The 121,896-nt window shown below is 40.5% G+C and overlaps 4 protein-coding genes across 15 annotated transcripts; 3 read left to right on the top strand and 1 right to left on the bottom strand.

Moving 5' to 3' along the window:
* Nucleotides 1-400: 400 nt before the first annotated feature.
* On the top strand, nucleotides 401-20,154 carry LOC121872143 (collagen alpha-1(XII) chain-like). The gene is made up of 15 exons (XM_042374817.1): nucleotides 401-501; nucleotides 2,036-2,078; nucleotides 4,648-4,899; nucleotides 5,950-6,237; nucleotides 7,832-8,083; nucleotides 11,386-11,673; nucleotides 12,668-12,946; nucleotides 13,055-13,195; nucleotides 13,381-13,533; nucleotides 14,217-14,498; nucleotides 14,645-14,782; nucleotides 15,224-15,367; nucleotides 15,557-15,777; nucleotides 16,374-16,606; nucleotides 17,535-20,154. The coding sequence occupies exons 1-15, from the start codon at nucleotides 421-423 to the stop codon at nucleotides 17,587-17,589; spliced, it is 2,850 nt and encodes a 949-aa protein (XP_042230751.1). The 5' UTR covers nucleotides 401-420; the 3' UTR covers nucleotides 17,590-20,154.
* A 2,561-nt stretch (nucleotides 20,155-22,715) lies between these two features.
* Nucleotides 22,716-79,616, top strand: LOC121872141 (receptor-type tyrosine-protein phosphatase delta-like). 8 transcript variants are annotated; one of them, XM_042374810.1, is made up of 15 exons: nucleotides 22,716-22,840; nucleotides 23,715-23,754; nucleotides 25,178-25,435; nucleotides 65,965-66,252; nucleotides 68,554-68,820; nucleotides 68,940-69,074; nucleotides 69,267-69,419; nucleotides 72,565-72,831; nucleotides 72,951-73,085; nucleotides 73,281-73,433; nucleotides 73,696-73,977; nucleotides 74,815-74,952; nucleotides 76,615-76,761; nucleotides 77,276-77,493; nucleotides 78,079-79,616. In XM_042374810.1, the coding sequence occupies exons 1-15, from the start codon at nucleotides 22,760-22,762 to the stop codon at nucleotides 78,529-78,531; spliced, it is 3,015 nt and encodes a 1,004-aa protein (XP_042230744.1). In that variant the 5' UTR covers nucleotides 22,716-22,759; the 3' UTR covers nucleotides 78,532-79,616. The 8 variants fall into 8 exon arrangements, with proteins under 8 accessions (XP_042230744.1, XP_042230745.1, XP_042230746.1 ...); XM_042374811.1 differs by lacking the exon at nucleotides 65,965-66,252 and adding an exon at nucleotides 25,687-25,974; XM_042374812.1 differs by lacking the exons at nucleotides 22,716-22,840; nucleotides 23,715-23,754; nucleotides 25,178-25,435 and adding exons at nucleotides 60,105-60,233; nucleotides 61,205-61,247; nucleotides 65,116-65,367.
* Nucleotides 31,631-33,673, top strand: LOC121872146 (circumsporozoite protein-like). 2 transcript variants are annotated; one of them, XM_042374823.1, is made up of 3 exons: nucleotides 31,631-32,209; nucleotides 32,589-32,906; nucleotides 32,961-33,673. In XM_042374823.1, exons 2-3 carry the CDS (start codon nucleotides 32,701-32,703, stop codon nucleotides 33,382-33,384), a joined length of 630 nt encoding a protein of 209 aa, XP_042230757.1. In that variant the 5' UTR covers nucleotides 31,631-32,209; nucleotides 32,589-32,700; the 3' UTR covers nucleotides 33,385-33,673. The 2 variants fall into 2 exon arrangements, with proteins under 2 accessions (XP_042230757.1, XP_042230756.1); XM_042374822.1 differs by having other exon boundaries at nucleotides 31,633-32,209; nucleotides 32,589-33,673.
* Nucleotides 38,322-55,974, bottom strand: LOC121872139 (receptor-type tyrosine-protein phosphatase F-like). 4 transcript variants are annotated; one of them, XM_042374805.1, is made up of 13 exons: nucleotides 55,870-55,974; nucleotides 54,280-54,319; nucleotides 49,363-49,617; nucleotides 48,545-48,832; nucleotides 46,315-46,581; nucleotides 46,061-46,195; nucleotides 45,711-45,863; nucleotides 45,157-45,438; nucleotides 44,502-44,639; nucleotides 43,890-44,036; nucleotides 43,158-43,375; nucleotides 42,323-42,573; nucleotides 38,322-41,274 (listed from the first exon to the last, which is right to left on the bottom strand). In XM_042374805.1, the coding sequence occupies exons 1-13, from the start codon at nucleotides 55,948-55,950 to the stop codon at nucleotides 40,029-40,031; spliced, it is 3,501 nt and encodes a 1,166-aa protein (XP_042230739.1). In that variant the 5' UTR covers nucleotides 55,951-55,974; the 3' UTR covers nucleotides 38,322-40,028. The 4 variants fall into 4 exon arrangements, with proteins under 4 accessions (XP_042230739.1, XP_042230740.1, XP_042230741.1 ...); XM_042374806.1 differs by having other exon boundaries at nucleotides 49,363-49,614; XM_042374807.1 differs by lacking the exon at nucleotides 54,280-54,319 and having other exon boundaries at nucleotides 55,854-55,974.
* Nucleotides 79,617-121,896: the final 42,280 nt, after the last annotated feature.

Below are 121,896 nucleotides of genomic sequence, written 5' to 3'. Positions count from 1 at the left end.
TATGAGGCTATTCATTTATATGTATTATGTTGATCTACATGATCGTCTATGGTCAGTGAAAAGTTTCCAGGAAGAGAGAAATGCATAGAAGTTATTGGTATATATTTAGGAATAATTATCATCTAATAAAACCAGCGTATGAGGGGTGACTTGTATGACTCAGGCGATGGATGTAATTGTTATATTTTTATATGTGTAAATCACTGGGCAGAGGAATTGGTTAATTAAATCACTATTACCTACGCTTCTAGTCATTAACCTGTGGGAAGGAGCCACTCTTTGGCATTTTTATGCAAAATGATCAGTTTATCGTAAACACTTCGACATCAGATATGATATAGTGTCGTTGATAAGATTGTTCATCAGTACGTCACCACCCTAGCTAGTCCATCACGGCTTGCAGCGACGCACACCGCCAACATGCTGTGCTGGTCAAGGGTTTTACTGCTGCTGTGCGTCCTGCTTCTGGCTGCTGCCACCGAGGACAGTGAGGAACAGCAGGTGAGTCACGCTGAAGGTCTGATGTGGAGAGCGTCAAGTTCTTCTTACTGCTTCTTGTTGTCTTGTTAAAAAATGTCTGGCTCCTGTGTGTGTGTGTGTGTGTGTGTGTGTGTGTGTGTGTGTGTGCGCGCGTAGCGTGCGTGCATGCGTGCGTGTAATAATAATAATAATTAACGGTTTATTGAAAGAGCATGGCAGCCGGAAGGCTGAAAATATACAATTACATAATTGGGGATTGGGTCTCTTGATTTACAAATGATGTACACGTAATATAAGTGATACAAATAAGATATATAATAATTAGGTGGTGATAATTTTTTCAATGGTTGGGACTGGTCTGTTCTTGTAGCAATCAGTTCGTGCTCTTATGGGCTGGATGCGGTTGGGCAGTTGTGTGGCCACGTGGCCAGGACAGTAGCTTGGGGCAATGCAGATGTGCTCCATCCTTCAGGATAGGTCAGGTGAAGTCGTGAGGTCAGGTCAAGCCACACTCAGTATTGCTGTGTTTTTGTGCTTTTCCTTCGAGTAAAAATTGCCACTTTTGTATATCACTTGTGGGTTGATCGTCAATCTTTGCACTGTACTGTTGGTGTGAAGACGGTTGATAAATCCAGATGGGCAGGAGGAGATGGGGGAGGGGAGAGCCCGACAGACCGGGCTGGCAGCTGTCTCCATGGTCAAGAGACCACGGCCGCATTAGCGGGCAGCGCCGACTACACAAGTCCTTACCCTATGAAGGCTGAGGGAGGTGTGTGTATGTGTGAGACAGCTTGTTTAAGGGTGTACTGTACAGTTGGATAACATTAACGGTGAAGTTTATATTTCCATATTAAATAATCATCGAAGATTGCAGCCAACCTTGATACATTATTTAAATACTTGTTGGACATCTGTTGGATACCTGTTGGGCACATATCGGGCAGCTGTTCACTTGTGATGTTGACTTCTCATGGTATCTTGTAAGCGAGATAATTCCTTGTTCTAAAATTAGTTTTGATAAAACGTATTAGGAAAGTTTAAGGCAAGAGTTCTTATGGGATAAATATACGAGATCAGTGACCACATTGTGACCATCCTCCAGCAACCAGACCATTGATATTTTTTAGTCTGATACGTAAAGTGTTATACATACATTTGATTAGAGAAACTGTACGTCTGTGTTATATATATATATATATATATATATATATATATATATATATATATATATATATATATATATATATATATATATATATATATTATAGTAGATTGAACAAATAAATATCTACGAAAAGAATACAGATAAACTTAGAGAATGCAAACAGAGGAATATAGGGAAGATGAAACAAAATAAGACAAGGAATGTAAAAGGTTAAATGAAAGGAAAAGTAACAACAATAACAGCTAGTAGATTAAACCCAGGAAAGTTTGTGTCGGTAGTCAGGTGAATGACGGTTTTTGATATAAGTATAATTATATATTAATTTGTTGTCATATAGAACTCCATAGTTAATAACCATGATGATAAAACATGTTTATTTATTTTTTTCAGAAAGAACATGATGAGCCTGAACACCTGAATGATGATGATGACAGTGAGTTGAACTTTTGTCACTGTGGTAATCTTTGTTGTTTTCGCTGCTCAGGTGTTGGCTCTTGTTCAGTCTTGCAGGATATAGACAGACACTTCATTTGTCTCTACTATCTCACCTTATATGTTGTCTGTTCTTATAATCTTGTGTCCTTAAGCAGTGTTCTGATGTCTAATATTTTAGTCATACTTCTCTGCCTCCAGCATATTGCATGTGTGTTTCCATCACCTGGTAATGCTACATGAAGTGTGTGTGTGTGTGTGTGTGTGTGTGTGTGTGTGTGTGTGTGTGTGTGTGTGTGTGTGTGTGTGTGTGTGTGTGTGTTTGTGTGTGTGTGTGTGTCTCATTCTTTTGGTCTATGTATCTTCAACAGGTTCAACCAGTTCAGTGTGTTTCTCTAATACATCTAAGATAACACCTGACTTAACTTGTTCCTCGTTCTCTTATGAGTTATTGAATTAATTATTAACAGCAGACATTGCTTTTGTTTCTCATGTGGACACTTGCTGGAATCATGTCCCAGAAAGACACTTGTTTCTCATTCTCTTCCACAACTTTCCTTCCCTTTCATTCACTGGCGTACCTCATCAGCTAACAGAGATGGTAAAAGTAACAAGGTTGTCAATTTATATACCTTTAAAATAATTATCAAATGTGTCCCGATGTCTCAGTGACCACGCAAAAGTTGGCCTTAGGTTGACGAGAAGACGTATGTAAGCTAAACTACCATAAGTGGCTTGATTGCTCTCAGCGTCACTCAGTAACTATGAAACTTTTATGATATTTTTTCACCTTTCTGTTGATGGTGTAAGTATTACCGACTGTGATGCGTCCGAGTTTGCCTGTGCGAGATCGTAGGTAAATAAACACAAAATTTTTCCCTCCTTCAAGATCCAAATGTACTTAAATTTTCACTAAAATTTGAGAAATAATGGATTGGTTCGTATAAAAAGTAGAGACAAAAAAAACAATACTTTGTCTTTTAACTCTAGTGGTTCTCGTGATCTTTTAATTCAGCCTGTGTTAACTTGGCCTTTTCATTAGATTTCCTCGTGTGTGGTTTACAATAATAAACTTTAACTTTATAATGTATTGCATCCTGGAGTTTACAGTACCGTATATGTATCTTATCAGTGGCGACACCCCTTCACTCTCAGATAATGCTGGAGTTAACCCCGACTGTAAACACAACATTGGCTCTCATACTTCAGGCATGTCTCCCAGCACCGTGTATGGTTGTCCCTCCACTCACCGATGGCTGATAGTTGAACGATTATATAAATGATTATACAAAGGGACTATAATCATACCGTTTGATGTAGCTTGACTGTCAGCTCCGAAAAACGACAAGAAATATTCATGTAGACTGTAGGGAAGGTGATGATAGTACGAATAGTAATTATCTCGCATGCATACCTGTGTGAGTGAGAACATTTGTTTCTAAAATTGACTAAAAATACAGGTATCTCATCACTTACTTATGAAAATAACTTATTTACACTTGCAAAAGAAAGTCGAAGTAAATATATAACTTCTTTAGTGATCTTAGTATGCATGACTGCCGTCTTAAGTCTACTGTAACATATGATACTGATCAGATGAGCTAATTGTCTGCAGGTGACGTGTGTATATGATAAGTGTTATCTGAGGACTGCCACATAATCAAAGGTGAATCTGTCTTTCGTTGAGTCTTGTAGAATTATATCCACAAACAAGACCAGGAAGACACACCGTGAGAAATGAGAATGTGTAGAGAAATGTTGATAGATATAAAGTGGATGTCTGAGTGTATAGTGCCCCATAAACTTTGAACAGTGATGAACAGAACATAACACCAATGCGGCCATACACAAAATCCGCCAAATATCCTAACACACACACACACACACACACACACACACACACACCGTGAAGATGTACTGGTGCTGTTTTGTCGGTAAATGGTTGAAAGTTGTCTATGTGTGAGTTAGTGACACTGTCATAAAGATATTAATAAGATGGACGCTATCTTCTCAATTGTCCAATTTCTCTGTTCATTTCTACAATTAAATAAGATAATTTTCTTTCCGAGACATTGTGCAGAGGAGACGGGGAGAAAAAATATTTGTGATGATATTATCACGCAGAAATGTTCCCATCAGTAACCTGTGTCGCCAAACGGCAGCGTATCAGTAGTAGTATGACTATTTATGAATGAATGGGTGTTGGTTGTGTAACGACGGACGTGACTGGTGGATAGGTTTGCTATAGGTCATATAGGTTGGCCGTTTGGAGACGCTATAGTTACAATCACCATATATACGAGCTAGAGACGACTATCAAGCTTAGTTAGTTGTAATAAATTACTTTTACCATTGTTTGATGCCATTGTTGTTGACGTTGATTAGTGATACGCGCGGGACATTTCTCTCTCTCTCTCTCTCTCTCTCTCTCTCTCCTTCTCTGTAACGTTTCTTCGGTCTCTCAAACGATGCAAAACTTCCATTTTTACTAAAAATTTGATGAAAGACAATTATTTTTCTCATTGTCTCTCACGCTCAACTTAATATTTTACAACAATTGTTTCTCTCAGGAGGTGCCCCCCAGGATGTGACGGTGACAGCAGTGTCAGAGAGCGCCCTAAGAGTATCATGGGAGCCGCCATCTGAAGATCCCGACTATTACAGTATCGCTGTTGATACTGAGCCGGGAGTACCAGTATACAACACCTCTTACATCTTGGAAGGACTGGAATCGTGTACAGAATATGAGGTTTCAGTAGCATCTGAGTACGGGCATGATGAGTATTTGGCTGAGCCTGTGTTGGGCAAAACATTGGATATAGGTAAGTCCTCAGGTGTTGTGGTCATCAAGTCTTGGTGGCTAAACGTTAAGCGGGATCACTATAATTAAAATGTGTCGAGATATCTTTAAGTTTTTCTGTGTCAGTCAACCTAAACCTTGTTGAGGTGAGACGTCCTCCACTTTAGATTCAGTTGTTCCGAAGCGTGTTAGAAGTTCTTTAAGTCAAGATCATTTATTAGGATGACAAGTGAACAAGGATGATACTATAACGCATTTCTGAAGTGGCCTGAATAATGAAAATTTCACGCGTTTTGCGTGATGGAGACACGGTAAATTGCAAAAATAAGATAATTTATTTTTAATAATTGCCTCATGTCTGTACGTTCTCCCTTTGCTAAATCTATAGTTGTGTTCCAAAACCGTGACTAAAGTTAACAAGCACCGATGCTCGTGATATTTCACAAGTACGTACAGTACATTGGTGCTAAGAAAGTAAGACCCATTTGTTTTTAAAGTTCGCAGTCAAAAGTCAAGGTCACTGGCGCTAAAATTTTAATATTTCAAATTTCGTTGTTTATATTTCTTCGCCAGATGACAGTCAAAGAACGTTACTGCTGTACCTTAAATATCACTTGTCATGTGATAACGCAGCTTTTTGTGCTCAGGTTCACGACTTGAGTAATACGTGTAGTTCTCGTCTCGTGTAGTGAAGGCTGTGACTGAAACCGGTTACACTGCATTTTTTTTTACATGTCAGGGACTTGTATCAGCTAAGTTAGACCGGCATCTTTTAGACAAGACCAGCAATATGACAGAATGCACCCTTCAGTGATATTTACTTAGGTCACTGGACATAATGCAGGCTGCAGTGGCTACGATCCTGCCGCTTGTGACACAACAGCTTAAAAGACGTGTTAGCGTGAAGTAAACGACGGGAAGAGTGTGAGGAAGGGGCTCTGTTGTCTCATAGGCCGCTTTCTTTAGCACCTGTCGGTATTCAGGGGTCTATAGTAATTTCCTGCATTGTCGGTAGGGATAAAGTAAGATACATTGTCATGTAAGTAACTCTGAATTCATTGTTTCTCCACAGTGCCGCCTTCACCACTGAGCTGCCTGTTTGACAACATTACCTCTAACGCGATGGTTATTTCCTGGGATAAGCCACACTTTAAGTGTTCCATTATGAACTACAGCGTCAGCTGGTCGTGGAACACCTTGTGGAAGGAGGCAAATGGTTCAGGAGAAGTCTTTACAACAGAACTTACCGCCAACTTAACAGACCTTCTGCCATACGCCAACGTGACAGCTGATGTTGCAGCCGCCACTAAGGCTGGGTTTGGTCTTCCCACAACATGCTGGAATGTTACGCTTCAGGAGAGTACGTAGTTTGTCTTCACTGTAATTAATGCCCCTGAATACATTGCTACATCGCAACCATCTGCACCTTCCTTAGGTTTATACTTATGCTATTCAATCCACAACACCTAAAGTGCGCGCACGCGCGCGTGCGTGTAATAATAATAATAATAATAATAATAATAATAATAATAATAATAATAATAATAATAATAATTATAATAAACGGTTTATTTAAAAAGCTCTGCAGCTCGAAGACCGAAAATATACATTGGACATAAATGGCTTACTACACACACACACCGTGAAGATGTACTGGTGTGGTTATGTCGGTAAATGTTTGAGAGTTGTCTGTGTGTGCGTTAGTGACACTGTCATAAAGATATTAATAAGATGGAACGTAATGGCCCCCGTCTCATCAACAGACAGTATTATATAAATGGGTTATTTACATCTGATTTATATTCAGATTCATCCCTGTAACTTTCCACTGGCTATGAGGTGACATGTTCAACGCACGTGATAAGGTGTGCCCACGGGAAGCTACGTCATACTATGCTGAGTAAAGGCATAAGTAGCCGGTTCGTGGCCACCTAAAGCGGGTAGTAGTTTGATATCCTTGACTAGAGGAAGACGTTATTTGAGAGCCGCAGTGGATGTCTCCGTCTTCCCTAGAGGGGGGACGAAGTCCCAATTTTGTTCTCCCTCGATGGGTAACTACTCAAAGTCACTCACACCAACTAATATTGAACGGACGTTGATTCACGTTTATATACATAAACGCCGTCCCTTTCTCATCACACTCATAAATAGTGGAACTTATGGTTGATCTACACTCAGGAATTATAAACATAATACTTTTCTAATAAAACAAGAAACTTCAATTGGGTTTCGTTACTAAAGCCCAATATAATATATGTGAACCAACCTGGTTAACTGGAAATTAACCAACCGGCTCAGGACTCTATCTTCTCAATTAGAATTAGAATACGAGGAATCATTTGGCTTACCCTTTGTTGGGGGGACCGACCTGTGTTGCTTTGGTCGAGGCCCTACAATTAAATAAGATAATTTTCTTTCCGAGACATTGTGCAGAGGAGAAGGGGATAAAAAATATTTGTGATGATATTATCACGCAGAAATGTTCCCATCAGTAACCTGTGTCGCCAAACGGCAGCGTCTCAGTAGTAGTATGACTATTTATGAATGAATGGGTATTGGTTGTGTAACGACGGACGTGACTGGTGGATAGGTTTGCTATAGGTCATATAGGTTGGCCGTTTGGAGACGCTATAGTTACAATCACCATATATACGAGCTAGAGACGACTATCAAGCTTAGTTAGTTGTAATAAATTACTTTTACCATAGTTTGATGCCATTGTTGTTGACGTTGATTAGTGATACGCGCGGGACATTTCTCTCTCTCTCTCTCTCTCTCTCTCTCTCTCGCCTACCTATTCCTTCTCGCTAATGTTTTGTCGTCATATTTATCTTCGATATAGTGACGATGAAAAATCTTGCATTTTAATACAAATTTGATGAAACACAAAATTATAGTTTTTCTCATTGTCTCTCACGCTCAACATAATCATTTACAACAATTGTTTCTCTCAGGAGGTGCCCCCCAGGATGTGACGGTGACAGCAGTGTCAGAGAGCGCCCTAAGAGTATCATGGGACCCGCCATCTGAAGATCCCGACTGTTACAATATCGCTGTTGATACTGAGCCGGCAGTATCAGTATACAACACCTCTTACATCTTGGAAGGACTGGAACCGTGTACAAGATTGTCGGTTTCAGTAGCGTCTGAGTACGGGAATGACGAGCATATGGCTCCCCCTGTGATGGGCAAAACATTGGATTCATGTAAGTCCTCGGGTGTTGTGGTCATCTACTCTTGGTGGCTAAACGATAAGCGGGATCACTATAATGAAAATGTGTCGAGATATCTTTTACGTTTTTCTGTTTCAGTCAACCTAAACCTTGTTGAGGTGAGAATTGAATTGAATTGAATTGAAACAGCTTATTTAACCAGAAAAACACAGATAAAGAGTGGATAATAATAATAAAAACATCTGGAATAGTACAATAGCATGGTGGTAATAAGAACATCTCATAATGTTACCACGGCTATCACTTCAACAGTTATTTATTTTATTTAAATATTTTTTTTTATTATTTTTTTTTTTTTATATTGGAAGCAAATACATAAACTACAGTGGAATTGAAAAACATAAGTGTAATGGGGGAGCAGCACAACATGGGTTGAGCAGTATTAAGGTTGAACAAGAGGACAAAGCTGTCAGGATTATGTCTAGTTGGCAAATAAGTTTATTGCAATGGTAATTTCTTATCTATTTACATGATAATTTCCGAGAAAGCAGTTTTGATGGTACAATAAAAGCAGGGACTGTAAATATAGTAGGTATTACAAGAAATATTAATACTTAGACAATAGATATTTTTTTTAGAGATGATTTAAAGGAAGGAAGCATAGTCTTTGCTCTCGGATGGGTTGGGGTAAGTTGTTCCACACCTTCACACCGTGATATTTTGTGGAGGTCTGGGACTGAGAGGAGCGCGTGGGGGGTGGTCTTAGTAGCTCTGGGTGCCTTAAGATGTATCTCTGATTATTCCGGAACTGGAAATAATTATTGTCAATTAAGTGATTGATAGATTTGCAAACAAAGAGGGCCCAGCAGTAGGCGTTAATATCTTTGAATTTTGACATTTTCAATTTAGCAAATTTTTCTTTTGTGTGATCTGTTTTTTTCAAGTAGGTCATTGTCCGTACAACTCTCTCTTGTGCAGTAACCAGGGATTGCGTTTTTGAAGAGCCAGAGGCCCCCCATAGTGTGTGACAGTGAATCAGGTGTTGGTAAACAAGTTCATAATAGATTTTTTTCATTGCTGTGAGAGTGACTATCGAGTGTGATACATGATACCGCACTGTTTATTGACTTTACTGTGAATGGTTTGTATGTGGTTTCTCCAGTTAAGTTTCTCGTCAACAATAACTCCGAGGAATTTAGTATTTCGTTCGCGTTTGAGGACTGTATTACCAAGGCACAAGGGGTCCAAGTCTGGGGTAAGTTTTTCCTTCTGTGAAAGATCGTGTAGTTGGTTTTCTCAAGGTTTAAGGTCAATTTATTACGTATTACCCAGGTCCTGACTTTAGTTAATTCAGTGTTCATAGTTCTCATCAAGGAATGGAGGTCTGAGTTGCTGGCATGGAGTTTACTATCGTCTGCAAATAAGTTGTATTTTATGAGTGTGCTGGCGTGGACTATGTCGTTTATGTACAACAAAAACAGTACTGTACCGAGAATGGAACCTTGGGGGACGCCTTACAAGATTGGCGAGGAGTCAGATTGGTGATTATTGTAGCAGACATACTGTATCCTGTTGTACAGATATGAGGTAAACCAATTGTGGGATAGGCCCCTAACGCCGTAATGTTCAAGCTTTGAAAGGAGGATGGTATGGTCGACAGTATCGAAGGGTTTAGAGAGGTCCAAGAATATACAGACTCTGAACTGACTGTCATCAAAGGAATTTAAGATGTCATTAGTAAACGATAGCAGAGCGCTCTCAGTCGACCTTCTAGCTCTAAATCCAAACTGGGAGTCTGTAAAGATGCTAGCTTTTCAAGTATCTTACTCAAGGCTGGGAGGGCTGATATGGGGCGGTAATTCTTGAAGAGACCTTTGTCCCCAGATTTTTTATATGCTGGGTGAAATTTAGCAATTTTCATTTTATCCGGAAAGACACCACTAGTGAAGGAGGAGTTACAAATGTGTAGGAGAACAGGTAGTAATAAGTGGGCTACTTTCTTAATGATGCTCATTGGTATATTGTCTTCGCCTGCTGCTGCATCTTTGGACATTTTTATGATGGACAGTAATTCATCTGTTGTGACAGGGTGATAAGAACAGCTCATTTTGCTGTCTGTTTTGCAGGTAGACTCTAAATTCCTCATGGTGATCAGGGATGCTCTCTGCAAAATTTTTGCCAACCTTAAGAAAATATTAATTGAAGTGGTTGGCAATGAGGGAGGGTTCTGTTACAACTGAATCATTTATCATAAAAGCTGAGTGAGGGGCCGAAGGCTGAGTGTTCCTGTTCTGAATAGAATTTATGACATTCCAGGTTTTCCTACTGTCGCCTGATGCTGATTAGAGCTTATTTGTATAATAGCTACGTCTGACATCTTTAACTGCTTGAGTTATTCTATTTCTGATACTTCGGTAAGCATCACCGAAAGTTATGGGTCTTTTTGCAAATTTCTTTTGGAGTTTGTGGTTTTCTTTTATCATTGTCTTAATTTCGCTTGTGATATAGGGTCCTCCACTTTAGATTTTGTTGTTCTGAGATGTGTTAGAAGTTCTTTAAGTAAAGATCATTTGCGTGATGGAGACATGGTAAATTGCAAAAATAATACAATTTATTTTTAGTAATTGCTTTATATCTGTACCTCCTCTCTTTACTACAGTAAACCTATGATTTAGTTCCAGATCCGTGATTAAAGTTTCTAAGAACAAGTACATACAGTACATTGGTGCTACGAAAGTAAGACCCATTTGCTTTTACAGTTCATAGTCAAAAGTCAAGGTCACTGGCGCTAAAATTATAATATTTCAAATTTCGTTGTTTATATTTCTTCGCCAGATGACAGTCAAAGATCGTTACTGCTGTACCTTAAATATCACTTGTCATGTGATAACGCAGCTTTCTGTGCTCAGGTTCACGACTTGAGTAATACGTATAGTTCTCGTCTCGTGTAGTGAAGGCTGTGACTGAAACCGGTTACACTGCATTTTTTTTTTACTTGTCAGGGACTTGTATCAGCTAAGTTAGACCGGCATCTTTTAGACAAGACCAGCAATATGACAGAATGCAGCCTTCAGTGATATTTACTTCGGTCACTGGACATAATGCAGGCTGCAGTGGCTACGATCCTGCCGCTTGTGACACAACAGCTTAAAAGACGTGTTAGCGTGAAGTAAACGATTGGAAGAGTGTGAGGAAGGGGCTCTGTTGTCTCATAGGCCGCTTTCTTTAGCACCTGTCGGTATTCAGGGGTCTATAGTAATTTCCTGCATTGTCGGTAGGGATAAAGTAAGATACATTGTCATGTAAGTAACTCTGAATTCATTGTTTCTCCACAGTGCCGCCTTCACCACTGAGCTGCCTGTTTGACAACATTACCTCTAACGCGATGGTTATTTCCTGGGATAAGCCACACTTTACGTGTTTCATTATGAACTACAGCGTCAGCTGGTCGTGGAACACCTTGTGGAAGGAGGCAAATGGTTCAGGAGAAGTCTTTACAACAGAACTTACCGCCAAATTACCAGACATTCCGCCATACGCCAACGTGACAGTTGATGTTGCAGCCGCCACTAAGGCTGGGTTTGGTCTTCCCACAACATGCTGGAATGTTACGCTTCAGGAGAGTACGTAGTTTGTCTTTACGGTTGGTAAATGTTTAATGCCTTGAACACATTTATACTTCGCAACCATTTACATCCTCCCTAGGTATATACATGTGCTAGTCAATCCACAACACCTCAAGTACAGCAGTTGCGTGTGTGTGTGTGTGTGTGTGTGTGTGTGTGTGTGTGTGTGTGTGTGTGTGTGTGTGTGTGTGTGTGTGTGTGTGTGTGTGTGTGTGTGTGTGTGTGTGTGTGTGTGTGTGTGTGTGTGTGTGTGTGTGTGTGTGTGTGTGTGTGTGTGTGTGTGTGTGTGTGTGTGTGTGTGTGTGTGTGTGTGTGTGTGTGTGTGTGTGTGTGTGTGTGTGTGACAGGGAACAAGGCGAATGAAAGGATATAAAGTGTGTCAAAGGATGAGATATGTGTGTGTGTGTGTGTGTGTGTGTTAACCCTCATTATGGCATAATATAAAGAATGACGTGATGATAATATTTGTAAATTCAAGTACAAATTTTATGTTTTAGGCAGGTGTGAAAAAAAGAAATAACTCGATAACTAGAAACATTATCATAGTCGCTGCAAACGCTGCCCAGGAGCCGTTGCCATGGCAGGGTGAATGTTGAGTTAATGACATTGTTACTGTAAACTGATGTAGTCATCGCTGAAAACTGCCTCTCGTGTCATCATTTTCGTTAAACCTGGAAAATATCCGATGTGCTATTTTTAGGTGACAGTTTACCATGACAGTTTACTCATTCTCGAGTAATTTTCAGGATACACATAAACAAACTGACAGACAAACAGACAGACACACAAACAGACAGACAGACAAACAGACGGACAGGAACCGAAAATATCATCCATCCCCTTGATATCAGTCAGGGTAATAATAATATGGAAATTTACTACCATATTTATATCACATTTTAAAGTATTTTTGTAATTTAATTCATGAAATGGAAAAGTGTTATTGTTAATGATCTCGGTCACTAAACACTAATACATGTACCCACGCCAGAGCCGGGGAAACCGATCATCGATGTCATAACACCTTATGAGGGTTCAGCTTCCATCACCTGGTCACCACCTGAGAAGATCAACGGAGTAATATTGAACTATGATATTTTTACCATCAAGGGAAACACAAAAAGTAATCAAACTGTGAAAGGAACAGTGTTGATGATGATGGTTGAGGGGTTAGAGCCATGTAAGACGTACAGCTTCACTGTCAGAGCTTCAACTGAGCCAGGACATGGGCCGATGAGTGATGCTCTGAGTACTATAATCTACGGTAACTGTGAGTATCTTACTGCATTATAATGACCTAATAAGTAATTGCTAATAAAGATCAATAATGAAAACCGTTCATTGTAATTTTGGTCATGAAACTTCTATTCCGCCATAGATCCACCGTCGAATGTAACTTGTAGTGTCGATGAGGCCAATGATAACGTGGAAATGTTCTGGGAGTCCTCTCGCCCTTACTGTCCTGTCTCCAACTACAGTATCAACTGGAACGGTACAGTATTATGGAGTAACCAGACACGTAAGTTAAAACGCAACTTTTTATTTTGTTTTCCGTTTCCTTAGTGCAGTGTTGTATATTGATGGACGTTACCACATTAATCTTGCTCTAAATGTTTAAAACAAAAGACGTAGAGTTTTATATCTGTTAAACATAAGAGACTACTTGGCATTATGGACATTATTTACCACAATATTCTGTTACAGTGTCGGACAGTGAACTCTTACCATGGTTAAATAAGACTGAAAGGTCTTTCCAACCGAGAGATTCAGTACCGTATACATATTACACCATGTGTGTCAGCGTGTGGGGCCACACCAATGAGAGCACGTGTTGTTCAGAAGTGAGCCCAGAGTCTGGTAGGTCTCATCTACACTACAGTCAACATATCATATATCTAGAATAGTAAAAGTTACTGACTACTTCTGTAACTGTATCCATAGGGGGCGGGACGGACTACACTTAGTATGTATGTAACTGTGTAAAGGCTTTATTGATTACTCTTTTCCTTTTTCCTGATATAACTTGATAAAACGGTCTACTTTATGCTCTCACCATTATGTAAAGGTATAATAATAATAATAATAATAATAATAATATTATTATTATTATTAACTTCTTCAGAAAAACTGTCATACAGGTTTACAATTGGTAGGGTTAACTTGTTGAGGAGTAACAGTATGGCTTACTGTATGTGGTGGTTGTGTCCAGTTGTTCTCCCTCTTTAACAGCCTCGCTAAAATACTATTATTTTGTAGTGTTCTTCCTTCAACAACCAAATCCTAACATATTCATCTCTTACTATGTCGTTTCACAAAACATCACGTCACATACAACATTCACCACACTCATCTACTTGTTTAACTACGATAAAATTTTTTTTTTTTTCAGCATGATATAATATATGTAACGTTTGTTCTTCTCCATAACACTCTGGCAGTTGTCAAAGTTTCTGTGGTGTCTCCTGAAAAATAATGGTTCAGTAAAATTTCTGTTTCTATCAATTGTATTTTAAGTCAGATGTAATAACTATGGCGATCAGTTCCAGACGCGCCTGTCCTCCAGGACCTGCAGGTTCACCGAAACTCTCTCACCGTCAGTTGGATTAAGCCAGTAAAAGAGAATGGGAAGCTTGATGAATACAGAGTCAATTGGCATAATACAAATGGCAGTACTGGTCAAGATCCAGTGGGTGCACCCATCTGTGAAGATGTGATCAAGGGTGTGCAGGTATGTGAGAACTACACCGTCACTGTCCAAGCACACACTGGGGCTGAGTGGAGCAGTGAATCTAAACTGAGGACTGCAGTGATCACAAATTACAGTAAGTGATTGTTGGTAACTGTAGAAATACCTATTAAAGTCTTCATTGTGAGTCTTTGGTAGAAATATTCTGTTGTTTAGATGTATACCAGAGATAGTTAATATTTCTATAATGCAGGACAAGATTAATGAAGCCTCTTAATATAGTTTCAGAATCCGGTCTGAATTGCTGCAATGAGGAGACCAGACAAGTGGAGCTCAGCTGGAGTCTGGCAACCTCTGAGTGCCTCGTGTCTCGCTACAACTTGTACTGGAACACAACTGTTATTTGGTCACAACACACTAGTAAGTCATCTCTTTATACCTGCCATAATAGTGAAGCTTTATCAATAATATCACAATATTATTACTAAAACCCAATATACTTTTTTCTTCATATGTATTAATAGTATCATTAGTAATGTTAACAACAAACCTTTAGTTTAAGTAATAGTAGTTGATATTTGTGTTCGCAGTGAGAATACTTTAGGTATATGAGAGAAGGCCATCATCCCTAAGTACCGTACCATGATAAAGTTTGGGAAGTGACGAAATTAGTATAAACGCTAATCATGAAATAAATCTTGAATATTAATTGAACACAAAAAAAATACACTGAATTTTACTGTGTGTGATTTAGGTGAGAGGAAAAACCCCACAAGGATGTCATCTCCTTGACCGGAAACCGTTTTAGTGTAATATTGTTGAGTGTAGAAGAAAATATTAAGAGTTTGTTGATTGACACAGGTTCCCAGAATATAACTATTGCTGGGAGTGAGACGAGTCACGTGTTACATGACCTGGAACCATACACTAAGGTTTTCTCATGCTTGAACGTCGTGGACAAGGAAGACGAGTCTACTTGCTGTTCAATCACTACACAGGAGGAGGGTTAGTGTCTGTTCCTGCTGCTTAAACTCTCCCTTATTTACAAATGAATAACATAATTGCACGAAAAAAAAAGTTAAAAAAAATATATTGTATAATTATTATTTACACCGATAATTATAGTGAAGATAATTAAAAAAATCAATTTGACAATCATTACCTCACCGTCTTTCTTCCCACCAACATCAACAGAGGCCAGTGCACCTAAAGACTTGAAGGTGTTGAGCAAGACCCAGCACACGGCCTCCGTTAATTGGTCATTACCTGAGAGCCTAAACGGAGAGCTAAAAGGCTGGCATCTAAACCTGACACTCGACAATGAAGTGATATATGAGGCTAACTTAAGTGGATCTTCCACCCAGTACACGTTTAACAACCTGCAACCCTCCACTGAATATAACGTTTCTATAAGGGTAAGAAGACATGTGCCTATACTCATAAACAGTCAGTATTAGTAGGACTTAAAAACGAATGAGTGTATCTATATCTACTGTAGCTTTATGTATAACCGAGAAGCCATAATGTATATCAAAATTCAACAATACTTATAACAAATCTCTATACATGTCTACTTATTATACTATAGTAAATACAACTAAAGTGGTTAAAGCTAAGTAGAAAGGTTTCACATAAGTTGTGTTTATCACTCAAGAAAATTAGCACCTCTGCCACAGGTGAATACAACAATGTAGGAAAAAACATGTTTTTGGTGTGTTGTTTTACTTCTTGGTGGTATTTAAATGAATGTGACTTTTTTCCCTGTCACTTTCTTTCCCCAGCCAACATTGTTATTCTTTGATGTGTGTGACTTTTTCCCAAACCAGAATTGTGACTTACTTTTATAGTACAGTCGGTATTGTTGAGACTCCTTTCATACTCAGTGATTCTTATAGGTGCTGATCCTTCCCAATGATTCTCTAAGGTGCTGATCATCCACCCACAGTCTCTCTTGATGCTTTTATCTATGTATTCCTGGTCACCACTGTAACTGACTCTCACCCACCTATAGGCTTACAACGGAGCGGGTCTTGGGGCTCCAGCAGAGATAATAATTAACACAGTGCCGACGCCGCCCTCTCACGTCGGAATGATCGCGGGAGCTTCTGTAGGTGGTGTGTTGATCCTGGTGGTGCTTGTGGCCGGTGGTATATTTGTTTTTAAAAAGATACCGAGAAAAAGTCCGTCGTCCCCTGGAATTAACCTTGAGTTAGATCCAAGCGACAAGGATGCTGTGCTTGATATGTAAGTACTGAATCTTTGTATATGAGAAACTGTTTATTTTTGAACGATTGTCTCAAAGTCAGAAAGGGTTTTATAAGGAGATTTATATAAAACATGATTACAACCTTTTCTTGGTTGTTTACTAAAATGTGAACTGCTAACTGTGAGATTATTGTCAGCTCTCCAGTGTAGTCATTGTTAGAGGAATATTAGTTTTATTTGACACTTTTTATAGGTTGAACGAACCCCTAGTCGAGTCGGTGATCTTATAGAGTCATTAGGAAAGCAACTTTGTGAGTCTTGTATCGACCTTCAAACTTCTAGTGACTATTGTTAACTAGATATATTAACTTGTACCCAACTCTTATCACTCAAGTAAACGTGTATTTTAATCTTTCTCCTCTAAGGTGTACGAGGTAAGTCTAGCTCGAATGTCAGTAATTCTCAGTATCATAGTCATGTAGATATTGTCCTGTGTACCTTCTTCAGCCATCACAGTTCTCAAAATTAAATAGGTTCGTTTAGTCTACAGGCGAGTCAGGTCGAAAAAAAAATGTTCATTCATCCCTTATTGGTGTGGTTGTACAGGTGCCCTTTACTATATTGGGTGAAGGGTAATCCTCTACATCAACCACGCGTCTCATAACCAACCATTAAAACCGTACTTGGTAAATAAAAAAAAAAATACATTGGAACACGAACGATATAATTTACAAAGAATATGATAAATATCAAGAGTAGGTTAATAACTGTATATTTAATTATATGTCAGTGATATAATGATATATTTTAAAGATCTAATTGTTCAAGTTCTTTCAAGGTTTCTTCTATTCTCTAGTCCCATGTTCCCTCACGTAATGATCTTGTTGGTCAAGGAGGTGCCAACATTAATAAATCTGGTAAGTCACTATGATCAGGTGTGATAAATAATCTCATATTCTTACAACAGGTATCAGCGCCAAAATCGAAGCTACAAGGAACAGCGATATATGTTGAAGAAATAGATGGCAGGGATGAAAAAAACAAAACATTAACCTGCAACTTTAACCTCTTGTGTACAATAGACAATAAAGGGATCGATACGTGTATTGTACAGTATTTAAGTAAAGTGTATGAAAATGGTGCGAAAAGTTACTATCTATGTAAACTCACACCAAAAAAAGTATCTTAATAATTTTGTGTGAGACATTATGACACAATAAACTAAGGATTTTGATAACCTTACCGAGACAGCAAGAGTCGTAGTGTTCATTTTGTAATACATCGAACACCCTCCGTGTAGATACTCTTTTGGAGCGTACAGCAAGAAGAGGCCTGAAGCAGATAATTTCTTTGATGGTGACAGTGCTTGAGAAGAAAATCGACGTGGATAGATTCACATTGTATACGTACTGATAATGTATTAGCTTTATATATTCACACTTATATGAGTCGTTTGTGTACTATAAAAACCAAACAAAACAAAACGATAATTAGTAGAAACACTGAGGGTCCATTTCGACTTTTGATGATCGTTTAGCTGTTTTTTATTCTTCACGGTGATGTAACTTAGTGTCAAATGTTAATAGTAGTTTGGGACATTGTCTTAGTACCCACAGATAAGACGTCTCGGTAACGAGGTCATCTTACTGGTATTGATACTTCACTGATAGCAGAATTTAATATGTTGTATTATGTGTACATACATTTCTATTTTCAAGGTATGAGAGGTAGTTAGTTAATTTGGGATTCTAGTCTAGGCTTAGTCTCATAAGGTAACCATTATCAGGCAAGAAACAGTGACAGATTAACACCAACATGACCACTGACTAGAGAGATTGATCAAGGTCAGGGAGGAAGGTGGGGTGGGTGGGTCAACAACAGTTTTAGTGCACCTTGTTTCCGCTGTTTATTTTGGTGATGTTTGTAACTTATTAATTAAAATAGATTCCAGGGTGATTGATGAATGTAGGGAGCGTCTCTGTTAGTTCGTTAGTCACATTATTTCCCGTTAGTCATTATACAACTGGAAAAGGTCATATTGAGTATATTTTTTTTAAGCCAAATTTGAGATAAAAATTGAATGACGGGAGAGCAGGTGAGAACACAGAGCAAACAACTTAAACTCACCTAAACCCATAAATTACTCTTAATCGAGCATCATGGAGGTAATTTTCATAAAAGAAGGAGGTGGTAAAGAGGGGGTAGATGGACAGTATAAGAGTAGTTTCTAGCACAGGTCATCTGATCCCCACTGTGTGTCGCCCAGCAGACGTTATTCGCTTAACACTGCACATTCCTTCTCTACCACAAGTAAATCCTAACACTTTCTTACTGGTACATTATCAGTAATTTAATCCTAACATACCAACACAGACAGTGGCGCACCAAAGTCTGGGAGAGGGAGGTAACAGAGAGGGCTGATTGCATCCCTTACTGACGGTATGAACAGCAACAAAATAAGCTTAAAGTAATTACCATTAACTCTTCATCATTCCTGGTTGGGGCTCACAGCGGAGACAGGCAGATTAGTGCTGCTTAATTTATAATCTTATGACATAATCCAGAATTAGGATGATTGATGGGTGAATTAAACTCCATCTCTAAGTATTATCATTTATATATAACTGAGTAAAATGAAGTAAATATTTGTAATACCTTGACATTGTATTCTGTTTCGATTAAACTTATCATATCGGGGGAACAGAACCGGAGAGTTAACGGACTATAATATGCTCTCCTCTAGAGTGGGTTATATCACGGAAAATTAAGTGAAGGTAATTTATTGTTGTTGCCACATAAACTGTCAGGAGGAGAGTTGTTCTGTTTGTCGCATCGTCACGAAATAGGATCTAATGTTATCGCAATTTTTTATTTCGGTAGATGATAACGGGACCTGGTGTTATCATGTATTAGTATGCTTTAACAGTTAAGGTTTGTTGAGGTCACTTATCACACTAGTTCATCAATAATGAAGATTTATGGGAAGTAAATCTTTGTATTAGAGACGTGATTTTTTTTATATAATGTCCATTTTACTGCTGAGTTTAATGGCTTGTAAATATAAAATGTGTACAGTAATTTTTTATGCTTTATGTTATGTTATCATGTATCATTCTATAATAAATTTATGCAGGAAAACATTGCTTATAAAACTTGTATTCCTCAATATTTTGTAAAATTGCTATGTTTTGTCCTGAAAATTGTTCTGTGTTAAGTAGAGAGGCTGTAGGTGGTATTTCTATTACACTACAAGTGTAATTCATGGTCGGGTAGACCTAACTATCATCATTAAATCAGTTATTCCTACAAGCTTGCATGAGTTCGTATAATTTCACATTTTCATTGTATTTTATAACACTGTAGCCTTTCATAACTGTAGAATATATTATGTACCAAAGTACTAAACTCAAGACTTGTGTTTAATGTGACAAAGATCAAATCAGCTGAAGTTGACATTTATATCAAAGAACTTTACCTAGAAAGACTATAGTATTTCCTGTAAGAGATTGATGGCTTCCTTTAATACATTCTTACCACATAAGATCACGTCTGTATCTTTTGTTACCAGTATTATTATTTTGATGAATGATGTTTGTTTTTTTCGTGGTGGGAATTTTACCTCTCACAATGGTAAGTGATAATGTATTCTTCTGCCTATCTATCTCGCTGTCTCGATAGGGGATATGAGCGAACCACGACTAACTCCCCTAGAAATTATAATGCTGCTAATGTATACTGTAGCTTTTAATCACAAATTGAGTCTAGTTATGCCCAATTATGAGTAGTGTTCAATTAGTTATGTAGATGTAGTTCAGAGAGAGGAAGAACTATTGAACTACCTTGTATATCATGTTGTATTTTTCCGAGCTCAAAAATTTGAATTTGTTTCGTGTATGTACAGTCGCCTGCACTTATACTTGGTATAGTGGCTGTGCGTTTTGTGAGATATGGCGAGGTTCCATTCTGGGAGTTTAAATATGATGTAAACAAACACAGAGTTGCCACATCTCACAAATCACGCCAGTCACTGAGCCAGGTATAAGTGAAGGCGACTGTTCATTTGAGTTAAACTTTATTGTTTTTCCCAAAAGTTCAAATCACTTCAGATTTCCGAACATTCTCAGCTTGATTAAGATAAGCAGATTTATTTCCTATCAAGAGAGGATTCTATAATGAGCATGATGACAACACTTCTGATATTTTCTTTCCATTATAACTGCAGATGTTAGAGAGCCATGAGAAACCACACATGGTCTTCGGTAGACACAATTTACCATAAACTTGGATGATCGGTGAGTTATCAAATGAAATAACGACATAGATAGAATTTTTTTGCAATTAAAAAAGAATAATATTGAGATACCTGATTATCGAAGCTGAAGCAGGTGTTTGTTGAGCTGAATTAAGAATTACTCACCACTTATCTTGACCACAAGGGTTTCTTCCACTCGGGAGGGAACTAACATGACTGACATGAATGGATACGCGAAAATAGTAAGGCGTAAATGCCACAACTGGGGCAAAACAGTCTAGTATAAGTCCATAATGCTATGTGCCTCACTCAACTAATTTGATAACATATAATTATCAAACAATTACTGGGATATCATTTATTTTCAACCGTTCGCTGGAGAGTGTGTCTGTGTTCTGTATTGTGGAGTATTTATTATTAATGCTTCAAGAAAGGACAGACCTGTATTGTTGTTGGTTATAATAGTGAAGAGTTCCACAATCATACAGTGGCGTACAGTAATCAACATTACAAGCAAACAACAGGTAGTAGGCAGCTACCAAACAGGGAGGTACTACCGCCTGGGAAGATATTGGAAGCATAATGTGTTGTCTAATGGTAGACCCTGCTGTCATATGGCATCACGAAAATTGTGACCAAGTCCCAGGTTGCTGATCTGACTTTCTGCCTCATTTACACACAATTGCAGGGTCTCAATTGTGTCTCTTACTATTGACAACACAACATACATATATCGTTTCTCACTATTGATCTTTTTATATTTTTGTATTTTTATGGTTCTCTAATAATAATAATAATAATAATAATAATAATAATAATAATAATAATAATAATAATAATAATATTATTATTATTATTATTATTATTATTATTATTATTATTATTATTTTATTATTATTATTATTATTATTATTATTATTATTATTATTATTTTATTATTATTATTATTATTATTATTATTATTTTATTATTATTATTATTATTATTATTATTATTTCGCCCCCCCCCCACCCCCAGGCCCTGATGTGGGCATCAACATTAGAAGCAAACTATTTTTTGTATGGTTTCTTAGTCGTTCTTGAAAATGTAAAAGATTGTGTTATCGCTGCGTATCTATCAGCTGCTGAGGGGGGAGTCGTATTTATTGGCCCCTGAACACAGTGTTAGTAGCCGAGGTTGATAGATCAAGAGAGATAAAACAAGAAACAAAGTATACAGAACATATATATTGTTAATGTTCTGTTTTCACGATTTTGGAAAAAAAATAAGTATGTTATTCATTACAACTAACTCGTTAGTATCTCAATAGTGTATTCTGCCGCTAAAAGAGAAAAACGAAAATGGATTCCTTAGGTCCGCAAACTGAAGACTAAACATTTTTGGGAACGCAAGGAGAGAACGTGACCGGTCCTACACTCGACTGCATTCTATTTCCTCTATAAGAATACCTACTCATTCACAGTTGGGTAGACAAGAGGTGCCTCAACTGCGTACCAACAACCGTTAGATTGTATGCATAAAAATATGTGTTGGTGAAGGTAGCTCTAGGATACAGAATCTTGACAATGTTTACTGTTAAGGTACTCAAGTATTGCTTGTCCAGCTTAAGGCGAGCCCTGCACCATCAGGCAATGATGTCACAGATAAAGCTGATAAGCTAGACTTATTCACACGTAAATATAAAGACCTAAGTGCTGGATAACTGGTGAGTATGATTTTTCTTTTATAAATCGGTGTAGAAATGAACTAAATAGTTAAAGCAAGTTTCCATCTGGACAAAAATAAATCTGCATTTAGCGTTATGTTGGTGTCAACTCTGTGACATTCTTGTTCCTATTATCAGAAATACTTCAAAGTTAGATATGATATAAAGGCAAAGATAAGGTAACCTAACGACCCCAGCTAGTCCATCACAGCTTGCAGCGCCACACACCACCAACATGCTGTGCTGGTCGAGGGTTTTACTGCTGCTGTACGTCCTGCTTCTGGCTGCTGCCACCGAGGACAGTGAGGAACAGCAGGTGAGTCACGCTGAAGGTCTGATGTGGAGAGCGTCAAGCTCTTCTTACTGCTTCTTGTTGTCTTGTCCACAATGTCTGGCTCTTCTGTTGTTCTGTCCACAATGCTTTTATTTAACACAAGGTAAAAGTGAATGAATAAAATGGTTCTTGATTTTAAGGCTGAAAAGTCAAGACGGGGATATTAAAGGTCTCTGTCTTACACATCTGGAATACTTGTGGGGCAGAGAGACAGTGTTTGTGTTTAACTAAGTATGTAAAGGTTGTTTTGCTGGAATAGTTTCTCGTACTCGGCGTGGGGCGGCTGGTTGAGGCCGATCCACCCTGATCACTTATACTACCTGCTGGCTGTGAGACACCTACATCACCAAGCATTCTCTGGCCAGTGTATAAAACCATAATATGGATCTTGGTATTAGCTGCTGTTGTTATTCATTTTCAATTTCAATTTCAATTGTTTATTCCTTGATCGAGGAACCGGGATCCTAGTGCTGTCACTAGGTACCCATGTACAATAACACCAGAAGCATCTGCCAAGTGTGACAAGTATATACAGTATAAATATTATAAAGGGGCTTACTAAAGCCTAAGGAAGGAAGGATATTCCTTTAACACATAATCAATGTTATTTACATAATATCTGGCCAGTATGGGGAGGATCATCGTGTCTCCGTCAGGGGGTCGTGGAGCTGTTGTTATTATATATTTTTTATCTTTATAATGGTTTTAAGTATCTTAATTTTTACTTCGTTGGATAAAACAAATCAAGATATGTCCTCATGTCTAGAATAACCGAAGATATCCTTTAAATTACTGAAGTTGTGAACGGAATTGTAAAACTTGTCATTTACGATTTTTTTCCTGATTTCATTTTCAGAAGGAGAATGAAGGATTTGCCTCAATGAAGTATGGGAAAGGTAAGTCGTGACGTGTTGCTCAGACTAAAATATGGCTTCCTATTGGTGAAGAGTTTAACACACACACACACACACACACACACACACACAAGCGTCGTGAGATACCTCTCTTGTTATGGAAGTATGAGGTTCTCCTTAAAGGTGATTTATTTACCTTGTTAGATTACATCAGTGTTGAAGCTGCCGTACTGATAAGGTGAGCCAGGTGACCGGTCCTAGGGTAGTTGTGATCCACTAATGACCAGACGTGACTATACCTTCTGACCACTTCACTGAAGGATCACTTTTCACTGTGATTCTTCTCAGTGTTTGGAACTATTTCTCGGCATATAAGTTTGATAAAATTTCAAGACAATTTATCTGTTATTTATCAGTTTTTTATTGCAGTTTTTCCAGCTGCAAATCTCTCATTATTATCAGAAGTGATTGATAACATTATATAAAGATTAGGTTAAAATGAAGTGTGTTTGATCAGTTTTGTTGTTGGCGATGTTATTGTTGTCTCAGTGGAAGTGTAACAAGAGGGAAGGTCACAGTTAGTATACAAATGTACGATTTATTGACCATTTGATTGACACTTAAATATTTGGCAATAGTAAACCACAAGTTAAATCTAACATATGAAGTAACTATTAAATGAAATAAAGAACATATGTATGTACTATGAGAATTTATATGGCAGTAAAATATATTATTCAATTATAAAAGAAAACACCGATAAGACAACTAGTGATATCCCGTCATTAAATTATATTAATTTAAGATTTACAAAATATTACACAGGAAAAATTTAAAATAGCACAAATAAAATCAACTGAATTTTCATTTTTGTCCCACTTTACCGAAGAAAATAATACTCAACTTAAAAATAAATACTTTAACCCTTTTACTCCAGTACTTCTTATCTTCCTCTTTCCTTCCCTCCCTTCGTTTATCTCCCTACCTCCTTCCCTCCCCTTTCTTATCTGTCTCCCTTCCCTTATCTTCTTCTTATCGTCTTCCATTCCTCCCTCCATCATTCCCCTTACCTTCTTTAGTCCCCACCTTTCCATTTACCCCTCCTTCCCACTCCTTTTTTTACTCCCTCCCTCGCTCCTTCCCCTTCTAATTCCTTCCTCATCTTCTCATGTCTTCCTCCTCCTAATCTTACTCCCGTTTCCTTACCACTTCCCTCTTTCCCTCTCTCTCTTTCCCATATCTCCTAGTCTACACCCTTTCTCTCTATCCCCTCACTACCTCCCTCCTTCACTTCCTTTTTCCTGCCTAATAAATTATCACCTTTGGTTTTCTTCCAGGTGTCATCCGTGTTTAATATAAATGCAATGTTCTGGAGACGCCTTCTCAAACACCTCACATCTTAGAGAAAATTTCCAAAGTGTTTCTCACATCCAGCATCACCTCTCACACCTATTGTCTCCCTCAGGACGTGGGCAGCCCGGAAACGTGACAGTGGAGGCAGTGTCAAGCACCGCTCTCAACGTGTCATGGGACCCACCTCATGAAGAACCTCTGTACTATGAAGTCACAGATGTAACTGATGGTTCCTACAATGATACAAATAACACCTTCCTTATCATAGGTGGACTACAACCCTGTACAAAATATAATTATATAGTAACTTCTGTGTACTATAACGCATCGTATGAAGGTCCCATTGCGTCTGGCAAAACATTAGCTTCAGGTAAGACTTGTGTTGCGCTCATCAAGTCTTATTTTTCCATCATGTTTAAGATGAAACTTTAACATTAAGAGACACTTGCTTGTTGTGGTAGGTCATAATAAGTAAATAATGTTAACTTCAATATTATCAACCTAAAGATACAGTAATATTTGTAAGTCAACTGCCCTAACAGCGTTTCTACGGGTGTTATAGGTAGTGTGTGTGTGTGTGTGTGTGTGTACCTTAACAAAATCTTTCACATCTTTCCTCAGTACCGCCACCACCACTGAACTGTGACTTTGACTACATTAAAACAAACTCGATGTTTCTTAACTGGAGTGCGCCAGACACAGCGTGTTATATTAGTAACTACAATATTAGCTGGTCATGGTCCAGTCTGTGGGAGGACGAGCACGGCTCAGATGAAACACTCAGTACCGTAACTAACACTTCTCTGAGAGGCCTTCCTCCGTACGCCAACGTCACAGTTAATATTGCAGCAGCCACTGATGCAGGTTTTGGACCACCTCTAACATGCTGGAATGTTACACAACAAGATAGTAAGTTGACTCTCTTATTATTGTTGATTTATGTGTAGATGATACACTGTACTCCACCGTCGGCTCATTCGCTCTTACATCCAATTTTGTTATGCGCAGAACATTTAGTCCGTAACAGAATATATTTTGTTAATTCTGGTTTAATTTTCTCCTTAAAATGCAGCTTTTTGTTATGAAAGTTTGCTCTTCACGTATTTGAGAGAATTTTGTCCGATTTGCCTCGTTTAATTTTCTTGGATGAGGAATATTATCTTGTTAACGTCATTTATTTGGGAGATTTGTTTTTGTTGTTTTATTGTTTAAGTGAAGCTTGAAATTCCTTGAAACCGGAAAATCTCTCGAGGATAGACAAAAATCAACAGCTTGATGCGTGATCTCAGTTCTATAATTACTCAGTTGAGGGTTCCTTCATCTCACTGGCGTTTGTAGAGACTGTCACCTGTACTACGGCTCATATACCCATACATCCGTGTATAATAAGACTGTCACCTGTACTACGGCTCATATACCCATACATCCGTGTATAATAAGACTGTCACCTGTACTACGGCTCATATACCCATACATCCGTGTATAATAAGACTGTCACCTGTACTACGGCTCATATACCCATACATCCGTGTATAATAAGACTGTCACCTGTACTACGGCTCATATACCCATACATCCGTGTATAATAAGATTTTCAATAAAGTTTAGTAATAAAAATAAAACCTAATGTGTTTGGCAATATTTTCACTTGTGTTTTAATCCTTAATAGGAAGATAACCTTAGATTATTTTGCTAAAATGAAACCGTTTGAGTTTGTTTTATGTGTCTGTGAATGATCTTCCTTATATATAGGAACAGTATTAACTGCGATAACAAGAAGCACATGACTTAGGTTTTTGAAGTTATCGGTACTTTATGTGACACACACACACACACACACACACACACACACACACACACACACACACACACATACACGATAATAGTTGTCAGGTGGTCCGGTGTGTCCTAATAGTTTTTTCTTGTTTTTTTCAGAGAGTTACTCAGAATCCCTTCATAATATCCTTAATGATATAAGAGCTTCATACACATAACCTTCTCCCATATATACTGACTGCAGTATCGTCTCATATTATATTTGTTTAATGACTTTCAGCTCCAGGACCTCCTGAACTCTTAAACCTGCACAACGATAAAACTTCTCTCATTGTTAAATGGACTGAACCTGAAGAAAAGAATGGCGTAATTGACGAGTACAGAATCACTTGGACTGACTCAAAAGGTACTCCTACTAACACCAAAATACCCGAAGAAAGTTGCTGCTCACACACAATCAATAATCTAACTCCGTGTGAGAACTACACCGTCAGCGTCTCAGCTCACACAGTAGTAGATTGGGGGGAGGAATCCCCTACAGATGAAGCTTTTATCTCAAATTTTGGTAAGTGTATTTGTTCGCATCAAAATGTATATTGTAAACTATCAACTTGAGAGAAATATTGGCTCTACTTTATATTTTGTCTAATGATGTTAATTATTATGTAATAAAATAACTTTTGGGTCAAGATAATATATTTTTTTTATTTAGGCAAAAACTAAGAGATTGCAAAAGTTAGTCATGAACTGAGGAAGAGAAGAGTCAGTATGTATAATCTCGAAGAGGCGAAGATTATTGCAGTCATGTGTGTGTGTGTGTGTGTGTGTATGTGTGTGTGTGTGTGTGTGTGTGTGTGTGTGTGTGTGTGCGGAAAACTTTCTCCCAGAATCTCAATGTGGCTTTAGACCATCATGTGGCACCACTGACATGATCTTTGCTGCCCGCCAGATACAGGGAAAGTGCGGAGAACTGCGTCGTGACCATGTACATGGCCCTCATCGACCTAACCAAGGCCTTCGACTCGGTGAATAGGGAAGCCCTCTGGCAGACCATCAGCCGTTTTGGTTGCCCACGAAAATCCATCGTCATTGTGAGGCAAATCCACGATGGCATAAACGGCAGTGTCCTGCACAATGGTACCCAGTCTGAGGTCTTCCACATCCAAACGGGGGTAAAACAAGGATGTGATTGACCTCCAACTCTCTTTTCCATTTTCTTGGCTGCCTTCCTTACTAGTGCTAGTGCCAATTTAGCCGACACGGTGGACATCGAGTACTGGATGAAGGGTCTTTTCAACATAGACGACACCAGGGAAGAACAAAGGTGTCGGCAGCTTCCATTACTGAACTGCAGTATACAGATGACCTCACCCATGTTGCTCACACTGAACTCTACCTACAGGGGATCCTGAACACCTACGCACATGAGTTTGCACACTTCGTCCTTGAGGTGAATGTACGTAAGACTCAGATTTTCTTTCAGCCTGCCCCTGGTTCAGCCACACCTCCACCATCCATCCAGCCTAACGGTACTACTCACTTTCGGTATCTCGGCTCCTACCTCTCCACCACTGCGGACATCGATGGAGAGATTCATCATCGGATCAAATGTGCATCTCAAGCCTTTGGCAGACTCCGTACCCGTGTCTGCAGCTGTAGGGAGCTGAAATCATATACAAAGTTGCACGTATATTGAGCAGAGTTCCTCCCCACCCTGCTATATGGCAGTGAGATATGGGTCACATAAAGGAGGCACCTCAAGGCACTTGAAAACTTTCACCGACGTAGTCTACGTTCCATCCTCCAAGTTCGCTGGGAAGACAAGAGAACAAATGCCAGTATTCTCGCTGACACCAACAATAGGAACACCGAGGCTACCATTATCCATGAACAACTACGTTGGACTGGCCATGTTACCCACATGGACGACCGTAGACTGCCAAAGCAGCTACTTTACAGTCACCCAACGAATAGTAAAAGTAAAGCTGGCGGGCAACTGAAAAGGTATAAGGATAGTCTTAAGACAAACCTGAAAAAGTGCCAAATGGACCCCCTCACCTGGGAGACGACTACACACTGTAACGCTTGGAGGAGCACCACACGAGAAGGTGTCAATACTTTCGAGTTATCCCGACTGCATACTAAGGCAGACAAGCACCAACGCCGGAAAGACTCTGCCGCCGCCTTTCCCGCACTAGATGTAGCCCTCCACATGTGCAATATCTGTGAACGATCCTGCCGGTCCCGTATCGGCCTCTTTTGTCACCTTAGAACTCACTAATGAAGGTGACATCCTCAATAACTCATTGTATCATAGCTGGATGATCGTCATACTCGTTCCCGAGTGGCAGCAAAGTAGTAGTAGTTTTGTGTGTGTGTGTGTTTGTGTAATTAATAATACGAGATCTGTGAAATTTGTTCTGCATTATCTTCAGAGTGAATAATATTATCTCTCCCAATTTAGACTAGACTGAATACATCACTCAAAGCGTTTATAAACTGGTAGAAACAGAGTTAACGAGATAAAGATTCTAAAAAAAGTTGATGTGACGCAGTGAAGTGAGACACGGGATTGAGTCTCCGAACTATACCCTGATGTCATCTGGTGCAGGCGTGTTGTTTCATCTCATAATATATAGTAGAGTCGACACTGCTTCACACGAACTCTTGACCTGACCATATATTCTATGTGTCAGAGTACACACACACACACACACACACATATATTTATATATACATATATACAATCCGTACGCCACAGAATATATTCATTCTTTAAACCAGAACTTATATGCATCCTGGAAGTGTGAGCATATACTCATTCTTTAACCTGTATCATGCACAGTTAATCGTAATTCTGTCAGTCATTATTTTTGTAATATAGCCCAACAAGTTTCCCTCGGAGGGTCTCTAGTGATGATGTGTTTATTTGTTTTGATTAATAATACAAAATTCAGTGTAAATTTGTGCTGTTATTCATGTTCTTTGTTATATGTCGCCTGTGATTGTCATTGATCCACCTTAGTGTTAAGTGTTGGCATTTATTACAAAACAAAGCAACACAAAAGCTCTAATGATCTTAAGGTTAAACCGGTTTATATTTCATGGTATTTTCGTTATCGTTATTCGTCTATGATCGTGTACATTGTTCATATACGATATATTCAGGCAATATTTTCGCTGTTTAATGTGTTCGTGTCCAGACTGACATTTTCTTATAATACAGTTACAGATTCCAGCCTAAACTGTGACGGCAGTAATTCTCGGGAAGCTCACATCTCCTGGTCCCTCGCCGTACATGACTGCCCGGTGGACGAATACTTTATGAACTGGATAACAACTGTTCAGTGGAATGGCCATCAAAGTTAGTCTTTGTTATTATTCTATTATTATTATTATTATTATTATTATTATTATTATTATTATTATTATTATTATTGTTATTATTATTGTTATTATTATTCTTTAAAATCTTTAGAGGCAGAAACAGGAATATCAAGGGGAGAGGTCCGAGAAGATAGAGGTGGGGGAACATTACTGTCATACTAAGACCCATGAGCGTTCAGTCTTTTTTATTCTATAACTTTTGAAGACCGTAATATATTAATACTTCACTATAACAAGATAATATATTTTGAATGATGTTGTAAATATTTTCTGCACAGTGCGAGTAATATGTGTGAAGGTTCAGGTCACTGAGAATTGGGTATTTCACAGATTCCAACAGCACGACTATGAAAGGTGAGGGAAACCTCACCATGGTGTTACGTGGCCTTGAACCACAGACGGAGTTTGATTTTTGCTTAAGCGTTGATGAAGCAGGGAGAAATAAGGCCTGCTGCACCAGTACCACCAGACCAGAGAGTAAGTGTCTGTTTCTTCAACGTGATTTAGCAGGAAGTTAGATGTCTGCTGCTTTAGTGTTTGATATATGAAGGTAGATGTTGGGTGCTTCAGTGTCTCGCTTCAGTAGATGAAAGTTACGTATCTCAAATGTACATTACCTCACCATTTTAAGTAGTGAAGCACGTGTCTGCTACCTCAACATTCACCTAATGGTAGGAAAGTATTGGCTTCCTCACTGTGTCCGTCTGTACACACTGCCATCCGTCACCCCTTTATCTGTCAGTCAGTTTATAAAGAGGTCGTCATATTTCAGTGTTAAGAGGAGACTCCTCCAGTTATCTCTACACATAAAAGGTTTAATATACCGTCTTTATCAGGTTTACCTTCTTAATACAGGATCAACAAATTTACGTATAATTCATTCAGAATATGTCGTAATACAACTTGAACATTACTATATTGGTAATGAAAGAAATCCTTTTTACTAATGTTCTTTCTTCCTTCATCTTCTATCTTCCTGTAACATGAACAGAACCCTCTCAACCTAAAAACCTGAAGATCGAAAACAAGACTCAGACCACTGTCACCTTAAACTGGTCTTTACCTGACCAACTCAATGGAATACTGGAAGGCTGGCAATTAACCTGGTCACCCAACACGGAGGATGAAGGCATTGTCCTGGCCATTTCTAAAAGGGCATACACAGTTACCAACCTGAAACACTCTAGTCACTTCTGCAAACAAATTCATCTTGAAAATCAACAAAGGAAAGTTTCCCCCGTGGGTTACGGGATTCAGTCCGGTCCACCAAGGTTGGCAGTCAGGCAGCTATCCACTGGACCACAGGTAAAATTGGTTTGTGTTTACTAACTTTAATTCATCTACAGAATACGACTATACCATTAATTGTATGAGTATGTTAAGCGGAGGGAGATGTAAGGTGTAAGGTTTTGTATTAACGAGTTGAAGAGATCATACATCTATCTGTACAGCCAAACCATGAATATTTATTGACTAATTATTTACTAAAATTTATTTTGGGGTTGATGATAATATCGATGATTTTTCATTTGTTTTATTATTACAGAAGCAGCGTGACCGGAGAGAACTATAGTTTCTCACGGTATTAAATGGTTCTTCTTACAGTCACTTCCTACTAGTGTTGACCCTCCATCCAGTCTGTTATGTAACCTTTTCGATCTTGTTCCTGTTGTTAGTGGCCGAGTGTTCCATCACATCCACCTTTTAACTGTAACCCTTTACCCCTCCAGGCTGGTAATGGCGCTGGTTATGGTGATGCAGCTGAAATTATCGTCACCACCAAACCACCAGACAACAATAACAATACCAATAACACTGCAATAATAATCGGGGCGTCTGTTGGCGGTGTGTTGCTTGTTGTGATACTCGTGGCTTCCAGCGTTTATGTTTACAGAAACAAGTCAAGGAAAACTCCCCCAATCTCCAGGAAGGATACCCTATTGGAACGAAGTCAAAATATTTACTCTCAATATCCAGATCCGTAAGTAGTTTGTCTTATTTTGTAAATATTAATATTCATCTTGGGACATTTTATTAACTGTCAATGATGCCCCAAAAATGTGAATGTTATTTAATGACTGACTTCTTGTCCCTTGCTTCACCTCTTACCTTCATCGCTAACTCTTCTGTTATCTTCTTTTTTCTCTATATATTTGTGCTTTATCCTTGTGTCCATCACTCTTAACCTTATTTCCCTATACCTTACCTCCCCATTTCTTCTTCACGCTCGTTTTCATTTCGTCACCATCAGAACTGTTTCTGGTTCTTCCCTTTACCTCCTATACGCACAACATAAAGTATCTACTAGTAAATCACTTACAATTAAATCAGGAGTAAATTAAAAGACAAAATAATTTCAGGTATGTGAACGAGCAACAAACTCCCGGGAATAAGGAATCTTTATCCCACGAACAAGGACCTAGGGAAGACATTGCCTTGGACGAAATAAATATTAAGAGACCTAATTCAAGCATGTTCACCGAAGAAATCACACCAGCAAGAAATAATGCTGTAGAAAGACGCCCATCACAGACGCCACGTGGAGTAATTAATGACAGTGGACTGAGACGCATATCAGAATCATATGATATACGCCCAGGAGGTCAGAATGAAATGGCACAAAGACGCGCATCAGAAACACCTGAGGGTCTTAAGGGGCAGTATAACAATGCACAAAGGCGATCAACAATGTTTGAAGGCCGGCCTGTAGGTCAGGGCTACAATGCGCAAAGGCGAGCATCAATGTTTGAAGGCCGGCCTGTAGGTCAGGGCTACAATGCACAAAGGCGAGCGTCAATGTTTGAAGGCCGGCCTGTAGGTCAAGGCTACAATGCACAAAGGCGAGCATCAATGTTTGAAGGCCGGCCTGTAGGTCAGGGCTACAATGCGCAAAGGCGAGCATCAATGTTTGAAGGCCGGCCTGTAGGTCAGGGCTACAATGCGCAAAGGCGAGCATCAATGTTTGAAGGCCGGCCTGTAGGTCAGGGCTACAATGCGCAAAGGCGAGCATCAATGTTTGAAGGCCGGCCTGTAGGTCAGGGCTACAATGCACAAAGGAGAGCATCAATGTTTGAAGGCCGGCCTGTTGGTAAGAAGTATAAAGTACAAAGACGAGCATCAGATAAAGTTGAGACACGCTCTGGTGGCCAGAAATAACAATGCACAAAGAAGCATATCTGCTAAATGGAGTGTGTAGAGGTGACCAAAGTCATACCTACCCTGACATATATCGGTGATGCAGGAAAATTACTCTCGTGTTTTCAAATATTAAAAACTGAATGTAAAGGGTCCAGTAATGATAAACTCTACTTTGTCAAACTCTTCAACAGACATTACTTTGACGTTTGATGTATTTCTTCAATAATTCCCAGACGAGTCAATACATCATTACAGTGTTAAGTTTTATTGCTGTCTTCAGTGAAAAAGTTAAAGGTAAAAGCTGAGATTTTTGGGTTGTATTTTCTCTTTATAATGTTATTGTATTGAATTTAATTATAATACAAAAGACTAACTTTAACAATAAGAGTTTCCATACTTTTGCGTAAGATCGAAGATTATAACCTGACATTCAGTTAGCATAACCTTCATCATCCATTTACTGCTTTAAGTAAGTAGATAAATTTGTAGTTAGATTCATTAACATCACATATTATCAAGTAACTCTTATTTCAGTAAAAAAGCTCATATTTTCATCGTTAAATTGCCCCAGCCTAAAGAGTCGCCTGCGGCGTTTACAGGTCGCCCAGCTGTGAACGGGTACTTAACTGTGTAGTGTATTGCCGGACACATTGCCTCCTTGTGTGGTGAGGAATAGCAGTCTTAGTGCTGTATCCGCACTGTTTAGCCGATGGCAACTACTTTCAATTTTAATACTTCAATCCAAAACGACTTATGGAAGCTTCTTTAACGATATATTTATAATATTCCTAAGGTGTCATCTACAGTGTTACTCCAAGTAAGGTGATAAGTATATTACTATTAGCGGGAATAGTGTATTACTACACCGTATGTATAAACAAATATTGTTGTTTGCGAACGAATGTTTATAGGGAAATAAGAAAAAGGACTCATGCATCTTTCAACTCTTGTACGCCCACTAAAAAACTATTCGGCGCCCGTGTCATATTGTATCACTCCTTAAGGGTGCTGAATAATTTTTTAGTGGGTTTACAGTAATGTTTGGTGTACAAAATTACTGTACATAAAACTTAAACTTTAATTTACAACCAATAAAACATTTTTCGGCACCCTTAAGGAGTGATACAATATGACACGGGCGCCGAATAATTTTTTAGTGGGTGTAGACATTGTAAATTATTATAAGTTGGTAAGATAGAATTTTATCACAGTGAAAGATAATGTAACGCATAAACAGTCATTGTGTTATGTTGTTTAGCTATAAGAGAGAATGTAATTAAGATTTATGGTCATTGAAGTGACAAAAAGTGAATGAATAAAAGGATATGAAGTACAGGAGATTAATATTAGGACATTTATTGAAATATGTGTAGCTGTTGTGTGTGAGGTGCAGGTGTGTTATCTCTGTGTGAGGTACAGGTGTGTTACCTGTGTGTGAGGTGCAGGTGTAATACCTGTGTGAGGTGCAGGTGTGATACCTGTGTGTGAGGTGCAGGTGTGTTACCTGTGTGTGAGGTGCAGGTGTGTTACTTGCGTGTGAGATACAGGTGTGTTACCTGTGTGTGAGGTAACGTATTTTACCTGTGTGTGTGAGGTACAGGTGTATTACCTGTGTGTGAGGTAAGGTGTGTTACCTGTGTGTGAGGTACAGGTGTGTTACCTGTGAGTGAAGTACAGGTGTGTTACCTGTGTGTGAGAGGTACAGGTGTGTTACCTATATGTAAGGTACAGGTGTGTTACTGTGAGTGTGAGCACAGGTGTGTTACTCAGAGTGAAGTACAGGTGTGTTACCTGTGTGTGAGAGATACAGATGTGTTACCTGTGTGTGAGGTACAGGTGTGCTACCCATGTGTGTGAGTACAGGTGTGCTACCCATGTGTGAGGTACAGGGTGTACCCATGTGTGCAGGTAAGCATGTGTGAGGTACAGTGCTACCCATGTTTGAGGTACAGGTGTGCACCTGTGTGTGAGGTACAGGTCTGTTATGTGTGTGTGTGGAGGCAGTGTGCACCTGTGTGTGAGGTACAGGTGTGTTACGTGTGTGAGGTACAGGTGTGTTACCTGTGTGTGAGGTAAGGTGTGTTACCTGTGTGTGTGAGGTACAGGTGTGTTACCTGTTTGTGAGGTACAGGTGTGTTACCTGTGTGTGTGAGGTACAGGTGTGTTACCTGTGTGTGAGGTAAGGTGTGTTACCTGTGTGTGTGAGGTACAGGTGTGTTACCTGTTTGTGAGGTACAGGTGTGTTACCTGTGTGTGTGAGGTACAGGTGTGTTACCTGTGTGTGAGGTACAGGTGTGTTACCTGTGTGTGTGAGGTACAGGGAAGGAGTTATTTAATATTGAGGCTATGTTACGTACAGTTTTCTCCCGTGGTGAAACTGAGCCACGGTAATGAGTCTCCGAACTCACTCACCCTGACAGTCGTCTGGCGTTGTTGGTCTGTTTTATATCATTCCAGGTTGTTGCTGCTTCATTTTGGGAGGGATGGAACTCTTGAGCCCGACTGTACATCATTATGGCAGATGTTCATATAATGTACATTCCAATAATTCATTAAAAGTCTACCCTGGTTATTTTGGATTGATATAATTAGTAACTTTCTTTATCAAGATAATTAGATATATTATACAGTATACCCAAAGTGCAACTCTGAGACTTATAGGAGTTACCCAATAAAGAAATAAAAGAAACAAATTATTTTAAATTTACAGAGAGAGAGAGAGAGAGAGAGAGAGAGAGAGAGAGAGAGAGAGAGAGAGAGAGAGAGAGAGAGAGAGGTATATCCGTTTTGAACGTAAAATAAAGTTCACCATTGACTAGTATTACTAACTGCCTACCTAGCCATCTACCTACCTACCTACCTACCTAATATAAACTAACCTACCTACCTACCTACCTACCTACCTACCTACCTACCTAATATAACCTAACCTACCTAACGTACCTACCTACCTACCGACCTACCTACCTACCTACCTAATATAACCCTACCTACCTACCGACCTACCTACCTACCTACCTACCTACCTAACCCAACCTACCTAACGTACCTACCTACCTACCTACCTATCTGTTATCGGGATGCTTCATGTGGGGTCCAGCGGCATCAGCAAATGAAACGCTTGTCCCAATTAAAACGTTTTCAGGTGTGTTTAGGTTTTTCTGAGTCTAAGAAGAAAAAGTCAACAGCTTAATCGGAGCACCTTATAGTTCATATATGTTTATAAAATAGTAATTCACTCTTCGGTAATCACAGTTGAAGTTCTAGATTCATATGTGCTACAAAAAAGTGTTTCCTGTCTCCCAAAACTTTTCACTCGTGTTGCTAAATATGAACAGGAGATACAAAGGACACTTCCCTCTCCTGAACCTTCTTTATTTTTCAATTTAAATGGCTTTCTATATTACCATTATATATATAGTCAATATAATTTGCTGTCTATCCGTACTGTCTATCATTGTTTGCATATCAGCGTTACCTACTGTATGAATTTTTTTTCGTATACGTGCTCTGTGTATATGTACATTATATTCCTGGATCGTCTATACTGTACGCATGCTCAATCGATGTAAACGTGTATGGAGAATTTATTGAATAAACTCTTCCACTTACGGGGCTTCCTTGTTACCTTGCTCTTGCTGGTAAGTGTTTGTTCTCAATATATAATATAGAAACACTAAAATATTATGGAATACCGAATGACTTTGTTTTTCATGATAAAGAACACAATAAAAAACAAGTGTTTACTCGACTTGCTGCAGACGAGTATTGGCCTGAGCCAGCTTTCGTATAGCTACTGAGGGTGAAGCATTGCCCTGAAGGAGGAAATAAACAAAAAGTTGAGCGTAAGAGAATAAATCAAATTATCAAATAACTTCAAGTATTTTGTTAGTACATTGATTAAAAAGTTATACATACTGACTCTCTACATCAAATGTTCGCTAATAATATTTCCAGTGTCTTGTTTTGGACACCCGTGTGACGCACATCCAAACAAGAAAAGCTCTATTGTAGTTTTTTCATGAGTCAATTCTTATCTGACAGAACTTGTGTTCGTCTTCAGCTTGGAAGTTTCTCCCGACACCACAACGTGAGGTCAGACATTCTCCACTTAGCATTGGATCTCTTATTTATGGCAGAAACGAGTGACAGACTTTATCCTCGAGATTCTTGGGCTAACGATAAAAACAAATTTGGGTTACTCTCAAAGTTTGTTATCATGTAAAAGATGTCCTTCTGGAAGGATGTGTTCCATTTTATCGGTAACAGAATGTCCTCAACGGGGGAGATATTTATTGAGAACAAGAAATATTTCTTCACAAGTTCCAGTGTTTGATAAGACTATTGTATGAAGCAGCGTCTTATTGATGTTTATGAAAGAAACAATACAGATGACTCACGCTTCACCTATAGAGACTTATTAATGTTGTATAAAAAGAACCAACAATTCTCTACACGTCTCTTACCCGAGTCTCTCAGTCCACCATTTTCTGTGACCCAAACACTTGTGAACAAATGAACCCTCAATAGTTTCTGTGTATTAGGCAGTAACCGAAAATTGACGACAGACAGACAGCCACACAAAGTTCATCTTCATTTCACTGATAAGAGTTGGTCCCATAATCACGAGGGTTCTTGGCGACCGTGCGGGTACAGCTCACAATACTTACCGTCTCCACTTCTCCAACTAAAGTCAGGTACTCATTTACAGCGTGATGGACTGGGGGTGTTCCGGGTGCGAACAAGCGTCACTTAGGACAGGATCCGAGTGTTCCATCCACTGAGTTAACATGGTGCAGACTGTATAATTCTCTCGCGGTTCAGGTAGTCTCAGGAGTGAGAGACTCCCTGTCTTATGTCCTTCATAAACTAGCCTTTACCATCACTTATATTTATTATTTGAAGTTATTATAAGTTCTAAATATTATATAATGTGTATAACAAGAAACACATTGGATGATGACAGGGCTATATTTTATGTACATACATCTCATAACAGTTATCAGGACGAAAGAAAATATTTATCCTTCGTGTCCTAAAATTAGACAAACGTATAGACAATGACACAAACTATTGAGTAAAACGAACAAATATTTTCCTTTTTTCATTTGGACAAAACATGAGCCACTTGTTCTCAGGGGGCGATATAGTTATTTACAAAGTTACCTCATCAACTAACACAGTGAACTCTAAGACCGATGCATGACGCAATGAGGAGGTAACTTGTACCTCACACACAGGTAACACACCTGTACCTCACACACAGGTAACACATCTGTACCTCACACACAGGTAACACACCTGTACCTCACACACAGGTAACACATCTGTACCTCACACACTCTTAACCTTAATCGCATTCTCTCTTATACTACATAACACAATGACTGTTTATGCGTTACATAATCTTTCACTGTGATAAAATTCCATCTTACCAACTTATAATAATTTACCCTGTTGAGCGATGCATGAAACCTTTTTATTATTACCGTATGACTGTATTATAAACTTTCATTCAATAACAAAAATAAACTATTACTTATTTTTAAATACGGGGTAGTTATATAGTATTCCCTCCCATGATAATTTAATATACACATCACACTGCTTAGCGTATATACATATATATATATATATATATATATATATATCGCCTGATCAATTGTCACGAGATGACACACAAATGACCGGCCATGATACCTCCCTGGGTACTGAGGGCTCATTATAGTGTTTATCCACACAGTCCCTAACGGGCATTCACGCCTTTAGAACCTATTTTTACTTTCATCGTGAAAGAAGCTTCCATAAGTCGTTTTGGATTGAAGTATTAACACTGAAAGTAGTTGCCATCGGCTAAACAATGCGGATACAGCACCATGACTGCTATTCCTCACCACAAGGATGTAATGTGTCCGGCAATAGACAGCACAGTTAAGTACCCGTTCACAGCTGGGTGGACTGTAAGTGCCCCAGGCGACTCCTTGGGTAGGAGGTAAGTCCACTTAGACGCTGCTCCCCGTGGGTTATATACAGATGAAAATACAGTTTTTGTTCTTAGATTAAGGTAACTACATATCGACTTATTATTTACTTAATGCATTATTATATCTGCTCTCTGACTCTCAAGTTACAAGTAAAACTGATTACTGGCAAAAGGTTGTCATAAAACAACCCTGCAGTAAATGGATGGAGGTGATATTCGCCATATGTCAGATTGTAAACAATAGTCTTACTAAACTATGAAAACCCTTATTGTTAAAGTATATCTTTTACATTATAATTAATGCAATACAAAAACATTATACTGTAACAATTGGTATTGGAATTTGTATCCATTATAAAGATAAAATCCAACCCAAAAATATCAGCTTTTACCTTTAACTTTTTCACTGAAGACAGCAATAAAACTTAACACTGTAATGATGTTGTGACTCGTCTGGGAATTATTGAAGAAATACATCAAACGTCAAAGTAATGTCTGTTGAAGAGTTTGACAAAGTAGAGTTTATCATTACTGGACCCTTTACATTCAGTTTTTAATATTTGAAAACACGAGAGTAATTTTCCTGCATCACTGATATATGTCAGGGTAGGTATGACTTTGGTCACCTCTACACACTCCATTTAGCAGATATGCTTCTTTGTCAACGACCATTCTTCAATTAGTTGTCTCTCGTGTCTTTGGTGTACCTCTTTGTCCAGGAATAATGTTCATACTTTTCTGATAAGCGTCTTTGTGCGTTGTAGTTCTGACCTCCAGAGCGGCTGTTAATTACTTCTGATGGGCGTCTCGGGCCGTTGTAATTAATTCCTTCATCTGGCGCCTGTGATGGGCGTCTCGATCCGTTGTAATTAATTCCTTCATTTGGCGCCTGTGACGGACGTCTCGGTCCGTTGTAATTAATTCCTTCATATGGCGCCTGTGATGGGCGTCTCGGTCCGTTGTAATTAATTCCTTCATCTGGCGCCTGTGACGGACGTCTCGGTCCGTTGTAATTAATTCCTTCATATGGCGCCTGTGATGGGCGTCTCGGTCCTTTGTAATTAATTCCTTCATCTGGCGCCTGTGATGGGCGTCTCGGTCCTTTGTAATTAATTCCTTCATCTGGCGCCTGTGACGGACGTCTCGGTCCGTTGTAATTAATTCCTTCATCTGGGGCCTGTGATGTGCGTCTCGGTCCTTTGTAATTAATTCCTTCATCTGGCGCCTGTGATGGGCGTCTCGGTCCTTTGTAATTAATTCCTTCATCTGGCGCCTGTGATGGGCGTCTCGGTCCTTTGTAATTAATTCCTTCATCTGGTGCCTGTGATGGGCGTCTCGGTCCTTTGTAATTAATTCCTTCATCTGGCGCCTGTGATGGGCGTCTCGGTCCTTTGTAATTAATTCCTTCATCTGGCGCCTGTGATGGACGTCTCGGTCCTTTGTAATTAATTCCTTCATCTGGTGCCTGTGATGGGCGTCTCGGTCCTTTGTAATTAATTCCTTCATCTGGCGCCTGTGATGGACGTCTCGGTCCTTTGTAATTAATTCCTTCATCTGGCGCCTGTGATGGACGTCTCGGTCCTTTGTAATTAATTCCTTCATCTGGCGCCTGTGATGGGCGTCTCGGTCCTTTGTAATTAATTCCTTCATATGGCGCCTGTGATGGGCGTCTCGGTCCTTTGTAATTAATTCCTTCATCTGGCGCCTGTGATGGGCGTCTCGGTCCACTGTAATTAATTACTCCACTTGGCGTCTGTGATGGGCGTCTTTCTCCAGCATTATTTCTTGCTGGTGTCATTTCTTCGGTGAACATGCTTGAGTTAGGTCTCTTAATATTTATTTCGTCCAAGGCAATGTCTTCCCTAGGTCCTTGTTCGTGGGATAAAGATTCCTTATTCCCGGGAGTTTGTTGCTGGTTCACATACCTGAAAATATTTTTGTCTTATAATTTATTCCTGATTTAATTGTAAGTGATTTATTAGTAGATACTTTATGTTGTGCGTATACAAAAAGTTGTCAAAGACATAATGAAAAGTTGACCCACATGTGAATACAGAATTATGTCGGGCCCATACAGGACGTCTTAGTATGATCTGGCAGAAGCAAGAAAGAAGTAAAATTGACATGTAATGTACAAGCTTGGTGTATGGTAAAAATAAATGTAAAGAGATTTAATGGTTCAAAATGTGTCTGTTGTTTATTGAGAACAGTGATAAACGTGTTTTCTGTGGTCTCGAGGGACACAGAACAAACAGGTTGAATCGTGGTGCAGAAGGACCAGTTCAGGGCGGCGTTGCAGGGGATGGCTTACATGATAGACAATGGAGCATTACCCTGCATACCTGAGGATTCCAGTGAACATGCTAGACCACCCAGAACGGAGTAGTTGACAGTGTGAAAATGTGTTGCACATAACTTGCAGGTAATTAATGGAAACCATATCATTTCCAAGCGAGAACCATTAATGTTTGAAATAAGATTGAACATTTGGGAGAGCGAGAGGGTTGAGAAAGATGATTAGGTCAGGGAATAATGGGAGGATGAGGTGAATGAGTACTGAAGATCGGTAAGGACACTTGAGAGCGGAGGCGATACTGTAGGAAAAGAATGACTGAGGTTCAAGAGGAGTTTAGTTGGCTTAGCTGAGGAAGTGTTTGGGAGAATATCAAGTTAAGGGTGTAAAGGGAAGAACCAGAAACAGTTCTGATGGTGACGAAATGAAAACGAGCGTGAAGTAGAAATGGGGAGGTAAGGTATAGGGAAATAAGGTTAAGAGTGATGGACACAAGGATAAAGCACAAATATATAGAGAAAAAAGAAGATAACAGAAGAGTTAGCGATGAAGGTAAGAGGTGAAGCAAGGGACAAGAAGTCAGTCATTAAATAACATTCACATTTTTGGGGCATCATTGACAGTTAATAAAATGTCCCAAGATGAATATTAATATTTACAAAATAAGACAAACTACTTACGGATCTGGATATTGAGAGTAAATATTTTGACTTCGTTCCAAAGGGGTATCCTTCCTGGAGATTGGGGGAGTTTTCCTTGACTTGTTTCTGTAAACATAAACGCTGGAAGCCACGAGTATCACAACAAGCAACACACCGCCAACAGACGCCCCGATTATTATTGCAGTGTTATTGGTATTGTTATTGTTGTCTGGTGGTTTGGTGGTGACGATAATTTCAGCTGCATCACCATAACCAGCGCCATTACCAGCCTGGAGGGGTAAAGGGTTACAGTTAAAAGGTGGATGTGATGGAACACTCGGCCACTAACAACAGGAACAAGATCGAAAAGGTTACATAACAGACTGGATGGAGGGTCAACAGTAGTAGGAAGTGACTGTAAGAAGAACCATTTAATACCGTGAGAAACTATAGTTCTCTCCGGTCACGCTGCTTCTGTAATAATAAAACAAATGAAAAATCATCGATATTATCATCAACCCCAAAAGAACTTTAGTAAATAATTAGTCAATAAATATTCATGGTTTGGCTGTACAGATAGATGTATGATCTCTTCAACTCGTTAATACAAAACCTTATACCTTACATCTCCCTCCGCTTAACATACTCATACAGTCACACGTGGGAAGAATTAATGAAGAATGTAGTAATTATTCTGAGGTTTATATCAGAACCTGTATTGTACACAGGTAAAACAATGTAAACAATTTTACCTGTGGTCCAGTGGATAGCTGCCTGACTGCCAACCTTGGTGGACCGGACTGAATCCCGTAACCCACGGGGGAAACTTTCTGACGATTTTATAATAATGGACAGAAAGAGACATTAATCTTACCATCAAGTCAAAGGTATAATTTGTGGAGGGCTTCAGGTTGGTAACTGTGTATGCCCTTTTAGATTTGGGCAGGACAATGCCTTCATCCTCCGTGTTGGGTGGCCAGGTTAATTGCCAGTCTTCCAGTATTCCATTGAGTTGGTCAGGTAAAGACCAGCTTAAGGTGACAGTGGTCTGAGTCTTGTTTTCGATCTTCAGATTTTTAGGTTGAGAGGGTTCTGTTCATGTTACAGGAAGATAGAAGATGAAGGAAGAAAGAACATTAGTAAAAAGGATTTCTTTCATTACCAATATAGTAATGTTCAAGTTGTATTGCCACATATTCTGAATGAATTATACGTAAATTTGTTGATCCTGTATTAAGAAGGTAAACCTGATAAAGACGGTATATTAAACCTTTTATGTGTAGAGATAACTGGAGGAGTCTCCTCTTAACACTGAAATATGACGACCTCTTTATAAACTGACTGACAGATAAAGGGGTGACGGATGGCAGTGTGTACAGACGGACACAGTGAGGAAACCAATACTTTCCTACCATTAGGTGAATGTTGAGATAGCAGACACGTGCTTCACTACTTAAAATGGTGAGGTAATGTACATTTGAGATACGTAACTTTCATCTACTGAAGCGAGACACTGAAGCACCCAACATCTACCTTCATATATCAAACACTAAAGCAGCAGACATCTAACTTCCTGCTAAATCACGTTGAAGAAACAGACACTTACTCTCTGGTCTGGTGGTACTGGTGCAGCAGGCCGTATTGCTCCCTGCTTCATCAACGCGTAAGCAAAAATCAAACTCCGTCTCTGGTTCAAGGCCACGTAACACCGTGGTGAGGTTTCCCCCACCTTTCATAGTAGTGCTGTTGGAATCTGTGAAATACCCAATTCTCAGTGACCTGAACCTTCACACATATTACTCGCACTGTGCAGAAAATATTTACAACATCATTTAAAATATATTATCTTGTTTTAGTGAAGTATTAATATATTACGGTCTTCAAAAGTTATAGAATAAAAAAGACTGAACGCTCATGGGTCTTAGTATGACAGTAATGTTCTCCCAGCTCTATCTTCTCGGACCTCTCCCCTTGATATTCCTGTTTCTGCCTCTAAAGATTTTAAAGAATAATAATAACAATAATAATAACAACAATAATAATAATAATAATAATAATAATAATAATAATAATAATAATAATAATAATAATAATAATAATAATAATAATAATAATAAAAATAATATTAATAATAATAATAATAATAATAATAATAATAATAATAATAATAATAATAATAATAATAATAATAATAATAATAATAATAATAAAGACTAACTGTGATGGCCATTCCACTGAACAGTTGTTGTCCAGTTCATAAAGTATTCGTCCACCGGGCAGTCACGTACGGCGAGGGACCAGGAGATGTGAGCTTCCCGAGAATTACTGCCGTCACAGTTCAGGCTGGAATCTGTAACTGTATTATAAGAAAATGTCAGTCTGGACACGAACACATTAAACAGCGAAAATATTGCCTGAATATATCGTATATGAACAATGTACACGATCATAGACGAATAACGATAACGAAAATACCATGAAATATAAACCGGTTTAACCTTAAGATCATTAGAGCTTTTGTGTTGCTTTGTTTTGTAATAAATGACAACACTTAACACTAAGGTGGATCAATGACAATCACAGGCGACATATAACAAAGAACATGAATAACAGCACAAATTTACACTGAATTTTGTATTATTAATCAAAACAAATAAACACATCATCACTAGAGACCCTCCGAGGGAAACTTGTTGGGCTATATTACAAAAATAATGACTGACAGAATTTAGTGTCATACTTTCGACACCTAAAGAAAATACTTTATAAGATCATACAAACTTCCCTTCCTATAGCATAAAGAAAGTATAGCCAATATTTCCCTCAAGGTGGTAGTTTACAATATACATTTTGATGCGAACAAATACACTTACCGAAATTTGGGATAAATGTTTTTTTTGTAGGGGATTCCTCCCCCCAATCTACTGTGTGAGCTGAGACGCTGACGGTGTAGTTCTCACACGGAGTTAGATTATTGATTGTGTGTGAGCAGCAACTTTCTTTGGGTATTTTGGTGTTAGTAGGAGTACCTTTTGAGTCAGTCCAAGTGATTCTGTACTCGTCAATTACGCCATTCTTTTCTTCAGGTTCAGTCCAGTTAACAATGAGAGAAGTTTTATCGTTGTGCAGGTTTAAGAGTTCAGGAGGTCCTGGAGCTGAAAGTCATTAAACAAATATAATATGAGACGATACTGCAGTCAGTATATATGGGAGAAGGTTATGTGTATGAAGCTCTTATATCATTAAGAATTTTATGAAGGGAGTTTTAGTCTTAACTACTTACTATCTACTGGTGCAACAGATCCTCTCATAGTATTAGTTATCAATGTTAACCCCTAGTGAGTTACTTACTTATGAAAACTTAAATAATTACGAACTTTAACACAGAAATACGCAAACCTACCAGAAAACATCTTAAGTGACTTACTAGCCTGTGGAGTGACTCGTTGGCAGCACCCAGTGTCGCTGGTGTAACCATCCACACTTACACACACGCTGTACTTTGTATAAGGCAGAGAGTGCGGCAGCTCATAGCTTAATGGGTCTTCATTCATCCAGTCCATGGAACAACTATTAGTATCTGGAAGAAACAATGTATTAAAAGATAACCATTAAGAAATAGAATCTTAATTTACGAAATTTTTATTCTCTTGATAATAACAACATTAGTGCAACATTTCTTCTACCAGCAAGTAGTCTAATAATTTTTAATTAAATTTCTCTTTAAAGTAACAGACTTGGAACTGTCTATCATTATAAGACATTTCATCAGAATACCTGTATCATCGGACCACAATGATGTGCCGCTCCAGCTGATGTTGTAGGTGGGCGGCGGGCATTGCTCAGGAGGTGGTACCCAGGTCACCATTACATTAGAACCATTAAGGTCACACTTCACGGAGCTGGGTATAACTATGGTGATACACAAGATGGCTTAGGTCACATGGGTTACCGTTGAAGTGGTGTGTATGTATATAAATATATTTAGGGATTACTGTAGTGAATCAAATCAACCAACTTAGGACACTTACCACTATCATTGAGAAAAACAGGGAGTGGGTCAGTCGCTGTCCCCCACCCTGCCACAGTCGCCGCCGTGACGGTAATATTGTATAGTTTACATTGCTGTAGTCCTTGAATGTTGACAGTTGTGGTTTTTCCATCTACAGTTGTGTCGTTTTCACTGCCAGAGATGATATAGTTTACGATTTTTCCATTGGCTTTCTGAGGCTTCTCCCAGGTGACAGATACTGCGTGGTCAGCTGTTGTAGCTCTCACGTTGACAGGCGGCCCCGGCTCTAGTATGTCCAGGTACAGTTCATGTTAACAATAATAGTTAAACTGTAGTTCTCAAAGGCGCTCAATACAAACTTTCCCATTTACTTCTCCAAGACATGAAAACTTTATCGGAATCTTAGTAAGAGTAATAAAATATATCAAGAATAGAGAATAAATTCTTCATTAGTATGTTATCCTACACACGCTTGTATACACTGTCCAGTGTGAGGAAGCCCAGGCAGTAACTTTAGGCAGGAGAATGTTGGCGCCTGGTGAGTGGAGTTTAGTGAAGCTCCTGGCAAGTTTTTCTTATATCTTTAACTTACAGTTTCTCTCAATCTGTTTTCCTTAACTTTGACATAAATATTAATAATTTTATGGGCATATTTATTTTCAACTTGTATAGTAGGTAGTTGAAGGATGACAATAGTTTGCTATTCTTGGAAAACGGATTTAATGTCATTGTACCAGATAAAATACAAAGTGCAATAACAGCATTCTGATGAACCTCTTCAAGAAATTTAGAACTCACATTTTAGCAGAAAACTTATGATATAATTAGCCTTAAAGAACGACTCCTCGGTTGTTAACGAGAACTGTTCCTTCCTCTGTTATTGATTCAAATGGTATAGATATAAGAGTCATCATCTGAAGTTTGTTTTATATCAAAGATGATTATGGACAACTAGTAACTTCATTAACAGTTGCGTAAAAATTAATTACTCTAATTGCATGAGTTTTAAGATTATGTCACTAATTATATTACTAAACTTTAGCTTCTTCAAGGAGGTGGACTGAAAATATCCCGTCACTTATCGAACATAAATGTTATTACGATTATTTACCAATTATACCATGATCAATGATACACGGAACTAGAGATTTATACATAAGGTTAAGTTATTGGTCAGCATTACCACCAACAACAGTGTATGGACCACAACTAATACCTGTGTGTGGACCACCAACACCAGGGTGTGGACCACCAACACCAGGGTGTGGACCACCAACACCAGGGTGTGGACCAGCAACACCAGGGTGTGGACCACCAACACCAGGGTGTGGACCACCAACACCAGGGTGTGGACCATCTACACCAGGGTGTGGACCATCAACACCAGGGTGTGGACCACCAACAACAGTGTGTGGACCACCAACACCAGGGTGTGGACCACCAACACCAGGGTGTGGACCACCAACACCAGGGTGTGGACCATCAACACCAGGGTGTGGACCATCAACACCAGGGTGTGGACCACCAACACCAGGGTGTGGACCATCAACACCAGGGTGTGGACCATCAACACAAGGGTGTGGACCATCAACACCAGGGTGTGGACCACCAACAACAGTGTGTGGACCACCAACACCAGGGTGTGGACCACCAACACCAGGGTGTGGACCACCAACACCAGGGTGTGGACCGATAGTGCCTGAGATGAATTCATTGGTCAAGGTTTCAGGGATAATGATCTTCATAAAATGAATCACTGAAAACTAAAGTCAACTTGACGAAGAGTGAGAAGCTGTACACAAATACCCGGGATATTAACAAAAGATTTCTCATGTACATATTCATCTCTGACCTTGACCTTTGACCTTGTATTATGGGGAACCTTCCTCTCCCTTAGGGCAGTAGAGGTAATGTGAGAGCCACCGGTGTGTTGAATCTGGAGTTACAGTTCACAAACCCAAATTCTCTGTACAGCAACAATGACCTTGACCTTACGCCCAATAACTCTAAGAGTTGTTGCAAAGTTTATATCCATATCGGCCAGGTAGTTGTGACGTAATGCTTATCTAAATACGGAGACGCAAGTTATGGCTCGGATAATGAAATTAAATATTGAATCGTCTTCTGGTCAAAGACACCATCCAAACTGTGAGTTGTTGCCACTGATGTAAGTATTGTGTTGTGGTTGACGGTGGAGTACAGTGTATCATCTACACATAAATCAACACTAATAAAGAGAGTCAACTTACTGTCCTGTTGTGTAACATTCCAGCATGTTAGAGGTGGACCAAAACCTGCATCAGTGGCTGCTGCAATATCAACTGTGACGTTGGCGTACGGAGGAAGGCCTCTCAGAGGAGTTTTTGTTACGGTACTGAATGTTTCACCTGAGTCGTGCTCGTCATCCCACAGACTGGACCATGACCAGCTGATATTGTAGTTTCTAATATGACACGCTGTGTCTGGCGCACTCCAGGTAAGATACATCGAGTTTGTGGTAATGCGGTCAAAGTCACAGTTCAGTGGTGGTGGCGGTACTGAGGAAAGATGTGAAAGACTTAGTTGAGGTACACACACACACATACACACACACACACACACACACACACACACACACACACACACACACACACACACACACACACACACACACACACACACGCACACACACACACAATCTCGCACACTCACATACAACACAGAAACACACATAAACGCACACAAACACACGCACAGACACACATACACACATAAACACACACATACACATATGCACCCAAACGGACACACACACACACACACACACACACACTACCTGACTACCTATAAAAAAGTAGAGACGCTGTTAGGTTAGGTTAGGTTAGGTTAGGTTAAACTAAAGATATATTTGTGGACCGCACGCTATCGTTGCCAAATATTTCTGTACAGTATTTATAGTTGATAATATTCAAGTTAACATTATTTACTTATTATGACCTACCACAACAAACAAGTGTCTCTTAATGTTAAAGTTTCATCTTAAACATAATAGAAAAATAAGACTTGATGAGAGCAACACAACTCTTACCTGAAGCTAATGTTATGCCAGACGTAGGGGGAGAAGGATACTGTTTACTTTCGTAATGAGACGCTACAGTATAAAAATATGTTTTACAAGGTTGTAGTTCATCTATTAAACAGTAGGTGGTATATGCCAATTCGTTAAAAGAATCTCTAACATCAGTGACTTCATAGTACTGAGGTTCTTCATCAGGTGGGTCCCATGACACGTTGAGGGCGGTGCTTGACACTGCCTCCACTATCACGTTGAGGGGCGGCCCTTCTGAGGGAGACAATAGGTGTGAGAGGTGGTGCTGGATGTGAGAAACACTTTGGTAATTTTTTTAAAGAGGAAGGGAGTATGTGTATGCTTGTGTGTGTCTCGGAAAATGTACAGTAGTCAATAATGATGATGATGCCATAATGTGTTTACTGCCATCGGGAATCTGTTGTGTTAGAAAGTAATGATCTTACTAGTTAGGTGAGAGTTAAACAAGGGAGTTAGACAAGGCAGCGTGAGAGGTGATGAAGGAATAACAGTTAAGAGAAAAAAAAGTAGTAGTAGTAGTAGTAATAGTAGCATTATTATTGTTGTTATCATTACTATTATGAAAGGTTTCAGTGCAAAAACGAGAAGAAACATAAATTGAACTTACAAGTTAGGTGAGAACAAGGGGTTTATATACATAACACCTGGTAGTTACACTCTCGGCCGTCTTGTAACTGACTGACGCTGTTCATCTTACAATTGATAACACAATTGTAAACACCTCATTCAAGATTATTTTGCGATGTTTCAAGTGTATTGTAACCCGAATGTAAGCATTGTGTTATAAGTCTTCCTGCGGGTCAGTTGGCCAATCACAGTCAGGTTGGGTTCACAATAAACAGACAAAACAAGACAAAAATATGTTGGCAACACTGCCGGTCATATGGTAATTGATCCTCTAATATGTTCAATAGCAGAACGATAGAAATACTGTAAGAAATTAAGTTAGGGAGTTATAATATACATGTTCCATTTAATTTAGGATATATTTAGATAAAGTAATATTTAATAGTTAACTGAATTGTAAATAATTACTCCTAATTATAGTCTTGCCCAAGTCTACATTCCTTTGTCTGTGCGCGCATCCTACCAGCTACCGTTGGATGTCAAATTACCTGCCATCGTCAAGTCCTTAACGATCGTGACCAGAGAAACACAACACTCACCACCGCCAACTGAGCTCAACCATTAATTCCTGACCTCAGCAAACCTTGAGTATCAATTTCTAGTGTAGGATATTTAACTTTTTACTTTGTACGTAGTTTGATGTAATCTAAATTCCGACATTGCCACTTAAGGTAATCACCCATTTAGAGTGTTTATTTAATTTATTTAACGTAATGTAAATATCTCTTGTCCTGATATCAACCAATTTAGGGCTGGTCACGTCTGATGCACAAAAGTACAATGGATTGAATTAGAGCATCCACACTGGTACTGTCTGCTGGACCTTTGTCTGGTCCAGTCACCTCTCATAACCCGGACGGTCAACAAGGGTGACTGTGATATTGAACGACTGGTATATCTCGTGGAAGAGACGCGGACGATTTATAATATAATTGTTCAATGAAGGAGCTTAGGAACAGAAGAACTCTGAATGAGCTGTGGAAGGATTATAACAAATAAATTAAAGTTTTGGGTAATTTTTTATATATATATATTTTCTTTATTAACATGTACTGTATACACGGTAACCTTGTCGGGGTGGATCCACCGGCCATTTTACTGGCTGGTAGAGATAGTAAAATAGATATCATTGTTAAACAAATTCCTTACTGAACATCTCGTTGGTAACTGAGTGCCTAAGTTCCGTCTTGTCTCGTCTTGTCTGTTCAGTGTGAATTCAGCCTTACGCTCTCAAAACAAGCCGACCAATCAGAAGCTAAGGATGTCAACTGGCCTGACGGCGCAAGATTTATAGATAAAAGGAGTTTACGAAGCTTAAAAATATGTAAAATTTATAATAAAATACTTTAATTATACCCTACATACCGACTGAAGAAACTACATACACAGTTTATAATAACAAGTACAAATGATAGTAAGTCGTTCTTCGCTTTATAAAGGTGTCTAATTCCTCGCACAGATAAAAAAAAATTCACCTAGAGGAAATACGTAGAGCCTCAACAGTTGTTCATCACTTATATTACGAAGGTCCAGAGAGTTTCGCCACCTCCTTTCACGTTGCAAAGCTTGATCGGTTAAACATACACATCAATCAACTCCATCTTGGCTTTTAGAACAAACAGCTGCTTTTTATAAGATAATTTTTAACATTAGACTTTATCTCTTAATATTATGTCCCATTGAAATAATATATGAAACTTATTTTATGCAGTATATTAACTGATAAAAGATCTTTAACGAGGTTTATCATAGCTTGGAAGGCATATATAGTACTGTTTAAGCAATCTGGAAATATACCACGCTATGTCGGGGGTTTATTCCGTTACAGGAGCTCCGAAGGTTCTGTAAGTTACAGTCTCCAGACATAACAGGACGTCACAATATGGCGAAAGTATTGTTTTGTGCATCGCTACGGAGAGGACATACTGTACATCCTCCAGGCTCCACTTAAGAGTCAATTGGGTGATACAATCTTGCAAATACTTTTTTTTCAGTCCATATTATTATTTATTTTTATTTTTTAGATTTTGTTTCAATAGTTCTGAGTCCTCGTAAGATTTAGTTTCCGCCCCCTTTTGTGTCATCATTAAATTTATTTATGTTGCTGTCAACGCCTAAATCTGTTTCGTTCACGTGGTTGGAAAGTGCGGGTCTTGTAGTCCTGATGCAGCTGTGGAGACGAATAGCAACAAGTGGACGAGTGTGTGTGTGTGTGTGTGTGTGTGTGTGTGTGTGTGTGTGTGTGTGTGTGTGTGTGTGTGTGTGTGTGTGTGTGTGTGTGTGTGTGTGTGTGTGTGTGTGTGTCCAAGATCAGGTAAAATAAATGGACCTATTTGTGTCTCAGAACGACAACCGTAACAACAAGAACACACTTGACCTCACAGCTACACGTTAATGTGTCTTGGACGTTGTTTATAATGTGTGATGTGGGACCAGTCTGTCTCTGCCTCCCGGGAGAAAAACCTCCTGATTGACGCCATCAGGTTCTAGGAATAACATTGTTGTCGAGAATCAAGATTAGATATTATGTAGGCAATACACCGCTTGACAACTGCGCCACAACATGCACTCCTTCAGCCGAAAAGTGAAAGACTCTGATATTATCCCAAGTTGATGACAAGTATTCACACTGACTGGGACAAGATACAGTACAAACTGGGGCTGAGAAAACATCAGCAAGACGGTCTGTCAGTTATGGCTAAACCAGCCGCGTTTTGGAGCGCCCCCGGAATCAGCTTGTTCAAGATAGATTATATTTAACAGAGGCAACGAAGATGGTGTTAAGACAGGTTCATAAAAAAAATCTACCCTCAGCTTGTAATTTGTATGTATTTTCTATATTATTTGATATTAATTTGCTACTAATAATTCTATTACTATTATTATTATTATTATTACTACTGCGACTACTAGTGCTGTTAATTGCACGATGAGTGTTTTAATGATACCCAAGACTCTCTCTCCATCCTGGCCACATCAACCATCATTCCTTATCACATCCGGTTGATAGTATTCTCTACTCTCTCACGTCTCTCATCTACAATCTACAACTCCCTAAATGTAGGAGAGTCATATGGAAGAGTACAGAGAGAGAGAGAGAGAGAGAGAGAGCACAACATCCGGACTAAGGTAATTTTTTTAGCTCTCAAACCATAGGCAACCCTCTCACCACCACTACCTCCCCCTCACCACCCGTACCTATCCCGTCACCACCACTACTACCTCCCCCCTTCACCACCATCACCACTACCTAGCCCTTCACCTCTACTACCACCTCCCCCTCACCACTACCACCACCCCCTCACCGCCACCACTACCACTCCCCTTACCACCACTGCCTCTCCCTTCACCACCACCACCACCCCCTCACCACCACTGCCTGCCCACTCCACCTACCAGTTGTTATCACCAGTAATCTTAGTTATCAATAATAGCTGCGGCCTCCTGCAGCTTCAACACAATCATAACAGAAGTCTTCGTAGCGCTCTATCTCCCTAGGTCACTCTGGTTCATTTTGACTTATAAAAACAAACAACAACATAATTATGAGACACATGCGAGTAACTTTTATTGTAGTTACACATTCACCCAAGGACGCATGTGATCACTGAATGCGCGCAAGTAGTCATACAAGCAAACAAGGAAACACACACACACACACACACACACAGCAACACTTTATACATGTAAACATGCCAAAAAGTTCTTTCCCTCTTCTCTCTCACACATACATACCATCCCTCACCCCCACACAAGAGCGAGTTTAATATAATAATAATAATAATATTAATGACAGATAATTCTTTTAGATAACAACGAGAACTGGACCACAAAGGCCTCCGACTGACTACTGTATCACCACATCACAACGTCACCAGCACACGGGTACTCCAGCTAGTGCGTATATATATATATATATATATATATATATATATATATATATATATATATATATATATATATATATATATATATATATATATATATATATATATATATACAGTATAAATAAATAATATATAAATAATAATACTGATCAAAAACAATATTTTCTTGGAACACTTTTTATATTATTGAATGATCTTTGACAAAAAATTAAATTCACATTACCGATATTTAACGGACACACCAAAGCCAATTAACACGGTCCTTGATGTCTTAACTTATGACCCATCTTCTTGTGTCACGCGCGCGTGTGTGTATTGTGTGTGTGTGACTCTTCTCCAATAGGAAGCCATATTTTAGTGTGAGCAACACGACACGACTCACCTTCCCCATACGTCAAAGAGGCAAATCCTTCATTCTCCTTCTGAAAATGAAATCGGGAAAAATTTGTTAATAATAAAATCTCAAAATCTGTAAATGTTTACATAAAGTTGTGATTTAACACAATACATTTTGGTAATCTACACTCTGAACCCCGGGTTGAGTAATATTTTTTTTTTCAGTTTCGAGCGAGGATTCGAACACTGAAATTCCAGCCAATCACATTTCAGTTACACTAATACGACAGCCAACCACCATCGAAAGCAATGTTTACAGCATTGTGACAACAGATATGGCACGACGCGTATTCTCAGAGGAGGAGAAATTTCTGCTTGTTAATTTGGCTGCGGAAAACAGTGTCATAGAATAAAAACAAAACAGACACAGCTTCGATTCTACGAAAGACAAACAAGTGGAAAGAAGTTACCGAATATTACGACGCAAATGACAACACCCAACGAAGAACGACACACCAGGTGGACCAAAGTGAAAGTCAAAACAAAGGTTGACAGGTGAGTTTTGCAATTATTATTATCATTTTACTCTTAATACTCTAGTCATATGGATAATGATGAGGGTAATAGTTAATGGTAATTGATAATAACTTAAGCTATCAGTGAAAGTATTATCGTTCATTAAACATAAGTTTAATACTTAAGAACATGCTACCGTGAGTGTCACACCTTCAGTTATTTCTCCTCCATCATTATTAAGTACAGGGTACATGAATGTATTTTGAATGTATTTCACAAGTTGTAGGGATCTGTTGACATTAATATTACATCGTCATTGTCAGTTAGATAATTATAGTACAGTCCTAACAAATTCAGATTGTGGGCCAGAGTTATACATCAATATTTTTTATAAATAACTACAATTGTACCAAGGTATTAATAAATAACATGCACGAGCATGAATGAGTAAAGTTACAGAAACAGTTATAGAAGAGGCTTAGAATTATGAGTGATATACTGTAAATATGCATTGAGAACAGCAAAATATTGAATTTTTTTTCTATTAAGAAGTAGACATGTGCTATGTTGGATGGCGGATCAACCGTTAAGCCTACCGCCAAGCTAAATTAAAACTAGGATCGACAGATCCGATTTCAATCCCTCTTAAAGCCTTTATGCGCCAGTTCACCTAGCGTTCTGAATACCGACAAGATTAGATACTAACTCGACCCTTGGTTTAAACCTGAGTGCGGGTTCAAATCACTATTCTCTATTCGGTCGTGTTCGTGGTACTTTTCTTACACAGTTCATTATGCAGGAGAATCAGCGTGAATGTTTCATATGTATTGATAGCTGTTAGGTCTTGCCTGTGTTATGTATCATAACTTCACGTTTCCTTCACTACGGGGACGGTATTTTCAATATTTCATTTGGCTAACACCAGACGATTTTATTCAACTCAGAGATGATTCTGTACACAAGGGGTTAGTAGACTGTTTCAACTAGCTGCAATATGTCACTTTTATGTACTTCGTTCTCTACATCAATTCAAGACAAGAGTCAGACACTGTGGACAAGACAACAAGAAGCAGTAAGAAGAGCTTGACGCTCTCCACATCAGACCTTCAGCGTGACTCACCTGCTGTTCCTCACTGTCCTCGGTGGCAGCAGCCAGAAGCAGGACGTACAGCAGCAGTAAAACCCTCGACCAGCACAGCATGTTGGTGGTGTGTGGCGCTGCAAGCTGTGATGGTATAGCTAGGGTGGTGACGGTAACCTTATCTGTGCCTGTACAGTTTATCATATCTAATTTTGAAGTGTTTCCGATAAACATAAACACATCGAAGAGTTGATGCTAATTTTTCAAATGCAAACTTTTTTTTCTCCAGATGGAAACTTGCTTTAACTATCTAGTTCATTTCTACGCTGATTTATGAAAGAAAAATCATACTCACCAGTTATCCAGCACTTAGGTCTTTATATTTACGTGTGAATAAGTCTAACTTTTCAGCTTTATCTGTGTTATCATGCTCGCCTTAAGCTGGACAAGCAGTGCTTGAGGTGCTCTTATGTTACATTACATGATGTGTGACCCTGACAGCCCAAACACTCACGCCCCATCCTTGAGTGAGCCTTGTACTGTACAGTACCTTAACAGGCTACGTCTCCAACACCAGAGAGTCTTGTTGAAAAACCTTAAAAAAACACTTAATAAAATGTTGTTTTATCTCCTGATAATAATGATATCATCGTACCGGACAGGTGACGAGGCGCTTCCACCATCACCACCATTGTTTTTGCAACCACCATTACCATCATCATCACCGCCACCATAATTATTAACATCACCACCACTATCACTGCCAGTACCACCAGCACCACCATAACCACCACCGTTAGCGCTACTACCATTGATGTTGCACCTGCCATCACTACCACCATTATTAACATTAATACCACCACCACCATTACCGCTACCACTATTGTCACCATTACCAGCGCTACAAGTGTGCGGTGATGCTGACTGCGGTGGTATGGTTCTGAAGTTCCTATACATTCAACACAATCCTAGAACTGTTGTCGGGTCAAAAGGCTGAAGTAAGAAGGTGGGGGAAGGGGATAGAAAAGGAACTGTGAGTGGAATATCTGGCACGCTCTCCTATATCTGGTAATCAAGCCATACGGATTACGGATTACGATTAAACCTTCAAAGAGAGGCGGCTCAAACATGGCCGCTAATTCACGTGCTGTATATCTTTACCCATCAAAATTTTACTAACCTATGAGACGATTATCACTAATTAACCAGTAGACAATTTTATCAACACATAGATATAGTATTCCAGAGTTTCACTAGCAGCTAAGAAGGAACCCAATACAATCTGAGAACAACATTGGTATATATATTTTTTATGCAGTGAAGAGGCGTAGCATGAGTAAGTCTTCCTTGGGTAACAATGATAAGTAGATGAAATAGTTACAATGACCCATAAGAGATATAATGACCAGAATTTTAACCTTTAAGGTATATAATGAAGTTATTATGATCTATGGTTGATATAACGAAGTGTATTTGTTGTTTTTTCTTTCTAACAACGAGATAGATAGGACAAAATATAATTAACTGATGATGATGCCAAAGTTACCGTAGTTATTTAGCCATAACGTGACATGTAGTACCTAGCAACAACAACAACAACAACAACAACAATGGTAATAAATACAACACATTAGTGGTTACCGTTTGTTAATTCTGATGTTAAATCCTAACTTCATTATGTGTTAAACAAAAAGTATGCAACAGTTAAATCAAGACATGGTCAGCATTTTCAGGAATTGATCCACTTGTTACTGGTCCATCACAGCTTGAATATCTCGGTCCATCATGGCTTGAACTTCCGGGTCCATCACAGCTTGAATATCCGGGTCCATCACAGCTTGAATATCCGGGTCCACCACAGCTTGAATATCCTGTTCAAAGTAATTTCTCAGACTCTCTTCCTGTTAGTCGTGGTACTTAAACTTTTGAAAGCATAGTAATCCCGTTCCATCTCCACCATGCCTCCACTTACACCCACCCCCCATCCTTAACATGCCTCCACTTACACCCAACCCCATCCCACATGCCTATTACACCCACCCCCATCCTCCAACACATGCCCCCACCCACCCACCCCCATCCCTAACATGCCTCCACCTACACCCAACCCCACCCACACATGCTCACCTCCACCCCCACCCCATCCTCCCACAACCTATGCTCCACCCACCACCCACCCCCATCCCCACATGCTAATCATGCTCCCCAACACCCACCCCCATCCCACAAACATCCCCTCCACACACCCACACCCCCCCATCCCCATGGTCCACCTGCACCCCCATCCATGCCCACTTGCCCCACCCCCCACGCCTCCCTACGCACCCCCATGCCAACGTACACCCCCCATCCCAACATGCCTCCACCACCCACCCCCATCCCAACGTATCCACCTCACCCACCCCCCATCCCACACCCAAGCCTCCACGCTACACCCACCCCACGTAACACTCCGTAACATCACCTGCACCCACCCATCACATCGCCCCTACACCCAATCATGCCCCTATCACCCACCCCCCCCATCCCAACATGCCTCCACCCACACCCACCCCCATCCCGCCCCCTCCACCACCACCTCACCAGCAACATATCCACCCACCCACCCCATCCCAACGCCTCCACTTACCACCCACATGCCTCACCCCCCACCCCATCCTTAACATGCCTCCACCCACCCACCCCCATCCCAACATGCCTCCACCACACCCACCCCCATCCTTAACGCTCCCACCACCCACCCCCATCCCAACATCCACCCACACCCACCCCCATCCCATGCACCTCACACCCACCCCCATCCCACCTGCACCCACGTCCACCACCACCCCAACATGCCTCCACCTACACCCACCCCCATCCAACATGCCACCCCCACACCCACCCCCATCCTAATGCGTGCCCACCCCCCCACCCCAACAGCCCCCACCGCACCAACATGCTCCACCCACACCCCCGTCCTAACATCCACGTGCCCCACCCCCCCCAACATGCCTCACACCCCCCCGTAACACACCCACACCCCCCCCATCCAAATGCCTACACCCCCCCATCGTAACGGCCCACCTGCACCCACCCCCATCATCCACACACCCCCCATCGCCTCCACCTGCACCCACCCCCATCCACCAACATGCACTCCACCACACCCACCCCCCATCCCAACATGCCTCCACCTACCACCCCACCCACATCCCCAGCATGCATCCCTGCCGCTTCCCCCCCCATCCAACATCACCTCACCCCCCCCATCCCCACACACCCACCCCCATCCTTAACATGCCTCCACCCATCACCACCCACCCACCATCCCTCAACATGCCTCCACCATCACACCTCACCACACCATCCACATCATGCACACCCATCCCAACATGCCTCCACCTACACCCACCCATCCCAACATGCCCCCACCACACCCACCCCCATCAGCAACATCCACCACCCACCCCCACCCATTCTAACGCTCCACCCACACCCCCCATCCCAACATGCTCCACCACCCACCCCATCCCACATGCCCCAACACCCTCCACCATCCCATGCTCCACCTCACCCACCCCCCATCCTTAACATGCCTCCACCTACACCCACCCTCATCATCACACATGCTCACCTACCACCCACCCCCCATCCTTAACATGCCTCCACTTACACCCACCTGACTACAGTGATGATATGGACCAAGGGACTGTTGTTAGCGATGTTTCTTGTCACAGTGTTCGAGTATTAACAACGGTTGTAATTTTGGTGGTGATGGTTGTGGTGGTGATAGTTTTGATATTGGTGATGATGGTGGTGTTGGTTGTGATGGCGGTGATGCTGATAGTGCTGGTGATGGTGATGGATGTGATGGTAGAGATGATGGTGGTAGCTTCTCGTCAGCTACAGGGTACAAGGCTCAATCAAGGATGGTGCGTGAGTGTTTGGGCTGTTACACATCATTTAATGTAACATAAGAGCACCTAAAGTACTGCTTGTTCAGCTTAAGGCGAGCCCTGCACCATCAGGCAATGATGTCACAGATAAAGCTGATAAGCTAGACTTATTCACACGTAAATATAAAGACCTAAGTGCTGTATAACTGGTGAGTATGATATTTCTTTCATAAATCAGCGTAGAAATTAACTAGATAGTTAAAACAAGTTTCCATCTGGAGAAAAATATATTTGCATTTGAAAAATTAGCATCAACTCTTCGATGTGTTTATGTTTATCGGAAACACTTCAAAATTAGATATGATAAACTGTACAGGCACAGATAAGGTTACCGTCACTATTCCAGCTAGTCCATCACAGCTTGCAGCGCCACACACCACCAACATGCTGTGCTGGTCAAGGGTTTTACTGCTGCTGTACGTCCTGCTTCTGGCTGCTGCCACCGAGGACAGTGAGGAACAGCAGGTGAGTCACGCTGAAGGTCTGATGTGGAGAGCGTCAAGCTCTTCTTACTGCTTCTTGTTGTCTTGTCCACAATGTCTGGCTCTTGTGTTGTTTTGTGATGAGCCAGGTGCTGCTACAGGCAGAGTGTCAGCACCACGCTGGTACAATTTTTGACACATCGTTGCTCAAATATTGAATGGTTGAAGGCATAATGTAGAGAATGGAGTATATAAAAGCGCTCTATTGCAATTAAGATATAATATACAGCAACAAGTGAAGGAGGGGATAATGCATAATAACACGTACAAGACATGATGCATACCAACACCTAGAAGACATGACACATAATAAAACTAAAGGAACATATCAGATGGTTCTCATACACAATGATCTATGGTTGAATAGTCCCACGTACACAGCAGTAAAGGTCTTAGGTTTCTGATGACGGAGCCAAATAATCTAGTAAGCATCCTACCCTACCATGTGCAACTTGAGCTATACCATTTGGGTGCTTTTATTCGCTCCACAAAGTATCTTACACAGGGAACCGATGAATTTCAAAATGTACGCTTCGGGTCCTGTTGTCTTGGTAGATTTGTCAAATTCCTTCGTCCGATGTATCATATTGTCTCACACAAAATCGTAAAGATGTACTTTGGAGTGAGTGAAAATCTATTATTGTACCCCTTCGCTGTTTTTCCTTCCAGCATGCATAACCATATCACCCTCGTCTGCCTTTCTATCACATTCAACTACATTCTTTCATCTGGTTAGCAAACAAAACTTATGAGAATGATGGAAGTATATTTTTGTGTACTTTAGTTATATATTATGTCATTATAATTTTCAGTTTTGTTTCATGTATAATTCTTGTCTCTTTTACGTATAATAGTTCCCTTTGTCTAGGAATATAATATTTATGTATAAGTATGTCAGGATTTATAATGAGTCACCAACATAAAATGAAAATATTTTTTGGGTTTAATTTTCAGAAGGAAGAGGAGGATGAAATTGACTATATGACGTTCGGGGAAGGTAAGTAATAAGTGTTTGCTTCTCACACACACACACACACACACACACACACACACACACACACACACACAAGCGTCGTGAGATACCTCTCTTGTTATGGAAGTATGAGGTTCTCCTTAAAGGTGATTTATTTACCTTGTTAGATTACATTAGTGTTGAAGCTGCCGTACTGATAAGGTGAGCCAGGTGACCGGTCCTAGGATAGTTGTGATCCACTAATGACCAGACGTGACTATACCTTCTGACCACTTCACTGAAGGATCACTTTTCATTGTGATTCTTCTCAATGTTTGGAACTATTTCTCGTCATATAAGTTTGAAAAATCTCAAGACAATTTATCTATTAATTATCAGTAATTTGATTATAATTTTTCCGACTGGAATATCTCAAAATTATCAGCAGTTATTGATAAAATTACAAAAAAAAGGTTAAAATTATGTTTTTGATCAGCATGTAACTTCAATGTGAATACTTGTCATCAACTTGGAATAATATCAGAGTCTTTCACTTTTCGGCTGAAGGACTGCATGTTGTGGCGCAGTTGTCAAGCGGTGTATTGCCTACATAATATCTAATCTTGATTCTCGACAACAATGTTATTCCTAGAACCTGATGGCGTCAATCAGGAGGTTTTTCTCCCGGGAGGCAGAGACAGACTGGTCCCACATCACACATTATAAACAACGTCCAAGACACATTAACGTGTAGCTGTGAGGTCAAGTGTGTTCTTGTTGTTACGGTTGTAGTTCTGAGATAAAAATAGGCCCATTTATTTGTACCTGACCTTGGTAAGTAACTGCGTTTACGTGTACGTGTGTGTGTGTGCGTATGTGTGTGTGTGGGAGGGACAGATAGTGAGGGTTGCGCTGATGAACACGTCATTTGGATACACTAAAAATTTCTTTCCATTTTACAAGTTAATAATCTTATCGTGATACTTTATGTGACACATCACGGCATGTTGGTCCATTCCTCAGTCTGGTCTCTGATTTCTTCCTCAGTCTATACGTATCATAATGTTAGCGTCATGTGGCAACAACTTTAATCATTCCATAACAACATAACTCACTGGAGAGAATATTCAGGACATAATCTTTGACTCACACCACCTGATGATTGAATACTCTAGTGCTACCTTAGGGGCTTCGGTTAGGTTAGATTAGGTTAGGTTTGCTTAAAATGAAAGGAAGAACTAGAGTGAAAAAATAAATCTTGACAAGTCTGTCCTTAGAATTCAATGGTCACAACTCGTATGGACGTCACCCCTCCCCCCTCCGCCTACCTCCTTCACTCAACCGCTTACAGCTGATGAACCTGGTATGTTATCCTCCATGATAAGTCGTTATCTCGATTGCTGGCTCTCTGCTGGGAAGGTTAACCGTTCATGCTGGCTACATATTGGAGCAAAGCGAGGTGGTGAGGGCTGGGGTTGAGGAGGTTCCTAATCACCTTCTCTCTATCCGTATAAAAAATTTACACAACATTATTGATTACATAGGAAATAACTGCCGGAGGAGTGGTCGTATATACATCATCATTTGTACACCCATTAGGAACTAAATGTAGGACTGTTTAAATCTAAAAACGTAAATTATGGTAACCTAACCTAACCTGACCTGAGCTGACTTGACCTGACCTGACCTTATCTAGCCTGACCTAACCTAACCTAACCAGACCTAACCTTATCTAGCCTGACCTAACCTGACCTAAGCTGACTTGACCTGACCTGACCTGACCTGACTTGACCTGACCTGACCTGATCTGACCTAACCTAGCCTAACCTAACCTGAATCCTGTTAATTAAAACTTCTACAGACTAACGTAATATGACCTAACATAACGAAACCTGTAAAAAACTAACTTAAATTACCTTAAACTGACCTAATTCAGCGTCAACATTCATACCCACAACGAATAGTATAACACAGTGTTTGGTCCCTGTGTTACAAGTGCACTAATGAGGGTCTAGTTCATCATCGTACCGTAACCTTAGTTAACTCTACATAACAGCTGCCTATCTTGATAAAATCACCACGAAGTCAAATGATCTGCAATAGCGATAGAATGATAGAAAATGTGATATAAATTACTGTACCTGTAGGAATCGACGCCATACTGTCCAGGTAGTGTAAACGAAGGTGCGGGCATTTATTATCAACAAGTTTTCTCATTCTGGCTTCTGTTGACCGACCTCACCCTTCCTCACTCTAGCTTAGGTCGTCGCTTCATTAGCCTTTATCTTCTATCTTGACAAAAGTCCTGATGTCGACAACCCTAACTTATTTTTTTTACATTCTTGTTCTTTCCATCACATTTTCTTCTTTCATTAATGCCTCAAATTCTGTTCCTTACAGAGGTAGTGTTTTATATATTATTACTCTTATGTTTCACCCGTTTCTTCCATATTGTTTAAGGTTGTCAATTCCTCTCATATTCTTTTTTCATCTTTTACTCAACATCACTACTAATACCTTTACATTAACTTCAAGTCCTCCTCTCTCTATATCTATCTTCCATACTTAAATATTTATCCTATAACTTTTCTTCAGTATCGTTTATAATTATCAAAATCATCTACCCACAATGCTCCCCTTCATGCTCCTCAACTATGCTCTATATGGAGTTTCATCAGCGGAGCACATGACTATTTCACTCCCACAGAAAAGATGATAATGATTTAGACTATCATGTGCACAATGTGTGGCAAGTTATCATACGTGGTGAAAGTTGAAAAGTAGATGATGCAAAATATTCTGTATAATATTTTTGTTTTCTAATAATTACTATGTTTAAAATAGATTATTCTGTAAAATTTAAGTGAGAACAGCATTGGGTTATAAAAGTATTTTTTTATAGTCCGTTGATGTAATTTGGGGTCATCTACAGGTCATTATAAAGGTATAAAAAGGTCAAATATAAAGTGAAGGTCATTCATGCTCGCTCCATAACACCTAACCCTCTTCCTGTTGTTATTTGAAGCAGTGTGTGTGTGTGTGTGTGTGTGTGTGTGTGTGTGTGTGTGTGTGTGTGTGTTTCTATTGTTTATAACAGTTCCGACAGAAATCTCTATGTATCGGGCGACGACGTAAAGGTTATCGGAGATGTTGTGGTGTTGGTGATTATTTGACAAATATTCATATGGGTTTGTGCCACTTTAAAAGGTTTATAGAACCACAAATTCACCATAATGTTACTTCAGTAGTATTGATGTGTCCTTATTATCGAATGAGAAACATTACCTTGGTGATCGGCCTACTGTCGGCTTACGGTTAATAGGTTTGTTTAATATTTGACGAACTCCTTAAGTATTTGGCCAAAGTATCGTCTTTCAGGTATCTGCTGAAAATGTCCAACTGTTTTGTCATACTGGAATTAAGGCTTTTTTTTAACATTTTACAGTTACCATCAGGTCATATTTTACTGTATTTTTTCGCTCGTTTGAATTACCAACACCTACCATTATTCTTATTTCGGATTTATTTTTAATTATGAAACAATTATTACTCACTTTTTTACAGTTATATGGACCACTTTTTGTACCGCTGGTTGAGTTTCTAAGAGGAGTAACATCATTTCCATACCCAAGTTTTATGTCACCTTACTCTTAACTGTTATTCCTTCATCACCTCTCACGCTGCCTTGTCTAACTCCTTGTTTAACTCTCACCTAACTAGTAAGATCATTACTTTCTAACACAACAGATTCCCGATGGCAGTAAACACATTATGACATCATCATCATTATTGACTACTGTATATTTTCCGAGACACACACAAGCATACACATACTCCCTTCCTCTTTAAAAAAATTACCAAAGTGTTTCTCACATCCAGCACCACCTCTCACACCTATTGTCTCCCTCAGAAGGGCAGCCCCTCAACGTGACAGTGGAGGCAGTGTCAAGCACCGCCCTCAACGTGTCATGGGACCCACCTGATGAAGAACCTCAGTACTATGAAGTCACTGATGTTAGAGATTCTTTTAACGAATTGGCATATACCACCTACTGTTTAATAGATGAACTACAACCTTGTAAAACATATTTTTATACTGTAGCGTCTCATTACGGAAACAAACAGTATGCTTCTCCCCCTACGTCTGGCACAACATTAGCTTCAGGTAAGAGTTGTGTTGCTCTCATCAAGTCTTATTTTTCTATTATGTTTAAGATGAAAATTTAACATTAAGAGACACTTGTTTGTTGTGGTAGGTCATAATAGATTTGATAATTTCAAATAATATATTATCAACTATAAATACTGTACAGAATTATTTGGAGGCTACGATAGCGTGCGGTCCACAAATATATCTTTAGTCTAACCTAGCCTAACCTAACCAAGCCTAACGTAACCCAACCCAACCTAACCTAACCTAACCTACCCTAACCTAACAGCGTCTCTACAATTTTATAGGTAGTCAGGTAGTGTGTGTGTGTGTGTGTGTGTGTGTGTGTGTGTTGTGTGTGTGTGCGTGCGCGTTTCGGTGCTGCCATGTGTGTGCGTGTGTGTGTGTGTGTGTGTGTGTGTGTGTGTGTGTGTGTGTGTGTGTGTGTGCGCGTTTCGGTGCGTATGTGTGTGTGTGCGTTTGTGTGTGTGTGTGTGTGTGTGTGTGTGTGTCTGGCTGTGTCTGTATGTGTGTGTGTGTGTGTGTGTGTGTGTGTGTGTGTGTGTGTGTGTGTGTGTGTACCTTAACTAAATCTTTCACATCTTTCCTCAGTACCGCCACCACCACTGAACTGTGACTTTGACCGCATTACCACAAACTCGATGTATCTTACCTGGAGTGCGCCAGACACAGCGTGTCATATTAGAAACTACAATATCAGCTGGTCATGGTCCAGTCTGTGGGAGGACGACCACGACTCAGATGAAACACTCGGTATCGGAACTCAGACTTATCTGAGAGGCCTTCCTCCGTACGCCAACGTCACAGTTAATATTGCAGCAGCCACTGATGCAGGTTTTGGTCCACCTATAACATGCTGGAGTGTTACACAACAAGACAGTAAGTTGACTCTCTTTATTATTATTCATTTATGTGTAGATGATACACTGTACTCCACCGTCAACCAGAACACAATACTTACATCAGTGGCAACAACTTACAGTTTGGATGGTGTGTTTGACCAGAAGACGATTCAATGTTTAATTTCATTATCCGAGCCATAACTTGCGTCTCCGTATTTAGATAAGCATTACGTCACAACTACCTGGCCGATATGGATATAAACTTTGCTACAACTTTTAGAGTCATTGGGCGTAAGGTCAAGGTCATTGTTGCTGTACAGAGAATTTGGGTTTGTGAACCGTAACTCCAGATTCAACACACCGGTGGCTCTCACATTACCTCTACTGCCCTGAGGGAGAGGAAAGTTCCCCATAATACAAGGTCAAAGGTCAAGGTCAGAGATGAATATGTACATGAGAAATCTTTTGTTAATATCCCGGGTATTTGTGTACAGCTTCTCACTCTTCGTCAAGTTGACTTTAGTTTTCAGTGATTCATTTTATGAATATCATTATCCCTGAAACCTTGGTGTTGGTGGTCCACACCCTGGTGTTGGTGGTCCACACCCTGGTGTTGGTGGTCCACACCCTGGTGTTGGTGGTCCACACCCTGGTGTTGGTGGTCCACACCCTGGTGTTGGTGGTCCACACCCTGGTGTTGGTGATCCACACCCTGGTGTTGGTGGTCCACACCCTGGTGTTGGTGGTCCACACCCTGGTGTTGGTGGTCCACACCCTGGTGTTGGTGGTCCACACCCTGGTGTTGGTGGTCCACACCCTGGTGTTGGTGGTCCACACCCCTGGTGTTGGGTGTTCCACACCCTGCAAAGTTGGTGGTCCACACCCTGGTGTTGGTGGCCCACACCCCTGGTGTTGGTGGTCCACACCCTGGTGTTGGGTGGTCCACACCCTGGTGTTATGGTCCACACCCCTGGTGTTGGGGATCCACACCCTGGTGTTGGTGGTCCACACCCTGGTGTGTTGGTGGTCCACACCCTGGTGTTGGTGGTCCACACCCTGGTGTTGGGTGGTCCACACCCTGGTGTTGGTGGTCCACACCCTGGTGTTGGTGGTCCACACCCTGGTGTTGGTGGTCCACACCCTGGTGTTGGTGGTCCACACCCTGGTGTTGGTGGTCCACACCCTGGTGTTGGTGGTCCACACCCTGGTGTTGGTGGTCCGCACCCTGGTGTTGGTGATCCACACCCTGGTGTTGGTGGTCCATACACTGTTGTTGGTGGTCCACACCCTGATGTTGGTGGTCCACACCCCTGGTGCAGGTCCACACCGTGCTGGTGGTCCACACCCTGGTGTTGGTGGTCCACACCCTGGTGTTGGTGGCCACCCTGGTGTTGGTGATCCACACCCTGGTGTTAGTTGTGGTCCATACACTGTTGTTGGTGGTAATGCTGACCAATAACATAACCTTATGTATAAATCTCTAGTTCCGTGTATCATTGTTCATGGTATAATTGGTAAATAATCGTAATAACATTTATGTTCAATAAGTGACGGGATATTTTCAGTCCACCTCTTTGAAGACGCTAAAGTTTAGTAATATAATTAGTGACATAATCTTAAAACTCATGTAGTTAGAGTAATTAATTTTTACGCAACTGTTAATGAAGTAACTAGTTGTCCATAATCATCTTTGATATAAAACAAACTTCAGATGATGACTCTTATATCTTTACCATTTGAATCAATAACAGAGGAAGGAACAGTTCTCGTTAACAACCGAGGAGTCGTTCTTTAAGGCTAATTATATCATAAGTTTTCTGCTAAAATGTGAGTTCTAAATTTCTTGAAGAGGTTCATCAGAATGCTGTTATTGCACTTTGTATTTTATCTGGTACAATGACATTAAATCCGTTTTCCAAGAATAGCAAACTATTGTCATCTTTCAACTACCTACTATACAGGTTGAAAATACATATGCCCACAAAATATTAATATTTATGTCAAAGTTAAGGAAAACAGATTGAGAGAAACTGTAAGTTAAAGATATAAGAAAAACTAGCCTGGAGCTTCACTAAACTCCACTCACCAGGCGCCAACATTCTCCTGCCTAAAGTTACTGCCTGGGCTTCCTCACACTGGACAGTGTATACAAGCGTGTGTAGGATAACATACTAATGAAGAATTTATTCTCTATTCTTGATATATTTAATTACTCTTACTAAGATTTCGACAAAGTTTTCATGTCTTGGAGAAGTAAATGGGAAAGTTTGTATTGAGCGCCTTTGAGAACTACAGTTTAACTATTATTGTTAACATAAACTGTACCTGGACATACTAGAGCCGGGGCCGCCTGTCAACGTGACTGCTACAACAGCTGACCTCGCAGTATCTGTCACCTGGGAGAAGCCTGAGAAAACCAATGGAATAATCACAAACTATGTCATCTCTGTCAGTGAACAGGACACAACTGTAGATGGAGAAACCACAAATGTCACCATTCCGGATCTACAGAAATGTAAACTATACAATATTACAGTCATGGCGGCGACTGTGGCAGGGTGCGGGGAAGCGACTGACCCACTCCCTGTTTTTTTCAATGATAGCGGTAAGTGTCCTAAGTTGGTTGATTTCATTCACTACAGTAATCTTTAAATATATTTATATACATACACACCACTTCAACGGTAACCTATGTGACCTAAACCATCTTGTGTACCATCACAGTTTTACCCAGCGACGTGAAGTGTAACCTTAGTGGTTCCAATGTAATGGTGACCTGGCAACAGCTTCTCCCACAATGCCCACCGTCCTCCTACAACATCAGCTGGAGCGGCACATCATTGTGGTCTGATGATACAGGTAATCTGATGAAATATTTTATAATGATAGACAGTTCCAAGACTGTTACTTTAAAGAGAAATTTAGTTAAAAATTATTAGACTACTTGCTGGTAGAAAAATGTTGCACTAATGTTTTTATTATCAAGAGAATATTTCGTAAATTAAGATTCTATTTCTTAATGGTTATCTTTTAATACATTGTTTCTTGCAGATACTAATAGTAGTTCCATGGACTGGACGAATGAAGACCCATTAAGCTATGAGCTGCCGCACTCTCTGCCTTATACAAATTACAGCGTGTGTGTAAGTGTGGATGGTTACACCAGCGACACTGGGTGCTGCCAACGAGTCACTCCACAGGCTAGTAAGTCACTTAAGATGTTTTCTGGTTGGTTTGCGTATTTTTGTGTTAAAGTTCGTAATTATTTAAGTTTTCATAAGTTCATAATTCACTAGTTGTTTATATTGATAACTAATACTATGAGAGGATCTGTTACGCCAGTAGATATACTGATAGTAAGTAGCTTAGACAAAGTAACATCTTTTGTAGGATTTATAACTTAGGCTAGACAATTTCTCCTGGTAAAAAGAGTAAAGTTATTTTTGGTAAAATGATTAGAAGTTTATTCACATTTGTGTACACCTTAGCTAGGAACACTTGTGTACACCTTAGCTAGTAACAACTGTGTACACCTTAGCTACTAACATCTGTGTACACCTTAGCTACTAACATCTGTGTACACCTTAGCTACTAACATCTGTGTACACCTTAGCTAGTAACAACTGTGTTCACCTTAGCTACTAACAACTGTGTACACCTTAGCTAGTAACAACTGTGTACACCTTAGCTAGTAACTTCTGTGTACACTTTAGCGAGTAACAACTGTGTACACCTTAGCTAGTAACATCTGTATACACTTTAGCTAGTAACAACTGTGTACACCTTAGATAGTAACAACTGTGTACACCTTAGCTAGTAACAGTTGTGTACACCTTAGCTAGTAACAACTGTGTACACCTTAGCTAGTAACAGTTGTGTACACCTTAGCTAGTAACAACTGTGTACACCTTAGCTAGTAATAACTGTGTACACCTTAGCTACCTACAAATGTGTACACCTTAGCTAGTAACAGCTGTGTACACCTTAGCTACTAACAAATGTGTACACCTTAGGTAGTAACAACTGTGTACTCCTTAGCTAGTAACAGCTGTGTACTCCTTAGCTAGTAATATCTGTGTGCACCTTAGCTAGTAACAACTGTGTACACCTTAGCTAGTAATAACTGTGTACACTTTAGCTAGTAACAACTGTGTACACCTTAGCTAGTAACAATTGTGTGCACCTTAGGTAGTAACAATTGTGTGCACCTAAGCTAGTAGCAAATGTGTACACTTTAGCTAGTAACAACTCTACACAGTCTTGTAAATGGACCTAAGTTTCACGGCGTCACAATTCAGAGCGGTCTACCATGTTCCATAAAAGCCGTTGTTATCTCTCGCCCTTCACCACAACCGAAGGATATCAAATTGGGCTTCTCCTTCCGTCTTCTCATCCGTCATGGTTAGTGTTAGTACAAAAACTTTCGACGGATCTAAAAATATCCTGTCACGTTGGTACACAAGGAGGTTTGGTATTTCTGTAGCCTGGGACTGTCTGGAGAGAGTTAGTAGACTATGTTCATAAATAGACTATCTGTGTTATTAAACGATTTTCACTAAATATGTGACCTTGGAGATATTTTACGATACCTTAGGGGCTTCTCTACAATCTATTTTGTTAGATTTCCGGAAAATATTTTGTATCATGATTTGCTTCAGAATTTAGAAATCATACTATTCACCTTCCCTTCCATCTGTCCTCTCCTATTTTTGTCCCTCTCTCCAGGGTTGAACTCTAGTCTGGATTTGTATTTTACTTTCACGAACTTTGACTTGAACAATGGCTAATATTTTCATATATGGATAATTGCCTAATAACGATGACTTTTATGTATTTATTGTTTTTGAAAACTTTTCACAGGTCATAAACGATAGTGCATACTATCATAAAGCATTAATACAAATACTTTAATAGAAAACCTAAGCTAACGTAACGTAATGTAACCTAACCTAATCTATCCCCATTTAGTGACACACACACACACACACACACACACACACGCACACACAAAGACTATCATAGCCAGGCCGAAATAAATTCTACTCACGAAAAATATCCTGTCAGTCCTTTGACCATATCATGAACCTGTGAATCCGAGACATAACACATTGTTGGTCGTAAATTGTCTCGGATTCACAGGTTCATGAGTCTCAGGGCTCGTGGATGAAACGGTGATCTGACAGAACTTTTATCTAACGTGACCTTACGTTAAATACAAAAATGTGATATATATCTCATTATGACTATAAATTAATGTTTGCCCAGATGGTCGTGTTCTCAGACAACCGCTACTAAAGTCAAGAAATAGCAAGAGAAAAAAAAAGTTATTATTAAAATTTTTAGCAAATTTTCACCAATTTGTAGTTAACTCAAACGAAGACCAAACTATTAAGCAGCTTCAATATTGTTCAGTTGTTACCTTTCGTCTTTGCCAGAAAAAACAGTTTTAAAGACTTCTGATGACCAATAACTTAACCTTATGTATAAATCTCTAGTTCCGTGTATCATTGATCATGGTATAATTGGTAAATAATCGTAATAACATTTATGTTCAATAAGTGACGGGATATTTTCAGCCCACCTCTTTGAAGACGCTAAAGTTTAGTATTATAACTAGTGACATAATCTCAAAACTCATGTAATTAGAGTAATAAATTTTTACGTAACTGTTAATGAAGTTACTAGTTGTCCATAATCATCTTTGATATAAAACAAACTTCAGATGATGACTCTTATATCTATACCATTTGAATCAATAACAGAGGAAGGAACAGTTCTCGTTAACAACCGAGGAGTCGTTCTTTAAGGCTAATTATATCATAAGTTTTCTGCTAAAATGTGAGTTCTAAATTTCTTGAAGAGGTTCATCAGAATGCTGTTATTGCAGTCTGTATTTATCTGGTACAATGACATTAAATCCGTTTTCCAAGAATAACAAACTATTGTCATCCTTCAACTACCTACTATACAAGTTGAAAATAAATATGCCCATAAAATAGTTAATATTTATGTCAAAGTTAAGGAAAACAGATTGAGAGAAACTGTAAGTTAAAGATATAAGAAAAACTTGCCAGGAGCTTCACTGAACTCCACTCACCAGGCGCCAACATTCTCCTGCTTAAAGTTACTGCCTGGGCTTCCTCACACTGGACAGTGTATACAAGCGTGTGTAGGATAACATACTAATGAAGAATTTATTCTCTATTCTTGATATATTTTATTACTCTTACTAAGATTTCGACAAAGTTTTCATGTCTTGGAGAAGTAAAAGGAAAGGTTTGTATTGAGCGCCTTTGAGAACTACAGTTTAACTATTATTGTTAACATAAACTGTACCTGGACATACTAGAGCCGGGGCCGCCTGTCAACGTGACTGCTACAACAGCTGACCACGCAGTATCTGTCACCTGGGAGAAGCCTGAGAAAACCAATGGAATAATCACAAACTATATCATCTCTGTCAGTGAAGAGGACACAACTGTAGATGGAGAAACCACAACTGTCAACATTCCGGATCTAGAGAAATGTAAACTATACAATATTACCGTCATGGCGGCGACTGTGGCAGGGTGGGGGGAAGCAACTGATCCACTCCCTGTTTTTTTCAATGATACCGGTAAGTGTCCTAAGTTGGTTGATTTCATTCACTACAGTAATCCCTAAATATATTTATATACATACACACCACTTCAGCGGTAACCCATGTGACCTAAGCCATCTTGTGTACCATCACAGATTTACCCAGCTCCGTGAAGTGTGACCTTAGTGGTTCTAATGTAATGGTGACCTGGCAACAGCTTCACCCACAATGCCCACCGTCCTCCTACAACATCAGCTGGAGCGGCACATCATTGTGGTCTGATGATACAGGTAATCTGATGAAATGTCTTATAATGATAGACAGTTCCAAGACTGTTACTTTAAAGAGACATTTAGGTAAAAATTATTAGACTACTTGCTGGTAGAAAAATTTTGCACTAATTTTTTTATTATCAAGAGAATAAAAATTTCGTAAATTAAGATTCTATTTCTAATGGTTATCTTTTAATACATTGTTTCTTCCAGATACTAATAGTAGTTCCATGGACTGGATGAATGAAGACCCATTACGCTATGAGCTGCCGCACTCTCTGCCTTATACAAAGTACAGCGTGTGTGTAAGTGTGGATGGTTACACAAGTGACACTGGGTGCTGCCAACGAGTCACTCCACAGGCTAGTAAGTCACTTAAGATGTTTTCTGGTTGGTTTGCGTATTTTTGTGTTAAAGTTCGTAATTATTGAACTTTTCATAAGTAAGTAATTCACTAGGGGTTAATATTGATAACTAATACTATGAGATGATCTGTTACACCAGTAGATAGTTAGTAGTTAAGACTAAAACGCCCTTCATAATATTCTTAATGATATAAGAGCTTCATACACATAACCTTCTCCCATATATACTGACTGCAGTATCGTCTCATATTAATGACTTTCAGCTCCAGGACCTCCTGAACTCTTAAACCTGCACAACGATAAAACTTCTCTCATTGTTAAATGGACTGAACCTGAAGAAAAGAATGGCATAATTGACGAGTACAGAATCACTTGGACTGACTCAAAAGGTACTTCTAATAGCACCACAATACCCAAAGAAAGTTGCTGCTCACACACAATCAATAATCTAACTCCGTGTGAGAACTACACCGTCAGCGTCTCAGCTCACACAGTAGATTGGGGGGAGGAATCCCCTACAAAAAAAACATTTATCCCAAATTTCGGTAAGTGTATTTGTTCGCATCAAAATGTATATTGTAAACTAACCACTTGAGCAGTGCCGGATTTAGACCTGTGGAGGCCCATGGGCAGCCTCTTTGTGGAGGCTCCCCTCATTATAACTACCCAAGAGGGTGGGGTGGCGAGTTATATTGAGGAAATTAGAACATTGAGAATTTTTTAATTAACTGTATATTTATTGATAGTGTACAAATTCCCAACACACACACACACACACACACACACACACACACACACACAAGTGAGACATGACTGGAGTCATTCATGTGGTTTCAAGTCGACCAGCCCTGATATGTGGAGGCCCCTGGGCAGCTGCCCACTTTGCCCACTCCTGAATCCGGCCCTGAACTTGAGGGAAATATTGGCTATACTTTCTTTATGCTATAGGAAGGGAAGTTATGTATGATCTTATAAAGTATTTTCTTTAAGTGTCGAAAGTATGACAATAAATTCTGTCAGTCATTATTTTTGTAATATAGCCCAACAAGTTTCCCTCGGAGGGTCTCTAGTGATGATGTGTTTATTTGTTTTGATTAATAATACAAAATTCCGTGTAAATTTGTGCTGTTATTCATGTTCTTTGTTATATGTCGCCTTTGATTGTCATTGATCCACCTTAGTGTTAAGTGTTGTCATTTATTACAAAACAAAGCAACACAAAAGCTCTAATGATCTTAAGGTTAAACCGGTTTATATTTCATGGTATTTTCTTTATCGTTATTCGTCTATGATCGTGTACATTGTTCATATACGATATATTCAGGCACTATTTTCGCTGATTAATGTGTTCGTGTCCAGACTGACATTTTCTTATAATACAGTTACAGATTCCGGCCTGAAGTGTGACGGCAGTAATTCTCGGGAAGCTCACATCTCCTGGTCCCTCGCCGTACATGACTGCTTGGTGGACGAATACTTTTTGAACTGGACAACAACTGTTCAGTGGAATGGCCATCACAGTTAGTCTTTGTTATTATTATTATTATTATTATTATTATTATTATTTTTTTTTTACAGGGAATTGCCAATTCGGGTACAAGTCATCGACCACAACGGGGCCTGAGAGGCAAAAAGTAAGAGAAAAATTAGTTAAAAATAGAAAAGAAAAAGATTACATTAAATACCCCACGAAGATGCCGGAAAACCAGCTTTCTGAAGTGAGACAGATTGTATGAGTATGGAAACGCCGAAGAAGGCAGAGCATTTCACAGTTCGGAGATGTGAGGAAAGAAGGATGTATTATAACGGGTTATTCTACTGTGACCGACTTCTACAGAGAAGCGATGGGCTCCGCGGGCAAAACGAGTGTTACAAGCCTACGGCCTTGCTGGTGGTACACAGGATGCCAAATCCACTGATCATTGCCCATTTAAGTACCTGTAAAGAGAGAGAGAGTGAAGCAACATTGCGGTGAAGAGAGAGGGAAGATTGTTGACTAAAGGAGGAGAGTTAATAAGACGAAATACCTTTGATTCTACCCTATCTAACAGTTGGACAGAAGAAGAGCCACCCCAGATATTAGAGCAGTACTCCAAGTTAGGACGAAAGAATCCCTTATTTACTTGAAGCAACTGCTCAGTAGTGGATAGTTTCGGCATCTGTACAGCATTTCCTGCTTTCGGGAGGCAGCTTTAGCTATGTTGTGGACGTGTGGCAGAATGATTGTGCACCTGAAATGTAATTGGTGGGAGATCATTTAGTTTGGAAAGCGTAATTGGTAAATACTGAGTTTTTTGCTGTTGAATTTAACTAAGTTTCTACCTCCCCGTTCGGAGATGCTGCACAGATCCGCATTGATAGATGTAATGATATCAGCTCCAGAAACAGATGTAGTTTGAGAAATAGGAGACAGGTAAAATGTGAAGAAGAGTGAAGAGTGGAATCATCAACCTAAGAATTAATAGAATTAGTCGTAGTGTGAAGTAAATCATTGATAAAAAGAAGGAAGAGAGTAGGTGAAAGAACAGAACCCTGTGGGAGACCACTATTGGCAGAGAAAGAGCGAGCGATCGATCCCTCGACAACAACTACCATAAGGATTTGTTGGATTTGATGGGTGGGAAGGAAACACGGGGTTGAGCTAACTTTATTTCTTTATTGTTTCGGGCTGCACAGAACCCATCTTCAGATAGAATACTGTAAGTGAAGGAATTCAGAGACTTATGTACCCCGGGTGCACTCGGGGTACGTAAGGCACTGACAGACTTTTTGACCAGCCATATTTGTTTACATAAATTTACTCTCAGAGCTCTCTTAAGCCCTTAAAAGCCCTCGGTAGGACTCCTAAAATGTATCCAATCTGAGGATACTTTTAGGAATTAAAAGTCATTGTGATTTACTCTGAGCCAATCCTAACATTTGGAGTAAAATTTCAACTCCGAGAGTAATTTTTAGCTCATAGAGGTTTTTTAAATACCGGCCCTGCAAACCAAGAGTTAAGCCAAAAAGTCAGGTAAGTCCAGGTCGGGTCAGATCAGGGACGGTCAGGAGTTACAACATACAGAATGTTGAACATCTTTCATTCACTTCATATAATGGTATTCTGTAACTGTTATAATAAAAGTTTATAAAGTGAGATCATCAATGACGTTCAAGGAAACTGAGAATTGGGTATTTCACAGATTCCAACAGCGCTACTATCAAAGGTGGTGGTGCCCCCAGATTGGTGTTACGTGGCCTTGAACCAGATACGGAGTTTGATGTTTGCTTAACCGTTGATGAAGCAGGGAGCAATATGGCCTGCTGCACCAGTACCACCAGACCAGACAGTAAGTGTCTGTTTCTTCAACGTGATTTTCCAGGAAGTTAGATGTCTGCTGCTTTAGTGTTTGATATATGAAGGTAGATGTTGGGTGCTTCAGTGTCTCGCTTCAGTAGATGAAAGTTACGTATCTCAAATGTACATTATCTCACCATTTTAAGTAGTGAAGCACGTGTCTGCTACCTCAACATTCACCTAATGGTAGGAAAGTATTGGTTTCCTCACTGTGTCCGTCTGTACACACTGCCATCCGTCACCCCTTTATCTGTCAGTCAGTTTATACAGAGGTCGTCATATTTCAGTGTTAAGAGGAGACTCCTCCAGTTATCTCTACACATAAAAGGTTTAATATACCGTCCTTATCAGGTTTACCTTCTTAATACAGGATCAACAAATTTACGTATAATTCATTCAGAATATGTCGCAATACAACTTGAACATTACTATATTGGTAATGAAAGAAATCCTTTTTACTAATGTTCTTTCTTCCTTCATCTTCTATCTTCCTGTAACATGAACAGAACCCTCTCAACCTAAAAACTTGAAGATGGAAAACAAGACTCAGACCACAGTCACCTTAAGCTGGTCTTTACCTGACCAACTCAATGGAATACTGGAAGGCTGGCAATTAACCTGGTCACCCAACACGGAGGATGAAGGCATTGTCCTGGCCATTTCTAAAAGGGCATACACAGTTACCAACCTGAAGCCCTCCACAAATTATACCTTTGACTTGATGGTAAGATTAATGTCTCTTTCTGTACATTATTATAAAATCGTCAGAAAGTTTCCCCCGTGGGTTACGGGATTCAGTCCGGTCCACCAAGGTTGGCAGTCAGGCAGCTATCCACTGGACCACAGGTAAAATTGTTTACATTGTTTTACCTGTGTACAATACAGGTTCTGATATAAACCTCAGAATAATTACTACATTCTTCATTAATTCTTCCCACGTGTGACTGTGTGAGTATGTTAAGCGGAGGGAGATGTAAGGTATAAGGTTTTGTATTAACGAGTTGAAGAGATCATACATGTACCTGTGCAACCAAACCATGAATATTTATTGACTAATTATTTACTAAAAGTTCTTTTGGGGTTGATGATAATATCGATGATTTTTCATTTGTTTTATTATTACAGAAGCAGCGTGACCGGAGAGAAGTATAGTTTCTCACGGTATTAAATGGTTCTTCTTACAGTCACTTCCTACTACTGTTGACCCTCCATCCAGTCTGTTATGTAACCTTTTCGATCTTGTTCCTGTTGTTAGTGGCCGAGTGTTCCATCACATCCACCTTTTAACTGTAACCCTTGACCCCTCCAGGCTGGTAATGGCGCTGGTTATGGTGATGCAGCTGAAATTATCGTCACCACCAAACCACCAGACAACAATAACACTGCAATAATAATCGGGGCGTCTGTTGGCGGTGTGTTGCTTGTTGTGATACTCGTGGCTTCCAGCGTCTATGTTTACAGAAACAAGTCAAGAAAAACTTCTTCAAGTTCCAAGACGGATACCTCTGTAGGCCATAATTTCAATGGACAAGAAAGACGATCATTTGAAATGTTTGAAGGACACCCAAGAGATTACAATTACAATGGACGAAAACAAGCACCAGAAATGTATGAAGGACATCCAAGAGTTCAGATTCACAATGGAAGAAAACAAGCACCAGAGATGTATGAAGGTCATCCAAGAGTTCAGATTCACAATGGAAGAAAACAAGCACCAGAGATGTATGGAAGATATATCGAACAAAGACGTGGACAAATGTAAAATGGGAGAGACAAAGAAGTCAAGATATTGTAAGTACTTCAATCATTCCCAAACGATCCACGACATCATTACAGTGTTGAGGTGTGTTGCTGTCTTCAGTTACGCAGTTAAAGGTAAAAAGATTAGAATTTTTGCTGTATTTTTCTTTATAGTAAAAAAATATTCCAATATAAATTATGTCATTGTGATGTTGTTAATAAAATAATAACATTTATCATTGTGTAATAAGATTAGAGTTTTTCACTTGAACATCACCTTCATCAACAATTGTTGTCAAGGCCATGAACCATTTGTTTAACTACGTTCAATGTTAATACTTAAATCCAAAACGACTTCAGGAAGCTTTTTTAACGATATGTTTATAATATTATATTTTTTTTTACTATGAATTATAATTATTACATTTTCGCCCCCCCACCCCAGGCCCCGATGTGGGTCAGTGACCTGTGCTCAGGTGGGCTAATCCTGTAAAAAAAAAATATATCGTTGTTTGCGAACGAATATTTATAGGGTAATTTGAAAAAGGATTCATGCATCGTTTAACTCTTGTAGACATTGTAAATTATTATAAGTTGGTAAGATAGAATTTTATCACAGTGAAAGATAATGTAACGCATAAACAGTCATTGTGTTATGTAGTTTAGATATAAGAGAGAATGTGATTAAAGCTAAGAGTGTGTGAGGTACAGGTGTGTTACCTGTGTGTGAGGTACAGATGTGTTACCTGTGTGTGAGGTACATGTGTGTTACCTGTGTGTGCGGTATAGGTGTGTTACCTGTGTGTGAGGTACAGGTGTGTTACCTGTGTGTGAGGTACAAGTTACCTCCTCATTGCGTCATGCATCGGTCTTAGAGTTCACTGTGTTAGTTGATGAGGTAACTTTGTAAATAACTATATCGCCCCCTGAGAACAAGTGGCTCATGTTTTGTCCAAATGAAAAAAGGAAAACATTTGTTCGTTTTACTCAATAGTTTGTGTCATTGTCCATACGTTTGTCTGATTTTAGGACACGAAGGATAAATATTTTCTTTCGTCCTGATAACTGTTATGAGATGTATGTACATAAAATATAGCCCTGTCATCATCCAATGTGTTTCTTGTTATACACATTATATAATATTTAGAACTTATAATAACTTCAAATAATAAATATAAGTGATGGTAAAGGCTAGTTTATGAAGGACATAAGACAGGGAGTCTCTCACTCCTGAGACTACCTGAACCGCGAGAGAATTATACAGTCTGCACCATGTTAACTTAGTGGATGGAACACTCGGCTCCTGTCCTAAGTGACGCTGGTTCGCACCCGGAACACCCCCAGTCCATCACGCTGTAAATGAGTACCTGACTTTAGTTGGAGAAGTGGAGACGGTAAGTATTGTGAGCTGTACCCGCACGGTCGCCAAGAACCCTCGTGATTATGGGACCAACTCTTATCAGTGAAATGAAGATGAACTTTGTGTGGCTGTCTGTCTGTCGTCAATTTTCGGTTACTGCCTAATACACAGAAACTATTGAGGGTTCATTTGTTCACAAGTGTTTGGGTCACAGAAAATGGTGGACTGAGAGACTCGGGTAAGAGACGTGTAGAGAATTGTTGGTTCTTTTTATACAACATTAATAAGTCTCTATAGGTGAAGCGTGAGTCATCTGTATTGTTTCTTTCATAAACATCAATAAGACGCTGCTTCATACAATAGTCTTATCAAACACTGGAAACTTGTAAAGAAATATTTCTTGTTCTCAATAAATATCTCCCCCGTTGAGGACATTCTGTTACCGATAAAATGGAACACTACCATCTCCACTACATCAACAACACTATCATCAACACTACATCAACAACACTATCATCTACACTACATCAACAACACTATCATCTCCACTACATCAACACTATCGTCTACACTACATCAACAACACTATCGAATACACTACATCAACAACACTATCGTCTACACTACATCAACAACACTATTGAATACACTACATCAACAACACTATCGTCTACACTACATCAACACTATCGTCTACACTACATCAACAACACTATCGTCTACACTACATCAACACTATCGTCTACACTACATCAACACTATCGTCTACACTACATCTACAACACTATCGTCTACACTACATCAACACTATCGTCTACACTACATCAACACTATCGTCTACACTACATCAACAACACTATCGTCTACACTACATCAACACTATCGTCTACACTACATCAACACTATCGTCTACACTACATCAACAACACTATCGTCTACACTTCATCAACACCATCGTCTACACTACATCTACAACACTATCACTTCTTATGGGAAATACAGTAATCAAACAAGAATCCGATGTATTTTGGTGGCTATGCTGAGTTGAATTAGCTTACTGTTTACCATTGTATACCTGTACTTTCAAGGTATACATCAGTAATTGTATACCTGCACGATCTATGTAAGTATACTATATACCTGTATACTGAATACTAAATAAACTAAAGCGCATGAGTTTGGTTGTTGGGTTCAGGATATTCTCAGTGATAATTATTTATAATCCATATAACTGACTTAACACAATGGATGATGATACCAAAGGTGGAGTTCTAAGATTTATAAGAGTTACTCAGTAAAGAATTGGAAGAAAACGAATACTTGTTTATATATAGAGAGAGAGAATGGTATATAGGCGTTGAACGTTAACTATATATCCGTGATTATCTCTACCTATCTACAGTATCTATCTATATGTTGTGTGGAAACCGTTACTTTCTTCAGAACAAAGAATTTGATACACTACACACTATCAGTAATTTATCAGTTTACATGTGCTTGCTTTAGGGCAACATGTATTGATAAACCTAAAAAGACATTTAAAGTCACACATCCATGAGCACTCAAGTCAATTAATCACCTATTCACCTCACTTAACTAGCCATAACCACACCCACCAACATGACCACCACCTATTCACATGCTTGGAGTTTTCAGTTCTCGGTAAAGCCAACAACAAGACTGACTTACCCGTCATGGAAGAAGTTCTCTCTCTTTATTTATACTCGTGTGAGCTGTTGTGTTTCTCGTATTAAGGTTTGTGTTTGTGTGTTTATCTTAGTACTTGAATTTCTTAGCTTTTATGATTTTTTTTATTTGAGTATTGTGAGAAGAGCACCACAAAACATACTGGAAATTGATTCTACTAAACGTCACGGCTGGGATCGGGACAAAAAACTCTTAGTACACTAATATTAATAAGACTGAAGTATTGGCCACTAATGTTGGTATAGGACAACCAGAGATGATTGGGATTAGTGAGTCATAGCGTTGTGGAGATGTTTGTTGGTAAGTGGCTCTTCTTATTTACCGGTACGAGGGAGACAAGAAGCGGGTGCTGCTATATGTCAAGGAACACCAGACAGTAAACAGTAATGATAACTTAATTGGCATAATCCTTATCAATTTGGTGTGATTTAATAACAGAAAATGAAAATAAGCTGACAGTAGGTGTGTGATACAAGGCGGACTATATACTGTATATCACAGAGGGATGTAACGTACCTTCATAGTCACCCAGACAACACCCAGATCACAAGTTCTCATCGGAATCTTTTAAATCTTTAAACAATTGACTAGGTGACTCTTCTTACCCCACAAGACAATCTCAACGCAAGACTCATTCCTCCCTCAAACACGTAACAGAACCCACGATAAGACATAACATTCTGCATTTAGTGGACGAGGTTCACATCAGGTGAACCCCGACCAGCGACCACTACAGTCCATACATTCTCTAAAAGTCGTGAGAAATTCTTTGAGGGTTGAATTTTATGACTCTGCCGTAGGGATTACTATCTCTTCTTCCATTTCTCAGTTTCTACTGCAAACGGGCCAGAGACGCTTTAATAGAAGTTTAAAAGCTCCTGAAAGGGTATTGCTTAATGAAATAAAATGTATGTATCTGATGCTAGTGGGTGTCTGCCCCACTAGAAGCCAGTAGTAGTAGTAGTAGTAGTAGTAGTAGTAGTAGTAGTAGTAGTAGTAGTAGTAGTAGTAGTAGTAGCTACTTTTGTAATAGGATATAAAATTTTAAGGTAATAAAATGGCAGCAAAGGTGTGGCTATTGGGGGAGGCTGGAGGCCAATTATTAAAAAAAGTGGTAGTAGTAGTAGTAATAGTAGTAGTAGTAGTAGGAGAAAAAAAGTAGTAGTAGTAGTAGTAGTAGTACTAGTAGTGGTGGTGGAGGCAACTATCGGACCAGGCTTGCAGCTGCACCGTGATAGGATTGCTCAGTGTTTTGCGTTCTGCTAAGAGGATTGCTGTTCGCTGAAGGGAGGCCGGATTACTGTCTTGCTGCTGCTCTTAGCTCTGCTGTTATTGTTGCTGTTGTTAGTGTTAGTGCTGTTATTACTGCTCTTGTTAGTGATACTGCTACTAGTGCTGCTGCCATTAGTATAAGTTAGTGCTGACGTTGTCCTTGTTGATGCTGAAGCTGTCATTGTTGATGCTGATTATGTCATTATTAGTGCTGACTCTGCTCTTATTAACAGTAAAAATGCTGTTGTTACTCATGCTAGTGTTGTTCCTTGCTCAGTTGTTATAGAAGATGGTTCTTATGCTATCGGTGTTATTACTAGTGACTGTTCATCGTTATTCTACTGTTGTTGTTTTTGCTTATGCTGTTGTTGTTTCTGCTTTCGCGGTGTTCTTGTTGTATTGGTCGGTATTATTGTATCGTTCTGCTCAGTTGTGAAAATTCTGCTGCCCTACACACACACACGTTTACTGTTTAATATTATTCAGGTACAGTCACTCCAAAAAATTATCTGCACTTGGGGTGATCGATGAATTCCAGAATGAACACTGCGACTCCTGTTGTCTCGGTTGGGTTGTCAAAATCCCTCGTCCTTTGTGTCGTATTGCCTCAACACAATTTTGTATAGATAGTTTTTTGAGTGACTGTACATTAATATCGACTGCCCCATGGCTTGTCTGCCCCATAGGGTTTGCACCATCTAGAACCCATCACACAACCAACTCGGGGCGGCAGGTCTGGTTGTCTGCGTGTTTGCCGGAGATGTTGACAACGTAGTATGTAAACAAAAAGAGATGAACCCATGTGCTTACCTTCCGCTTGTCAGACCCAGTTAAGAGAAGCGTTCGCTGGTCGCTAGAGTTTGCTTCTTGTATCGATTCCCGCTTATTGTGTACCTGGCAAGCTGCTCGTCTTTTGCCTGTGTAATGCATGAAGCAATTATCATCTAGGACTGTGGAAATCCAGGATGAAAGTGAGGGGTGGAGGAGGGTCTCATAAAGAAGAACAATCAGTGGCAGAACAAAGACGACTTGAGGGTTGGAAAACAACAACAATAACTGAAAAAAGTTAATCCTCAATATGATCACCTTAAATTACAGGTGTTAATTTGTATCTTTATTTTGTTTTTGTTTTTAATGAGGTCGAGGTTGTGAGTTATCATTATGTATATTTATGTTAATCAGTTTTTTTTATATAGCAGCACACTAGCTTATGGCGCGGTCCACCTCCACGCATATGGTTGGGTTAGTTACTGAGACACACTGTTCCAGGCCGGTGATAGTTGTACCCTGATGGGGTGTGGTCGGGTCGTGACATGTTCTCTCTGTCTCCCTTTGTCTCTATCACTCTTACTTTCTTTATTTTTATACCTTCACGTAAGCTTTTTCTCACTTGTCCAATAGGTTTATCTAATTTCTTCACAACATACTAAACTACCTGTACTTCTCTCTGCCTCTTGTAGGATATATTTACAATCACGGCCAACACCTGTACTAATTAAATTCTTTTATGTAGGACAAGGAAGGAGGGAGAGGAGGGATAAGAGAGGATATAAGGAAGGTGGGAGAGGGGGAGTAAAGGACTATACGAGGAGAGAAGGGAGGAGTAAGGGTGGAGACAAAGAAGGGTATAGAAGAAGACAAGGAGGGAGGAGAAGGGAAGGAAGGGAGGAGGGAGGAAGAACAAATGTCTCCCCCTGGAGGCAGGGTGAGGGCCAGGAGGTGCCAGATGAGGCACTGTGTCACTGGCAGTAGCGAGAGTCTGACCAATACCTCGCTGCCTAGAAAACCAACAACTGTCGATGGGAAATCCTTGCAGCTTGTGGCCAGTTTGTGTCGTGCCATTATTCAGGTGACACTAACTCTCCTGGTGGTGTGTGGTGTGGCACTAACTCTCCTGGTGGTGTGTGGTGTGGCACTAACTCTCCTGGTGGTGTGTGGTGTGGCACTAACTCTCCTGGTGTTGTGTGGTGTGGTACTAACTCTCCTGGTGTTGTGTGGTGTGGTACTAACTCTCCTGGTGGTGTGGTGTGTTGTGTGGCACTGACTCTCCTGGTGTGGTTTGTGGTGTTAAGGGTACTGACTCGTGGTAATTTAAGGTCGACAGGTGTAGGTAAGGTTAAATCTATCTGTTAAAGGAGGATCACTGTTTATCGTTATCGTATAGATAAAAACCAACCAGTACACGTCATACCCACACGAGGCAGAGGTGCAGATATCACCTCTTTCAATAGTGTTCAACTTTATTCTATAAATAACCAAAAACAATTATCCATATCCGAGGCATAAATTTTATATCAATTGAATTACAAAAAAATAAAAAATAAAGAACCTCATCAGTACAGGATTCTAAATAGTTAATTTTATTGGGTTTTTTTTTCGGGGTGTCACAGTAAAAGTGGGGATATGTCAGTGGGGTTCAACAACAAGCAAACATTTCAGGAAAGTATTAAAACGTGTTGAGTAGTGGACAATATTGACTTCACTCAAATAATTCGTGATGCTGAAAAACAAAAGGACTGAATATTGTGTAATTTCATAAACATTATTAGGGCGACAAGGAAATAGAGAGGTAGAAAGGGAGAAATAAAGGGGGAAAGAGAGAGAACGAGAGAGAGAGAGAGAAGGAGGAACAAAGGGAAGGGAGAGAGAGAGTAAGAGAGAGAGAAAACAGAAAAAGAAAAGGAGAGAGAGAGAGAGAGAGAGAGAGAGAACTGGGCAGAGAACGAATAAGTATGTGATAAAGTGAATAAGCGGGAAAGAGTAAAAAAAAAGAGGGAAATAAAACCAAAATACGAATACTTTTACAAATTTTTTTGTCCATCGTAAAACAGACAGAGAAAGAAACAGTCGTAAAAGCGATGAGTCATTAAGGATTAAGTAATCTTGACCTCTCTAGCTGACACCAAGCACTGTGCCACACCCACCTGCAGCCACCAACTGACCTAAACTCCAATAGCTTGATTTCGTTCACCTTTTCATCATTAACCCGAAAAACATACTGATTATCTCTCACAAAACTGGGTCTTCGTACCGCATAATCAAACAACATTGCTTCGTCTTATGCTTAACTATTGTATGTATTTTAAGTGTGCCAAAAGTACTGAGTAAAAATCGGTTTTTATCGAGGTGTGAGATTCATTGGTAGGGAGGTGCGTGAACTAGGTAGAGAAGTGAGGTATATAGATAATGGATGAATGAGGTAGACACATAGGTGAGATAGGTAGATAGGCAGGTGAGTGAGGTAGATAGAGAGGTGTGTAATACACTGACACTGACTTACCGACACTGAACTACACTGTCAACATTGGTTAACTAACATGACTCCCTCTTCAGGTTAATTGGTGCACATAATTGGTTAATCGGTGCATCTGGATCCACCTGTAGATTGACTGCTATTTATTATAACGATTCAATGGCATTTCGAAATAGCCCTTCAAATCTTTATTATGATTGATTGCTTAACAAAAATAAACATTAAAATACACGCTCTGGTAAGTTTTTCTCACCGGTAAGGAGTTCCAGTTATTCATTCGTGGATATTTTAAACGCCCCAAAGAACCTAAGGCATTGTGAGGCTAACTGAGGATCGGTGAGGAAAGTTGGACCTCCCAGCATCAAGTGTCAGATCCAAGACCCGCGTCCTTCCAAGTTTACCTTTGATCTACGAAGCTGCAAAACTTGTACCAGTGGAAACAAGGCGCTCTGCCCCTTCTGGTAAGTTGTGGTGGTGGGAGTTTGGTTTCCTTCCCTCATGGGTAAGTTGTGGGGGCGGGAGGTAGGTGTCCTTCCTTCATGGGTAAGTTGTGGGGGCGGGAGGTAGGTGTCCTTCCTTCATGGGTAAGTTGTGGGGGCGGGAGGTAGGTGTGTCCACATGGGTAAGTTGTGGGGGCGGGAGGTAGGTGTCCTTCCCTCATGGGTAAGTTGTGGGGGCGGGAGGTAGGTGTCCTTCCCTCATGGGTAAGTTGTGGGGGCGGGAGGTAGGTGTCCTTTTGAAAGTAATAGTGTGAGTCACATTTATTCTCTACTTCGTAGTTATTGCGTGCATAAATATGTAAATTCCATCATCGTTAACTCATGAGACTACTAGTTTCATTGATAAAAGTACCCTGCATCTGAATACCATAGTCACCCTTTCACCTTGTTCATTTTCTTTGGTGGTTATATCTCATAGTGCTCCTTACACTTACCAGAGGACTCTTAGCTTCTTCACGAAATTGTGGCAGATTTCAATCCATCATTATTTTCTTTAGATGTTTAGATGGACTAGTACTTCCGTAGTATACCACTGACGGCCAAATTCGCCAGATTTACGACAAGCTTCACGGCCAACACTCGCGCCATCTCACGGCCAAATCAGCCAAAACGTTTTTACTTTTCGACCAGATTAGGCCAGGCGAATTTTTTTACGGCCATGTTAAAGAAATTTGGCCGTGTTTATAAGTGACTCAGTATTTTCCAGTGTGAAACTAAAACCAGTTGAGGTGTCTGTCTGGTGTTGAGAGTTGAGCACTAGTGAGAAAGGTAAGTTGATTTACCCGAATACTTTCTTATGGTTATATTTATAAAGGGTTTCCCGTACAGGATTCCTCTGGCTGCTCTATACTATGTACTCCAGACCATCCAAAGCTGTGTTATTATTTGTGGTTTTCTGACAAACAATTATTTCCTCCGTCATTTTTGGGGATGCTCTTGATAAACTGATGAACTTTTCTTCTATAGCAAATAATCGTAAAAGTTATAGTACGTATATCGTATTCCTCTGGCACTTGTTGATGTTTCCTCGAGGTAAGAAAACTTTTATCTTGTATGGAGAAATTTCCTCAAGTTGGTGCTAAGGGTGAGCCATGGTCGTCGAGTATTACCCTTAACATTATCTAACTTATCAACCTAACTTAATATTATCTAACCTAACCTAACTCAACTTATCTAACCTAACCTAACTGAACTTATCTAACCTAACCTAACTGAACTTATCTAACCTAACCTAACTGAACTTATCTAACCTAACCTAACTGAACTTATCTAACCTAACTCCCAGGATAATGTTAGGTTGTTTATTCATCATTTGAGATAAGATAGGGGAAGTGTTATATACGGCTAAAGATTTTGATGTGATTGTTAACATATTTTAATACATCAATTTCCATGATTGGTTTTCGTTCTACTTCACTCAGGGTATTAGGTGTGTATGGAATAATCTCCATCCATTATCATTTTCTATATTACGTGAAAACATTTGATAATTAAGTTTGTATCAATTGCTTTACTGGGTTAAAATTAGCCCAGGACGTCATTGTGCCGGAGAACAACCCAACACAGTGTTCTTATCAGTGAGAAAACAGGTGTTGTGAGAAGCAAGGGTTAGAGATATATAGTGATAATAGAACAGCGTTATCAGGGAGATCATAGGAGGATCCTCGAGATAACAAGGCAAATAGTGAACGATATACACTTGGTGGCAATGATTCCCTCGAGGAGAAATAGCAGCGACAACAACTACTCGCATCCTGTTGACAATATTAACGTGACTGTCCACACTCGCCACCTTCTCTTGCCTTACTTCAGAGTTCATTATATAATGTCCATCATAAATATTGATTCAGTTTCTAATAATGAACGTATCTTTGTATTTAATAAATGTTTCCATTCGTAGTAAAAAAAGTTACGTTACCATAACATACATATGATGGTATTATGAAACCTGAGGTTATATAGAGAGCTTTATTTCGAATTCTTCAGAAGGTTGCTTGACTAATGAGGGAAGACTGGATAAGAACTCACAGTGTGGATGGGGCGATATGGTAAACAAGATCACTGAAGGGATAATAGGTGGGACAGAAGGTAAGATGGTAGGTAGAAGGGGTGATGGGGTGAGATAGGGAATAGGACAGGAAGTTCGATACCAGATGGAAGGCGAGATGACACAGAGCAAGGGGAGGGGCGGGGGGTGACTGCCATGCCCAAATGTTAGAGTACTCGACACCAGGTGAAACAGTTCAACTCTAGCTGTCGTTAATGTGCTCAGTCTTTAACTCAACCACCCTAACTCACTGAATGCTACACAGACCTTCGTAATCGTAAACTGAATGCTAAATCTAATCAAAGTAACTTGCGCTGTTTATTGAATCTATTGCATTCATCAACTCATATTTTTTTGTATTTTAAATTATCTCCGGCTAATTATTTTGACGCACCTTATTTTTTTTTTGTGTGTGTTTTAGCAAAAAGCGAAAAGTATTTACAGAAAAACTGCAAGGTCACAGGAATACAATATGAAACTCAAAAATTTTAATCAGACAGACACGATGATGTTGAGGGGGGTAATATTACACTTGATTCAGATATAAGATATTTTACAGTAGTTAACCTCGAGGATATAACGTAACATTTGATACAGTAGTTTATGGATGTAAATTTCGCGTTTTCTTCCGTCAACAAAACCTTGGCGGCACCTAACATAAATATTTACTATGATAAATCAGTGACTTGATGAAAATAAACTAGGATATATTTTCATAACCATTCTGTAAGTAAATAAAGTAATGGACTTTTGAAGAAGAATAGTAATTATCTGTCAACCTTTAAAATGTAATCTGATTTTATGATTTGTTTTCTCCTTTACCCAAGATATTAGTTAATGTACTCAGCGTTATTTCCTTAAGTATCCCTCAAACTATTAAGTATCTGTGGAATTAGAATTTGTCCTACCCTTAAGGTCTATATGTCAACAAACAAACCTCTATCTCGCTACATTGTTGTTTTATCTGGGATCATGTCAGGGTCCGGAAGCATGTAAAGTTGGAATGCTGCTTGACGCTGACGAGCCGCTCTTTTGATCGTCAAATAAAGCCAGTTTTCACTTTTTATGAAGTTGCTGGGTAAATAGTCGCTTTGTCCTCGAATCGTCAAACGCACGAAACCTTTTAGAAATTCTTTATTCAGTGATGCTGTATATATATATTTAAATATATATATATATATATATATATATATATATATATATATATATATATATATATATATATATATATATATATATATATATATATATATATATATATATATGCAAATAAATCACTGTAGGTGCGCGTGATCCAGGTATATGCTGATAACCACAAGGAAAAAGAAAACAGGAAGTTCCCAAGCGCTTTCGTGTAATTCACATCTTCAGGGGTGAGTACAAACAGTTTGTACTCACCCAATTGTGAGTATATATATATATATATATATATATATATATATATATATATATATATATATATATATATATATATATATATATATATATATATATATATATATATATATATATATATATATATTTTTTTTTTTTTTTTTTTTTAAACCCACTAAACTTCGCTGTGTTGTACCAATCGGTGTTATCAGATCCAAAATATATCCCGGTAGTTGAGAATAGGATGATCTCACCTCGCAATAAATATTACGAGATATATAAAGTACTTTGTTTTAAAGTTCGTCGACAACCGCTTTCAGGGGCTTATTAATCATGCATAAAAAGGTTAATTACAGTTCTTTGATGGTTACCAGCTAGAGTGAAAATGAGAAATGAAATCCTCAAAACTATAATGAACATTCCTACAAATATTAACCCACTAACTATTCATATAATAGTAATACCGGGAATTGTGTTGTTATGACGTCACGAGGCTATCGGTATCTCATGGATAGTGGAAGAAAAAGCTATAGAAGTTGTGGGATGAGAAGAGGTTTACTAGGGCTTGGTGTTGACTCCTTATTGGTGATACATATAGTGTGAAGAGTTAAGTTAATGTTGTGATGACGCTGAGATCACAAACAATTGGTCAACTTCTTTCGTACTTAAAGAAGTAACAAAAGTGGTTCATCTGCAGGACCAAATCTTATCAACGGTCATCAAGAAGTGTTGTATATAAACTGTTACTCACTCCTATAGTACATTTCTACATTATATCTAACTTAACAATGATACAACCCACCCGGCCCTCCACTCACCTGGCCTCCCATCAACCCAGCTTTCCACCCACCCACCCAGCTCTCTAACCACCCAGCTCTCCACCCACTCAGCCCTCCACCCACTCAGCTCTCCACCCACCCAGCTCTCTAACCACCCAGCTCTCTAACCACCCAGCTCTCCACCCACCCAGCTCTCCACCCATCACTCTCTCTACATCCTATAGAAAAAAATCATTACAATATCCTTTTCATTTTTTCATCCTATTCTCTGTTGAATTTTATCCCGCCTCCTCATACCCATTGATAAGCGAAATAAATAAACGAAAAAAAAAGAGAATATATATTGTTGTCCTCGTAAGTCACCTGGAGACGACGCACCACCACCCAGCACACTTTTGGAAAATGAGGAAATGGGGCGAGAAAATGTGAAAGTAAATTGTAATTGGATAAGCCTTGTTAGGGGTACTGGTTGATAATGGTCACCGGAGACGTAGTTATTTTGGGCGCTCGGTTCACTCTCTGGTGGAGGGAGGAGGAAGTGTGAGACTGAGGGTGAAGTGTGAGGCTAACCTAACCTAACCTATACACCTTTATATATGACAGTTCCTCAAGTTTATTTACGTTTGAGGACAATAAACCAATAGAATAAATTATACCTGTGTGTGTGTGTGATCTACGTACGCTCATGAGATCAAGGTTACCGTACGAGGCAGAATGTTTTAAACGAGAAAGAGAAGTTTTGGTAGTATGAGTTAGCCAAGACCTAGAGATATTTGTTGCTGTTGCCTTGCGTGTGTAGGAGCTGTGTGTGTGTGTGTGCGTGTGTGTCTTGGTTGAGTGTGTGCGTCGTGATTGAGTGTGTGCGTCTTTATTGAGTGTGAGTTTCTTGGATCAGTGTGAGTTCCTTGGTTGAGTGTGAGTGTCTTGGTTGAGTGTGAGTGTCTTGGTTGAGTGTGAGTGTCTTGGTTGAGTGTACTGTGAGTTAATGTTTGACTGCTACTCCCAACAGCAACGTTTATTTTATTTACATTTGACTACGTTCGTTTCCCTCCTCGTGTTACTGTTATGAAAGATGTCCTAAACCGAGGTGCCCATTAAGTGATGCCCAACCTGCCAGGACACTCGTTCAACTGTCATTAGTAAGCAGGTATTAACTTTCGATAGCCATAATGTCAAGTGATTAACATATCGGGAAGAAAACATAACCAACTCTACAGATTTGAGGATTATCGTAACTACCACCACCACCACCGCCGTCTTATGCTTGTTTGGGTCAGCTCTGATGATCATAGTTCAATCAACCACTTCTATTTACTTTCTTCACACTAAACTCACTTAACCTTAAAAGTTTGTATGCACTTAAGCTTTCTTCATTATTTAACCTTAATACTCGTTTGTATATAAAAGAACTAAATTGCTCTTATTAACTAAATCTTAAGCTATTAACGTAAATAAGGTGTACGATATGTTTTCCACTGGGTGTAAACATCGCGTTGCCGCGTTATCTATACCATTTAAATTTTAAATGGCCTATGTCAAGTGGCCCGTAAGTGAGTGTGGTGATTTAAAAAAAAACCACGTTGCTTCTAGGATTAGTTTATACCCTGAAGCTCGTTTTTTCCCATTTAAAACAGATCATTCAGAAATATATTGTGTTTGGCATAAAGGTTGGTACCTAGCTGGCACAGCAGCATGATTTGGCGCCAGAAACAGAGACAAGTAGGAGTAGTGGCGTTTAATTTCTTGAACTGCGAGGAGCTGAGTTTAGTGAGGCGTTTAAGCCGCTCTTGGTACCTGGCGTGATGATTACACTTTTGGATTTTCTTTGTTTATTACGTTATTTACCAAGATGTTTCTACTGCATAACTGGCGAGGATGAAAAAGAGAAGACACGCTACTGCTCAGAGGTTAGAAACAAGTCTCTGTCATCAGCTGAATGGACTGTGTCCGTAATCAACGTCTAAACTTTCTTTCTTCATTTATCTAGGTTAGGCGTGTTAAGTTTTATTGTCATGCTCCGTGTAGCAGTGATGGTCGGTCTATTTTTTCAGCAGGAACTTAAAATAAAATAGATCAGACCTATTTCTCCCAGCCGTAAACATCAGCACATTAGGTACAGTACAAGGCTATTTCTCAATCAGCTCTCCGCGGGCATTTTATTTGGTAACACGAGATAATATAGTGTATGACATCATCCCTCACTTGACCGCACTGTGATGACTCGAATGCTGTGTTGTGTTCAGAACATTGGGAGTGATGACTCGTCGGTGTTAAAACTAATAGTGAGGTGGAAAATATTTTGTGAAATACCCGCGATAGTAAGGTCGAACGTCATAAATAAGGTTGAGAAAAAAATTAAATATTCAATTTTTATCTTATATATGAGCGATAAATTAAATACTGAATGAGATATAAGTGACTTTGAACGCGGGGTAGAATAAAAAATATTACACATTATTACGTTTTTGTGTAAATAATAGAACTCTTCGCCATAAATGTGATATACTGTAAGAGTTGGCCAACACCTCCTTATATATGGAGTCTTATATAGGGATATAGAATAATGCGAAAAGGCAAATCCTCAGTGAAATTAAGTAATTTAAATAACCAAGACTAAAATATAGTAAATATTGATAAAAATTACAACGTGACCTAACCTGGCCTGCTTTTGTTCCCTAAAATGTTCATTCGCTATCTTAGGACCACGAAAACAAAGATAAATTGATGGGGGAGATGGTGTGATGGTGAGGAACATGGTGTGATTCTGTGGGACATGGTGTGATGGTGAGGAACATGGTGTGATTCTGTGGGACATGGTGTGATGGTGAGGAACATGGTGATATAGTGAGGAACATGGTGTGATGGTGAGGAACATGGTGATATAGTGAGGAACATGCTGTGATTCTGTGGGACATGGTGTGATGGTGAGGAACAAGGTGATATAGTGAGGAACATGGTGTGATGGTGAGGAACATGGTGATATAGTGAGGAACATGCTGTGATGGTGAGGAACATGGTGATATAGTGAGGAACATGGTGTGATGGTGAGGAACATGGTGTGATGCTGTGGAACATGATGTGATGGTGAAGGACATGGTGTGATGGTGGGGTAGTTAGGAAGATGGTAGGAGCCAGTGTAGGGGTGTAAGAGAGGGTGGAGTGTGTCTCTGGGGATCTCATTATCCAGAACCTTACCAGCGGGCGCAGGACACCATCACCATCGTTTAACACCAGGGAGAAGAGGGAGGGCCCCTACACACCATCGGTTGCGGGGAGGGGTGGAGGTTCATGCGCTGTTTGGCTCACTTTGTCGGGAACGAATAATTGAGAGGCAAATATTTTTTTTTTAAGACGAGGGAGAATATTAACTGAAGGATGCCAATAAGTCAACAAGTTTTGCATTATCAGCACAGAATTTTCCCGTTAAGGAATAATCCCCAAAATAGGTAGCAAATATTTTTGTTTCCGGGAGAGTTCCAACAAATGTTTCCAACGAAGTTCAGAATTGCAATCTGTTTCCAGTACCTCCAATCTAGGTTCCGCGCTGGTAGCTGCGTGATCAGGCTTTTGCGATTCCAGAGTCCCGCGGCGCTGAGGTTTCTGGGAGGTCGGCTGGAATGGGAGCGGTGAGGCTGGGAGTGAATGCCAGGCGGCAGACACTCGTGGACCGTCGACGGGTCCACATGGTCTAGGCGGGTCTCCGTTCTCTCTGAGTGGTCGCGCACGCTGACTCTTCAGTGTTCTGGAGCGTTAGCAAACTTTGTCAAGTTTCGAACTGATAGGTGTAATGGTACTTTTGTAATGTTAACCACATGAAGCTCTCGTGAACGCTTATATTTACGTGAAGGATAATTTTTGTAAAGTTTGTTTACATTACGGCATGTGAGTTGCACGTGGACACTGAGAAACTTGTTGGCGAGCGTAATTGGCAGGTGTGTGGCGGCCGTGTTGAGGGCCAGGTGAGCCGCCCTTCACCCCCCTTAGTGAATGCAAGGAAGGACTCCTCCCATAACATGAATGACAGATATGACAGATAATTGTTATCACTGGGAGTGTTTGACTCGGGTGAACCTTAGCACGTGAAGAGTGTGTGTTTGTGTGCGTGTGTGGCAAGCACCGTCGAGGCATCGCCTCTTGTGTGCCAACTGCCCACCACCTGTTGAGCTTAACACCCACCTACTTGACTCACCAAAATTACCGCCTTTGCCAGCTGACAACTCACCTGTTGAACTGAACACCAAACACCGTGACTCACGATCTGGAACTCGAACTTTGTGTCGGTTTTCATCTTGTGTCCAAACTGACGTTAAGAAAGAGACTTAAGAATAATTAATCAAATATGAGACAACAGAAATACAAACTTCTTCTGGTGGTGATGATGACTTTGCTCCACACAAACGGTGAGTAAACTTGTGTAGGATCATCGTTGCATCGCTCTTACCTGTATTGTGGAGTCTTCGTTGGTTATACCTTCTTAAAGGGTAATAACAACGACCATTGACGTTTAAAAAGAATAAAAAAAAATTGGCAAAGTTTATTGATAATTTTTTAACCAAGTAGTTGTATGGTGAAACTTGGTTCTCCAGCACAGCATCACCTCAGTAACCTCCAACACAGCCTCACCTCAGTAACCTCCAGCACAGCATCACATCTGTAACCTCCAGCACAGCATCACATCTGTAACCTCCAACACAGCCTCACCTAAGTAACCTCCAGCACAGCATCACATCTGTAACCTCCAACACAGCCTCACCTCAGTAACCTCCAGCACAGCCTCACCTCAGTAACCTCCAACACAGCCTCACCTCAGTAACCTCCAGCACAGCCTCACCTCAGTAACCTCCAACACAGCCTCACCTCAGTAACCTCCAACACAGCCTCACCTCAGTAACCTCCAACACAGCCTCACCTCAGTAACCTCCAACACAGCCTCACATCAGTAACCTCCAGCACGGCATCACATCTGTAACCTCCAACACAGCCTCACCTCAGTAACCTCCAACACAGCCTTACCTCAGTAACCTCCAACACAGCCTTACCTCAGTAACCTCCAGCACAGCATCACATCTGTAACCTCCAACACAGCCTCACCTCTGTAACCTCCAGCACAGCCTCACATCTGTAACCTCCAGCACAGCCTCACCACAGTAGCCTCCAGCACAGCTTCAACCCAGTAACCTCCAGCACAGCCTCATCTCAGTAGTCTCCAGCACAGCCTCATCTCAGTAGCCTCACCCCTCACCTCTACCCCAATCTTAAACCAAAGAATGTTTTATTGCGTTATTCGTCTCTTGCCCGCCACTAACTTTATAAACACTTAGAGGATTAAAGTGATATTTTATACGTAAGAGTTTTTTATCAATAGTCTCTGAGCTGAGTTGGAAAGACAATGTTTTCTGGGTTTAATTATTTTTTGGACCTTACGTGAAGCTTCTGTTCGATGTAGAGATTTTAATGGGGGAAATACACCCACCTGTGATAGTGTAGTTTCCAATTGCCTTGGGAGGGTACAAGGATTTTTATCTAGTGTTGGAAATCCAGCTTTGTGTCCCGTCTGTTGTTGTGTTTCATGTCCCGGCACTAATGTGAAAAGGGGGGTAAACTCTTGATTTTAATAAGAGTGAGGGGGACTTTTTTTCTTCACACACACTGTTGGCCAGACATTAATGAGACTCCACTTAATATACTGTACATTCATCTGGAGTATTATATCAAAATTGGTTAGGTTAGCTTAGGTCAGGTTAGGTTAGGTCAAACGGCTATTCCAGATTTTGGGTCGTCCAGTAGGCAACCATTGTTTACAGGTCAGTTGATGTCCTCTTGAGCAGGTAGAACCAATATTCCTCCGCGGTGGTTCTCGTCCTCGGGGATATATTTGTGGTCCTCTGGTGGGGGTGGGGGAGGGGGCTGATTTGGCTCCTTAGCATGCAACTGTCCCATTACTTCTCTAAAACTTGAGTCATTAACTCCTGTAGGTGTTCTCAGGTATTATGGAATAGTGCTCCCTCCATGATATGCAGGGGGGTGCACATACAGGTAGCTTTGGTTGCGAGGCTTTGTGGATACTAATTCCTCACAGGTGGACCAGAGGAGTGGCCTGTTTACAATGAGTTTGTTGTTTGTAGGGGAGGTTATGTTTAAATGATTGTGTACAGGAATTTCAGTTTTTAGCTGGAAGACATTTGTGTAGGGAGCAAAAGGTAATGAGGGAGAGGTGCAGGTGAAGGAGGTGTGGTGCAGGTGAGGTGTGGTACAGGTGAAGGAGGGTGTGGTGCAGGTGGAAGAGGTGTGGTGCAGGTGAAGGAGGTGTGGTACAGGTGAAGGAGGTGTGGTGCAGGTGAAGGAGGTGTGGTGCAGGTGAAGAGGAGGGTGTGGTACAGGTGAAGAGGGTGTGGTGCAGGTGGGGGAGGTGTGGTACAGGTGGAAGGAGGTGTGGTACAGGTGGGGAGGGTGTGGTACAGGTGAGGGGAGGGTGTGGTACAGGTGAGGGGGTGTGGTACAGGTGAGGGAAGTGTGGTACAGGTGAGGAAGTGGGCTGGGTGGGGGATGTGGTACAGGTGGGGAGATGTGGTGCTGGGTGGGGAGGGGTACAGGTGAGGGAGGTGCAGGTGAGGGAGGTGCAGGTGAGGGGGCCGTCATTTATTCATTTTATGTCATTATTTTTTTTATTTTGCCCAGGACTATAAAATACAACATCGGGAGTTGCCAAGGGACGATATGTAAGGGTAGTTGGTGACGTCAAAAAAAGACAAGTCTCTCTATCTCTCTCTCTCTCCGTCCTGGCTCCCCTGAGTGAGGCCTCGTTCAGTAGTCAATCACCTCTGTGCTTCCCTGATAGTGCCAGCAGCGTGATCCTGAGAGTCTATCTGTGCAGTAGCTACCATCCTAGGTTGAGGAGATCCGCTATAGTGATTCCTCCTGAAGTAAACGATGCTGGCATTAATTAAATCTGAGATGTTTTCTTTAATCTTTGGGTGGAAATAAAATCGATAAGGAGACGAGTATTATAGATTTTTAACTAGTATTTAGTCTCTCGGTCGTGCTTTTTTATTACATGGTGACTGAGTGTACGTGTCCAAAGGTTTTCTGGGAGTTGTGTTGTTGGCTTCGTGCGTCCGTGTGTAGTTTTATTTAATTCTGTGTATATACAATAATTTAGTCCCACGTATCAGTAACTCAGGGCACCTCTCCTCCCTCTTATCAGGTACATGGTCAGGCAGCTCAGTTCTCGGTCAAGGTCCAGTTAGAAGAGAGTTTGTTCTTGTTACTACAGCTGGATGGGCGGTGCCACCGGGCGATCCACACTAACAAGGTGGCCACTTGCCTGACCTTCTCCCACCTCACCTTCCATCAGTGCTGCAGAGACACCCTCACCTTCCATCAGTGCCTGAGAGCCTCACCTTCCATCAGTGCCTGAAGACACCCTCACCTTCCATCAGTGCCTGAGAGACACCCTCACCTTCCATCAGTGCCTGAGAGACACCCTCACCTTCCATCAGTGCCTGAGGAACACCCTCCACCTTCCATCAGTGCCTGAAAGAACTCCTTCCACCATTGTCAGAGACACCCTCACCCTCCACCATTGTCAGGGAGACACCTCACCTTCCACCATTGTCAGGGAGACACCCTCACCTTCCACCATTGTCAGGGGAGACACCCTCACCTTCCACCATTGTCAGGAGACACCCTCACCTTCACCATTGTCAGGGGGCACCACCCTCCACCATTGTCAGGAGACACCCCTCACCCTTCCACCATTGTCAGGGAGACACCTTACCTTCCATCAGTGCCTGAAAGACACCCTCACCTTCCACCATTGTCAGGAGACACCCTCACCTTCCACCATTGTCAGGGAACACCCTCACCCTTCATCATTGCCTGAGAGACACCCTAACCTTCCCACCATTGTCAGGGGACCCCTCACCTCCACCATTGTCGGAGACACCCTCACCTTCCACCATTGTCAGGAGACACCCTCACCTTCCACCATTGTCAGGGGAACACCTCACCTTCCATCAGTGCCTGAGAGACACCCTCACCTTCCACCATTGTCAGGGAGACACCTCACCTCCACCATTGTCAGGAGACACCTCACCTTCCATCAGTGCCTGAGAGACACCCTCACCTTCCATCAGTGCCTGAGAGACACCCTCACCTTCCATCAGTGCCTGATAGACACCCTCACCTTCCATCAGTGCCTGAGAGACACCCTCACCTTCCACCATTGTCAGGGAGACACCCTCACCTTCCACCATTGTCAGGGAGACACCCTCACCTTCCACCATTGTCAGGGAGACACCTCACCTTCCATCAGTGCCTGAGAGACACCCTCACCCTCCACCATTGTCAGGAGACACCTCACCTTCCACCATTGTCAGGAGACACCCCACCTTCCACCATTGTCAGGAGACACCCTCACCCTCCACCATTGTCAGGAGACACCTCACCTTCCATCATTGTCAGGAGACACCCCACCTCCACCATTGTCAGGAGACACCCTCACCCTCCACCATTGTCAGGAGACACCCTCACCCTCCACCATTGTCAGGGAGACACCTCACCCTCCACACCATCCACCATTGTCAGGAGACACCCTCACCCCTCCACCATTGTCAGGAGACACCTCACCCTCATCATTGTCAGACCCCTCACCCTCCACCATTGTCAGACACCTCACCTCCACCATTGTCAGGAGACACCCCTCACCTCCACCATTGTCAGGAGACACCTCACCTTCCACCATTGTCAGGAGACACCTCACCTTCCACCATTGTCAGGAGACACCTCACCCTTCACCATTGTCAGGAGACACCCTCATCGTTTCATTGTTGTCCGGGATAGACGATTCTCTCTCTCCTCCTTTCCTCTTCCCCCTCCCTCCTCCTCTTCCTTCCTCTCCTCCTCTTCCTCCCTCTCCCTCCCTCCCTCTCCTCGATCTCTCCCTCCTCCTCCTCCTCCTTCCCTCCTCCTCCTCCTCCTCCCTCCTCCTCCTCCTCCTCCCTCCTCCTCCTCCTCCTCCTCCTCCTCCTCCTCCTCCTCCTCCTCCTCCTCCTCCCTCCTCCTCCTCCCCTGGGACATATAAGTCACACCCTCAGGTCCGTCAGTTTCACCACATCTCAAAATTTGACCCAAACAAGACTTTCAACTCGTCCAACACCACCTCGTTATTTTAACCATCTCCTTAATGTGTGTCGTTAACCGTTCGTTATTACCCTCACTAACCAGCCACCACTGCGTGAGAATAACGGACTCTTCTCATTTGCCAGTATCCACAGTGTATCGTTAACCATCCCTATCGTTAACCAGTATTAACAATGTCTCGTTAATCATCACTTTCGTTAGCCAATACCCAGTGTCTCAATAACCACCTCCCTTCGTTAGGTATTGCTCACAATGTCTCTTTAACCATCCTTCTCGTTAGGTAGTATCCACAACGGTCTCTTTTAACCGCCCTCCTCGTTAGCCTGCAGCGCCCATACTTAATCGGGACTTTCGCTTCCTCTGTCTCGGTAGTCGTGTCTGTTCTGCTGTACAAACTCCCACTGTTGATTTTCCATCGGAGTTTCGGTAAAGATCGCCATTGTGACGTATTTCCTTTACTGTATCACTATTAAATACCAAAATGTCCGCTAGAGGTTGATGTAATTACTAAGTTTTAGTTGTATTTTTTGTAATGTTTTTGTTGTTATTGTTGTATATCGTAGTAAACTTAATTGCTGGGGGTATTATTGTAATGGACGTTATTAAAATATAGAATTTAATCATATTTCACCATAATTTTCCACCTACTAACAGTTGGTATAGTATGGTTGGCTTTTTTGTACTGTTGAGGTGTATTTGTTCCGAGCTGCTAACAGTCCGCCTTACTCTGTGTGGTGACCCTTAGAAGCAATGTTTGGTCCTTTTCCTTCTACGACAATGATAAACAGCTTCACAACAACCCATCCTTGAGTAGCCAACCACCATACAGTACAGCTATTTATACAGTGGCTTACCTAGTAGTACTGTAGCTACGTGGCTTAGCTGAAGTCAGGGAACAGTAGCAGCAAAACTCACCTCTGCAGGGGTGGGGGTTTGGGGGTACTAAAGTCATATTCGGAGAGAGGGAGCCAAGGTTGTGGCTCAGGGAGAGTGGCTCAGGCTTTCATGTTGGAAGGGCAGAGTTAATAAGGTTAGTTGTTGTCAAGTAGGTAGGTGGAGGTACCAATATCGCCTGTTGATATCATGTGGCGTGAGTGTTCGTACGACTGGACATTGCCGGGTGCCTCTTGGACATTGCTGGGTGCCTCTGGACATTGCTAGGTGCCACTGGATTTTGCTGGGTGCCCTTGGACAAGGCTGGGTGCTACTGGACATCTGGGTTTCATTGGAAATTTTTGAGTGCCATTGGACATGTAGGGCGCCATCTGGTAACATCGTGTGAAATGAAGTCATCGAATGCTTCTCATAGTTTGTCAGCGTCAGTACCATAAGTGTAGCCGAGTGTGTTGGGTGTTGCTTGTCCGCGTGGAGTGAGGTGTTGATAGCTGCGGGTGGAGTAGCATTTGTAAGTTCGTCCGTCCTTTAAGTACCACTAGGAGGTCGTGGGATAGTGTCTGGAAAGATATGCTCGTCCTAACGTACACCAACTCAAGGGTGAACAGTGAGTGAGGTTGTATTTAATATTATTTCTTGAGGACTGAGTGAGGCAGCCGTTGTTACATGCCAGGATACATGGGGATCACACACACACACATCATTTCATTACAGAGCATGACACACACACAATAATACTATACCTCCCTCTTCATAAACTTTCCGACTTGAGTTAGTTCTCCTTCCCATTTTTTTTATAGAACTGAATGAAAAATATACTGATAACTTTTCTCTGCAGCTCTTGGTCATACAGTCATCCACTCAGGAATACTATAGATGTAAACGACAACACTCAACACTCGTGTACTCTCTGGGGGGGGGGGGCGGGAGTACAGTAAACACAGGTTAACAGTATCTCTTTACATCACACCTGGTTACTTACAGCAAACTGCCCTTCAGGTGAGGTGGGGGAGGCACCATGTGATGTCTCGTGTGTGCCGTTCTCGCGGGTCTCGTTATTTCGACAGATGGTGATGAATGGTTCATTGTCCGAACGTGGCCGAGATCTCCTTCACTGCCCTCGACTTTTCTCACTACTGTTAGGGTGATGGTGGAGTGGGGTGGGATGATAGTGGGGTGTAGTGAGGAGGAGTGATGGCTTGGTGATGATGAGGAGGAGTGGGGTGATGAGGAGGGGGAAGGGGAGGAGAGAAATTGGCGCCGGATCATTAGTGTCATGAAAAATGGAGGACGAGAGCTGTAAATGTTATCTTATTGTTGATTATATTGTGGAGTGAAGATGGCATGATGGTGGCTGTTAAGAGCGAGCGAGTGAGTGAGTGAGGTTATAGGAGAAACTTTTCAGGGTGTATCAAAGAGAGAGAGAGAGAGAGAGAGAGAGATAAAAAAACATCCATTGAGGAAATTAACATCTTGAGTACGATGATTTATCTGCTTAAGTATTTTGTCATCGTACTCACTCAGGGGTTTATTATTGTACCTCAGGGGTTATCATCGTACACAAGAGGTAAAAACAGTATTGGTGCGTAAACTTTGTCTGCCGAACGACCCGCCAGAGGGCAGCAGGTGTCTACAGCCCTGGCAGATATAGTAAGCAGGACACCAGACGCTCTTCTTGCCTGGAAACTACCTCCTTAGTGCCAGCATAATGACCATTGAAATTGGGCCTCCGGAAATATGAACCTAAAGACTGGGAGGTAGAAGTGTGTGTGTGTGTGTGTGTGTGTGTGTGTGTGTGTGTGTGTGTGTGTGTGTGTGTGTGAGAGAGAGAAAGAAAGAGAGAGACTTGGTGGTGGTTTAAGTATAGTGGTGGGGACAGAAGGGAGTGTGGTGATGTGGGTGAGGGAAGGATGTGTGGAGGGAGGGGGGAGGGACATGGGACTTAGATCAGATGTAGGACTTTCATCACATGACTTTGGGATGAAGAGACAGGGGGAGGGGAGGGGAGGGGACTTAATTGATGACTGAGGAGTCCCCTTTTTCCCTTTATCCAATAACTAAGGGACGATGGGTGGTATAGGGGAATGGGAGGATATAGAGAGGTCAAGGCTCGTCATATACCCGGAAGAGAGAGACAGAGACCACCCAGCATGAAGCACCTTGTTCACAACATTGCCGGAGCATGAATGTTTACCCAATACCGTATAGAAAGATCATGTGTAGTGTGAAAGGTTTTGTGTAGGTTATGGCCAATGCTAACCTCGATATTGTTGACATGACATACGCTAATTAATCTCTCTCTCGTTGTCATAGCCGTTTTGTTTGTGGTCAATTTTAGACAACGTTAATATTTTTCTGTACCCTGATTGGTTAAGTTGTTTTGAGCAGTTACTTTACAGTACATATGAGAAACTCCTTTACAGCCATAGTCCCGATTAGCATGTGATTACGGCTCTCTCCTGACCAGTTATTGGCTTCAGACTGTTTTCTTTGCCACTAATTTCCCAATTCACTCGAAAGTAAAACTGGGAACTAGTCTCATGGCTCCACGGAAGTAATTGGAATTCGGGGCCTCTGTGTGTGTGTGTGTGTGTGTGTGTGTGTGTGTGTGTGTTCCTGCCACCTCCACCTTCCCCAGATGTTCTCACAGTTCTCCACCTCCCCAGATGTTCTCACACCTCCACCTCCTTCCCAGATGTTCCTCGCCACCCCCTCCACCCTACCCAGATGTTCCTCGCCACCCCCTCCACCCTCCCAGATGTTCCTCGCCACCCCCTCCACCCCTCCCAGATTACCATGAGAATCCTGAGCTTGAAAATTACATTACCTTAACTTTCTTCCTCGCCCAAGAGCATCAGTGAGAGGGGCACATTTTATGGAAATTGTGATTATGTGTCTGAAATACTTGAACAGCTATTTTCGTACTGGTTGTAGACACATTTTCCTGTCTCGTAGCTCGTGTAGAAAATTACCCAGCATAGGAATTAGCAGTACATTATTTTTGTGGTTGTAGGAATGAACTTAATGAAACGTGTACCAGAGTTATAGGAAGTTATTTGATTCATGGATCGTGTGGGTGTGGTTACGATTGTGTTGTGAAGAGGGATCTGAACCCCACCTAGATATGATCCTTGATGCTATGATTTGAAGTTTATCTGATGTGACCCTCCCTCTCTCTCCCTCTTCCTCCTTTCCCTCCCCCTCTCTCCCTCTTCCTCCTTTCCCTCCCCCTCTCTCCCTCTTCCTCCTTTCCCTCCCCTCCCTTCAAACACCTTGTATAAATAGGTCAAGAAAATAATGTCGTTTGGAAAATAGAGTTTACTAATTCCTAACGTTAAATTTGACCTCAGTTATCAGGAGTTATCGGGTTTAAAAAGTTAAGATAAGGAAGCAACTATCTAACTATGGAATATGTGGATGTGATTTTTGAAAGTCTGTGACGCATAAGTTGGAAATTAAAGTTGGGGCGGAACTTTTCACATTTTTTTTTGTAAGACTTTGACTGAGAAATCGACCAGAACACTGACCGAAGAAGAATATCGTTTAATATAAGTAATTTGAGTATAATGAAAGATAATCTGATTATTTGAGGTGAAAATAACAACTGCGGCGAAAAAACAACAACAAAAACCAAAACAACAACATTATTATCCACAAGTCACTATTACGTCAATCATTACTAAAGGACAAAAACATAACAATATCTACAATAATCTACACACCTGCAAAAACTCTACGAATATACAGAAAATTGAGAGAGATGTAAATAGTTAAGGTGAAGGTTGGGTGTTGGAGAGAGAGAGAGAGAGAGAGAAACTCACTTCACGTAATGAGACACGTTGGACATAAATAGATTTGTCATTATAAAGACAAGACTGTGTGTGTGTGTGGTGCAGAGGAGGCGGCATTGGGGAGACAACAGGACTGATAGTAGGGTGAGATGGAATTAAGTGGTAAGTCTCTCTCTCTCTCTCTCTCTCTCTCTCTTTATCTGTTTCTCTTGTCCCTTTGTTTGTGTACCGATAATAATTGGTAACGTGTACTAGGCTGTGTAATAAAAATATTTTCTCAGTAAAATGGATATTCTTTCGGTGAAGTACAAGAACCCGGGTAGTAGGGAGGCAGAAGAGGGTGAATTTTTAATCTCTCTGCCCCTGTGGTATATGAAATTCTCGGTGAAATATAACTTGGAGTATATTTTACCACCAGTGTTTTGAAGGTCCTCTCGTTGCCCCCCCCTCCCCCCCCACCAGACACGGTAGGAATTTCAATTATGGATCAAGCAATCGTCATGTCTCCGGTTACTGAAATTCGTTCTTGTTTTACAGCTTTTGTATCGAGAATTTCATCCATTTTACTTTTTTCTTGTTCTTTTTTTTTACTTTGTTAATTTTTATTATTATTATTATTATTATTATTATTATTATTATTATTATTATTATTATTATTATTATTATTATTATTATTATTATTATTATTATTATTATTATTATTATTATTATTATTAAGTGGGTTTTTCTCATCACACAACATTCCTTTTACCTGTTGGTCGTGTTGTGGAAGCCTCTTAAGAGTGATTTAATACTTATAAGAGGATGTAAATATCATAACCTCCTTCAAAATGGGGTAAAAACATTTAATAAACCTCCGTGAGAAGGAGACAATCTTTAACATTCTCAAGATTAAGAGAATTTTAACCTAGCATCAGGATTCTCAAAGGTTCATACGTAAATTTCGTTCCTAACTTAAAGAAAATACTCAACTAACTAATTTTAACTCTAACACAACTATAACGGGGAAAAGGGGTGTCTAAATTGTTTACACCACATTTCCATCCTAAGTAGAAACGGGTCTCCTATGTTTAGTATGATGTAAACAAAGAAAACAACAAGACGAATCATTATAAATCTATTTGGAGTGGAGTGGAGTGGAATGAAGTAGCATGGAGCGTTCCTTTATCTGGAGGGAGTGTTGGCCAGGGTGGGGGAGATGGTCTCTGGCGATGACAGAACCTCACATCTATTGTTATTCCTCAACATCGTTCTATATCACATGTTGACATTCTCTCGGGCACCATACATATACGACAAATATATCCCGTACAGATAGTTTGTTTACCCTTTCCAGTGTTACGTGGGCTGACTACGGTACAACTCTTGCAGCTGATTGTGTGGAGTGAAGTGTATTTTGAAGTGTTTTTGTTATGGGATTTTGGATGTAATAGCCTGAGGGGATGTGACTATAGATTGCTAGAGGTAAAGTGACCATGGAGTAATGATAAGGTGAGGGCGGGTGGGTGATGATGATGATGATATTAATAGTTATAGTTAACAATCTACTGAAAATAAAGGAACCCCAAACCCGAAAATATTAAACAAAAACCATAGATGATGCACGTATAATATTCAATATCTCAGGCTCTACTAACCAGACTCTAGTGACGAACTCATAAAACTGACTTGTTGGGAAGGTGACATTAGTGAAGCGTCGAGAGGAGAGACTAACATAAATATAAGGTATCTCAGTACAGGTAAAGCTCAGTAGGTCGGGGTTTTGGTGTAAAATATATCATGTATGTCCTTCCTTATTCTTCTGTTTTGCGAAAATTGGGAAGAAAACTGGATGGTTTGGGTGGAGCTGGAGGAAGTGTGTGAGGGGGTGAGGGAGAATGAGAGAGGAAGGGAGGGGGAGATGACGGAGGGAGTGAAGGAGGGGTGAGGAAGAAATGGGATGGAAGGTGGGCGACGGATGCGTGAAGGAGAGAGAGGGTGGGTGGACGAAGGAGGATGAAGGAGGAGGAGGAGGGTGAGGGGGGTGAGGCTGGGAGAAGGAGGAGGAGGGTGAGGAGGTGAGGCTGGGAGGGAGGAGGATGAGGGAGGGTGAGGCTGGGAGTAGGAGGAGGAGGGTGGGGGGGGTGAAGAGGCTGGGGAGAAGGAGGAGGAAAAGGGTGAGGAGGGGTGAGGCTACAGGAGGAGGGTGTGAGGGAGGGGTGGGCTGGGAGTGGGAGGAGGAGGGTGGGGGGTGAGGCTGGGAGTAGGAGGAGGAGGGTGAGGGAGGGTGAGGCTGGGAGAAGGAGGGAGGGAGGGAGGCAGACGGGAGAGAAACCTTCGATCCCCGCCGACAGGGACGAATGACACAATTTAAATGCAAAAGATTCCTGGACTATGGAGTCTGATAGTGTGGTATGGACGCCTCCCCTCCTCCTCCTTACCCCCCACAGACTGCCTCAAGTACCCACAGAAACCACATAATATGTTATTAAGGGTCTCTTGTCTCTCTCTCTCTCTCTCTCTCTCTCTCTCTCCTCAATTTATCCACTTGTCCACTCCATTCCATTAACTCTTCCCAGCTTATCCATCCCTCCCCCTCACACTCCCCAGCTAATCCACTTCCTCACCTCTCACTCTCATAGTTCAGTGTCATATTAAGATTTTTTTTATCACATCTCTGTTAATATTCCAGTAGGTAGGTGTAAGAGGTGACGGTCGTGTTCTACCTCGTGTCACCGTCGGCTTAAAAACTTCAGGAATACATTACAAAATACATTATAGGTTTAAGGTATCGCCTGCATAAAAAAAGTTGCAAGTAGTTAATATTGGAGAGACGTAATCCTGGTTGTGAGTGGTGGTAGGGGTTGTATCTAGGTTGTGTGGAGTGTGGTGGTGAGGGTTGTATCTGGGTTGTGGAGTGGTGGTAGGGGTTGTATCTGGGTTGTGGAGTGGGTGGTAGGGGTTGTGTCTAGGTTTGTGTGGTGGTGGGGTTGTATCTGGGTTGTGAGTTGTGGTAGGGGTTCTGTCTGGGTTGTGTGAATGGTGGTAGGGATTTGTATCTGGGTTGTGTGAGTGGTGGTAGGGGTTGTATGTCTGGTTGTGGGTGGTAGGGGGTTGTATCTGGGTTGTGCAGGTGATGGTGGGGATCTGGGTTGTGAGTGGTGGTAGGTTTATTATCTGGGTTGTGAGAGTGTGGTGGTGGGGGTTGTATCTGGGTTGTGGCCAGTGGTAGTGGGGGTTGTGTCTAGGTTTGACCCAGGTGGTGATCTTTATGTCAGGTAAAGGGGCGGCAGGAGTTGCTATATCCGGGTCGTGGTACAGTGGTTTCTATCTCTACCTGAACCTGACATATAGAGAGAGGAATAAGATAAAAACGCATTGTGTTATCGAGTTGAAGATTTTATATCCCAGGACGACCGTGATCTGTCTAACCTTACTGCACTAAAAGGGAATTTGATCTTCTTTTTTTCCTAGTCTAATTGGATGAGTTTAACCAGACGGTATTTGATAGGCAGTTTAGGAAATGCTATTGAGAAATATTTTGTTTTCTTAGTCCAGAAGCTGTATTCATATCTTTATTTGTCTTTATCTATGTATCCTCTTTATTTGGCTTTCTCTTTCATTATCTTCGTGTATTCCCTCAACTTACTCTGTTTTCTCTCTCTTATTCTTCTCTTTTCTTGTCCCCCACCTCACTTAATGTTATCCATCGTTTCCACATTTTCTCTCTCTTTTATTCGCCCTTCCATGTTCTCTTCTTGTCTTTTACCGTTCCTCCGTCTCTTTTTCACTCTTATTAACAGCTTGGTCGCTTTTAACTAAATTGCCTGATAGAATTTTACCTGGCTGAGCTGTTAGATCAGGGGAGTAATATGGTGTGTTTGTCTTACCACTAACAGGTCTTCTTAGATATTCTCTTTTGTTTCTTTTATTTATTTATTTATATTTACTCTTATTGTTGTTACTGATCGGATGTCTTATTTTTGATGGTTTGGTCTGTGTCTGTCTGTCTGTCTGTCTGTCTGTCTGTCTGTCTGTCTGTCTGTTTGTCTGTTAAGTTTTCATTGTCGTATTTAAGTTATTTTATTGTTTGTTTTTTTATTCTTTATGGTTAAGTGTTTTTTATTTTTATTTTTTTTGTCTCATTTCGTGTTTAAAGTCAGTCTCTCTCTCTCTCTCTCTCTCTCTCTCTCTCTCTCTCTCTCTCTCTCTCTCTCTCTCCATAAATAGTAAAATACGCACTCTAACATTTTCTCCTTCATGTAATATTAATACAATTACTTTCAACACTTATTTTTATCCCACTTCATTCTTCTCTTCAACAGTCATTCATTCCACAGATCATAATTTTTAACCATAACGTAAAATCCAGCGTTATGAATACTACTGAAAGTTGCTTCAGGTGTTCAATATAACTTGCACCTGGATAAAAACATCACACAATCTTTCAGTCAAAAAAACACATTCAGGTGTAAAACTCAAGTGTCCTCAGTATAGTAGTGAAGTGGGTTATAAGCTACTCAGTGTAATCTAATCACTTAGGATCTTATATGTTGTGTTTACGTAATGTTAAAATTCTTCTTTGATGTTAATATTTTTTGTGTTAGGGTTAGTTTCTGTATGTGTGTGTGTGTCAGGTGATTGGAATACCTGGTCATGTGATATAGTATTGTTTCAGCTTCTATGCATGCTAACATATATAGAGCAAGGTATGGAAGGATCTTTTACCAATGGAGAGTTTGAGATCAAGTTTATGTTCCTCTACTGAACCCAGAACACGTACTGCTGTTTCCTTGATATAGTTGGTGGTACATGTAGCGTGTGTGTGTGTGTGTGTACCAAACTGTAGGAACATATTTGAGATTGTTCCATACGAGAGCTGAAAGATGCACACACGCACACACACACACTGTATGAAAGAGGGTCATCCCATTATATACGAAACCTCCTCCTAAAGGATTAATATATAAGAAATTAGTTCTTTAAATCGAAGTCCGTTATATAAAGGCTTCACTGTATTTATCTCGTCACTGTATCGAAGGTGGCTCAAGTTAGCGCCATTGATATTTAAATCTGTTTCTCCCCAACTGAACTGAGACCTTTAAAACTTTCTTCCATTCCGCTGTAAGGCGTTTTGTAGAGATGGTGTCACCTCTCTCTCTCGTTAACCAACTTTTTCGTTAGCTTTATGCAGAGTGAGTGAATACACGTCACTCGTGTACACCTGCCTAATCAATGTTCATTTAAATATATTCAGATGTGTTCGTTTTCCAAAGTATTTTGTAAGACTTTCTATCTTGTGTGTGTGTGTGTGTGTGTGTGTGTGTGTGTGTGGACCACCTTGCATTAGGATGCTGGTCGGTGTTGGGCCCCGCTGTCTTATGCACCCGTGAAATTGGCCTCACGCCCCACCTCCCTTGACCTGCACCTCTCTCGACCTGCAACTTCCAACACCTGAACCTACCTCGACCTGCACCTTCCCTCGACCTGCACCTCTCTCGACCTGCACCTTTCCTCGATCTGCACCTCCCTCGACCTGCACCTCCCTCGACCTGCGCCTCCCGCTACCTGCACCTCCCTCAACCTGCACCATCCCTCGACCTGCACCATCCCTCGACCTGCACCTCCCTCGACCTGCACCTCCCTTGACCTGAACCTTTCTAGACCTGCACCGTTCCTCGACCTGCACCTTCCTTGTATCAGAATTGTTTATTATATTACGTATATGTCTGTCTCTTAATGTTCACAGCCACGCACAGAGAGAGTGACCTCCACTCATTTGTGTTTTACTAAAGTTGAAATAATCAGAGAAACAGCCGGCTGAATTTTGTCTGGGAAATATTTTATTATTTAGTTGTAATTGTATATTAAATGTTCTTTTTAATAAATGTTATAGGAAGATATTAAGTAGTTTTATGGTTTTAAATAATACAAAATCGGAAAAGCAACAAATTAATTTTAGAAATAGATTTGTCAAGAAAAATACAGGGAGGGGAAAGGATTTTAACCAGAATGAAAATACAAATTCCTTTACCATTATTTGTAAACTTTATTCAATCTGTTTTTATAACATCATGATCCTCTTACAGTAGCGTCCAGGAATTCTGCTTCATTCTCTCACTTATTGACTGTGAGACGGGCCCCACCCCCCCCCTCTCTCTCTCTCTCTCTCTTAACTGTAAACATAACACCCAATCTAGTTATATTTCTTATACTTCATTTAGTGTTTAAGGAGTGCGGTGGCTGAGTGGGAAGTAATGTTAGCCTTCTGCTCTTAGGGGTCCTGGTTTGAGATCGAGGTAACCCCCCCTCCCCTTCCCCAAGTCACCCAACTGTCCTATGGTACTGAAGTTTACAGTTGAGTACAGTACCCCTTCACTGTACTCTTGTATACAGAACAGTGGCTTAGACTACAGTGTGATGTAAACCCGTATCTCCATATATTATAATTATCTATGAAAACCTTGAATATATCTCCTGTGTATTTCTTTGTTAATAGAATGTTGAATGTGCACTCCTGTCAACATTTTTCCTGGCGTGTCTTTCCCCTCTACACATTCTTCATTTTTATCATCATTTATCATTTACAAATAGCATATAAGTGTTTAGATTACTTTATTAAATTGTATATATATTCTGTACTCTACATAAGGCCATAGTACATAATGTGGTACTCTCTACACACATTTATGGACTAAGAAATAAACTAATTTGTTTTTCTCTTGCAGGTAAGATGGTCAGCAGAGGAGGAGGGCGAGGGGCAAGAGCTGTATTGGTCCACACTTTAATGTAAGAAAGTTTGAACCTAACCTAACCTATCACTGGTGCTTTGATTTATTGAAATGTGATAAGTATAATTGTGTTTGTTGTTGTACGTGATGATTATCGTACATATAATTGAATATAATTTGATGTTGTTGAGGCGAGAAGTCTATGATTATTGGAGAGATAGTTAATATAAGTGTATACAGTAATTATTGGATAAAAAGAGTTGATTAAAGTGTATAATTAAAAGATAAGTTGGTGAAGGTGAAGAATACGTCTCTTTTCACAGTTGATTGTCTAAGGCAGGGGTCACCAAACTACGGCCCGCGGGCCGGATCCCAAGTCCTTCCCCGGCTCGTCGTAGCTCCGCCTATGCTCTGACGTTACCAGAGTTTTCGTTCTGGCTTGCAAGTATTGAACAGAATGATTATGCGGCCCGCGCTGTCATTCTTTCAGTTATCCGGCCCACTGTGAAAAAAGTTTGGTGACCCCTGGTCTAAGGTTTCAGTTTCCCAAGATTTATAATGTTACGATTCACTTCAATAAAACTTCTATACCAACTTTTTATTATTATCTTCTGTAATTAATATGATCCAGCGGCCTCTTTATGTTTACCTGCCGGAAGACAATACATATAACCTTATAGTGTTGGTGTACCTTGTTATTGACTTAGTGATAACTGATAGAACCTCCAGTGACTAGGGTATACAAAGAACCTTTCCTCCTGACGTAACTGAAGCCGCCCGGGTTATTGTCTTGTGTGGAAGAAAGAGGAAAGGAAGTTTGTATTGAAGAGGCAATGATGTGGAAAGGGTTGTGTAAGCAGTTCATATACCTCGGTGACTGGTGGGCTTTTGGTGGGCGTTTTCAATAAGTTCAGGATGAGAGGAGCGTGGGCGTCAGAGAGAGAGCAGTCAAGGGCACAGGGATTGGGCAAGTTCTGACAAGCAAACATACTCGTGGGAAAAAAATATGTTTTGCTTGAAGTTGACTTGTGTGTTATGGGATGTTCATGTGTTTTATGGTGGGAATTCCTGTGTGTTATGAGATGTTCTTCGGCTTTGATGTCTTGTGGTAAATGCAAGACCCTCGTAGAATTTGTAATTTAAATTGTAGGACGTCAGAGATTGGTATTTTTAGCCGTGAGATACATACGTTGAGAAGGCAGATGAAAGAACGTTCGCTGTATAAATATGTGTATCTCTAGTTATAAACAAACAGCAATAAAGTGAATATAGCAAAAATAAGAAATTAATCCATATGGAGATCAGTAAATAAGAAAATACAAAGATAAGGAAAATAATAAGTTGATGAGTAAGAAGATAAATAAGCAGCGACAGTGAGTAATAAGATAGTAAGCAAAATAAATGGTTAGATAAAATAAGACACCAAATAAATTAGTGTATAGTAAGAAATAAATCAATAAATGAGTAAAAACGAAGATTGATGAAGAAACGAGTAAAAAAACACCGAATAAATGGACAATAAATGAGTCAATAAAACACAAATAATGAATAAATAATAAGATATCAGAGAGTAATGAATAACGGGGTCACAATAACATAACATAACATTGGTGAGGTCCAGGCGCCGTCGTCCCCCAGATACAACTTGTGGCAGGGTATAAAAATTTGGCGTAAATGTCAGGTTGAGGAGACTGACAAACTCTCCCCTGAAAACGGAGGTAAACACGTGGGTCGGTAAACATCGCGTGCTTTGTTCCCAGTGCCAAGGAGAGGCCTGAAAGTGGTTCCTAGGAGGTGCAGCATATCCTAGGACTGTTTTGTGTGTCCCAGGGCTATGTTGTGTGTCTTAGGGTTGTGTGGTGTGTCCCAGGGCTGTGTTGTGTGTCCCTGGGCTGTGCTTCGCGTCCCAGGGTATGTCCCAGTAAAGTGGTGGACGTTCCTTGGCAGTACAGTATATCTCGGGTTCACATAACTTCTCTCTCTCTCTCTCTCTCTCTCTCTCTCTCTCTCTCTCTCGTGTACTGGTGGCAGAGTTGTATTGAGTAATAGTGATGTGAAGGACACACACACACACACACACACACACACACACACACACACGTACACACACTTACACGTAAAACAGGTGAGCTAGCTGGCCGCCTCACCGCTACAGTGTATCACCCAACACATCATGCCTTAATGGCTCGACGGACGACACCCATTACCTCGTGGGCGGGAGTCTAGTGGTGTTGGGTGGGCCTCTAGTGGTAGTGGGTGGGAAACTGGTGGTATTGAGTGGTAGTGGGCAGAAGTGGTGGTGGTGAGTGAGAGGGAGTCTTACTTGCTACACTCAATGGCTGACGTCATAACCTAACTTCCGCTTGACGTATGACCAATCCTGACGTTATAGAAGGTATCCAGGAAGATAGTATAACACTGCATGATGATTGGTCAAGAAATACTAATCCTGGTGTCTTAGTAACTTTCCTCGTATAAGAACAACACTCTGTAGGCAACAACAATTACCAAGAAAACCAAAACTTCATCACAAACTCTTATCTAACTTGTGCTCAGTTTATTAAAGAGTTAAAGTTAGGTTCATAATTTACCCTTTATGAACATCAATAATCTGTAACCTTATATAAATACCAAACTTATATAACCTGACAAATATATATCCCAGTATTTATCGTTGTCATTATATGTGTTTGAGTATCATGTATCCAGACAGTAATTATTAAGTTTGAAGTGTATGAGAGAGCTTTAGCAGTATCCAGTGACCATGATATTTTAAATTAGTGTCTTGATTGATGTTCGTATTTCTCTTAATGGTCGTATGAAGTGTGACCTTTCCTTGAGAGAGAGAGAGAGAGAGAGAGAGAGAGAGAGTAGAGTAGTGGAGTGGAGTGGAGTGGAGTGGAGTGGAGTGGAGTGGAGTGGAGAGAGTGAGGGTGTTTGATTAAGGCCCATGGTGTATTATGGCCCATGGTGTATTAAGGCCCATGGTGTATTAAGGTCCATGGTGTATTAAGGTCCATGGTGTATTAAAGCCCATGGTGTATTAAGGCCCATGGTGTATTAAGGCCCATGGTGTATTAAAGCCCATGGTGTATTAAAGCCCATGGTGTATTTTAGACTTTAGACCATGGTAAGGCCCACAGCTGAGGAAGGAGGAAGCGCCGTGCGGGTTCAGGTTGTGTTGACACTAGGTGGGCGGTGTGTGGGAGCTGTGAAGAGGCAACGGTTCAAGATTTTTATGATATTGTGGCGAGAAATAGTGAGGGAGAGGATTCACTATGGTAGGACTCACTATGGTAGGACTCAATATGGCAGGACTCAATATGGTTAGGACTCAATATGGCAGGACTCACTATGGTAGGACTCACTATGGTAGGACTCAGCATAGTAGGGCTCACTATGGCAGGACTCAGTATGGGTAGGACTCGGTATGGGTAGGACTCAGTATGGGTAGGACTCAGTATGGTAGGACTCAGTATGGGTAGGACTCAGTATGGGTAGGACTCAGTATGGGTAGGACTCAGTATGGGTAGTACTCACTATGGTAGGACTCAGTATGGCAGGATTCACTATAGTAGGACTCTATGGTAGGGGTCACTTTGGTAGGACTCCCTGTGGACTGTCCCGGATAAAAGAAATCTGTCGTAAATATTAAAGTCACTTCGATAGATTCAATCAGGACAAGGGACTACGACTTATCTGAGCGTGGGTTTGGCTGTATGTTTTTGAGATTGAGAAAAATCATATGTACATTTTTGTCTGTCTGTCTGTCTGTGTGTCTGTGTTTCTGTCTGTATCCGTATCTTTGTTTATCATCTTTGTCCATGAATAAAGTGTTAATGTATCCATGCATCCATATACAGTACTACTATACATGCCCATACAAATACCTCCAGTTCTGTAGCTAATCAACAGTTATCATTCATCACACACACACAACCTAACCTAACCTAACCTAACCTAACCTAACCTAGCCTAACCTAGCCTAACCTAACCAGCAGAGGGAGGTCAGTCATCGGTGGACAGTGTATGAACGCGAGGCACCTGTCAACCACGGAAATCCCTGCAATAGCACATACCTGGGCCTGATTCTCTGCACTAGGCGAATAACAGTGGTTGAAGAATCTCGACACAGTGTTGGTAGGAGAATACAACGATATACAATTCTCATATACACTGTGTCTTGGTTGTGAGTGGGGGGTGTATGTGTGTGTGGGGGGGTGTATGAGTATGTTGGGGTGTACGCCTGTATGTGTGTGTGGAGGGTGTATGAGTGTGTGGGGGGTGTATGTGTGTGTGGGGGGTGTATGAGTGTGGGGGTGTGTATGAGTGTGTGTGGAGGGTGTATGAGTGTCTTTGTGTTAAATCTTCGTGTTTTATTTCGAACAGGTATTATCCTCAACAGCAACCTTTCCAGCGAGAGCAGAAAGAGGAAGCAGCAAGAGGAAGCAGCAATAACCTTAAGTGTTTATTGATGTGTGCAGCAGCAAAGCCACAGGCAGCCGCAGCTAGTGACTTGTGGGTCCAGCAACAACAAGACTGATAGTATAGTGAAAGCAAGATGATGTAACAGCAGGGGTAGAAACAGCAGCAGTAGCAGGTGAAACAGCAGCAACAGCAGAAGCAGTAATACAGCATCACCATAACAGCACTTGATCACGTTTTCTCCCCACAACATTCACTCACTCAATCACCCTGAATTATTTAATGACACGTTCAACAACATACCTCTTCACTTCTCTAACCTTCCCTCCAGCTCCTTCGTGATGAACGTTTGAGAATGTCTGGTTGTGTACATAGAAGAACCGATATAGTAGGTTAGTATGAGGAGTTGAATGACATCCCCGACCGAGGTTCTCCACTCAGAGCTCCTATGCCTCCCACACAAAGCTACACTGTGTTATTTAGTTGGTCACAAACGTTAAAACATGTCTTATTTTGTCTTTTGTTACGACCAAGGTGTGTGTGGGGGTGGACACACAAACGTACACACACATACACACACAAGCACACACACACACACACACACACACACACCACTGATAATCGCATTAGGCCTCATTCCTATTCAACTCACCAGAACAGTTACCATTTTCACGATACCTGAAACCCATTGGTGAAAAATTCGTCCGTTAATTTTTGCTCTTATCACCTAATTAGAGACATGAACACGTATCCAACTGAGTTCCTCAGGTTGAGTTTTTGTCTCATTCGTGCCCAGGATTAAGAACAGCTTATATGTGACTCATCTAATTACCAGGTGTTAAAGGTATACCTGTATACTTATCATACATAAGTTTTAAGGTGTTATATGTGTGTGCGAGTAATTAATGCGTCCCATCTAATTATTCTCAGGTGTTGAAATTACTTGAGCGTGACCCTTCTGTTAGTTTTCATAGGCAAGATCTACTTTTCTTATATATATATATATATATATATATATATATATATATATATATATATATATATATATATATATATATATATATATATATATATATACTTCTAAGTGTTAAAGCTACCTGTGTGTGCCCCCCCTCCCGGGTACACTTTTTCCTGGATCATTGTTGTGCTAGTGAGGTGTGGTCGACCGTGCAACAAACCCACGTAACTCACCTCATGTAAAATGCAATTAGTTTCCTGAGTTACGAGTGGTCAGAATAAGACTCGGCAGTATAGAGAACCCACCAGGGACTCTCTCGGCAGACAAGAGGAGGAAGAATTGGAGAACAGCTTGGATTTTCTGGGCAACGGGATGAGGGAGGAGAAGGAAAATTTAGATTGTGTGGCAGACAGACGAGAAAGAGGAGGTAAATATGGAAGGCAGACATTGCAAGAAACATTACAGTAACTTCACAGTTAAATGCAATCGTAGATTGTCTTAATTAGCAGTCGTAGTGTTCTTGGCAGACGATAGAGAATGTTTCGAGGTTCTGGCAGACAGCAGAGAGGAAATTTTAAGTTTCTGGCAGATGGAGATATTCAAGATTCCGGCAGACGGGGGAGGAGGAAGTTTCAAGTATCCGACAGACAGACGGCGAGAGGGAGAAGAAGTAGTCTCAAGTTACCGGCAGATAGATTTACCCCAAATTTAAAAATGGGAAATATTTCATGGAGTCTGTATTAAGTGGCCGAGTAGCAGCAAATAGTCTGATATATGATGGATGGACCCAACCTTTGTGTCGACCAGGAGGAGCAGGGGAGTGTTGTGTGTGTTAACAGTGTGTGTTTACTCTGGGTAATTAAGTGGTTCACCTGAGGAGCCTTAAATGATGGCGACTACGATGCTCTCTTACCAATGGCACACCTGTTGTTGTTGTTTGTGTTGTTGTTGTTTGTTCATGTTATTATTACTGTTATTATTATTATTATTATTATTATTATTATTATTATTATTATTATTTCCCCAACTGGTATTTTGGACAGCGAGATACTTTTTCGGCCGAATTTTGTTGGATGGGATTTTGTTGGGTGGCCGGTGGGAGCACAATAAAGCCCTGTGCCCGGGACGTGAATTCTCAAAAGACTCACGCGTTGAATTTTTTCCCTTTATGCTGTATACGTGAGAGCGGTATCTAACAGCCTCGCTTTAAGATGGCCACCAAAATGTCATAAAAAGTGAACTGAGAATTCTATGCTAACTTAAAATTCCCGTTATATTATCTTTACATACTAAAACCTCCATATAACGGACTTCTCTCTCCATATAATCCGTTAAATGGAGGCTTTCACATCTAATAAACTCTCGATATAACGGAATTCCATCTCCATATAGTCTGGTAAATAGAGGTTTCAGTGTAGGATTATTTATCAAGACTTAACCATCAGTTTAGTCACAATCGTAAACATAGATCCCTCACTCGCAAGCACTCATAAGTTATGTCAGTAAAGGTGGGACTATTGGGTTACCCGAAGGAGGAGGAGGAGAGAGAAACGGGTCGTGGGTGGTTGTCTTGTGTGTCTTCCTGCCCCGTTGACTGTCGAGGATCTCAACTCTACCACAGGATATTGCTCACCCCGTATGACGTTGTGTGGCGACCCACTGCTGGATAGGTCTCTCTCTCTCTCTCTCTCTCTCTCTCTCTCTCTCTCTCTCTCTCTTATCTTTTTTCATAATTCTCTCTTTTCTGTGTGTGTGTGTGTGTGCCCGCGCGTGTGTGCGTCTATTTAACGGACTATAATGAGATAAAGCTCCGTTACATCGAGCGTCCATTACTATATCAAACCTCCATCTAATGAATTATATAGAGATGAAAGTCCGTTATATCAAGGGTCCGTTAGATGCGAACTTCCCCATCTGACAAATTATATGGAGAGGGTAGACCATTATGAGGAGGTGTCACTGTATCTTTCATTATTTATTTAAAAATCAATCGTTTAAAATGTGTTTAGTTTTGGGATGAAGTTTTCCTTTTTATTTCCCGAAGGTGCAGGAGTGTGAAGTGGACCGCAGCGCCCGTCTTTGTTGTCTGCCTCCTGGAAAATGAAATTAGACTCTCGAGCTGGAGACTCTTGTGTGGAGGGAAGGAAGGTGAAGACTCCCCAGCAGACAGAAGAGGAGGAGGAGGTGTTGGTGGTACAGGTGGTGGTGGTGGTGGTGGTGGTGTAGGAAGAGATGGTGAGGGAGTGGTGACGGTGGAGGAGGTGGTGCTGGTGGTGGAGGAGGTGGTGCTGGTGGAGAGGGAGGTGGTGCTGGTGGTGGGGGAGGTGGATGAGGAGAGATAGTTGGAGAAGGTGGTGGTGCTGGTAGTGGTGGGGTGGAGGTGGTGGTGTTGGAGGAGTTGGTGGGGGAGTTGGTGGAGGAGAAAGAAGTGGTTGTGGAGGAGGAAGGTGTGGAAGAGTTGGTGGGAGTGCTGGAGGTGGTGGTAGAGGAGGAGAAAATATAATATATTATTTTGATCTTAATTCAACGTAAGAGAAAAAAAAGCAACTCGTATAAATGTATCTTAATGCTGAGAGACTAATGGTGATCTGTCAGTGTTGTGGAGAGACGTTGGTTGGATACTATTAGCGGCGATAAGCAGTCGTCCTGGAGTATCCCATTACGGCGCTGGTGGACGATGGATGACCTGACCTCTCACTGTTATATCTCCTAGTGACCGACGCGGGAACTAATTCATACTCTTCCTCTTTATTATTCCTAGTTTATTTCATCATTTTCTTCGGTCTCTTCTCAGTCTTTTATCCTCTTCCTATTTCAATAACTCTTCTTTCTTGTCCTCCTCCTCCTCCTCCTTCTCATCCACAACCTCTTAAGAATGTGATCATCCATTACATGAATCTATACCTGCTCTCCTCATTACCATCTTAACGCTTTTCACCTCAATATTCATCCGGGTCTCATTTACGAATCTCTAATAATTCTTGAACGTCGCTGTGGTGTTGGTGGTAGTGGTGGGAGGACAGAGTTAACCCCCCCTTACGCCTTGGGTTCACGAAGGTTCTAAGGTTCTGCATAGTTAAAAAGATTCTCGTTTCAGCCACGATCTCTTTGTTGTTCTACTGGGAGTATACTGTGTCCTAACATTTGCACGGGAAAGCCTTGGATAACTGTCATGGGAGCTTACTGTAGCGGTCGTTGGCTTACTGTAGGAGTTGTGGGGTTTACTGTAGGAGTTGTGGGGTTTACTGCAGGAGTCATGGGTAACTGTCGTGGCGGGGCCTACTGTAGGAGCCACCCGCTGCAGATACAACCAGGCAACGGGTTCCTCTGGGAGTCGTCCATCATCTGTCATGTACCACTGGCTACTGCACCTCCATCTCACAGTATTACTCTGGAAGGTCATGCATTGTGTACACTGACCAAGATCCGAAGCCACTCGCGGGATTTAACCATACAGTGAAACCTCTATTTAACGGACTTTATAGAGATGAAAGTCCGTTATATCGAAATTCCGTTAGATGTGAAACCCTTCATCTAACGGATTATATGGAAAGAGACGTTCGTTTATATGGAGGTTTCACTATATCTAGGCCACAACATTAAGACGCGTAATACGAAGACACAAACCACACGGAAACAATATCATTATCATCAACATTAAATAATACATATATATTTTAAAACCTATTACATTACCTGAGTTTAAAATATATTTTTTGTTTGTTAGCGAATTTACAGTTTAGATAATACTTGACGTGATCAATGTGTCTGCCTTAATTACAATGACCTAAATTGATTCTGTTAACAGCTGTTGCCTTAATGGATTTTGCACAATATTGTTTAACTGTTGATCATTTATTATCCCCGTGTGTGTATATTATTTTGTTTGTTTGTTTGTTTATTGCTCATTCAGTTTGTTGTTGTTCTTGTTCCTGTATTGGTTTTTGTTATTATTATTATTATTATTATTATTATTATTATTATTATTATTATTATTATTATTATTATTATTATTATTATTTAACTAAAAGGTCTTGAAGTATGTAAAGAAGATTGGTAATTACACCAGTCCCACAAGAGTTATAAAAAGAGTTAAATGATTATAGAACTCACTCTTACACTCTTGCAGCTCATTATCCGCTGAAGGTATGACACAAGGTATTGTTCCATGTTTACCTCTATAAGTTTTACAATTACCCACCCACTTATTTCTTCAGCTACACGGTCTAGTGAGCACGTAAGTCACACCTCATGCTGGTAGCTTTCTTATTAACGTTAAGGTTTTGTAAGACGTCGTTGCCATGGATACTCTACGATGCTGCTTCTCAAACATAAAGAATTCTTAAAAGTTGTGAAATATTGTTCGTGTTCTCAGAAACTTGTTGAGTGAAAGGGTTCATTCATCTCGCTGAGGAGAGGAGAGTTGTATCAGAATTCTAAACTCCTGGCAATTATTTCGCGTTTAGATCAAAGAAGATATTACCCACATATAACGGACTTCGATCTAACGGACTAACCTCTCACATATAGTCCGTTAGAAGGAGGTTTAATATTTAACGGACTTCGGTATAACGGAGTAACCTCGGGTAGATCTATATAGTCATTCCAACACTCACATCCGAATTCTGCCCTTTAGCTCTTCACTGTTGAGTAACCTTGTGTTAAAAAAAACCACTATTTTACCTTTTGTTGCTTTTGTAGTTCTCCATCCCCTTGAAGTATCTGAATAAATAATGGAAGACTTTGAAGTTGAAGGTAGTTGATCGTCGCAAAGGAAGGAATTATCGTTTTGTGTTTTTTATTGTTTAGAGTAATTCAGAGGGGCACAGTGATGCCAGCGAGCTTTAGAAAATCCATATTAGTGTCATAGTTGAATTGGATCTGGTAGAGGCTTTCTCACATATACAGTTATGGGATTTGGGTGAAAATTTAACGTGTGAACCATTGTGAATCCCAGCCTTGGAATTTAGTAGAGCGGGAGCAGCAGAACGCCGAGCTCTCTGTAATAACCGGATAACTCTCGGTCAGTACGAGAGGTAGTAAGCCGATTGCCAAGTGAAACGAGATTAAAAATTAAGATTCGTTCGTTTTTTTTCATCCCATTTTTTTTATCGAGGATTTTTTTTCTGATAAATAAAATCAATTATTTTTTTCTTCGCTGTGTTGGTTCGGAATA

This window comes from Homarus americanus, unplaced genomic scaffold (assembly GCF_018991925.1).
Source record: "Homarus americanus isolate GMGI-L3 unplaced genomic scaffold, GMGI_Hamer_2.0 scaffold22069, whole genome shotgun sequence".
NCBI lineage: Eukaryota > Metazoa > Arthropoda > Malacostraca > Decapoda > Nephropidae > Homarus > Homarus americanus.
This window is presented reverse-complemented; position numbering and strand designations above follow the sequence as displayed.

Excerpts from the sequence above, each read along its gene's own strand:
- LOC121872143 (XM_042374817.1), top strand. The coding sequence starts at position 421 with ATGCTGTGCTGGTCAAGGGTTTTACTGCTGCTGTGCGTCCTGCTTCTG. Across the intron at positions 12,947-13,054 it reads TACTATAATCTACGGTAACT|ATCCACCGTCGAATGTAACT; the intron begins GTGAGTATCTTA and ends ATTCCGCCATAG. Across the intron at positions 14,499-14,644 it reads TGCAGTGATCACAAATTACA|TTTCAGAATCCGGTCTGAAT; the intron begins GTAAGTGATTGT and ends CTCTTAATATAG.
- LOC121872141 (XM_042374810.1), top strand. The coding sequence starts at position 22,760 with ATGCTGTGCTGGTCGAGGGTTTTACTGCTGCTGTACGTCCTGCTTCTG. Across the intron at positions 22,841-23,714 it reads AGGACAGTGAGGAACAGCAG|AAGGAGAATGAAGGATTTGC; the intron begins GTGAGTCACGCT and ends TTTCATTTTCAG. Across the intron at positions 72,832-72,950 it reads TGTTTTTTTCAATGATACCG|ATTTACCCAGCTCCGTGAAG; the intron begins GTAAGTGTCCTA and ends GTACCATCACAG.
- LOC121872146 (XM_042374822.1), top strand. The coding sequence starts at position 32,701 with ATGTTCACCGAAGAAATCACACCAGCAAGAAATAATGCTGTAGAAAGA.
- LOC121872139 (XM_042374805.1), bottom strand. The coding sequence starts at position 55,950 with ATGCTGTGCTGGTCGAGGGTTTTACTGCTGCTGTACGTCCTGCTTCTG. Across the intron at positions 54,320-55,869 it reads AGGACAGTGAGGAACAGCAG|AAGGAGAATGAAGGATTTGC; the intron begins GTGAGTCACGCT and ends TTTCATTTTCAG. Across the intron at positions 46,196-46,314 it reads TGTTTTTCTCAATGATAGTG|TTATACCCAGCTCCGTGAAG; the intron begins GTAAGTGTCCTA and ends GTATCACCATAG.